Source organism: Meleagris gallopavo, chromosome 11, assembly GCF_905368555.1.
Source record: "Meleagris gallopavo chromosome 11, MGAL_WU_HG_1.1, whole genome shotgun sequence".
In the NCBI taxonomy this organism is placed as follows: Eukaryota; Metazoa; Chordata; class Aves; order Galliformes; family Phasianidae; genus Meleagris; species Meleagris gallopavo.
In genome coordinates this window covers 23,302,229-23,432,500 of record NC_139414.1, presented here as the reverse complement: position 1 = coordinate 23,432,500, position 130,272 = coordinate 23,302,229, and the positions used below count along the sequence as shown (strand labels likewise).

At 41.1% G+C, this 130,272-nt stretch overlaps 6 protein-coding genes across 19 annotated transcripts; 3 read left to right on the top strand and 3 right to left on the bottom strand.

Annotated features, from left to right (window-relative positions):
• The first annotated feature begins 27,938 nt into the window (after positions 1–27,938).
• Positions 27,939–43,647, top strand: GYG1 (glycogenin 1). 2 transcript variants are annotated; one of them, XM_010717080.4, is made up of 8 exons: positions 27,939–28,238; positions 31,363–31,498; positions 33,085–33,259; positions 33,625–33,787; positions 37,819–37,945; positions 41,451–41,670; positions 42,613–42,663; positions 42,883–43,647. In XM_010717080.4, the coding sequence occupies exons 1-8, from the start codon at positions 28,100–28,102 to the stop codon at positions 43,051–43,053; spliced, it is 1,182 nt and encodes a 393-aa protein (XP_010715382.2). In that variant the 5' UTR covers positions 27,939–28,099; the 3' UTR covers positions 43,054–43,647. The 2 variants fall into 2 exon arrangements, with proteins under 2 accessions (XP_010715382.2, XP_010715383.1); XM_010717081.4 differs by lacking the exon at positions 42,613–42,663 and having other exon boundaries at positions 27,954–28,238.
• Positions 43,648–46,589: 2,942 nt separating this feature from the next.
• LOC100545648 (tubulin alpha-3 chain) lies at positions 46,590–54,250 on the top strand. Its single transcript, XM_003209265.5, has 5 exons — positions 46,590–47,397; positions 50,013–50,235; positions 50,744–50,892; positions 51,752–52,432; positions 53,331–54,250. Exons 1-5 carry the CDS (start codon positions 47,395–47,397, stop codon positions 53,625–53,627), a joined length of 1,353 nt encoding a protein of 450 aa, XP_003209313.1. The 5' UTR covers positions 46,590–47,394; the 3' UTR covers positions 53,628–54,250.
• Positions 54,251–55,847: 1,597 nt separating this feature from the next.
• On the top strand, positions 55,848–96,218 carry HPS3 (HPS3 biogenesis of lysosomal organelles complex 2 subunit 1). Of its 11 annotated transcripts, none has more exons than XR_014885716.1 (20): positions 55,848–56,223; positions 56,613–57,107; positions 58,463–58,649; positions 63,849–63,934; positions 65,329–65,521; positions 65,722–65,803; positions 67,478–67,632; positions 68,984–69,092; positions 69,283–69,464; positions 69,789–69,966; positions 70,686–70,916; positions 72,596–72,781; positions 73,667–73,855; positions 74,257–74,289; positions 74,721–74,828; positions 75,176–75,382; positions 76,022–76,112; positions 77,309–77,447; positions 78,173–78,245; positions 91,568–96,218. XR_014885716.1 is itself a non-coding variant. In XM_085233385.1 (19 exons), the coding sequence occupies exons 1-18, from the start codon at positions 56,001–56,003 to the stop codon at positions 77,434–77,436; spliced, it is 3,063 nt and encodes a 1,020-aa protein (XP_085089511.1). In that variant the 5' UTR covers positions 55,848–56,000; the 3' UTR covers positions 77,437–77,447; positions 91,568–96,218. The 11 variants fall into 11 exon arrangements, 6 of the variants coding, with proteins under 6 accessions (XP_085089511.1, XP_085089513.1, XP_085089512.1 ...); XR_014885715.1 differs by lacking the exon at positions 91,568–96,218 and adding an exon at positions 80,526–88,308; XR_014885713.1 differs by having other exon boundaries at positions 77,309–78,245.
• On the bottom strand, positions 78,902–99,189 carry CP (ceruloplasmin). The gene is made up of 20 exons (XM_031555037.2): positions 97,796–99,189; positions 95,624–95,795; positions 94,314–94,558; positions 92,688–92,900; positions 92,059–92,232; positions 91,163–91,417; positions 89,909–90,074; positions 89,496–89,635; positions 88,780–88,920; positions 88,443–88,654; positions 87,740–87,890; positions 86,679–86,891; positions 85,508–85,715; positions 83,867–84,006; positions 83,353–83,481; positions 82,027–82,133; positions 81,532–81,748; positions 80,760–80,899; positions 80,403–80,565; positions 78,902–79,463 (listed from the first exon to the last, which is right to left on the bottom strand). The coding sequence occupies exons 1-20, from the start codon at positions 97,809–97,811 to the stop codon at positions 79,393–79,395; spliced, it is 3,273 nt and encodes a 1,090-aa protein (XP_031410897.2). The 5' UTR covers positions 97,812–99,189; the 3' UTR covers positions 78,902–79,392.
• TM4SF18 (transmembrane 4 L six family member 18) lies at positions 95,665–105,134 on the bottom strand. Of its 2 annotated transcripts, none has more exons than XM_085233393.1 (5): positions 104,957–105,134; positions 103,002–103,091; positions 102,265–102,407; positions 100,628–100,808; positions 95,665–95,795 (listed from the first exon to the last, which is right to left on the bottom strand). In XM_085233393.1, the coding sequence occupies exons 1-5, from the start codon at positions 105,131–105,133 to the stop codon at positions 95,775–95,777; spliced, it is 612 nt and encodes a 203-aa protein (XP_085089519.1). In that variant the 5' UTR covers position 105,134; the 3' UTR covers positions 95,665–95,774. The 2 variants fall into 2 exon arrangements, with proteins under 2 accessions (XP_085089519.1, XP_085089520.1); XM_085233394.1 differs by lacking the exon at positions 95,665–95,795 and adding an exon at positions 99,323–100,218.
• A 3,933-nt stretch (positions 105,135–109,067) lies between these two features.
• On the bottom strand, positions 109,068–122,493 carry TM4SF1 (transmembrane 4 L six family member 1). Of its 2 annotated transcripts, XM_085233396.1 has the most exons (6): positions 122,363–122,493; positions 122,006–122,270; positions 112,034–112,123; positions 111,796–111,944; positions 110,514–110,694; positions 109,068–109,213 (listed from the first exon to the last, which is right to left on the bottom strand). In XM_085233396.1, exons 2-6 carry the CDS (start codon positions 122,078–122,080, stop codon positions 109,199–109,201), a joined length of 510 nt encoding a protein of 169 aa, XP_085089522.1. In that variant the 5' UTR covers positions 122,081–122,270; positions 122,363–122,493; the 3' UTR covers positions 109,068–109,198. The 2 variants fall into 2 exon arrangements, with proteins under 2 accessions (XP_085089522.1, XP_003209334.2); XM_003209286.5 differs by lacking the exons at positions 122,006–122,270; positions 122,363–122,493 and adding an exon at positions 113,206–113,583.
• Between the last annotated feature and the right edge of the window lie 7,779 nt (positions 122,494–130,272).

Below are 130,272 nucleotides of genomic sequence, written 5' to 3'. Positions count from 1 at the left end.
TACACATGCTTAAATCAGCGCAATTCTCCAAATGGCCACAAACGGGCACAAATCTCAGACTGGCCGGGAAGGAGCACAAATCGCCTCCAATGGCGCTTAAGCCTTGCTTACGGGGCTGGGTTAGCCCTGCGGTACAAACAAACAAAGCAAAGCTAACCCAACCCCGTAAGCAAGGCAAAGCTAAAACCAATTTGGTTCACATAAATTGATTGCAAAACTGAAACCAATTTGATTGAAATAACTTGGATGCACACAGTGAAATCACTGCAATTCTCTAAAAGGCCACAAAGGGGCACGAGGCTAGAAATGGCCAGGCAAGAACACAAATCACATCAGTAGGAAACTTTCATTGGCCTAACAGTAGAAGGGCCCAAAGGAGGGGAGTGGATGGGATCGCTGAGCTGACATCATTGGAATGAACTACAGTGTGACTGAGTGCCACAAATCACATGTTGCCTGTGCCGACCTTGGACGGTGGTAGGAGCTTCTGGAAGACTGAAAGGAAGACTAAGCAAAGGGAACAGACTGGGAAATACAGGTAACTGCTCAACTGAACCGAGCTGGTGGTCAGTGTGTCAGACCTAAAAAGCTGATGCCGTCCCAGCAGGAAAATCATGAACTGGAAATGTCGAAGACATCTTCACCTGTAATACAGAGAGAGATGGTTTACAAGGAGGAATGCCGACACAAACAACACTCACCATAAGCCCACCACCACAAAACATGGAAGCCAAACGCCACCCCAAGAAATGGCTTCACAGTAAGATCAGCAGTACTGAACAAGGAAGCTGTAGGATTTTTCTTAGAATTACAAAGGAGGTTACACATGGGTTTACTGCCCAATTAAAGGGTAGGTTCAAGCTTAATTTGGACTGTTACTACAGTTATCTATACGGTCATGCTTAGAATAAGCACTGCATTTGAGATTCAGAGCTCATTAGGATGAAGGTATTAGGCTTAGGTATATTAGGATTATGCTCAGAGTGACCGATACGAAGGCCAAGGCAAAGCAAGACCAAAAGTCAAAGAGAACTGCTGAGGGAACACAAAAAAAGAGGAAAAAGGCATAGACAACATACAATAGAAGGCAACATCAAAGGCAAAGGAATGGCAAAAGCAGGCTGAACGCCAAAGAAAAGGCCTTGTCAAAGGTCAGGCCCAAATAGAAGGCCACAGAGAACGCCAGAACAGAGACTAAAGAGAACACACAAAGGAGGCCAAAATGGAGGGCGAGATCCATGAGAACGCTGCATGGAAGGCCAATGCACAAGTTCAAGGGCAAAGGCCAAAGAGAACACGGCACAGAAGGCCAAAACCAAAGACCAAAAAGAATGCCTTAATGGATGCCAAAACAAGAGGCCGAAGGGAGGGGGGCAAAAAAGGCCGGGAGCAATGGCCAAAGAGAACATTGAAGGGAACGCCAAAACCGAGGCCAAAGAGAACATAACAGGGAAGGCCAGAACGAGGGGTCCAAAGACAACGTGGCAAAGAAGGCCAAGGGCAATGGCCAAAGAGAACGCAGCCAGGAATACCAAAACTGAATGCCAAGAAGAACATCGCGTGGAACGCCAGAAGGGAAGGCCAAAGGGAACGTTGCAAAGGCCAAGACTAATAGCCAAAGAGAAGATGGAAGGGAATGCCAAAACCAAAGGCCAAACAATGTCATGAGTAACCGGACACAGAGGGAACGTGTCAAAGAAGGCTAAGGACAAAGGGTAAGAGAATGCCATAGGAAACGCCAAAACAGAAAAACAAGAGAAAACAGCAAGGGAAAGGGCAAAGGCACAGAGAATGCACAAAGAGTAAGACAAGCAACATTCGAGGCACCATGAAATGTAGAAATGAGCTCTGGAAACCCTACCTTGTGTCTCACTAAATGATGACTAAACACTGGTGGGTGTGCATTGCCCTTACCTGCTGGGCAGACAATTACCAATCAGCTAATAGAGTTCCAAGGCAGTCCAGGAAATGCAGATTCTGGTTCCTTGCTGGTCCCATGAAGACCCACACATCTCCATGCAGTTGTTACGGCACTCTGGAACACCGCAGCTCTGCTGCCACCTGTTGGACACAAAACAAAAATGAAGGCACTGCCCCACATACAAAGAGCTGCATCCTCCTTATATGGCTCAAACGATGGCCCAAGACAGCGCTATGGATATAATTAACGCTATTGATAGGGTTGAACTTACAGTTAGTTTAACAAAGTGTTCTGCACTACAATTACAATTAACGTTCCTTTGACATAAAACATGGGGCATGATTTTTATGGCAGCATTTAGGGTAACAGACATTTTTAATATTGGGTTAAGGGTTTGGTTTACAGATACGCTGCGGGTTAACATAATTATCATTAAAACTCCCATTCAGCTATGGGTTCAGGTCAAGGTTAACATTAACGCTGCCTCCCAGCCAATCCCAAAGAGCCAAAGGCAAACAGAAGCACAACTCCCACGGAAAACCAAGGTAAATGCAATGCAAACAGGCAAGCTAAGAAAAGGGCAAAAGCAAACAGAGCACCCAATGGAAAGCCAAGATGAGGGCAAGGGCAAGGAGAACTCAACAGATAAGGGCAAAATATACATCCAAAAAGACCGCAGCAGGAAAGGCCAAAGGCAAGAGAAAACGCATCAAGAAACACCAAAACGGAAGGCCAAGGGAACATAGGATGGAAGCCCAGGCAAGGGTAAGAGAAAACATGGTAGGAACTGCCAAAATACGAGGCGAAAGACAACAAGGCAAAGAAGGCCAATGCAAAAGGTGGCTGGTAGACCAAAACAATAAGTCAAAGAGAATGCTGCTGGGAACGCCAAAACTGAATGCTGAAGACAATGTGGCAAAATAAAGCCAAGGATAAAGGCCAAGAGAATGTGGCATGGAATGCAAGAACAGGAAGGCAAGGGAATGCCCAGGCAAACGCAAGGGCCAAGAGAACTTGGAAGGAAATGCCAAGGATGATGGCCAAGAGAACACGGCACGGAACGCCAAAACTGAATGCTGAAGACAATGTGGCAAAAGAAAGCCAAGGGCAAAGGCCAAGAGAACGTGGCATGGAAATGCAAAGGGCGATGGCCAAGACTACGCAGAAGGATATGCCAAAGCAGGAGGGCAAGAGAACGCGGCAGGGAACGCCAAAACTGAATGCTGAAGTGAATGCGGCAAAGAAAGCCAAGGGCAATGGCCAAGAGAATGTAGCATGGAACGCAAAAACAGGGGAACAAGACAATGCAGTAGGGAACACAGACGACAAAAAAAAGGAAAACACTACAGCGAAAAGCCAGAGACAAGGAGAATGCAGAAAGAAAAAAACAGGCAGCCTTCCAGACACCATGAAGTGCAATTCAGAGCTCTAAAAGCTCCATGTTGTGCCATGCTATGGAATGGGTAAACACTGGTGGCTGTGCATTGCCCTTACCTGTTGGGCAGACAATTACCAGTCAGCAAAGTGAGCTTCCGGGGCATTCCAGAAAATGCAGATTCCGGTTCCTTGCTGTTCCCATGGAAATCCACACATCTCCATGCAGTCGTTACAGCAGTCGGGAGCACTGCAGCTCTGCTGCCACCTGTTGGACACAACACAGGAATGAAGGCACTGCCCGACATACGTAGGGCCGCACCCCCCCGCATGTTGCTCTACTAACGACAAAAGGGAGCATTAGGGATATAATTAATGCTATTGATAGGGTTGAAGTTACAGTTAATTTAACAGCAGTGTTCCGCACTACAATTACAACTAGGAGCACTTTGAAAGAAAACATGGCATTATTTTAATGACAGCATTTAGGATAAAGACATTTATAATATTGGCTTCACGGTTCGATTTACAGGTACGCTCCAGGTTAAAGTAATTATCATCAGAGCTCCCATTAAGCTATGGCTTCAGGCCAAGGTTAACATTAACGCTGTCTCCCAGCCAATTCCAGAGAGCCAAAGTCAAGCAGAATACCCACAGAAAACCACAGCAAAGGCAAAGCAAAGCAGGCAGCCAAGGCAATGGAAGGGCAAAAGCAAAGGGAAAGCACAAGCAAAGCAAAGCAAACAAGAGAGGGCAACTGGGAAAGCCAAAACAGGAGGCCAACAAAATGCAGCTGGGAAAGCCAATGCAGAAGGTCAAAGAGAACAGAGCACAGAAATAAAGGGCGATGGCCAAAGAAAACATGGAAGAGAACGCCAAAACTGAATGCTGAAGAGAACGACGCAAAAGAAAGCCAAGGGCAATGGCCAAGAGAACATGGACGGGAACGCCAAAACCGAATGCTAAAGAGAATGTGGCAAAAGAAAGCCGATGGTAATGGCCAAGAGAATGTGGTGGGGAAGATAAAAACAGGAGGGCAAGGGAATGCACAGGCAAGAACAATGGCCAAGAGAAAGTGAAAGGAAATGCCAAGGATGATGGCCAAGACTACACGGAAGGATACGAGAAAGCAGGAGGGCAAGAGAACACGGCAGGGAATGCCAAAACTGAATGCAGAAGTGAATGCGGCAAAGAAAGCCAAGGATAATGGCCAAGAGAATGTGGCATGGAATGCAAAAACAGGAGGACAAGACAATGCAGTAGGGAACACAGATGACAAAAAAAAGGAAAACACTACAGCGAAAAGCCAGAGACAAGGAGAATGCAGAAAGAAAAGGACAGGCAGCCTTCCGGGCACCACAAAGTGCAATTCAGAGCTCTGGGAGCACCATGTTGTGCCAGGCTATGGAATGGGTAAACACTGGTGGCTGTGCATTGCGCTTACCTGCTGGACAGACAATTACCAGTCAGCAAAGTGAGCTTCCGGGGCATTCCAGAAAATGCAGATTCCGGCTCCTTGCTGTCCCCATGAAAATCCACACATCTCCATGCAGTCGTTACGACACTCGAGAGCACTGCACCTCTGCTGCCACCTGTTGGACACAACGCAGTAATGAAGGCACTGCCCTGCATATGTACCTCTTACACAAAGCTGCGCTCCTTTCTCAGAGCAACGTGGCTGCACTCTGTGCACAATGCTGCTTACCACCAGAGAAGGCTCAGGTACCCAACAACATTTTTGCTTCCATCTTCTTTGGTAACTGCTGACTATACACTGCCCTCACCTTTGGTTTGGTAGGTGGGGATTGAGGAAGCAATGCCAGTCCCACAGACCCCTGCTCATCCCACACTATGATGGGAGATCAGATTCTGGACCACCTGAGGACCCGAACATTTGGGTCCTGACGAGATGAGTCCCACAATTCCAAGAGAATTCACCGCTGCAGTCACTGAGCCACTCTCAATGGTATTTCAGAACTGGAGGCAGTCAGATGAGGTCCCTGATAACTAGTAAAAAGGTGACAGCACACCTGTTATTAAGGATAGTAAGTGTGACCCTGGGAACTATCAACATGTCAGTCTCACCTCTGTGCTGGGAGCGATCACGGAGCAGATCCTCCTGGAAGTGACTCTAAAGCACATGTTCCAGTGAGACAGCACCCTCTGTACGAAAAGCTTCCTCCTAATAACCAACCTAAACCTCCCCTGTCTCCGTTTAAAACCATTCCCCTTGTCGTATTGCTATCCACCCTCATAAACAGCCATCCCCCCTCCTGCTTATGTGCTCCCTTTGAGTATTGGAAGGCTGTGATGAGATCTCTCCAGAGCTTTCTCTTCTCCAAGAAAAACAATGCCAGTTCCCTCAAACTTTCTTCATAGGAGAAGTGCTCCAGCGCTCTGATCATCTTATGGCCCTTTCCTAGACCTGCTCCAAAAGCTCCACATCCTTCCTGTGCTGGGGCCCCAAGCCTGGACACAGTGCTGCAGATGGGGTCTCACAAGAGCTGAGTAGAGGGGGACGATCACCTCCCTCTCCCTGCTGGCCACTCCTCTTTTAATGCAGCCCAGAACAGAGTTGGCCTTCCAGGCTGCAAGCACACACTGCTGGCTCATGTCTGGCTTCTCATCCACCAGGATCCCGGAGTTCTTCTCTGCAGGGCTGCTCTCCAGGGGTTCTACACTCAGTTCATACAAACATCTGTGATTGCCCCTTCATCAGTGACATGAACAGAAGGGTTGAGTGCACCCTAATGACACCGAGCTGTGGGGTGCAGTGACACAGCAGAGGGACGGGACCTCCCACCATCCAGAGGGACATCAATGCGCTGAGTAGTGGGCACAAATCCAAGCGCAGGGTCAGCAGCTGGGATGAGGGAACGCCCACCACCAAAACATGCTGGGGGATGTAATGACTGAGCGCAGTCCTGCCCCATAGGGCCTGGGGTACTGGTGGGTGGGAGCTGGACACGAGCCAGCAGTGGGCCCTTCCAGCCCAGAAAACCAAATATATCTTCAGCTGCATCAAAAGATTGGTGGTCAACAGGCAAAGGGAGGCGATTCCCCCCCCCTCTGCTCTGCGCTGGTCAGGCCTCACCTGCAGTGCTGCACCCAGACATGGGGTCCTCAGTGCAGGGACACATGGAGCAGTGGGAGCACATCTAGAGTACAGGCCACAAACGTGAACCGAAGGATGGAACATCTCTGCTATAAGAAAGGAGAGCTGGGCTGTTCAGCCTGGAAAAGTGAAGGCTCCAAGGTGACCTGGTAACAACCTTTCAATAGCTAAAGGAAAGAACAAGGGAAAATTGAGGTTAAATCTAAAGAAAATGTCTTCCACAGTGAGGGTGGTGAGGCAGTGGAAGAGGTTGCCAGAGACGTGGTGGATGCGCTGCCCCTTTCAAGGCGAGGCTGGGTCAGGTTCTGAGCAACCTGATCCAGCTGTGGAAGTTCACTGTGGGGGAGTCAGACCGCATCGCAAACCTACCTGCATACAAGCAGTGCACCAACATGGAGCTCATAGTGTTCGTTACCTGCCGCACAGATCTCACACCGCTGATTGGAGGAGCACAGGTAATCCTTAAACCCCATCATGCTGCAAAATGAAATCAGAAGAGACACAGAACATAACTGAAAACAGTACAAAGATGCACAGAATGCCCTTAAAAAACACTGCATGGATGAAATTAACACAAAGCACTATTAATTACAGCCATGAAGTGGGAAAACATAGAAATAGAAAAAAAATATTTGAAGCCCAGATGGGAGATTATGAGCTGAGAACCACTGAAAAGGAAACAACACACATAGCTAAAACAGCTGCTCTAACCCAGCTTGAGATCCCCCAGAAAAGCAGAGCTCACAGCTCTGAAATAAAGCAGGAATCTCTCAACCCATTCTAAGGGTTCACCCCACACCCCAAAGGAAGCCATTTTGAGGTTCAGATGCTGTTCTTACAGCTACCAGCCCTTCAATGGAATTGGGATCCCCTAAAAAGAGGAGATCAGAGCCCTGAAATAAAAAAATAAACCACTTACCCCATTCGAAGGACCAACACTCACCTACACTCTGAAGTGAAGGAAGCAGCTTCCAGGTACAAACAGCTACCACCCCCTAAGAACAGACAGGATTCCCTGCCAAAAAAGAGAAAGCAGCTCCACAATAGAGAAAAAAAAAAAAAAAAATCACTCACCCCATCCCAAACAAGGCAGACTCCAAAGGAAGCACTCCCCAGGCTCAGATGCTGCCCCTGCCCTTCCCAGCCCTTAAATGGGATCAGGGAGGGGTGGAGCCTGGCTCTGCCCCACCCACAGCCAAACTGCCCCCAGCTGTGCTGCAGGGCCGCACCTCTCCCCCAGTGCTCCATCACAGCTTCAGGTGGGCCCTTAAAGTGCCAGTACAGCCATAGGGCAAAGAAAATGAATAACGTGAAAGGCTGCCAAGGGAGGTTTATAGCTAGAGGACCTGCGATAACTCACATATTTTAATCCCAGTCTGTCCCTGATGCCAATTGGTGACTGTATGAAAACTGCTGAGTCATGGCCTGAAGCTCTGGTTGATCACCTGAGGCAGCGATGAGTCAGCACGAAGCACAGCTGAAGGCAATCAACCGGTGCTGCCAGAAGGGCAGAATCTGGCTCCGCCTCTCCTGGACCCATTTAAAAACTGACCAGCAGTGGGGAACAATCTTTTCTGGAAATCTACTGTGATGGAGTTTGATAATGAAGGCCAGCATATGGGTAAGTTTGCTACCTATTCTCTTTTTGTAATTATAATCTTCTTTGCCTGACTCTCTTGTTTATAATTGTAGCATCTTAATATTAATTGATGATATGCTTGGCAAGTACAGCAGACCAAATATACTAGAATTTATAATGTATCTTTTCTTTGCAATTTCTATAAATGGGTCAATGGGGAAAACACTGCGCCCCTAGATTAAATGATTCCTGGGCAGGTCCCAGGACTTCTGAAATCTCACTGTTCTGAACTAACAGTTATCACTGAAAAATGAAGTCCCCTACCTGTTATGGGAAATATTTTTTCCAACACTGTTTAATAGATTAGTTTCATAAACTAAGCAAAGATACATTGATCACAAAAGAAAGACAATTGCCTGCCTCCACAGTGGCATGACCACTATTAAATACTTTAAACCATGCTGAAATGAGGAATAATACTTTAGAGAATGAAAACCAACTTTTGAAAAACAAAATTGAAAAGTTAGAGAAAGAACTTGGCATATTAACAGGGAAGAACCCAATTCTACATCTTCTAATAAGTAAAGTTTGTAACATTTCAATACACGATAACCAGAATCCTGAATCAACAAACTTAGTTGACCAGGAAAATAAAAAAAATCTACATGACATCTCAAATTTGCAATTTCAACAGATACGCTAGAAATCTGTCCTGTCGTAACTCATAAAACAAAAAAAAAAACAACACAGGACAGACAAGCAAAGGTGGCTCCTGATCAGAGGCCCCCTGCCCTCATGCATTTCCACGTAACAGCCTGGCCATAAACAGCAACAGAACTGATGGATTGGGTACAGCGATTCTTGGCAGAAACCTAGAGAAACTGTACCACCTTGGTTATTAAGACTGTGAGATTCTCAGGCAGAAAGTGTTTTGGTAAATGGCCCAGAAATACCAAAGCAGGCCACCATGACTATCCATCCTGCTCTCAGGCAAAGGTTATATGCAGGTAATCAATATCTTAAGGAAAACCAGTCTATAATAGAATGGTTAACAACAGCCTGCCATATGTAATGATCAAATAAATCTGATATACCTCTACATACAGGGATGTCATCCTCCATGGAGGACTGTATGGAAACTGCTGAGTCATGTCCTAAACCGCTGATTGGTCACCTGTGGTGACCGATGAGTCATCCACAGGAACACAGGTGAAGACAATCAACCTGTGCTGGTGAAATGGGCGGAGCCAGGCTCCAACCCTCCTAGATCCATTTAAGAGCAGACCACCTGTGGTGAAGGATCACTTCTGAAGATCCACTCAGCTGCAGTTTGGTAAATGACCAGAGAATACAAGTAAACGTTCTATCTATTCTCTTTCTGTTATTATAAACTGCTTTGCCTAACTCTATTGTTTATTTCATAACTGCAACATCTTAATATTCATTGATTATAAAGGAATGATGAGGGACTAAACACGATGGGCCAACAAATTAAGACATGCCTCCAAGCCCAGCAAGCCTGGAAGGAATTGGAATGTTCTTTGACAGAGCTTGAAAATAGTTACAAAGGGGGTAGGGCAAGCCTGCAGGGAAAGGCCAGAGTCAAGAATTCAGGAGGAAGAAAACAGGCAGACTGCAGAGTACCCCACAGCACAGTAACGAGCTCCTTTGGGAGCTCTATGTTGTAGCTAGCAACGGGTAAACATTGGTGGGGGTATGTTGTCCTTACCAGTTTGGGCAACCAGCAGCCAGTCAGCAAAGTCAGGGCGTTCCAGGAGATGAAGCTTTCTATTTCTCGCAGCTCTCATGAAGAGCCACAGCTTTCTGGCTGCAGCTGTTACACCACCAGAGCGCTGTGGTTCCCTGCCACCACCTGCTGAATGCAATACAATGACAGAGGCGCTGTCCCACACGTGCAAGTCAGCACCTCCAGCACAAAAGTGCATTGCAGTGCTGCGTTCTCTGCACAAGGCAGCTGTACTCTGCACACGATGCTGCTTACCAGCACCACTGTGGCTGGAAGCAGACAAGGAGAAGGCTGAGGGACTCGACATTTGTGCCTCCATCTTCTCCAACTGCTCATCACATAGCCCTCAAGTATTACATTTGGTAGGTGGGAATTGAGGAAGCAATGCCACCCCGGCCACCCCCCCTCCCCATCCCACACTGTGAGCAAAGACCAGGCTCCAGCCCACCTGTAGAACCGGAAATCCAGGAGTCTCTAGGACCCAATCAGATGCATCACAGAGTCGTAAAGGAGTTTGGTGATGTCGTCGCCAAGCCACTCTCAGTGGTATTTGAAAAGTCATGGCAATCAGGTGAAGTCCCTGGTGAATGGAAAAAAGGCAGCATCACACCCATTTTTAAGAAGGGAAGAAAGAACGATCCTGGCAGCTACCAACATAACAGTCTCACCTCTCTGCTGGGAAAGAGCACCGAGCTGAGGCTGGGACTCTTCAATATCTTCATCAGTGACAGCACCAGTGGGGTCGGGCGCACCCTCAGAAAATTTGCTAATGAGACCAAGCTATGGGGAGCAGCAACACAGCAGAGGGACGGGACGCCAGCCAGAGGGACCCAGACAGGCTCTGGTCAGCAGGTGAGGAGAGGTGATCCTGCCCCTCTGCCCTGTGCTGAAGAGGCCTCACCTGGAGTACTGTGTCCGTATGAAGAATCCTCAGTGCAGAAGAGGCACGGACCCGTTGGAGCACATCCAGAGGACGGCCCCAAAAAACAAAGAACTAGAGGATCAAACACCTCTCCTCCAAGGACAGGCTGAAAGAGTGGGGGCTGTTCAGCGTGGAGGAGCGAAGGCTCCGAGGTGACCTGGTAAAGCCTTTCAATACCTAAAGGGGAGCTAAAGGAAAGAAGGAGGGAAAATTTAGGTTATATTAATATATTAATTTAGAATATTAATTTAGAATCCAAAGGTAACTCTTCAAGAAGCAGTATGAAAGGTCAATGAAAAGGAAATACGTGATGAACTATTTCCATCTAAAAAATCCTTGCTAAACCTCTCCCCTTCAAAAAGGAAGCATTCTGGGCCCTGTTAGCAGCAGCTCAGAGAACATCTCGCACCACAAAGTGCGGCACGTTCTTTTTGCTCACAGGCCCCTCATTCCTCTAATTAGTGTCAGATTCACTCCAGATACATGGACCAGAACAGCCGTTCGGTTCTGCTGAGGTAGGAACCCACTGCTGGGACGTCCCACAGTCCCGTTCCCTGCCTTTTCCAGCATTGGTGCGGAAAGAAAGAGCAACTGACTTCACCTACCCAGACTTCTGCAAGGCCTTCGACACGGTCTCACATCACAGAGAGAAGCATGGGGGAGAGCTCTTGTGACTGGAGAAAGTGAGATGCTGCTTTAAAACAACATGACTTACTGGACACGAGACATGAAAGACAAGGTTAAGGGTAAAAAGCCTCCAATCCCCGTGGATGTGGCAACAGCTGCCTGCTCACCTAGCAAAGCACTCACCCACCAGATGCCTTTCATAGAACCATAGAATTAGTAAGGTTGGAAAAGATCTCCAAGATCATCCAGTCCAACCATCCACCTACCACCAACATTTCCCACTGAGCCACGTCGCTTGGTACAACATCCAATGTTTCTTGAACGCCTGCAGGGACAGTAACAATATCACCTCCCTGGGCAGCCTGTTCCAGCATCTGACCACTCATTTGGAGAAGGTTTTCTTACCATCTGTTTAATCAATGGATATACAGATGGTATATAGTCAATAGATATACAGATGGTGTATATATATATATATATATATATATCTCCAGGAGCTTGGCTAATATAATTTATATTGGAGAAATGAGAGAAAGTCACTCACCCTGCCCTGGGCTTGCGAGATGAACTCCTGATGGAGCGGATCTCCAGAGAGATCCTTCCCCATTGGCAGTCAGCTCTTAAATGAGTCTAGGAGAGGTGGAGCCAGGTTCCACTCCTTCCTGCAGCACAGGTGAATTGCCTTCACCTGTGCTCCCATGGCTGACTCATTGCTTGCCTCAGGTGATCAGTCAAAGGTTCAGGCCATGATTCAGCAGCCCCATACACCATCCAACCTGAATCTCCCCTCGTGCAACTCGAGGCATTCCCTCTAGTCTATCACTCTAGTTACACAGGAGAAGAGGATGAGCCCCACCTCGAGATAGCCTCTCTTCAGGTAATTGCAGAGAGTGAGAAGGTCTTCCCTGAGCCTCCTCTTCTCCAGACTAAATAATCCCAGTTCCCTCAGCTGCTCCCCATAAGACTTGTGCTCTGGACCCCTCACAGCTTCACTGCTTCTCTCTAGACACATTTCAGGGTTTTAATGTCCTTCATGCAGTGAGGGACCCAGGACTGAACGCAGTACTCGAGGTGAGGACTCACCAGTGCTGAGTACAGGCGGATGATCACTGCCCTGCTCCTGCTGGCTTCAGCCCTTTGCACTGCACTTCCAATCTCAACTGTTCCTTCTGCGATAGCACTTGCATTCTCAGTTAGGGCTGGAGCTCAAGAGCTCAACAAAACAGAAGGAACACAGCGTGCAACTGGAAGACACGTCTCAAAGCCAACAAGAGCCAACTCTCTGACCTTGGGCACAACTCACCAACCAAGAGCCAGGCCTGGCCAAATTAGCTCATCTGAGCACGCCAGAGGGGACCAGATCACAAAGTGTCCATTTTAACTGCATCTCCACGTAGGGAACAACACCAATTAACAGGCAAGAATGAATTCATTCACAAGCTGCACAATGAGTCTGTTCTTCATTAAAAAACCCATATGGACTCCTAATCCAAAAAGAGAAGGGCAGGAGTTTGTACTGATGGAAGAGGTTCCTGGTCCTGAACCTCATCCTTTACCCCAACTTTCCTTGCCTCATCCCCTACCCCAACTCCTGGACAATGCGCACAGGCTTAAACTCAGATATCAAATCCGTAGGATTCCTTTCACAGAACTCTGTCAAAAAGGATGTCACGCTTGTTCCACACACTCAAACTGACCGAGCAGTGCTATCATAGTCACTTCAAACAAACAGAAGCGTCCAAACCCCGAGCATGCACATTCCCTCCTGTGTTACTGAAGCCCACAGCTCACCTTCACACCTCTGTGGATTTCTGGTCTTTTACACTGATGCAGCCTCGCTACAGCTCCGTGGCTGCCACACAAAGCCTGCAGACCTCTTTCTCCACAAACCACATCTGCAGGCATTGGTTCATAAGGTTCACCACCCAACCTCCTGAGCAAAAGCAAGCACTAAGAACGAGAGCAAAGCGCACCGGATTTGACCTGGCCAGGTCCCCAAGCCTCAGTCCTGCCAGACATACCCTGCTGTGTAGACTCATCCCCAAAGCCTGGCTGGACATCAGCACATGCATCCTTCTGCAAATGCTCCATTCCAGCAGCAAGGGATCAAAGCACTGGGACAGCTGAAACAAAAACACCGTGCAACATTCCTGTTAGCACTGATCGTGAACAAATCTACCCCTGAGCAACAGGATGTGAGACAAAGAGCAGAAAACAACCAACCTGCAGAACCAGCTCCTTTGGGGTCGATCCAGATGTTTGTATGCTCCCTTCCACGGCCCAGACCAAGCTTGCTGCTGAGCTGCTCCTCCTTTGTGCAGGGCAGAGCGGTGCAGATGCTATGCAGCAGCTGTGCACAGCGTGCCGTTCCCTTGATTTTCCTCTCTCCATCTTCCATTAGCAAACAGCATCTCCAACTTTTCCTCGCTAAAAAATCACCTAGGTAAAAAAAAAACAAACTGGCAATCTAGCTTTTAACATTTCCTTCTTTGTACAACCTGATGCTTTGAAGCAGAAGCTCACCTAGCAATTACCTACCTTAGACAAGCCCAACCTACAGGGAAAAGTTATTCCTCTGTGTCTGCAGACTTTGCACGCATTTCCAGGTGCAAGAGTCAGACCAGTTCTCAGCACAGCTTTACCAACCACAGAAATCCAGTTGATGACCGCCGTGCTTTTCTCTCTTCGGAAACTTTGTACTGCTGCAAGAAGCAACAAATAAAATCACAGAACTGGGGTTGCAAGGGACCTCCAGACATCGAGTCCAACCCCCCTGCAAAATGGGCCCCCTACAGCAGGCTGCATAGGTGGGCGTCCAGGCGGCTGTGGAATATCTCCAGAGAAGGAGAATCCAGAACCTCCCAGGGCAGCCTGCACCAGTGCTCCGTCATCCTCACTGTGAAGATCCTTAGATTTTGGTGCGGAACTTCCTGTGCTCCAGTTTATGGCCATTTCCCCTTCTTCCGTCCCCACAGTCCGCTGACAAGAGGTTGGCCATGTCCTTTTGACTCCCACACTTAAGATATTTATAAACATTGATCAAATCCCCTCTTAGTCTTCTTTCCTCAAGGCTGAACAGACCCAGGTCACCCAGCCTTTCTACACTGGGTAGATGATCCAGCCCCTTTATCACTTTTGTGGCCTTCTGCTCAACTCTCTCCAGGAGATCCCTGTCATTTTTGTATCGGGAGCCCAGAACTGGATGCAGTACTGCAGGTGAGGCCTGACCAGGGCAGAGCAGAAGGGGAGGATCACCTCCCTTGCTCTGCTGGCCACACTCCTTTTAATGCACCCCAGGATCCCATTGATTTTCTTGGCCACCGGGGCACACTGCTGGCTCATGGCCAACCTGTCATCCACCAGGACACCCAGGTCCTTCTCCACAGAGCAGAGTCCAGGTCCTTCTCCAGCAGGTCGTGTCCCTGTACTGATACTTTTGGCTATTCCTTTCCACGTGCAAGACTCAACACTTGCTTTCATTGCATCTCACCTGGTTTGATACTGCCCAGCTCTCCAGCCTGTCCAGTTCTTGCTGAATAGCAGCACAGTCTTTTGGTGTGCCGCCACTTCTCCCAGCTTTGTCTCATCAGTGTACTTACTGAGAGTGGACACCATCCCCTCACCAAGGGAGTTGACGAAGATATTGAACAAGACCATGTGAGAAACACTCAAAAATTTCAGTTTAGGCAAGGATCTTAGTGGTAACAGCAAAGTTTATTCATTACTGCAATAATGGGCTCACATCCCTTAGTTAGCAAGGGAGAAACTGTGCGCCAGTCAGCAACATTCATTCCATTCTATGCTCTAAACCCAACACAGGTAATGCTCTCCTGGCGCTCGCTCATTGGTTGAGCGTCTCAGGCTCACAATCTCCCTGACGCTGTTGCTGTAATACATTTCCATATAAGGTCCATTACCAACCTGTTGTATTCTGGTATGTTTTGCACTTCTCCATGGAGATACAAGGGCCATATTTCCAAGAGTGAGCACATGCATTCTGTCCTGTGCTGGGCTCTCTTTCACCACCCTGCATATTTGCCTTATTTTGCGCCTAGCTCAATTCTACTCCAGTCAGAACGCCCCAAATCTTTAACTTTCTGCTCTGTTGAGCAGTTTTCTTAGTGGAAGGAAAACAGCTATTTCACAAGAGGGTTATAAGTTCAATAAAGACCAGTACTACATACAGAAAATACTAAAAGCTTCTACTGCAAAAACACAACCTACCTTTCACAACCAGACCCAGCACCAACCCCCAGGGAGCACCGCCACTCACAGCTCTCCAACCGCACTCTACACCGCCGATCACCACCCTCTGAGCTCAGCCAGCAAACCAGTTCACAGCTCTCCTCATTATCCACTCATCTACCCCACACTTTCTCAGCTTTGTTACCAGGACGTCATGGGAGACAGTAACAAAAACATTGCTGAAGTCAAGATAGACGACATCCAGCAGCACCTGAAATGGTCCTTCCTACTCAGGCTGAAGCTTTGATTCCTTACACATGCCCAGCCTCCAGCACAAAATGAGGGCACTAGAAATTCCAGTGGTGGAGTTTGAGCCAACAGACCATGTTCCTTGAGGGATAAAAGAGAAGCAGACAACCCGAGCATATAGTGCTTAAGAAACTTATCTTTGGTTTCAAGAGTGGGCATCTCACCCCTCCCTCCCGAGTAAGGCAACCCAAACAGCACTTCATATGGTGATACTCCTAAGCCTTGCTGGGAGTGGTTCATATTCTGAGAGGGGCTAAAGGTAAACACTTGGTCCATGGTAATTGGTCTCTAAAATCAATTTTGACAAGCGCTTTTTCAGCATCTGATTGATTCATTCTACTTTCCCTGAAGAAGGAAGGTGCCAGTGAATATGGAACTCCCACTTTGTTTCTAAAGTTCTCATTAGCTCCTGTAGGACTTGTGAAGTAAAGAGGCTCCCCTTATCTGAGTCTATATTCTGCATAGTCCCATATCTAGGGATTGTGTCCAGATGTAGAGTCCTCAGGGCAGAAAAGACACGGACCCATTGGAGCACATACAGAGGATGGCCACAAAAAAAAAAAAAAAAAGAAAAAGAACCAAAGGATCAAACACCTCTCCTCTAAGGACAGGCTGAAAGAGCTGGGGCTGTTCAGCCCAGAGAAGTGAAGGCTCCGAGGTGATCTGGTAACAGCCTTTCGATACATAAAGGGGAGCTAAAGGAAAGAAGAAGGGAAAACTTAGGTTAGATATAAGGAAAATATCTTTTACAGCAAGGGACAAGGGGAAACAGTTTTAAATCAAGGGAGGGAAGATTGAGGTTGGATGTCAGGGGGAAGTTCTTTCCTATGAGAGTGGAGAGATGCTGGAACAGCTGCCCAGAGAGGCTGTGGATCCCCCATCCATCCCTGGAGGTGTTCAAGGCCAGATTGGATGGGGCCCTGGGCAGCCTGGTCTGGTGTGACATGGGGAAGTTGGTGGTCCTGCATGTGGCAGAGGGGTTGGAGCTTCACAATCCTCGAGGTCCTTTCCAACCCGGGACATTCTGTTATTCTGTGATTCTGTGCAGTGGAACAGGCTGCCCAGAGATGCGGTGGACGCCCTGTCCCTTCCAAGGTGAGGCTGAATCAGGCTCTGGGCAATCTGATCTAGCTGTGGATGTCCCTGTTGATCATGGGGGAGTTGGACTAGATCATCATAAATGGTCCCTTCCGACTCCAAGGAGTCTATGGCACGATACCTGAAGCCGTGAGGCACGATGACACAAAGGACATGGATGGCCTGGTGAGCAATCAGGGCAGGCGGGGAAGCCCACGTGCTCAACAGCTCCGGGGGAACTCACCAAGCAGTCCAAGCAGGAAGATGCACGTCAGCCACAGAGCCTCTCTGTGCTGGTCCCAGTATTCAGCGCACCAGAGGTATTGCTTCATCACACTGTTGGGTCCCACAGCTGTAAACCTAGCTATTTAATGGGGCTCAGGGGATGGAAGGAAGAGGGCTGGGGAGATTGGGTGTCATACAGACTAGGAAACTAACAGCATCCCCTGACAATTGGGATGGAGATATCTGGGGTGATCCAGACAAAGTGGTCCAGTAAAGGACAATCCTTTGTTTCCTATAAATAAGAAGCCAGATCTGCCATAAAAACAGGAAGAGCCCTAAGACCCTGGAGTGGTCGACCACAAGGTGCTCGGAGAACTGTGCCCTGCCATCTGTTACTACTGACAAATTTGTAAGGGAGATCTAGGAGAGAACCAGACAAAACAGGAACAGAATACTTGTATTCAGTATGCTCGAGCAGTGGAGACCGTATTGTACTATGTGAGGATGAAGAAAACAGCCACTGGGGCCCGGGGCTTTTCTTAAGTTCAGGTCCTAGCCAGATATGCGCACCTCACTCTATCACCAGGCACGGAGCTTATTGGGCTGGAAGAATAAACCCCAGGGAGCGAGGCGAGCCCCCTGCAACCCCCATTCCATCAGTAAGTGAGCTTCCCACAGCCATCACAAAACCCACCTGCATACAAGTGACCCATGAATAAGGGCTTCATGGTGTTCCACTGTCTGCTCCAGACTTCACAGCGCTTAAACCACTAACCAGAGGAGCCCCAGAAAACCTTAAACACCATCAAGCCGCAAAACAGAACAAGATCCAAAGAGACACGAAACATAATTTAAATACATGCCCTTAAACAATATTCAGCAGGGGTGGAATTAATACATGGCACAGGAGACACAGAGGGGATGTGGGCAGAGGACACAGGGAGGACACAAAGACACAAGCGGGACACGAGGACACAGAGGGAACGCAGAGGGGGATGCAGAGGGTATGTGTCATAAAATGGGTTGGGACAACATGGTAGCAGACAAACCCAGTTTGGAGTCCCAGGTTGGAGATTACGCAACAAGAACCATGAAAGAGGGAACAGACTTCACGAGAAGCTATTAGCTTAACAAGAGTTGCAAAGGAAACCTTGAGAACACAGAACCCCTTAACGGAAAAGTGCACTAGCTCCAGGCATTTCCAGAGTTGCAATGCTCAGCCAGCCAACCAGCATTACCATGGGGCTGATTGAAGCATTCCAGAAACAGATGAGAGCAAAAGAAAGGAACGAACATCAGTCCCTCCATGACAGCTTCAGAAAAAGGCAGATAACCCCTTCGTTCCCCTCAGAGAACAACTGGAAGGCAGCATAAGCAGAGGCATAGCAGATATAGCTACTCTAAACCAGCTTACGATCCCCACAGAAAGGCAGAGATCAAAACCCTGCAAGAAAGAAAGAATCACTCACCTCTTTCCAAGAACCAGAGCTCACCCAGCAATCCACAGGAGGTATCCCCAGGAAGAAACCCTGCCTTTAGGGCTGCCAGCCCTTAGATGAGGTGAGGAAGGGGTGGAGCCAGGCTCAGCTCCATCTGGTCCCACACATGCACTGCTTCCACCTGTGCTTGCAGGGCTACACCCCTCACCAGGTGCTCCATCACTGCTTCAGGCTGCGATCTCAAAGTTCCCATAAAAGCATGAAGGGAGAAAAAAAAAAAAAAAATGCATTCCTGTCCCTGTCCTCAGCCCCACAGTGACATCAGCATGGAGCAAAGCGGGGCAGGGGGCGTGGGGGGACTTGAGGAGACACGAGGGGACGTGTGAGGTCACAACTACAGAGCTGAGAGCAGGTGACACATAGCGGTGACACAGGCAAGGGGCAGGCCATGCCAGGAGGTGCCACTGCCATGTGAGCATCACTGCAGGGCAGATGAGCAGTGCCAGCCCAACCTGGGGGTGATAGTGACACTCCAGGGCGAGGAGCTGCTGTTGGTCTTCATGCAGGTAGGAGTTTGTTATCCATACATAATGCTGTACTTGTTGATTTTTTTTTAAATCAGTGATAGTATGCAGTCTGATCCAATGTCTTTAAAAAGTGTGGTTTAAGGATCATCAGCTGAGAAGAGCAGCAGAACATGGGGCTGTTGCAGGGGGAAGGCATGGGGAAGGAAGTGAGGAAAGAAAGGAAAAAGCCTGAAAAAGGAATGGGGAAGGCACAGGGCGAAGGAAGGGGCAAGACATAGGGGAATGAAGGGGAAAGGACAGCATAGCTGTAGAGCAGCCTAAAAAGCAGCAACAAGCTCTGGGAGGACTGTAGAGTGCCAGATTCTGTACTGGGTATGTATGTTGTCATTACCTGCTTGGTTTGGGGTCAGGCTTGTTGTCACTTCTGAGCTCCTGCAGTGGGAAGAGCTTGAGCAATTGGTGCAGTCGCTGCAGACCTGCGGGATGGGGGAGCGCTTGGTGAGGACAGCCGTGCAGCCCTCAGCTGGACCAACTCCCTCCGTGTGCTCAGATTGTGAGCTGTGCAGCCGTGCCTGGCCGCACTGCTCCAGCTAAGAGCCCACTGCCTGCAGCTGCATCTTTGCTTCCTTCCCTCCTGCCCAGAGCCTGAGGGTGCTCCCACAGTCCCCTGCCCACCCCAAAATGCCAGAGAAGACATTTGGCAGCATAATGGAGGAATCCCAGCACCCTGTTTTCCTTTTGCCTGCAGCTCTCTCCTCCTCTGCCACACAGGGCTCCAGCCTGTGAAATGGAAATGGTCAAGGGGGAAAGGGAGTGCTGGCAGGAGCGACTGCTGCAGCTGGCCGGGGAGGATCTGCAGACCCCGTGCCCTTGTGGGCAATCTGTCCAGCTACAGGAGGACCAGGGAAGGGCAGATGAAAAGCTGCAGCTGAGCCAGATGGACCTGCACAACTCTCAGGCCATCTTGCCAATGGCAGCTGTGACGCATCGACTCTTTCTATGCAGGTGAATTCATTTTTTCCATCTGTAAACTTAGGTGGAGAACTGCAGTTTCCGTTAATCTTTGTGGAAACAACATAATGGTCCACACTAATCTCTAAACTGCAGCTTTGTGCTGCGTCTGCCTGTTTAAACTTGCTAGGACCTAAACCTACCCATTTCATGGCATTAAAAAGAATAAAATGTCAAAAATGAAACCTGTAGTTGAAGAAAGGCCCTTGGAAACAAGTATATTAAAGTTTGAACAAGATAGAGTCTGAGCAAATATTAATATGGCCCCTGTGCTTTCTGCCAATGTGCTTTAATTTTGTTATCATTAAATTTGCTGAGCAGTTACATTTTGGTATGTGAATATTTTAAAACAATGTAACAGATACTGGCAAAAAATAAATTCAATCTTTTTTACATATATTCATAAGTACTTAGCACAGCTTTCCTGGGTTTGGAGCAGTTCCCCTCTGTTTTCTTCTTCTTTCTCCCCATCCCTCCCCCACCCCCAACTTCGTGTTTTTCTCCCGATTGAAAACGGATCGCCAGGAACTACGTTGTGGTCTCTGCTGCCCCCTCGTGGACAATGCCAGAATTGCCTCAGTTAGTTGCTTAGTCTTGTAGACAGTACAACGCATGCGCGTAGAAATGCGGAAGAAGTGTTTTAACCGCTCTGCGCAGCTAATCCGCCGCTCTCTATGGTGATTAGTCCTCCACGTGATACGGAACATGCGCCCAACAACAGCAGCTCTTTCGACAAACCACTACGGATGCGGGCAAGCAGGCTATTCTTGGACCGCCGGCTCAGCGATATTCTCCCCTTCTAATCCAGGAAGCCTGTCATCTATTTCCGCCGTTTTATGCCCGATCCCACCCGGGAATTAACCGGTTTGGCTCACAGCTGCCCCTCAGCGCCTCGTGACATCCAATTTGCTCGCAGCCGCGGTGGAGTAGCAAACATCCCCTTCCACCCCCAGCCCTGCACCATCCTCTATCCGTTTAAAAGCGCTCTCAGCGGCAGTGGAACGCGAGCAGCTCGGGGATTCGCGGTCGCGATAGTGGTGTGCAGAAGCCTAAACACAGCACCATCCACAGAAAAGCAAATCTCGAGAAAGCAATACGCATGCGCGAATATGGGAACTGCAGTGCGCATGCGGCAGTCTCTGCACAGCGCTACGCAGGCGCCAGTCTTGGCAATTTCTACGCATGCGCAATTCTCGAGACAGCAGTACGCACGCTCGATTCCCGACCAACCAATACGCATACGCCAGACTCTTCCCCGTACTGCGCATGCACCTCTGACGGTACAGCATGGCGCATGCGCCACTTTCGAGACAAAAATACGCATGTGCTAGTCTACAACAAGAAAGCACTACGCATGCTCCGGATTCTGCCCCGCATGACGCATGTGCCGGTCTCGGCCATGACTGGCGCACGCGCCGTTACCGAGAAAGTACTGCGCGTGCACCTGCCGCGGCAGAACCCTGCGCATGTGCTAGCAGCATTAATGCAATACGCATGCGCCGAGGGTGGCATGGAAGTCCGCATGCGCCAGCTTTGATAAAGCACTGTGCATGCGCTCGACTTGTCCTGCAAAGCGCACGCGCCCATCTCGGCACGAAACCGCGCATGCGCCAGTCTTGAAGCTGCACTGCGCATGTGCTACTCGTGGGACAACACTACGCATGCGCCACATGGGGCCCTGCAGCGCGCATGCGATAACTACGGAAGCTGAGCTCCATACCGTGTTGCCAGACTATCTACTCTCTTCCGTTCCACTACAAAAGTTAATGAGCTAGACCACAACCTACAGAAACTGTTACTTATGACACTTCCAGTTATCTCTCTTTGCTGAGTTTTGGATGCTCCTGTGAGGGCAAAAGGTTGAGTTTTATGTCTGTCAAGGGCAACACTGTAATCAACAGTAAAAATGCTCCTGTTCCAAAGACCTGAGTCTTTCAAATAACACAGTATAGCAACAAAACAGATGCTGAGGAGGCCCAAAATACCCGATTACTTTTGTCTTGCATTACATGTTTGTTAGTGAATGTATTCACAGCTACCTCAGCTGTGTGGACATGCTCATGATTCATGCCTTTCAAAGATTCATTTGAAGGTTGAGGAAGGTTATCATTTCACTTGTTTAACCTGATACTGAAGATCTAGCAACAAAAGGGCTGGGAGCAACCTCAGTAGTGACCTTCACATGAGCTTGACCAGATTTCTTCACAGCCTTCTTGAGAGCTGAGGTAGGTCTACCTGATGGTGCCAGGAGGTGGTACCAGCTGATCTGTGCAGATCCTGAGAGTATGCCTGGTTGGAGAGGTTAGCAGACAGTTTGTTATTTACAGGAGGATTACTCCCATAAATGGTGCAACTGAGTAAACAGTGCTTAGCTTTAGAAACATGAGATAAGCTTGCATTTGCAAAGGAGAGAAAGCAAAGCTATAGAAGTTATGCTAATTATTTTTGTATCCCAGAACATTTCAGAATACACTGGAAAGTAACAAAGTTTCTGTCCCACAATGTTCAGAGTACAGCCAAAGGTCTAACTAACAATTAATATGCCTAGGGAGACAAGAAAAGAAAAATGCAACAAAACCAGAAAATGATATCAAGATCTGTCACAAATGTTACATGGCCATGGAAAAGTTTTTCTTTCAGAGTGTACAAAGTCAGACACAGCCACATTAGGAATTACGAAGATCAGTATTTTGGGATCCAGTAAAAAACTGGGACAGTCCTTTATACAGTAGCTAGTACAACAACAGGGCTTGGAAATGGGAGTAAAACGTAATAGTTTTTGAATGACTGGAATTGCTGGCACTGGCAACTGTTTTCAGTCTGCTTTGGTTTTGTGCCCCCAGTTAAATGCTGTCAAGTTCAACACTCCCCACACCCCCACCCCCCAAAAAGAATACATATTAACAAATACTGCATTTCAGAACATAATTTCAAAACAGAAAACTTTATCCTTAGAATATCTTTATATTAATTTTACATAATTGGGCAACAGCACCCAGTTTCCCTAATTCTGAAAATAAAACAATGCCAAACATTTCAGTCATTTAGTTAATAAATACATACCCAAGTTTACCCTTTAGAGGGAAATGTTGAGAATGTAGTACCTGCTGAAGATCATCTTCATTCATTTTGTTATCCCTGAAAAATAATAACTAGAAAAAAAATAACAGAGGTACTATGCTGCATTAAGTCAATGTAACCAGCAAAAGCAGACAAGGTTTTGATCACTCAGAGGCCTCTGTCAGGTCCAAAACAGAAGCAGCAGACCTAAATAAAATTAGCAGAATTATACAGAACTAGAAATCAATTGCTTAGAGTTTAGCTGGGGGCACATCAGTTAGGTCACCTCTGAGAGACAAGATACTGACTTTCTTTAAAATAAAAGAGAAGCCGGTAAGGGAATGAATGAGTGTTGAGGAAGATAAACAGGCACTTTATTGACTACTGAATAGAGAAGAATATTATGATATGCCATAAAACTGGCTAGGCTATTGAGTCTGTGGTTCTATTTCAGACTAAAGCAGGACTTGCCTGCAAAAGCTCATCTACTCTAAGCTTATACAATAAAAGATTACCTACAAATTCCTGTTTTCTTATGTCTCAAGACTATCATGGCAATGATAATCTACTACATATGCGGAAGATGTCATGCCTCAGTCACATTTAAATAATCAAAGATGCCAAGATATGTGTCCTATTACCCTTAGTTATGTTTCACTTTCACAGATACCATATTGAAGTACCTGGAAATTTGCTGTTCAATCCCTGTAACTCTGCAAACAGTAGTAACCCTTCTTTGTACCAACCACAATTATATCCACTGCTGTCTATTTGGACACTGAGGTCTTTCAGATCTGTGACGAGCATTTATGAGACAGACATTATACAGGTTTTCCTATCAAAGTTGCTTAGTGTGAACTGCTTTAGGAAAAAAAATGTAAAAAAAGCCTGCAACAGTCTATAGCTTCTGCTCCTGTCTGCCTCTGTGTTGACTTTATAGTTTAATAATCACATTCCTCATTGTGACTCTGCAATTCCTAAGAGTTCTCCTGCTTTTAAGCTAACATCCATCAATCCTTCATCCTGTTGCAAATACTCCTAATTGCTACTCTTTCTGCTGTCTCAGCTCTTCAATATTTTTCACTTCCTACATGGAACAATGCACAGCTTTGATCTATCTTAAGTTTTCAAATTCAGATAAGAAGCAATATAGAACTGAACAGAAAACAAGCATATAAATAGAAGTCATTAGGAAAAATAGAACATGCTCCTTCAGTTCTACTACTCCAGTAGAAAAACGATTCCTCTTTAACACATGACAAGAGGGTTTCATTAAAGATTTCCATATTATATTTGAAGCCTATTAGTGGCTCTGAATATACCTAAAATGCAATAAGGAAAAAGCACATTAATTTCTGTACAATTATGGACATTAAATGTGACAATGGTTAGGAAAGGAGACTCTGGAATCAAAGTATATTCTACTATGTTTTTTGCACACTAATTGATTCATACATAGATGTTTACTCTCTGCTGTACGCTTTCTGAATGAAACATTTCCTCAGTACAAAACACTTATGTAAGTCATACTGTACTTTATCCAAATGGTCTTCCTGACTGTAAGCCATATCAGAGTTAGGCGAATAATAACCTACAGGCTAAAACCTGTGATCTCTTAGATTATACCCATTAAACATATAAATAAAACAACATCCGATTTATGTACAAACAGGGTAGGTTTTTGTTTCGGTTAGAATCATTTATGTACTATCCCTTTTGTAAAAGCTATCAAATACACATTTAGATGAAAAATAATAGCTGTGAATTCCTACCTATGAAATTTTTATGCCTCTTGTAGCAGAGAGCACAACAATAAAACCTAGAAGCATCAGAGCAGTGATCTCTATTGATTGAAAATACTCAGAACATCCCTTTTAAATTGCAATTACTGCGAGGAAATGCAATACACCTCAAACAGCAACATCAACAAAAAAGCCTTAAGTCTTTCCCAAAACTTGAGAAGTGTCACTATAAGTAGGGCTTCTCCAAAAGATACCTGGGAACACAGAACGGAATGTATCTATAGCCTATATCTGGCATTGAAAAAGCATAAAAATTATCCAGTAGTGTTCACTTCAGAAGATATTATAAAGTTAGAAGCACTACAGGGCTTTCAAATATTTTATGTATTTATAGTGAATAAAAATACAGCCACAACAATAATACTGAAAAACTCTGAAGATTCAAAGTCTACTGAAACTCACCAGCTTTAGACACCAAGCACCAGCCCCTACGGTTGCATTAGTGTTAACTCCTGTAACAAAGTTAACTTCATAAGCAGCAGACAGTATCAAAACATGAAGTCACTAGCAAGTATAGCCCAGGCCTTCTTATCATGCAATTGTGGTTTTTAAAACAAATAACCAAGCATCCATACCATTCTATCCCCTTAACTACTACTGCCTAGAATTAAATTTGTTTTTCTATGAACAACTAATACAAGGAAAGAGATGCCTGTACAATCAGTGGGTGTACAATTGTACAATCAATAGGTGTACAATCAATAGGCATAGGGAGGTTAGGCTTAGTAAGATTATCATGGTGAAAAGATAATCAGAATAAGTGGAAATGCTCATTGGTATCATAGGCTCACAGTAAAACGCCACAAGGAGCAATCACCAGACAGAGATTGTTTCTCAGTGGCAGTCAGTACTAAAATGGGATTTAGGAGAGGTGCAGCCAGGCTCCACCCCTTGTGGTGGCACAGGAGAATTGCCTTCACCTGTGCTCCCATGGACGACTCATTGCTTGCCTCAGGTGGTCAATCAGAAGTTCAGGCCATGATCAACAGTACCCATACAGGGGCCTATGTAACATGATTGCTTTACCCAGCCTGGGGAACAGAACTGCTCCACCAGGACTGTGAACATTCTGGACATTGGGGAAACATTGATGAATATCCCGATAAGAGACAACGAGAAAATAACCGAGCTATACAGTGCAGAGAGCATGCAATGTTGTTTCATTGTTTGCAAAGTACAAATAATGCTATTGTTTGAATAAACTATGCAGCTAGAAAATCAACACTGAGCCTTAACTGATACATGGAGCTCAATTCACAAAAGATGATGTTGTCACAGGTATTATGCCTAGCTTCCTAACAAAAACCCAAAAGTTTTAAGAGATCTGTTTCATAAGGCATACGTTGCAAGATAGCTATACTTGACAACTGCTGTAACTACAGTGAAGAATAAACGTAAGGATCAAGCTTTTAACATAATGACATTTACTCGGAATGATACATCTGAGATGGCAAATGTAGCCAGCGTATCTCATATGGATGCTGTAAATGTTGCACAGAAAAAAGTTGTTTTCTGCAGTTTTCCAACAGAAAACATGATTATCCATCCCTTAAGTGGAATCTACAATACTATAGAACATCAGTCTGTGTGGCAAGGCAGACTCAGTTATCTATCACTCCTTTAATTGTTCACCAGATATCTCTCTTTTTTTGTGTCCAACCTATATATTTTTCCAGTGACAAAACCTCCATCCTTAAGCATACATAACATTGATTTTAGAATAAGGTGGGATTTAACACCTAGAGACCACTGCTTTGCACTGCAATGAAGCTGATAACATAGACATCTGATCAAACTGTTGTAGCATTGACTAATAGCCCTTTTCTTGTGCAACCTAGAGCATCCCAAGATAAAACTCCACTCCTCAAGTCTACTTACGTCAAGAATCCAAGAACGCGCACATTCTGCTGTTAGATGATCAAAAAATAATCGTCAGTAAGATAGGTGAGAAAAAAGTTCAGAGATCTGTATTGCTGATGTTTTGTACGGTCCTGTCACGCACAAATGACCAGGGTTTGAATGAATGAAATGAAATTCCAAGCAACATCACTATTGCTTTATGTTAGCTACCCTACGAATTCTCTTGCCATTTAAAATAAAAGAGCGAAGATCTCAAGTAAAATACCCTCACCTCCACTGCTAGCCCTTAAATGAGGTACGGGAGGGGACGGATCCTGGCTCTACCCCTTCCAGTCACTCAGGTGCATTGGGTTGGCCCTGCCTTCCACCAGGTGCTCAGTGGTTCAGGCCATGACTCAGCATTTCAGCTACAGTGGTCAAGGAGTGTTTCCCTGATTTTAGTGTTTATTAAAGCAAGCAATTTGCTTTTGAGGAAAGGTCTACAAAAACTCAGGTTTCACCTCAAACATAATCACCCAAATCTGGGAAATTTGCAAGAGGTGGGACTCTTCATCAGCTTGCACTTCAGGATTTGTTTAGTTTTTAAATCCACCCATGACAAACTGTCAGCCACTTCAGGTTAGAAAGGAATCCCGTTCCTGACAGGTTTCCCTCAGAGTATTGAATGACAGAGCTGAGACACATCCTTGCCATGAGACAACAGATTACAGGAGAGGACCTTGGGATTCTGTTGATGTGCAGTTTGCACCATACCCTTGTGCAAAGGAAGATGTGGGTATTGTGGTCTGCCTTAGGTGAAGTGCTGCCAGCTGGTAAAAGGCGATGGCACTGGCGAGACCACGCGCATGAACACAAAGTTCTGATCTCCTCAGGGGACACAGAACTATTGTAGACAGCCCTTTCTTCCTGAAGGTGAAAATTTAGCAGATACAGGAGGCTGTAGTCTTAGTCTTTATTACTTACCAAAGAGGTACAGCTTACATTTCTGCAAGGACTGAACTCTAGCTATGAAATAAATACACTTCCTTCCCGCTGACACACACTGCCCTGAGGGAGGGAGAGCTGTCAACAGTGCCAGTAACGTTCACGCAGCCTGCAGCGCTGCCCAAGCCATCGGTCCCACCCTCCGTCCGCACAGCGGAGTGCTTTCAAGGACAGCTCGGTCAACAAAACACCAAGGGAAGGCACGAGGATCTCTCCGTACACCGTCCTGAAGGCGGTCACCACTGAACCCGCACGTGCGTGCCGAAACCAGAGCACGAGCGACGTGCCGCTGCCGCAGCCGGTCATGGCGGACACCCCGCCCTGCAGCACCGGAGATGCCCGGGGGCTCCGCCTACCGGCCGCAGGCGTCTCGCGCGCGGCCCCGCCCCTATATTAAGGGTGGCCGCGGCGTACGTCTCGGAGTGGGGTTGCTGTGTTTGTTTAAGCTGCTTCGTGGAGCCGGTACCATGGCAGGTCGGTGAGCACAGCCACACCTCCCGCGGGCGCGCGGCACTCGCGCTGCGACTTGTGAGGGCCGCTAGCGGTGCGGGCCGGCTGTGAAGTCGGCGCGCTCCTCAGCCGCGTCCCGGCCGCGTCGCAGGGTTGGGGCGGGCCGCGCCGGCTCCTATTTTTAAGTGGCCGTCCCTGCCAGCTGCAGGCTGTTGACCTCGGCCTGATCTGCGTTAAGATGCAGAAGCGCGGCAGGCCGATGCTGCAGCCGGTGCGGTCTGGGGCTGCCCGAGAAGTGGGGATGGGGGTCTTGTGGGCCGGGAGGACGCTCCTGCTGCCCCGCTCCGCGCCGCCCCCTCGGCTCCGAGGCCTTGCTGCCGGCTGGAGGGATGCGGTCTGAGAAGCGAGGGGGCGTGGGGAACTCCCAGCTGGCCTGCGGAGAACACGCAGCCCCGTTCCTGAAACGCTGCAGGCAGTGCTTAACTTCTGAGCGTCCCGACAGCGCGCTGAGCGCGTCGCCGCCGCCGCTTCGAGTGTGCTGGCCTTTCTTTCTATCGGATTTTTCTTCGATTTTTCTGGTGGAGCTGTCAGCAATGTCGATTCCCCTCTCACGTCTGGAAGGCTGTAGGGGATTGTTCCTCACTTCCCCATGCGCATCTCGTTCAGATGCTCTTGCCTTTGAGAATCCTGTACTCAGGACTGAGAGGTTATAACAGAGCAGAATAGACAGCGGTGAGAACGCTGGGTGTGCCGGATATCCAAAACAAGTTAAAAGCTCGCAGGTTAAGTACACAGCGTGTGGGGCAGACACCAGTCCACTGCTGCATGCTGTCCCACGAAGGGTTGATCATGGCTTGGGCTTCCAGAATGCTCTCTTATATGTGTGGGGAAGGGAGCAGTGCCAAGACTCTTCTGTAGAAGCTTCTCCCTGGCTGCTGTTATAACTACATAATTAGGAAGGCATGCATATAACTCACGTTGTCTGTATTGCAGCTATGCTAAGTGCTAGCTATGTTTTAGGGATAATGATGACTCCAGTGTGAGCATAACCTATACACATGATAAACTTTTGTATTATGATAAGTGGGCTAATCTCTTGCAGATTTAACTTTCATTTTAAACAGTAACTGGTCTTGGCTAGATTGTGCATGTTTTTGTGTGTATAATGCATGAACATACTTGTACTATGACTGTACTTTAGAGAAGGTATGGAATAGTTTCCGAAGTCTTTAATAAAGTATATTTTTACTGATTTTCAGTGCTATAAAAGTTGTGAATATTCTTCTATCAGGCAGTTGTAGTTCATCCTACTGCAGTTGAGATATAATCGGGAATTTTTAACCCTTACTTCCCTGTTAAATTGACTTTATTTTCACTAAAACCTTTGTGTGTGTCATGCAAGCTGCCTAATCAGTAGATTTTTTTGAGGTGTATGAAAGCTAAAAGTTAAATTAAAAAGTCTAGTTTGTCAGTAGCAAGAATGTCTTACACTGCTGGAAGGGGAAAATAATTCAGCTAAATGTTGCTGGCATATAATTGTACTCTGGCTGTGTTGGATTTGTAGTGAGTTCTCTATCAGTATATAATGGCAGATGTGTATTTATTGAGTAGCTGAGAAGCAGTGTGCAAATTCAGTAATAAACATGGATCCCTACTAGAAGGGTGTTTATACCAGTTAAGATTTTACACACCTGCTGTTTGTAAAGCTTCAAAGCTCTCAAGAGGCTGGAGATCGTTCTTTGGATTTGCTGAACTATGTGAACTACTACAGATTAAGTGAAATGGAAAAAAAGAGTATTGGTTTCTGGTATTTATAGAAGCTTTCTTAAATTTTGTAATTGACTACCATAATCTGTTTCATGGGACTAGTTGCTTTTGCTGCTAAGAGAAGTATATGCCAGCAACAAAACCCTCTAGAGTTTTAAACCAAGTTTGCTGTGCTTATAGGCAATTATCATATGTGAGTTTATTGCCAGCAGTTCAGATGGCAGTAATTTTAAAAGTTACAAATGAAAATGTGACTCAACTCATGATGTAGCAGTCGTCCCTAAAAGCAATCTTTCTGAAAACACAGCAGTCAGTATTTTAGTCTTACTACTACACTTGATTTTAGGCTACAGAGTGCCCAGAGCCTTCACTCAACATCTTCATCTAATCAACCTTTGTAAAGAAGAGTTATTTTCCAAATGAACTTTTAATGTGAAAATCAGTTTCTGAAATTCTTTGCAAGAAAATATTTTGCTCGTAATGTCAAAAATGATTTTTTAGGAGAAAAGTATGCTTCTTGATAAAGGGTTGTAGCTTATAAAAGGCTACTATGTAATAACAGTTGTCAGTGAACTGAAGGGGTTTAGAAGCTGTTTGACTGTGTCAGTCCTATCTTGGCAAAAGTTTGCATTATATGGCCTCGGTGAAACATACAACAATGTGATGCATATTTTTAAAATTCTGTTGAAGTAACATTATATACTTGATAGTAACAATCTAGCTCTACTTCTCTTGTGAGAGTTAACTGAAGAGCAAAAATGATTGTTAATCATATTACTAGATGTTTCCCATTTAAATCTTGCTTTCTTGTTAAACAGCTGCAACCATTTATTTCTTGGTGAACAACTCATCTTCAATAAAAGTGCTGTCCAGGATCTAAATCAAAGTTTACTTTCATTTGAAGATGAAAAAAAAAACAAAAACCTATACTACCTTCAGGTTCACAGCTGAATCCAGTGTAGCTTTATGAAACTGTACCATTAGTAACTTTAGAAAAAAATGCAAGCGTACTGACTCCAATACTGTTAGCTTAAAAATAACATATAATTAGCTAAATAAATGTCTCCAGTCCTTTTAGATACTATCTAGCATTGGGATGTCATACTTAACCTGTAGGAAAATTAAAACTGGCTTTATCTTGCAATAGTCTTTGTTTAATTTTTTATTCTACTTCTGCACGTGTCAAGTTATTAATGGCAAGTATAGCTATGTAATAGTAACATTCTTCATTTTACCTTATGGGTAGGCCCAGTACACAGATTTAAAGGGTGTGTCTTAAAGATCTTTCAACATGGTTATCTAAGAATACTAGATTTCTAGTATATTTAACTCAGAATAAAGTAATGGATTGTGCAACTTTGACCAAGTTAATTTCTTCTAGACCAGTCTTTTGTGACTCTAGCCACAAATGATTCCTATGTGAAAGGAGCGCTTGTACTTGGTTCATCCTTGCAACAGTCTGGAACAACGAGGAAGCTGACTGCACTCATAACTCCTCAGGTTTCTGATCCAATGAGGTAAGGTCGCTTAAATATGTCAAACTGCCACAGCTCCTGCTGATGTGAAGGTTGAAGAAAGTTAAATTTCTTGATAGTAACTTTCCAAAATTCTGAAAATTTAACTAAGCCTAGGAGAATTAATTTAAACTATCTGGAATTCTATGAGGGATTCAGACTTGAAAGTTTCGTGGCTTTTCTTGTATGATAGGTTAAAAAATACTCAATAGTTAGAGCACTATAATTTGACTTGATATTCTAATTGGATCTTTGCTCTTTTGTAGTCCTTCTTAGGATTGTCTGACAACGCAACGTTGCCCAGGCCTTCAGTAGCAGTACACACATGCATGTGGTAGCGGGGAATTAGTATCTACTTATCTCATAGAAGCATTGTGCCACTGCAACATTATTGAAATCTAGCAGATATTTCAGATGAAATTCTATCATGAGAGAATAAAATGAGTAGAACAAGAGTAGCATCAAGTATGATAAATCATCAAAACAAGAGGCATTTGAGTCTCACCACGGTAAGATAAATTAAGACAGCTACTTTTCACAAGCTCACTAGAAACTAGTCTCAGCGTGGAACTGACAGAATACTTTTTTCATGTGTAAGGGCTGGGATGGCAGGTTGGGTGAGTGATGACTTGCTGTACGATCAATATTTCCTACACGGGGAACTTCTGAAGATCACTGATAAAGAGAATAATAGCTCAGAAACAAATGGGCTGAATCTCTGGAGAGTTCTGTGACAGCTGAATAGCCTTGTCATTATAAAAACAGTGGTACATCTGTTCTAATTTAAGTGATTTCAAGCCTTCAGAATGAATTGCACAGGTGTGCCTACTGTATTAGTGCAACACAGTACTGTAACCTTATAACATCTATAGCAACCAATAGATACCTGTCTTTCTGGTGATGTAAGTGGAACTTGAGTTTCATACTCTGTATCTACAGCTTACACCTTATATTCAGATGTAGCTGTTGTACTAAACTGTCAATGTAAAGACATCTTGCAAAGCAGAGTTCTAAAACTCATTTACAAGCTCTGTGGCTCAGATTGTACTGATAATTGTGTAGCATTCAAGATGCTATATAGAATAGGTAGTTTCTTTACAGGTGCTTCAAATTTTTTAAGCTGTGTAAACTTCTATTGAATTAAGCAGTGATGGCAAAGCAAAGGATATCTGTCAAGGGGAAAAAAATCATATGCTTCCTGAGAACTTAAGAATCAACCTCAAGGCAAACATGATACTAGGTAAAAATGGTACTGTATGCAGAGCCACAACTAAGTGAGCCCTTAAAGCTTTCTGGATAAAGAAATTTCTTGCAACTGGGTCTAATCACATGGCTTTAGTGGTCACAAATTCAGAATGGTGTTATTGCATAACTTCCTTTTCAACTGATCAGAGTTCAGCTAGTTCTTTGTTACAAACTAGAAACCTTGAGACTGATATGCAAGGTTATGAATTCCCACATGTGTAGTCAACTTTCTGATGGCATAAGAAATACTGACAGGTTCCCTTTTGCTTTACTTTTGTTCATGGAATCTATTAAGCAGTCTAATAGTGGAGCAACATAAATCTTGACAACTTATCTCTCCACAGGAATACACTAGAGAAAGTATTTGATGAAGTCATTTTGGTAGACATCTTGGATAGCAGGGACTCAGCACATTTAGCATTACTGAAAAGACCTGAGCTGGGTATCACATTAACGAAGCTTCACTGCTGGGAACTGACACAGTTTTCAAAATGTGTTTTCATGGATGCAGACACAATGGTAAGTGGTCATGTCACAAAGAGGTACCAGGAGACCTGATATGAGGGTTGTTGGTTGGTTGGATTATTACTTTTTTGGTGATGTTTTATTCCTTTTGAGGGGAAGAAGGGGTAATGGAGCTATTTTTGCTGTTTAGACTAATAACTATCTAAAAATGTGCATACACTTATTCCTAAATAATTCCCTTTAACATGTAGTCTGTGGGCACTATCTCCGTAAAGTATCATCTTCCATAAGACAAGAGCATCAATATGAGAATTTTCTTTCATGTCTTAAGATGGATGTCAAATATCCATTTAAAAAAAGATACCCCCAATTCCTACCCTAGAAACCAGAAAGCCATTTTTTGCCCCCCCTACAACTAGGTTTTGTCAAATATCGATGAGCTTTTTGAGAGAGAAGAGTTGTCTGCAGCACCAGATCCAGGCTGGCCTGATTGTTTTAATTCTGGAGTTTTTGTTTACCGACCTTCCATTGAAACATACAATCAGCTGTTACAGTTTGCCACAGAGAAAGGCAGCTTTGATGGTATGTATTAATTTGTATTCCAATATAAGTTAGACCAAAATAGTAATGGTGGTTGGGATGGCACAGGAACTAGATATGTTTCATAGGGGCTGTGTATGATGGAATTCTAAACTCCAATGTAACTACACAAAATCGCATTATCACAGTGAAAGATAATATTCCAGTATATAAAATAACTACTTTCTTCAGATTTCCTGGAATGACAAATGAGAGTCAGCTTCTATAAGCATTAGCAATGCAGAATCACAGAACACTAAGCTTTGACATGTAACAAGTACAGTAAATGCATTAACAAATTGAACAGTACTATAGAGCAGTACTATACTTTAAATTCAGCTCTTCTGAAGTCTCTGGTACTCAAGGCTGTGCAAACTGAAATTGATGTGGTATGAAAAAACTGAACTGTAGTACTGAACAACTTGAGTATAGCTTCAGAGAATCTCAAAATACTTGAAGGTGTAACAGTCTCTTGATATGCATGTGATAGCTTCTTTATAGGATGGTGACCAGATTTTTCCCCAATATGGTGTGCATAGCATCGGTTGCTATCGGTTGCTATTAGTCACTGTACCAAATTTAAGCTTGAAAAGCCAACTTTTGATGTCTGCTAGTCTTGGCAATCTATAACCATTGCAGTAAATGCACATATTCCTTGAAGTCCGTTGTAGTTAAAAACTTCTAAAAAAAAAAAAAAAAACCCAGACTTGTCTCAGTTGCTAAATTTATCTACCTACTGTGGCGTGAAATAAAGTTTTACAAAAAGTACTGCAGAAAACTGTAGTAAGACCATTAAATTGTACTTTTACTTGTAACGGATAAAAATTTTAGATGTCACTCCTACTTCACAGAATTATCTCTGTTAATTCATGGGTTCCTATGTGTGGCCTCCTAGAGAGCATATGTCTCAGCTGGATGCTTAGTGTGAATAACCTAGTGAAAATGAGTACTGTAACAAAGGGATCTATCTGTACCTCATGACTAACAAGGCAGTGGTTGATAGCTCTAGGAGTGTTTTCTCATATTGGAGGTAAATTGGTCTTCTAGATGTGGGGAATCAACCTTTTATTAGAGTAGATAGTGCTAGGACAAGGGGGAATGGTTTTAAGCTCAATGAGGGAAGTTTTAGATTGGATGTCACGGGGAAGTTCTTCACAGAGAGTGGTGAGGTGCTGGATCAGGCTGCCCAGAGAGGCTGTGGATGCTCTGTCTCTGGAGATGTTCAAGACCAGGCTGGATGGGGCCCTGGGCAGCATGGTCTAGTACCAGATCTGGAGGTTGGTGGCCCTGCTTTTGTGGCAGGGAGATTGGAACTTGATGATCCTTGGGGTCCCTTCCAATCCAAGCCATACTATGATTCTATGTGCCAAAAGCTATAAGATGGTACTGAATTTGCATTTAAAAAAGAGGAAGTTGACTGTTGAAGAGTTCCAGGTACATCTGAGATTTGTCTTCTCTGAGCCGTGTGCTTGACTCTTAGTAACTACCATCTTTTGGGTGTAAGGCCCTTGTCATTTAAGAGAGTACAACTGCTTCAACAATATTCTTTCTGGCTTCCGAGCTAAAGCCACATAATGATGAAACATCCTTGATGTTGTCTGTGTGCAGCAGTTGTTATAGCTCTTAGTGGAAGAATGGTGGGTTAATCATTTGCCGTCTTTTAGAAGTGTAATTTTTTCTTTAGCTATGAACTTATTCAGGTTTTACTCATTGTAGTAGCAACCTGAGTAATGAGACAGTGGAGACTATTATTACTTGTGTAAGATGCTGTTGAGCTTATGAACTTGGGGAGAAAAAGTGTTTAAATTTCAATTGACTTAGACATTAGTAAAAGTTTCTAGGAAACTTCTTATAAGTGAAAATCTGAGAAGTCACTGCCCTTAACAGGGCACAGGAATGCAAACTTCATAATCTACAAGTTATTGAAATCAAACTTTAAACACCCTATCTTCAGGAGTATGAACTAGGAAATACAAGACCTTGTAATGTATCTTGTGGTTATGAACTACAGTAGACAAATAGCTCTTATGTATAACACTTTAGTCTAAGAGTAGTAGAATGACAGCTACTTACATAGAACAACTGCTTTATCTAGCAATGTGAAACTCAAATGGATAATAAGGAACTAGTGGAGGAAAAAAGTCTGGTTTTAAAACAGTTCTGATAGTGTCGATACCTTAACTGATATTTCTTGCATAATAGTCTGACTTTTTACTCTGGGATCTAAAACAGTTTTTTTTTTTTTTTTTTTCATAAAAAGACATGCAGCAGAACTACCTGTAGATATGTGGAGAATATAACTACTGCCTGACTCTCTCACCTTATGTTTAAGGGCTGATTTGTAGAAGACTACTGCTGAAGTCTGAACTAGGACAGCTAAACTTTGATTTCAGTGGCTGCTTTGGCACAAATGCATGTAAACTGAAAAAAAAGCTGAGTATGTGGAGCAAGTCTGAGTGAATAAAGTCATGTAGAGTAAGTTAAATACACTGTTTCTACTCCTTTAGTTACAAGCTACCTCTTCTGAGAGGGCCTCCAAGACCAAACCAAGACTTAGTTTTGGTTTAGAACTTAGTGTTATGAATGCATATGCTAAATCAGAAGTTAAAATGTTATATAGCTGAGTAAAGACCAGGGAACTTGTCTAGGTCCTCTGACTTTGCTCTCTTGCAAAAGGGAACTTGTTCAAAAGCGCTTTGCATCTTTAGGGGTTGAGAGGAAAGTCAAAGGTTTGCAATTACTGATCTGAGTCTGTAGGCAGTGTCTTGCTCTGCAATCTTCACATATGTTGACTGCTGTAACGGGATACTTAGAACTTATGTTTGTCAGTGTATCTCCTGTAAGTCTAAGCGCATGATCAATATAGACATTTTAATCACAAAAAGCAGATTTTTTCTCAAACCACACTAAGGATGTAAACTTTAGTACTATGCTGTACATAAATGTAGGCAATTAGGAAAAGATGATTTTTTTTTTGAGTCAGCAGATACTGAGTGCTTCAAAAAATAAAAGATTAAGGGATGGTATATGTTTTATTTTAAGTATGCTATGTTTCTCTGCTGTTTAGCATGCTATTTGTGAATGCAGTTATAGGTGAAGAGAAAACAGGAAATGAGATTGAAGAATTCCTCACAACTTTAATTTGTGAGAGAAAGCATAGCTGAAATTACTGAATATACTTAGTCTAAGTAGATTCCCTGCAATAAATATATAGTTTTTACTTCTCAATAGCTCCTGGTCAGCTGGCCTACTTTGGGGCAGGAGCTTTTTTTTTTTTTTAACTACCCTACTACTGGCATACCAAACAACTTCAAACTCATTGACTTCATTACAACTTCTGCTTGCAAACTGATAGGTGAGCCATCCCATCACTGTACCTCTGGTCATGATGTACGTGGCTGCCCTCAGTTAGGGGTTAATTGGTGGCTTTATAGGACAGAACTAGGAACTTCTATTGCATGGATTTGATTTCTATTGCATGGATTTAAGTTTTATTAGTGCTGTCACTGAGAGAGAATGTGCTTTCCTGGCCAGATTGCAATGTAGATAGGTGCATCCAAGGTTGCAGGTCTAAAAGACCACTGATACCTTGAGTCTAGCCCCAAGGCCTTGGTCATGTATCTATAAGCATAAGTAATAAAATTAATGGTGGTCACTTGATCATCTGAGCTGCAGCTTTCCTGAAGATCTACAGGACCCAATTGTCAAATCCTTTTTTCTGCTGTCTTACACTGCTTGAAGCTACACTGTAAAAGACTGAATGGCAGGGTTTGTGAGCATCTCATGGTCTTTTAGGTAAGAAAAGTAACCTTACATGCTACCTTTTTCATTGTTTGCATTTTTTTAAAAATATCAAAGACTGCAAGGCTTACAGGGTTGCTTACAAACAAACTGTAGAACTCACTGCCAAACTCCTAATGTACCTGACAAACTACATTATCAGCTTCTTAATTAGGAAGGATTGGTGGAGTAGATTGAGAAGATTCTAAAGCATTTGTATAATGCTTGTCGCCTACTAATGCATTCTCTTTCAGGTGCAGACCAGGGGTTATTAAACACCTTCTTCAGCAGCTGGGCAACAACAGACATGAACAAACATCTACCATTTATTTATAATTTGAGCAGCACTTCTGTATACTCTTACCTTCCAGCATTTAAAGCGTGAGTTCAAAATTCTAAAAAGATTTTCAGAGCATATATAAACTAATGTCTTGTAATGTAATGAACAGTGTGAACTTGAAAGGTTTTTCTAAATGGAGACCATTGTTGTGATTTAATATACTGTGTACTGAATTTCTAGTAATTAAATGAATCATCTTATGATGAAAGATGAGCATTGTAAACTGTACTAGTAAGTTAAATAACCGACTCCTAGGGTAGCGTTAACATTGATTCAGAGAAAGCACATTTAACAGCTCACTTGCAGAAGGGAGAATTACAGCTCCAATACTGGATATTGCTTGTTAGAGCTCTAGCCAAAGACAATAGCTCTTGTGTCATCTTAAGATGAACATCAACATGTCATTGTTGATATTGTTCCTGTCTAGATAATTTGCCTTAATCACTCAAATTACTTAGATTAACTACCGGTTGTGAAATACTTTTACCAAACGTTCACATAAACATAGTGAAAAAAGACTTGCACAGAGTTAGAATTCTCACCCAACAGTCCTTCTAGATCTGAGTTCCCCAAGTAAGAGTAAAAGGGAACAAAGGTAATATATTATTGTATACTTCCAGCATAAGGAAAAAGCTGACTCTTCCTTAACAGTATTAAATTAGGCTTGCAAGTAAACACTCTGGTGGTGGCAAGGTCACTCTGCTAGAAGAGACAGAAGGAAAGGGGACAGCAGGAAAAGCAAGCTGTAATGTTACACCTAAACCCATATTCATTAAGAGCTGTGAATGCTGGGGGAAGGGGGGGAAGTACCAATTGCATGAAAACAATCTGATATTTGAATGACATGAAGCTATTAGTGTCTAAAGCAGTAGCTAGCATAAGCAGGACTGTGCTGGCTCAAGATCAAATTATGTCTTGTGATCAGAACAGCATCTGAAATACTGTCATGCTAAAAGTGGAGTACTTATTTAAAGAAATACATGCAAGCCTGAGAATGACTAAGTAGTTCAATAACATTTGATAAGCTAACATCTATTGTAAAGTATGTGTTCTTTTCATGGCTGCTTGCTTCACAGTCACATAACCTTAAATTTACAAATGATCTTGTCACCAGAACGGACTTATAGAACTGGGTGCTCCTGACAAAGATTCTATATAACTGATTCAATCAGTTGCCAGCTGAACTCAGAAGACCGTCAGAAACTATTATGCTGGAAGCACAGCCCTTTTAAGTAGAATGTTCTTTTCAGCAGGTGGAACAACTTCTCTTGGTTAAATCAGCAGTTACTCAGTAATCATCAGCTGACATAGACTGAAATTTAAATGTACTGACATCAATAGCAAAGTCCTTCATAGCATTGTAAAGCAACACTAAATTTCACATATCGGTAATCCTTTCTCCACTGGAAAATGCCACATTAGGACAAATGGTGTCTAACTTCAAAACATTGTCTTTTATGAGAGATGAGGAAAAAAGATTAGTTACTCTGTCAAGTGTAGACCAAAGCTTTCTAACAGTTCAGCTTAAATGACAGAAGAAAGTACTGCATCTAGAAAGCAGATACTGAGGATATCCTAGAAGTCTGACATCTGTCATTTGTTGTACAGGTCTTCAGTGGATGGAATACTAAGAATACACTTCATTTGCAGAAACAGTGTAACATGAAACTTCTCAGGCATTCTCTAGCTTAAGTAGCCTTGATTTTTAAACAATGACAGGTTTCTTCAGAGTGACAGTAGCCTAAGATGAAGAAAACTAGATAGCGGTGTCACAACTAATAACTGAGGTAGCCATACTAAGCTGAATCTTGACATGTGGGTTTTAAACTTAGAGCCTGGGAAATTACCTCCTCCAGGCAGGTTGTTTGCTTGCAATTATTGCAGTTCTAGACAGTGTTTCACACATGCATGGGTTTTCATTCAGAATCAGCTGTGTTTGAAACACTGGGTCAAGTTTGACTGAAATACAGTCAAGTACTTCACAGGAGCAATGCATATTGTTTTGTTTTGTATATTTTCAGGTATTTGAAACATACCTGTGCAGCCTCTATGTAGAAGAACTCAAATATCCAAATCCTAGTCAAGATGACCAGAATATACTTAATTAAAAAGTTATTAGACAAAGCTGTTTAGTATTATCCTTTTTAGAGGAAATCCTAACTTGACACAAAGAGCTGAATGAGACAGTCACTGTTACTAGAGAATTCTCAAAACTGACTCCAGGTAAACTCTGTCTGGAATTATATGAGGGCTCCCCTGAAAGTAATGCCTGCAATTTTATTTTGGCCCATGACATCAGAGGTGGATGTTGGTGGTATGGCAGTAGAGGCTGAACCAGTGTTCCATTAGATTTTGTTGCCATGTGACATATCACAGCAGAGCAGCAGTCTGACAGAATGGTGTCTGACATGGAAGTGCAGATGAAGCAAAGGTGTGGAATTGAACTGCTCCACATGGGAAAATAATGGTACCCATTGACATTCATTAGTGCTTGCTGAATATTTATGGAAACCAAACAGTGGATATCTGCACTTGAGGCAGTAGGTGGTGCATTTCAGCAGTGGCAACAGGTTTGTGAAAGACTAGCTGAGTTTTGGACAGCCATGCAGATTTTTGCAAGCGTGGCATGCAGGCTCTTATTGCTGGCGAAAATACATAGTGAGTGATGGTGACAGTGTTGAAAAAGTGTTTTGTAGCTGATAATTAGTTCTATGCAATACTATTATTGTGTTCTTCAAAGCTGATTTAGTTTCCATGGAAATAAATAGGAGGCATTACTTTCAGAGCAACCTATGTAGAATAATGGAATAAATACTGTATCTTTTAAGTTCTTTACTGCAGGAGATGGATCTCATTTATATTCATAATGCGAAAAGAACATAGTGGTAACAGTTGGAACAAAGCTTGATGCCTATGTTGAAATGGGAGTTAAGATAGCTCAAGAAACTTATTTTAATAACAAAAAATAGGATTTAGTAAGTAATGGTTGGCTTTCAAGCAGGACTTTGCAGTGAGATCAGAAGTTCTGAAATAGCTTGATTATAAAAAGCTTTATTTTGCAGAGGCAGTCTTCTTGTAGAAGGGCCTTTTGGTGTTCCCTTCTATGGAAAGATTTAGAGTTTCTCTAGTACATTAACTATATAATGCTTGTAATGCTTAGCTAGCTGGTTCACTGACTTTGCAGTAGAATTTTTTTTCACTTTTAAAACTAGTTCTGATTGCAGTGGCTGTTTGAGACTGCTGTCTCCTGAGCTGTGATCATCACTACCTAAAGAGTTGTCTGTAAGTACTTAAATAGTTCATTAGGTTTAAATTGTATTCTGACTAGTGTAATGTAGAATTGTTTGCATTTTAAGTAGAGATGCTTTCAGACCCAGTAGGCATTGACAATCTTACCTTTAGTGTTTAGTCTCCTAAATATATTCATATTTCTATTTTCTGGATACTTGCAAAAACAGGTTTGTTTTTTTTTTTTTGTCTGATAGCCAAAGCATTTGTTTTCTAGATATTTGCAAATTATGGGTTCTGACTTTCTCTTTCCAACAGATTTGGTTCAAGTACTAAAGTGGTGCATTTTCTGGGAAGCACAAAGCCATGGAACTATACATATGACTCCAGAACAAAGAGTGTAGAAGGCAATATCAATGATCCTAAAATTGTTCACCCAGAATTCCTCAACATGTGGTGGGATACCTATACAGTTAATATTTTACCCTTGCTAGAACAGAAAGAAGTTGATGAAGAAAATACCACAGGTGTAAACATGGTATGTATCTGTTTAATCAATGGATATACAGATGGTATAGATATATATATATATCCAGGAGCTTGGCTAATAGATTTTATATTGGAGAAATAAGAGAAAATCACTCACCCTGTCCTGGGCTCGCGAGATAAACTCCTGATGGAGCGGATCTCCAGAGAGATCCTTCCCTACTGGCAGTCAGCTCTTAAATGGGTCTAGGAGAGGTGGAGCCAGGCTCCACCCCTTCCTGCAGCACAGGTGAATTGCCTTCACCTGTGCTCCCATGGCTGACTCATTGCTTGCCTCAGGTGATCAGTCAAAGGTTCAGGCCATGATTCAGCAGCCCCATACAGTATCTTAATATTCTTGTGGAAATTACCTATGCAAACGAAATAGATTTTGTGCTATCTCACTTGTTTCCCCTCCTGTGCAACTCAAAGCATGGGTGTGGTTTAGTTAGTGAGATACAGAGATTCTTGTTTTTTTTCTTCTTTCATTTCTGGAATAAAGAATAATACAGATTAGAAGAATATTATAGTGGTCTTGAGCATAGCTGACTGTTTGCTTAAAATTAAGTGCAAAATGATGCACCAGAAACGATAGTGTAGTAACTTCAGTAAACTCACCCTTAATGTGCTGCAGCTATTAAAGTTCTCAAACACAAGAACCCCAGTTGAGCATGCAATATACACTTGCAGTCTTGCCTGGTACAACCTACCTAGGTAGGCCTGCAATAATTAGAGAATAGGTTACTTAAATAGACTTGCAGTGATGAATGTTGATACTTGCAAAGCCAAAATAATGCTTCTAATTCTTAAACAGAATTCAGTAGTATGTCTGCAAACTTTAGTCTCAAATTAGTACAGTGGCTGTTCTAAGTTTTTAATCCTTCTAAGCCTAAAGTTACTGATCTCTGGAGATGTGCTCTATCTTTTAAAACTTTTTCTAATGAACTGTTTGCAGCTATCAGGCTTGATCTATACTCTGGCTTTCTCTTGTGGCTTTTGTAGAGAGGTACGAAGAACTTAACCCCTGACCCTCGCTCCCCCCACCTCTTTCCTTGAATGATTGTTACTTTGCTTTATTTTGCTAGGAAAGCTGCACAGTCCCTGCTTGTTGGTGATGCTTAGTGCTATGCATGAGAACATCTACTTGGTTGCCCTCCTATGTGGCTGTTGCTTGCTTAAAGTATGCAAAATCTGTCTGTATTTTTTACTCTGCCTTTTATTTTAGGCAGAGGTTACAGAGGCAGTGTCCCATATGTCGGTATCAGCACCATCACCAGTATTACCAAGCATATCTTCAGAAGAACGCAAGGCTCGGTGGGAACAAGGCCAAGCTGACTATATGGGAGTGGATTCTTTTGACAACATCAAGAAGAAACTGGATTCCTACCTTCAGTAGAAGTGCCATTTTCAAACACTGGCACTACAAGGACTTGTTTCAGAACTAACAGCTAGGAAGGTTGTAGATGATGGACAATTATGCTTGCTAGTAGCTTGATGGAAAAAATTCTTGGCTGAAGGCCACTGCAGTGCTACAGATAAAGACTGAGCAAGAGCTAGGAAGCAGAATTCCTTGGGCCAATTGTAACTGCCCAGTAACTAGTTTTTCTTACAAGATCTAAAAAAAAAAAAAAAAGCATTTTAAACTACATTTTTCTTATGTTGTGATCAGCTGGCTCAATGTATTAACTGAAACTGGGTTTGCACCTTAACTCATTAAGCTGATTAGCACTGACTCCTTTGCTTGCTATTTTAGATCTAAAATGTGATTTATGATTGCCATTCTGCTTTACCATTAGTGAGAGATAACAGTAATAGCACTGCTTTGATCTTCTAGTCACAACTGCACTGAAGTTTTGACCAGGTTTTTACACATAGTGCCTACAGCATGGCAGAATGCATTTGTTCAGTTCTGTATTCTTCAGGCTTAGTAAACTGAGTTTTTCTGTTACTTGAAATCTTCATGCAAAAATAAAAACTTGTCATGCTTTTCTGTTTTTGTTTTTATTTTTTTTTGTAAACTCTCGAGAAAATAAAGAAGAGCTTTGGAGCAATCTAAAATAACCAAACTTTGTTTGTTCCATTCTAGCTATCATTAACAAATGTCCAGCTTCTAGTTCTGTAATTTTTAATGGAGTATGTAATCACTTGCCAGGTTGCTGCTGGAAGAAGTACCTGCAGAATGGAACTAAGAAAAAGAGAATCTGTACAGATTGTTCTTTAGTAACCAAAATAATGTGATATTGTTTTTAAAACAAACACAATGGTGATATTATCTTGGCAAGTAAAGATGAAATATCTGTACCTACACAGATTAGGAAAACTATCTCTTGCCTGTGAGCATTGCCACTATCATGCCATGCATTATATTTTGAGACAGAGAAAAGTAGTAGAAGTACAAGACAAAACTCACAGAAACAGTGTTCTGAAGAGAGGATGGCTGTTTGCCATTAGTTCAGATCCATCTTTTAGCTAGAAGTATAAACAGAACAGAATTACTTAGCATTCAGTTTGGTTCCTATAATCTGTATTAGTCCAAAGGCACGTATATATTTTCTTATATCTTTATAAAGGAGGATTTTGGCAGGAAGCTAGTAAGGATTGTTCAGCTTTAATCCTGGAAATAAACAATTAACAAGCTGCTACTGTTAGCTGGTAAAGCAGAAGATATGATCTGCATGTGAGAGTTAATTGAGGTACTGGTCATTGTTCAGCAAAAATGGTGAAGAGGAGGTTCAGGACAAAGTAACTTACAGATATTTAAAAGTTAATAGCATTTGAACTCTCAGTCATAATGTTACAACTAACAATTTTATTATTTTTTTTTAATTTGAAGTTGTTTGAAAGCAGGAAGGGTTAGTAATTACAATCTACAGTTACAAAATACTTTACCCAACAAGTACAAATACTGAAGTTTTGCATGCTCTCAAATATTCTCTGGATAACTTAAATGTACTCTTGAGATCAGCTGAGCAGTCCTAGTTTTGGTCTCCTTTTCTGAACACTTATTAGAGAATCAGCAGGTTCTTTGACTTCTAGTTGCAGACAACTATAAGTGTAAAAAGCATGAGACTACACCAACCTGAAAATTTGGTTTAGCATGTAAGTTTTATTACATTCAAGAAGATAAGATACTGAATAAGAAAAAACCTATATGTTCCCGATTAACAAGTATAGTTAGTAAATAATTAAAGCCTGGGGAAAAAAAAAAATTATACTAGCCCTTGACTCATGTTATAATGTTCAATAAATTAACACTGTCATTTTCCGCCATTGTTTTCTTCGTAATTAACACAGGGAACATTTACAGAAGTGTACAAGCCTTTTTAAATCACCCCATCAGTATAATTTGATACAAACACTTTTTTGTGAACTTTGTACTCAGTGTAGTAACTGCTATATTCAAAACAATCATTCAGAAGCATTTAATGCAGGGGACAAACAAAGATGGTTACTAGCTTTGTCTTTGGAATTAAAGATGCTAAAGTTCATGATTGCAAAACCTCACTTGTAGACCATTCTACACTCCAAGAAAGAACAATAGCCACAGCCTGCTTATACCTTGTGAAAAGCAAAAAAAAAAAAAAAAAAAAAAAGCACCACCAAGAAACTCAGGAACTCAAGTCACTGTACAACTCACCACTAACTCAATTAAGTTTTTTATTTGGCTTTGGAACACTGAACCATCATCTAGTTAAGAGAAAACAATATTGGTAGTTAGTTTCATAATCATTTTTTAACTCAGCCACTCTGTAAAATATCAGTGCTTTTTAAAACAAGCAGTAATGTAGCTTGGCTAGCCATTGAAATGGGCCCCTTGCCAATGGAATTTTAACTTGGAAGAAGGAAACAAAGTCAAATCTCTCATTCATAGTCAGGAGTTGTTTCTCCAGCTTACATCTAAACCTGAAAGTTTATCTTACATAAACTATGCAAAAACCTGACAGTTCATTTGGTTGTACCTCTGCTCTCCCACTTTTTTGTCAGACTTCCAGGGCTGTAACCAGCTACTGGGGCACATTATTCCACTGCTCATGTCTTGTTAATTCTTTGTCTAATAAGCTCAAAGCATCACAGCTCGTTTTCCCTGAGGCTAACAAACTAGTTCCGTGAAAGTGCATTAGCTTGTTAAGCCACGTATTTTGGATTCCTTCAGTTAACTCACTATTTCTTAAAATATAAAAAGAATAAAGAAGAAATGCAAGGAATCATTATGGATTTCTAAGGAGGTAATGGAATTTAGTGTGTTTCTCAAGTTGCCAAAATGCCTCTGTTTGCTGACATAAGATATATGTATATATGATATATATATACACATGAAGTATAGCTCCTAAGAAGTTTAAAATTAATAGCTGTGGACTTTGCATTATTCCCTAACTAAACTAAAAAAAAAAAAAAATCATTTTATGAAGGCCAAGACCATAACAAGAATCAAGCTCTTAACAACTACAACCAGTGGGAAAAAAAAGACAAAAACAAAAAACAAAACAAAAAACAATCAAAAACAAACAAAAAACCCCACCACCTTGTAGTGTTAGGCAGAAATGTAAAGACAAGATAGCAAAAGTCTTCAATAATTCATCTCTGAAATAGTCGTTCATCCCTACCGGAAGGAAAAGAAAGCACACCTCAAGAGAAATTTAAAAGTGAACAGGTTAACAAGCTAATCACTTTTAATGAGATTATAATGGTGGCAATTAGAAGTACATCAAATTGGGGTAGGCCAACATTTAACATTAATTAGCATCACTCCACTAGCTTCAGTGAAATACTAGAAATTTCTATGTCTTATTTTTTACCTGTTCTTATTGTTAGCAGAAAATACAATTCTGTTTATGGGTAGTTTTTTTGTGTTTTTGTTCATTTGTTTGGTGGGTGGGTGGGTTTTGGACAGTAGAGCTCCGTGGTCATTGTGGTTCCCTTCAAGCTGAACTGTTTGGTTTTAAAAAGCTGTCAGTAACCCAGCCAAACTCATGGCCCATAGAGGAACGCGTGCATTTAAATTATCATGTGCAAACGGAGGCAAATTTTGCCAAGATCTCCCTTAGCTAAATCTTCTATAACATACAAAACTAACAGAAATTTAAAACTGTAAAGATCCTATTGCTCGGCTCTTGAGTACAGCTGAGAAAAGACCGTTTGGACAGAAAATAACAGCTTCCACACACAGGTACAAACTGCTTTTCTGAAGGAAACAATGGCAGGAGCCAGGCATTAACCTCAGTCTACTCCCTCACATGTAGATTTAAATGCAACTGATTGCAAATTATGAAAAATCTCGTGTAAAAATTACACAGAACTGGAACAACTGAAATCTTATAGAGGGAAAAAAAAAAGAAACGAAATACTGAGTTCTGTAATTCCTTTAGAAAACTTACTTTGGACTAGAACTACCGCTCGTATTTTGCAGAGAAACAGAACCTCAACACCCCCGCAGCGCAGCGCACGACCCGCCCCACCCTTATCCGCTTTCTCCACAGACCCAAAGAGCGCGGGAACTCCCCCAACACTTCAGTCACGCCACCAACCGAGCATGCGGCAGTTACCACCCCACGTGAGGAGAACAGCGCACTGGCGAATCAGTGGCCGCCGTTCGCCTCTGGCCCACGTGACAGCCAATGGGAAAGCAGCGCGCTAGAGTTGTCTGGACCGTTACCTGACGGCAGTTGCGTCTGTTCGGCGGTGGACGCGTTCCGGTGCGGTGCTGTGCGGTCGAAGCTCCTGAGCCTAACAAGGCGCCATGGTGGGAGCGGGACTTGGGGTTGGGGAGAGGAAGGGAACCTGGGATGGCTTTTGCCGCGGCGGGTTTGGGGAGTTGAGAGTTACCTGTGCTGCGGCGGAGCTCGCGGAGTGCTGCCGCGTGCGGCCCTGCGGCGGCGTAAGGCCGTGTGTGGGAGAGGAGAAATTAACGTGAGAACTGAGAGTTCGAGGGAGGTAATATGTAGAAGTTTGCTGGTGGCAAATGAGACAAAACAGGTGGAAAAGCAACGAGATGCCACCAGCTTTGCAGTGCGAAGGGCGACGGTTGAGGGACGGTAAGAACGCCTAGAGCATCGGCAGCGCTTCGCGCCGCCGTTTCTTGTGGCACCTAAAACGATTGGGGGCTGCACGCAGCCAATCAGAGGAGAGGTCTGTGTCCGGCGGCCAATGGCGTGCCAACCGTGCCGTGAAGGGACGTGGCTGTGCGCGGTGTTTGCGTCTCTGCTCCCGCTCGAGACTGCGGGGCTGCGTGCTGGGAAATGAGAGCCCGGGGTGGTATGAAAACGTTGGAAGCTCAGTGCCAACCCAATAGATGTGCAGATAAATGCAGAGTGAGCCTCAGCCCTGATTGCCTAGGGCTTGATCCTACCTTGCCTTGTAAGTCTCCAGGAACGAGGCATCAAGCACAACTCTAGGCAGCCTGTTCAGTGCTTCTCCACCCTCGCTGTAAAAAACTTTTTCCTTCTATCCAACCTAAATCTACCCTCTTGAAGTGGATTTTCCCCTCAGAAAGAGCCTGCTAAAGAGTCTGCTCCTTTCTTTTCTGTAGCTCCCCTTTAGATTTTGAAAGGCTGCTATCAGGTCACCTCCAAGCCTTCTTTTCTCCAGAATGAACAGCCCCAGCTCTCAGGGCCTGTCCTCATAGGTGAGATGTTCCATCCCCTGGATCATTTTTGTGGCCCTCCTCTGGACGTGCTCCAACATCACTGTGTCTCTCCTGCACTGAGAACTCCATATCTGGACACAGTACTGCAGGTGAAGCCTCACTAGTGCAATGTAGAGGGGCAGGATCACTTCCCTTGATCAGCTGGCCATACTTCTTTTGATGCAGCCCAGGATATGGTTGGCTTTCTGGGCTGCGAGGACGCATTGTTGGCTCATATCCAGCTTGCCATCCACCAGTACTCCCAGCTCTTTTTCATCAGGTCTACACTCAATCCTTTCGTCCCCCAGCTTATACTGGTAGTGTGGCTTGCCTTGATCCAGGTGCAATATTTTGCATTTGGATTTGTTTTACTTCATGAAGTTCGCCTGTGCCCACTGCTCAAGCCTGTTTAGGTCCCTCTGGATGGCATCCTGTTCCTCTGGTGTGTCAACTGCATCCCACAGCTTGGTGTCATTAGCAAACTTGGTGAGGGTGTACTTTAGCCCACTGTTGATGTCGCTGATGAAGGTATTAAGGAGTACCAGTCCCAGCATTGACCCCTGGGGGACACTGCTCGTCACTGATCTTCATCCGGACACTGAGCCATTGGCCACTGCTCTCTGGACTCGATTCTGCAGCCAGTTCTTCATCCATTGAACGGTCCATTATCAAATCCATATATTTCCAATTTGGAGAGAAGGATGTTGTGGAGTATTGTGTCAGAGTCCTTACTGAAGTCCAGATACACAACATCAGTGGCTCTTCTATTGTCCATTGATGCAGTGACACTGTCATAAAAGGCTGCTAGGTTGGTTAAGCAGGATTTGGCCTTGGTGAAGCCATGCTAGTTCTCCCTGCCTTTCATGTGCCTTAGCTCACAGAGGTGAGACTGATGGGTCGTCATTTTATCCTTCTTAGAAGTGGGTGTGATGTTGACTTTTTCCAGTCACCAGAGACTGATTGCCGGACTTTCCAAATGTCATGGAGAGTGGCTTGGTGATCACATCAGCTAATTCCCTAAGGACTCTGGGATACATTTCATCGGGACTCATAGACTTGCAGATGTTCAGGTTCCTCAGGTGGTCACAAACGTGATCTTTGCTTACAGTGGGAGGGACGTTGCTTCCCCAGTTCCCTCCTACTAAACCAAACATTTGAGGGCGATGTGGCGAGTTATCAGAGAAGATTGAAGCAAAGAAGTTGTGAAGTACCTCAGCCTTCTCCTTGAATGTTGTTACCAGATTGCCTGTGTCACTCACTAGGCATGGTATGCACTCCTGGACTTTCCTTTTCTGGTTGAGGTACCTGTAGAAGCCTTTCTTGTTCTTCTTGGCATCCCTTGCCAAAGTTAGGCCAAGCTGGGCCTTGGCTTTCCTGACCCTGTCCCTACACAGACTTGCAGCTTCTTTATAGTCTTCCCATGGTATCTGTCCCTGTTTGCACTGCCTGTACATTTTCTTCTTATTCTTCCATTTGACCAGCAGATCCTGGTTCAGTCATGCCTGTCTCTTGCCTTCCTTTCCTGACAGCGTAGATCAACAGCAGTGAGTAGAGTCATGCTAGCAGCAGACTGTTGGATCATTTTAATTGTCACTCAAGCAACCGAGGTAATAATGCAGCAGGGAAAGATCACTACAGTATAACCCACAGATAGCAAGTTATTGTGAGAGTGAAATCTAAGTGACGGGTAGCCCCAGATCTCACATTATCATTGTCCTTTTTTTTGTTTGCAGCGTGAATGCATATCTATCCACGTTGGTCAGGCTGGTGTTCAGATTGGCAACGCATGCTGGGAATTGTATTGTCTTGAACATGGGATCCAGCCTGATGGTCAGATGCCCAGTGATAAAACTATTGGAGGCGGAGATGATTCATTTAACACTTTCTTCAGTGAGACGGGAGCTGGTAAACATGTTCCCAGAGCAGTGTTTGTGGATCTAGAGCCAACTGTAGTTGGTACGTACCCAAGATGCACATCTTCAGTGTAAAAGTACTCCTTTCCTTTCAGATATTTTTTGCATTTTCAAAACGCTGGGGGTTCTAAAAGGTGTATAGCTGGATGATGTTTTGACAGTTTTGGTTAGTGTTATTTGAAAGAGATGAAATGATGGTCTGTGGGTAATATTGGAAAACATTAAACTTCTTTGCAGATTTTGGATAATCTTTCCAAGCCACTGCACTACCTCCAGAGCTTCATTTAATTGCTATCCAGAATATGCCTGTGCCTGCAGTGTAGTTCTCTTGTTGCCTCCATGTTCCAGGATGCAAATACTGCTTTGTGAGCATCCAGTGTTTTCCCCTAAAGAAAGACGCTGAAGTTGTACCAACTTTTTGCTGCGTTTGTTCATGGAAGCTGTCTGTAGGTTTTTGACATTTCCTTTTACTTAGTATTTCATCACTAGGCACCACACGCAGAATACAACAAATAAATTTTATGTTGGAATATGTATTTTTTCATTTGTAGATGAAGTACGTACAGGCACATATAGGCAGTTATTCCACCCTGAGCAGCTCATTACTGGGAAAGAAGATGCAGCTAATAATTATGCCAGAGGCCATTACACCATTGGAAAAGAGATCGTTGATCTCGTGTTAGACCGCATTCGCAAACTGGTAAGAATTCATGCTGCAGATCAGTATTTAAAATAAGTAAGATACAGCTCTAGAGCTACCTATAGTTATGATTTGTTATGATGCTTGTGTTTTCTGGGGGGGAGGGAGTTGGTTGTTTTTAAGAATTTTATGCATAGATTATTTATTAAAAAAAACAAAAACAAGAACTTGGTCTCATGCCTCCTCCTTCTTGAGTTAAATAAAAATTCAGTCAATAAAACTTGAAAGTTCCTGTGCTATGGAACATCATTATTTGAAGATATTTTAAGGATACCTCAGAATGCATTATAAAATCTTCAGACAACTGTAATCACTTGTTCGTTATTTTTAACTTGAATCGCACCATTATGTGTCATAATGAAACTCAGATTTTGGTTGAAAGTTCAGTAATTTCACGTATCTTTTTAGCTTTTCATAACCTGGTGTAATGTAAGAAACTCACACAGCATGACGTGAATCAAAGTGAAGTAGTGATTGCCTATCTGAAATTGTAAAAATACTTTTTTTCCAAACCAAATTGATACTTGCTGCCATATAGAGTACAATAGTAATTTAAAAGCTGCAAGCCTGTTGTAATTTCTAATAACTTTTCACAGCGGTGCATAGCTGCTCCTGCTTTTAGTAGGATAAAAAATGCATGAAGGAAAATGCTACATTCAAATGTGAAAATACTCATATTTAGAACAAGGTGTGCCGTGGTGGTTTTAAGTAAAAGATATGCAAGAAAAAAGTTACCTTTTAAAACAAATGATTAGGAAATAATTGTTTTTGAGTGCTTAATTTAATATTGATGATTTTGGAAAGGGTAAATAATAAATATATGTTTTTTTCTCTCCTGCTTTTTTCCACCCTATTATAGGCTGATCTGTGCACTGGGCTGCAAGGTTTCCTTATCTTTCACAGTTTTGGAGGAGGCACTGGTTCAGGGTTTGCATCTCTGCTCATGGAAAGGCTCTCTGTTGACTATGGCAAAAAATCTAAACTAGAATTTGCAATTTATCCAGCACCACAGGTTTCTACTGCTGTAGTGGAACCTTACAATTCAATTTTAACTACACATACAACACTGGAGCATTCAGACTGCGCATTCATGGTAGATAATGAAGCCATTTATGATATATGTCGTCGCAACCTGGACATAGAACGTCCCACTTACACCAATTTAAATCGACTCATTGGGCAAATTGTTTCATCTATCACAGCTTCACTACGTTTTGATGGAGCCCTTAATGTAGATCTGACAGAATTTCAAACTAACCTTGTTCCGTACCCACGAATCCATTTCCCCCTGGTAACATATGCCCCTGTCATCTCCGCTGAAAAAGCCTACCATGAGCAGTTATCTGTGGCTGAAATTACCAATGCTTGCTTTGAACCAGCCAACCAGATGGTAAAATGTGACCCGCGTCATGGTAAATATATGGCCTGCTGTATGTTATACAGAGGTGATGTTGTCCCTAAAGATGTTAATGCAGCTATCGCTACTATCAAGACTAAACGTACCATTCAGTTTGTGGATTGGTGCCCAACTGGATTCAAGGTACTTTGATAACTCCTGAAGTGCTTGATTTTGGAAATACTAGGAATTACATAATATTTGGAGGTAACAGTCATTGTACAGTACTGTAATGTTCCTGTTACTGAACTGCTTACGTTTCAGATTATATTCTTAAGTATAATTCTATGATATTTTAACACAGGTGAAAATTCTAAAACAAGTTACAGAATAGCAATCACAGTTTTTATAGGAACAGGCAATACTGAGTGTATAAATAATTTTCAAACAGGTAGGTACTAAAAAGCAATGCTAGGTTTTACTGCGAGTCTTCAAAAATCTAGGGAGCTTTGTACAGAAGGAATATAGACAAGCCCCAAGCAAATGTAGAAACAATACATTAAGTTATTGAATTCAGTGCAGTAACTTCCCAACAATGTTTTTGAGATAGCATCTACCACTTCAAGGTATCAGTTTCTGGACATGTGGAGCCTGGCTGCTATCACTAGAGCAAACCTATTTTTTTTCATTGTAATTTATTTAAACATAGGCTCCTGTAAGTAGACTTTTTACTAGATCAAAATCAGATTGTTCATCTACCTATGTTTGTTCTCAGTTGACTGGCAGTGTCACCTTCCAGAGAAGTGGTCCATCCTTTTAGCTACTGTGTATGCATTCAGGACTTGGAAAGACCCAGATTCTTATGTTCTGTGTAGAGTCCAGTAAGTTCTTATGATCTGTTGGAAAAATAATCTGTAGGCCAGTGTAGCTAACACTGGACAAGTTTGACCAGATTCTGAATTTAGGATTTAGTTAAATATTTTGATGAAGCGCAAAATAATTTTATTTAATTGTTCACAGTTGTGGCTACTGTTGTTGTTAACAGAAATAAGTCTTCAGTGCTTCCCAATAATTAAAGAAGTTCTCACTTGTTTTCTTGAAGGTGGGCATTAACTACCAGCCTCCAACTGTGGTGCCAGGTGGCGACCTTGCAAAGGTACAGAGAGCTGTATGTATGCTGAGTAATACAACTGCCATTGCTGAAGCATGGGCTCGTCTCGACCATAAATTCGATTTGATGTATGCCAAACGTGCCTTTGTACATTGGTATGTTGGGGAAGGAATGGAGGAAGGAGAGTTTTCCGAAGCCCGGGAAGATCTGGCTGCCCTTGAGAAAGATTATGAAGAAGTTGGGATAGATTCTGTAGAAGCAGAGGCTGAAGAAGAGGATGAATACTGAAAATACTGAAATAATGAAAAGTGTGTTCCGTAACAGCAACAAACAAATTGCAGAATCCTGTTCGCTTGCTTCCTTGTTTTCAGATGCAGTTTTAAATGTTGTACTGTTCATTTTTTTCTTTGTTACTGTTTACACATACAGTTGCTGTGTAAGGACCGCTTGAAATGACAGTTTTTGGTAGCATCTCGTCTTGCAGAACTTAAAGATTAAATTACAAAATTGTGTACATGTCAGTAACACTGTACTCAATTTATCTAACTGTAGTAAGAGTAAGTGTCATTACACTTTTGGTCTGAACTAGAATACTTCCAAAAGACCAAACTTGCTACTTAAAAAAATAAAAAAAAAAAATAAAAATGGTGAGGCTTGGCAGACAAAAGGTAGAATTTTCCAACCAGCATGTCCTGTTACACTCAGTTCTGCTTTAGATAGAAGGAAAATAAAATGTCAGATTACCTGTTTTCAAATAGTCACGTTTTGAATTCCTACACTGACCTATTATATACTAATGTGTCCTTTAATGCACAACTGTGGACAGTTTAAGCTTTGATGAATTAATAAAAATTTCTTTGTCTTATTTTTTTACATGTTCTTACTGTTGGCAGAAAATACAACTTCTATTTGCGAGCAGTTATTTTGTGGTGGTTTTTTTCTGTTTGGTTGGGTGGGTTTGGTTTTGTTTTTTAGAAAAGCCATATGGTTTTCAGTGAAAAGGACTGGATGCAACTGACTGATGTTAATTAGCAGATGCTTCTCTTCACAGATTGTGTGGTACATTGTGGAATGTCATTTGTGGCAACCTCTACAAAACCTGCTTCGTAATGCTGTAATTTTACACAATCTGATAATAACAATACATACCCAAAAAGCCTTCAGTTTTAGTCTAGTCTAGCTAAACTGTTTTAGCTACTATTTCTGGTTAAAATTAAAAAGAGGGAGAATATATATACCTGCTTTTAATGTAACTTAACTCTTTATTAACTAGAATAGTATTCTGCAGGAGACATTTTAAAATCTAAATTAAAGCTAACACACCAGATCTGATTTATTTGCTGGGTATTCCACTTTTGCAATTTAAAAAATAGCAAAAAAGCATATAGTGATGTATGTGCTGTTTTTACCAAAGGATGAACTTCTGTCAAATGCCTGTTAGAACTTCTAAGCTTTTACATTTTACTTTCTTAACATGGAATTTCTTTGTATGCTAGCAGGAAAAAAGAAAGAAATTGATGACTTTGAATACTCAAAAAAGTATTACTGAAAGCCTGCAATTGAATTCTAAATTATACTCGCTGTTGAAAAGGATGCTCATCATCACAACATCAGAAGCAGCTTCAAAACAATCTTCAGAGCAGGAAACCACAGTATTACAAAGTACAGAGCTACTCATTCCTTGAATTCAGGTAGTGCCAGCCCAAACACCAGTCCTGTTACTAACTACAAACTGAGTATGCAGAACTGACTGTAACCAAATGTCTTCTGCTGCTGTCATCTCTCGTACAGGTACAGGAGGATTTGAGGATTCTAGTGATAAACCAGTGCAGTCTAGGTCCACCTTAAGTTTAACAGTTGAGCGCTCGTATGCACCTCATAAGCTCGTAATTAGCATCCTGCCATTTGAGCACTCGTGGCTTTCAAAAATCACACACTAAATCAAATTCTATCTTGAACAGGCTCCTTAGCTACATTGCTCAAGCCTCAGGATGGGTGAAGAATCAGCATCACTGACAGCATTACTTCATCTTTGCATCAATTGAATCCATCCTTGAAAGCATGCTGATGACAGGAGGAAGGTGCTGTTCAGGCTAGGGATGACAGCCCTGGGGGGGGGAGGCGGTACTGGATAGATGGGAGCATCGGACAATCATCAACAGCATGCAGTTCAACAGAGGTAAAGCCGGGTTCTATATCTGGGTCGGAGCAATGCCGGACAGCTTGGCAGATGGGCAGCTGGAGAGCTGCTCAGAAACAGAACTCGCTGTCCTCACCGCGCAGCGGCGCTTCCCGCTCCCACGGCGGCACTGCTCGCGACGCCTGCCTCCCTTCAGCGCTCCGTTCCGGGTTTGCCTCCCGCTCGTGAAATCCGCAGCGCAAGGAGCTGGTGTCGCTTACGGTACAAAACGCTGCGATGCAAGAGGATGCCTGAAAGTACCGACGTTGCAACCCGATAACGCAAAGCGGCGCGTGACGGCGCAGAGGCGTAGCCAGAGGAGCGGGCGGAGCCTCGCGGGGCTCGGAGCTGCGCTCGGCGTTCTGCGCCCCGCCCCCCGAGGAGCGCCGCGCGCTGCGGAAGGCCGTGCGGAGGCGGAAGGCCGGGAGGCGGGACGGAGTGTCGCCGCGGGAGACCTTCGAGCGGTGCTGGTGTTTCGGACGATGGTGCAGCTTTACAACTTGCACCCGTTCGGGTCGCAGAGAGTAGTGCCCTGCAAGCAGGAGCCGGCGCAGTTCTGCTGCGGCCACGACGTGCTGTTCGTGGCCAGCGCGGCGGCCAGCTGCGGGGTGGAGGTGTTCGCCGTGCGCCGCGAGGGCCGCTGCGAGCCCTTGGGCTCCTTCGCCACCCTGGGCCCCGTGCTGCGCATGGCGTACAGCCGTGCAGGTCAGTGCCGGGCGCGCGGGGCCGAAGTTCCACTGGGCGGGTGCGGGCGGCCTCTGCGAGCGCCGTGCCCGGAGCTGCTGCCCGGCCGGGGCGTCTCCTCGGAGAAGAGCGCTGCTCTTACAGTGGGCCCACGTCAGAGTAGCGTCTGAGCTCTGGAGCCGTGTGTGTTTTCCTTCAGCAGTACGTGAAGTGCGTTTCACCTAGCGAATTAATTTGCGCTCGAGATCTCGTTAAAGAAAACCCGGTAAAGGCTGTACTGTGGAATGTTATGTGAGAGCTGAGAATTTAAGATACTTTTTGTAATGTATTTTATTGGGTTAGCGGCTGAACAGCTCAAAAGCTGTCATGTGTTCTTTAATGACTTATCAGTACTTCTGCTTTACCTTAAGGAGACTATTTGGTGACGATTGAAGAGAAAAGCAAAGCAACTTTCCTAAGAGCTTATGTGAACTGGCGATGCATGTCTGCAGGGAGTTCTCGTGTTTGTGTCCGGATGGTGGGTCACAAGATGGCAGAGTCCTACACCGAAACCTTAAAAGAGCAAATGTCGATAGTGGAAATGGCACTTTCAGATCCTCCGCTGTGTATTTCATGTTGTCCTGTAAATGGAGATCTTCTTGTGGGCTGCAAGAATAAGCTAGTCATGTTCTGTTTGAAATACCTGGTCATAAACCAGAATTTGACAGTATTAGACTTTGAACGCTCCTTAATTTTTCACATTGATAACTTCATTCCTGCTGAAGTTGCATTTTGTGCTAGACACATAGCGATAACAACAGAACTGGATGTTCTAATCCTGAAACTGGACGTGATCCAGCAAAGTGCAGACAGGGGAGAGCAATGCACATATCAAGTTAGTACAGAAGAAAAGCTGGTGGATGGAGGTGAGTACAGATATTTAACTTCTTCTTCTGTCTGAGAATCTGCTAAATGATTACTGTCATTCATAAAGAAGGCTCAAACACGATGTGATTACATACTGACTGCTTGCAATGTGTGGGAATTAACCTGATTAGCTCCCACCTAAAAATCAGATGAACAGCAGCAAGCTTTTAGAAAATCATTTATAATTTAAGAAACCTTAAAAGGTATGTGCTTTTTTGAAATGGAAACTATGCCTTAAAAAAAAAAAAAAAAAAAAAAGAAGTTGTTAGAGGTCAATAAAATTTCAGGTGGGAAAGATATCAAATGGAATTTTCTTCGTTGGTGGACAGTGGATTTTAGCTCAGACATTGGCATCTCACACTGGGTTGTTTTCAGTACTTAAAACCGAATAGAAAAGTTCAAAATATATTTGAGTGCAATTAAGATTTGTTTTCTAGAACTTAGGTCTGCTGAAGGTCACACAACATTGTATCATAGCTACCTTTTTCCTTCTGAAAACCTTTACAACCAAATGACAACATTTTTTAATTTGTCATTTGGCTGTTTACAGCACAGGTTGCTTTGGCTTTGCCTCATATTGAGCTGCTTGCCCGTTAATAAAATCACAAAGTGGTTGGGTTGGAAGGGACTTCAGAATCCATGCAGTTCCAACCCCTGCTGTGGGCGGGGGCACCTCCCATAGACAAGGTGCCCAAACCCATCCAGTCTGGCCCTGAGTACCCGCAGAGATGGGGCACCTACAGCTGCCCTGGGCAGCAGCGCCAGGCCCTCGCTGCCCTCTGAGTGAAGAATTTCTTTCTTATATCTAATGTAACTCTGCTCTCCCTTGGTTTAGAGACATTACACCCTGTCATGTCTCTACATGTGCATACAAAAAGTCTCTTCATCTTTTAAATAAGGCCTGTTTAGGTATTGGAAGGCCGTGATAACTTTTCCTCGGAGCCTTCTCCAGCAAGCCCGGCTGTCAGCCTGTCCCTGCAGCAGAGGTGCTGCAGCCTCTGGGCATCCCTGTGGGCTCCTCTGTCCCTACTCCTACAGGTCTGTGTTCCTGTGCTCGGGCCCAGAGCTGAACGTAGCTCTGTGAGGGACTGGGGGGTCTCACAAGGGCAGAGCAAAGGGTGAGAACCACCTCCTTTGCCCTGCTGGCTTCATTTCTGAGGCAGGCCTGTATTATGTGAAAAATCGATTGTTCTTGTTTTCTAGTGTAGCTTGTCTCAAAATGTCATAGTTTGAGAAAGCCAATGCTAATTAGTTTCCTGTAGTGTGAGTTTTTAGTTGATATTTTGTCAGTGTCAGTATTTTCTTATTTCTAAATGGAATTGTTTGAACACTTTAATACATTTCCATTGTTTAGGTATAAAAGATGAAGACCTTGCAGCGCATAGTTTGCAGCTTGAATTAGATGAGTTCGTCGTATGTCAGAAGCCAGTGGAACTGCTTGGGGAAGAAAGTAAGCTTTGTAAGATACCCATCACACTTGAGTCCACGGAGTTGTCTACAGAAGACAAAAAGCACTTTCAAGTGCAGTATCTCCTTTTCAGGTATTACAAATGCATTTTCCCCTGCAAGGGTTAACTGCTATGTTAATAATTCCAAGTAACCAAAATGAGCTCATGTCTTGTTGAAAGAAAAATCCTGGTATTTTGGCATCTGGGATTTTTGTGTGCTGTGTATTTTTTATATTGTTGCTTTTTTTTTTTTTTTTTTTTTTTGTCTGCTGAGGAGATAACTGTGATGCAAATGAAGACCTTTACTTGGCCTTGCATATCCTAAGCTTTATTTAATTTTGTGAACATGGCCAGTTAGTACAGTTAATTGCAATTTAACTTTGATGGTTTTGCAGTATTGGTGATGTTTAATATCATCTTTCATTGTACATCCTTGTATTCTGTGAAGGGCACACATGACTGCTTCTCTTGTGATGTATCAGGAGGGATGGTATTTTCTCAGCATACTGGATGTCAAAATCATTGCAGGTGGTTATTACATCTGTACCTTCAGTGGCAGGAAACGATAGTGGGATGAGCCTAAAAACCCATCTCTTGAACAAATGGCTTAGGAGTTGGTGCAAACGCAGGAGTTTTGGTTTTTTTGATCATGGGGCAATTTACTCGGCACCTGGCATGATGGCTGCAGATGGATGCAGCCTGTCTTCACGGGGAAAGAGGGTTCTAGCTGAGGAACTGGCGGGACTTATTGACAGGTGTTTAAACTAGGTATGAAGGGGGAAGGGGACAAAATGACGACCGCTGGGACTGAGGGGCCAGTTCGAGGCTCCAAACAGGACTTGATGGGTGGAGACAGTGGAGTTCAAAGGCTTGGAGAGAGGTGGAGGGATGCTGCTTCTCTTAAGTGCCTGTATACTAATGCGCGTAGCATGGGGAATAAACAGGAAGAGCTGGAGTTCTGCGTGTGGTCGCAAGGTCATGATCTCATCGCGATCACGGAGACGTGGTGGGACAGCTCGCATGACTGGAATGTTGTCATGGAGGGCTATGTGCTTTTTAGGAAAGATCGGCTGGCTAGGCGGGGTGGTGGAGTTGCTCTTTATGTGAGAGAGCAGCTAGAATGTATTGAAATTCACTTGGGGGAGAGTGATGTAGCAGTGGAGAGCTTATGGGTGAGAATCAAGGGGCAGGCTGGTAAGGGTGACACTGTTGTGGGGGTGTACTACAGGCCCCCTGATCAGGATGAGGAGGCTGATGAGGCCTTCCAAAAGCAACTGGATGTAGCGTCACGTTCCCAGGCACTGGTGCTTATGGGGGACTTCAATTATCCAGATATTTGCTGGATGACCAACATGGCCAGGCACGCACGGTCCAGACGGTTCTTGCAGTGTGTTGAAGACAACTTTCTGATGCAGGTGGTGGAGGAACCGACGCGGGGAGGGGTGTTACTGGACCTTATTTTCACCAACAGGGATGGACTTGTTAAGGAAGTAAAGGTAGGGGGCAGTTTGGGTTGTAGTGATCATGAGATGGTGGAGTTCAAGATCCTGAGCGGAAGAAGCAAAGCAATAAGTAGGATTGCTACCCTGGACTTTAGGAGAGCCAACTTCGATCTCTTCCGGGACCTACTTGGAGCTATCCCGTGGGCTCGGGTGTTAGAAGGTAAGGGGGCCTCTGAGAGCTGGTCAGCATTTAAACAGCTCTTCTTCCAAGCTCAGGATCGGTGCGTCCCTGTGAGCAAGAAATCGGGAAAAGGTGGCAGGAGACCTCTGTGGATGAGCAAGGAGCTCATGCACAAGCTCAAAGGAAAGAAGAAGGTCCATGAAATGTGGAAAAAGGGTCTGATCACTTGGGAAGAATATAGGAATGTAGTCAGGGCCTGCAGGGATGCAACGAGGAAGGCTAAAGCCCGTCTGGAATTGAATCTAGCTAAAGTGATAAAGGATAATAAAAAAGGCTTCTTCAAGTATGTTAATAGCAAAAGGAAAACTAAGGAGAATGTGGGCCCCTTACTAAGTGAGGGGGGGGTCCTCGTAACGGGGGATGCTGAGAAGGCAGAGATACTGAATGCCTTCTTTACTTCTGTCTTCAGTGAAAAGGCTCCCCTGCAGGAATCCCACACCCTGGAGGTTAGTGAGAGGGTCTGGGGAATGGGAGACTTCCCTTTAGTCAGGAAAGAGGACGTGCGTGAGCGCCTAGGCAGTACTAAGGTCCACAAGTCCATGGGACCTGATGGGGTGCATCCACGTGTGCTGAGGGAGCTGGCGGAGGTCATTGCCGAACCGCTCTCCATCATTTTTGAGAGGTCCTGGACAACAGGGGAGGTCCCTGAAGACTGGAGGATAGCCAATGTCACTCCGGTCTTCAAAAAGGGCAAGAAGGAAGATCCGGGTAATTATAGGCCTGTCAGCCTCACCTCCGTCCCTGGAAAGGTGATGGAACAGCTTGTGCTGGATACCATCTCCAGACAACTGGGAGAAAAGGAGGTTATCAGGAGTAGTCAGCATGGGTTCACCAAGGGGAGGTCGTGCTCGACCAACCTGGTGGCCTTCTATGATGCTGTCACATGCTGGGTGGATGGGGGAAGAGCGGTAGATGTAATCTACCTTGATTTTAGAAAGGCGTTTGATACTGTCTCCCACGACATCCTTATAACAAAGCTGAGGAAGTGTGGGATAGACGAGTGGACAGTGAGGTGGGTTGAGAACTGGCTGACTGGCAGAGCGCAGAGGGTCGTCGTTGGTGGTGCAGAGTCTGGCTGGAGACCTGTAACCAGTGGTGTCCCCCAGGGGTCTGTGCTGGGTCCGGTCTTGTTCAACATCTTCATCAATGACCTTGATGAGGGGATAGTGGCCACCCTCAGCAAGTTTGCTGATGATACGAAGTTGGGAGGATTGGCTGACACGCCTGAAGGCTGTGCTGCCATTCAGCGAGACCTGGACAGGCTGGAGAGCTGGGCAGTAAGAAACCAGATGAGGTTCAACACAAGCAAGTGTAGGGTCTTACACCTAGGGAGGAATAATTGCATGCACCAATACAGGCTGGGGGATGAGCTGCTGGAGAGGAGCTCTGCAGAGAGGGACCTGGGCGTCCTGGTGGACGACAGGTTGGCCATGAGCCAGCAGTGTGCCCTCGTGGCCAAAAAGGCCAATGGCATTTTGGGGTGCATTAAGAAGAGCGTGTCCAGCAGGTCGAGGGAGGTGATCCTCCCCCTCTACTCTGCCCTGGTAAGGCCTCATCTGGAGTGCTGTGTCCAGTTCTGGGCTCCCCAGTACAAAAAAGACAGGGATCTCTTGGAAAGAGTCCAGCGGAGGGCCACAAAGATGGTGAAGGGCCTGGAGCATCTCCCCTATGGAGAAAGGCTGAGTGAACTGGGTCTGTTTAGCCTTGAGAAAAGAAGACTGAGAGGGGACCTGATCCAGGTTTATAAATATCTGAGGTGTGGCGGCCATAGTGGTGAGGCCAGTCTCTTTTCAGTGGTACGTGGAGACAGGACGAGGGGAAACGGACATAAGCTGCAGCATAGGAAGTTTCGCACGAATGTGCGTAAGAACTTCTTCACGGTGAGGGTGACGGAGCACTGGAACAGGCTGCCCAGGGAGGTTGTGGAGTCTCCTTCTCTGGAGATATTCAAGTCTCGCCTGGACGCCTACCTGTGCGACCTGGTGTAGGGAACCTGCTTTGGCAGGGGGGTTGGTCTCGATGATCTCTAGAGGTCCCTTCCAACCCCTACAATTCGGTGATTCTGTGATTCTGTGATCATTTAGATTGGAAGGGACTTCCTGAGTCCATCTCCTCAACATCTCCTTGCTTGGGTAGGATCAGCTGGACTAGGCTTTCCAGGACTTGATCTAGCTGAGTTCGAGTAGCTCCTTACTGGGCAGCCTTTCCAGCATTTGGCCACCCACATTTCTTACACTTTCATGCCAAACTGGCAGAGCAGTTTTACACACCTTATTCTGGACTAACTTGTGCGAAATTTTCTTAATATTTAAAACAAGTCTACTACAAAGTATAACAGGCAGAAATAATCACCGGTCCTGTCAGTGGTCAGGGCACTACCTTCTGCTTGTTTGTTCTGTGGGGTTCAACTCCAGCTGAAGTGATGGTTACTTAAGTACGTTTTACCAAAAAAAAACTTCTCCCTTTGTGCAGCTGGGAATGGGGAGCTTACTAAGTATCTTCAGCATTAAAAAACAACGCCTTTGGTTTTAACTTTTATCTAAAACTGTTGAAGCATTGGTATCACAGTCCAGCTGTGAATTCCAAAGCATAGCAAGGAAAAGGATCAAACACAATAGGAAAGAAAAGTAAGACTGATGACTGTGCCTTGTTACATTGTGTTCAGTTGAAGAAGGGATAGGGGGAAAAAAAAGTTAAATAATGGTTCAGATCCATTGCAGTGTGTCTTCAGTACTGTCATGGTTTTACAATTTTTGTTATCGATATTCCACATCATAATATCATGAAAAGCACTGGGAGTTAAGGAGTTAATGCCCCACTTCTGTGGACTGCCGATTTTCCAGGTACCTGATTCTCAGAAGAGAAGAAGTGCATACCTCAGAGGACTTTGCATTCACAGGGGGAGATAAAACTCCTTGCAAGTCACGGGACTGGTCTCTTTTTTTTCGCTGCCTGGCAGCATGTGTGGGTGTGCTCCCCAGCCATTTCGCTTTCAATTCAGAATAAGGCCTTTGGTTTTGGACACTCCCTCTGTCTCATTTTATTTGATTTATTAGCCTCAGTTCTAATTATACATTGTATTATATTGTGTTATCTTGCATTCCAATATCATGTGCAGTAAATTAACCTTCCTCCTCAGATTGTTGCCGCTGTTCATTTATAGGCCCATCTCCCTACCCTTCCCCCTTTTCCCTTTCTTAGGGTGTGGGTCTGTGGGTCCCCTGCCCCATTAGTCACAGAACTGCGCTGAACCAGCCCGAAAACCATTGACACTCCCTTCCTCTTTTCTGGGCCTGTGGGCATGCTCTCCCCCTGTCATGGACACAGATCTAGAGATAACTCCGTGACATTCATCAGATCCCAGCATTGAACGCATGACTTGTGGAGGAGCAAAGAAAGGATTTTTGGTTGCAAAAACTTGAGGTAGTTGCCTCTAGCTGTGCTACGTGTTTCTTGGCCTTGCTAAGATAACTGTATTAGCAATGGGAATGAAGGATAGTTGAGTATAAAAACATTAGCTCTGGGTATTACAGCTGTTGCTGTTTAGTTGCTTGGAGTAGATGACGGCTTCTTACTGACTTCCCATATTGTTGTGTTTTTTCCCTCCAGGCATTTTACACCAGACCAGTCCCCTTTTGGCTTTTGTGAAGAGACAAAGCTGCACTCTGTTCAGTTCCTCCCTGTTTACCAGACAGGTAGGTGCACATGTGTAAGTGCAGTATGAGCTAAAATATCAGTTATCAACATTGAAAGAGGAAGTCCATTCAAAGACTAGTCTCAGTGGTTCTCAGTGACTAATTTTATATCACAAAACAGACACTTTTTATGTTGCATAAATAAAATTATCCTCAGTGTTACTGTATGATACTAGGCTGCCTTTCAGAGTCAGTAGCAGACATCAGAAAAGTAAACCGTAATATTAAGGTACAGGTTATCTTTATTTCAGGCTTTAAAATAGAAGGGAGTGAAAACTAATTTTAGGGGTTCACTAAGATGCACTCACTCAAGCCTCAACATAACCATGGAAAAACGCTTTATATTAGATCGTCTTTCCTGCTTACCTAGTTTCTAGTTTTCTGTTCTGGTTTTCTGGTAGCAAAGCCTTAATTAAGCTGCAGCTGACTAAAGTGAAGAAGCTACTTCACAGGATCACAGAATGGCCCGGGTTGGAAGGGACCTCAAGGATCATGAATCTCCAACCCCTCTGCCACATGCAGGGCCTCCAACTTCCCCATTTCATATCAGACCAGGCTGCCCAAGGCCCCATCCAACCTGGCCTTGAACACCTCCAGGGACGGACGGGGCATCCACAGCCTCTCTGGGCAGCTGTTCCAGCACCTCACCACTCTCATAGTAAAGAACTTCCCCCTGATATCCAACCTCAGTCTTCCCTCCCTCAACTTAAAACCATTTCCCCTTGTCTTGCAGTTATCTACCCTTTCAAAGAGTTGATACTTGTCATTCAACTCCAGCTAACTTTTCCCTTGTGAATTATAGACTTTAACAAGAATGTCTGTAGAATCCGAACACAGGCTTTGTGTACCCAAGAACGATCAGGCTGCTGGTTCCATTCATGGATATTTAGTTCTAATGACTCTGCCTGGAATTATAGAATCATAGAATTGTTTGTGTTGGAAAGGACACTTAAAAATTATCTGGTCCAATTCCCCTTCAGTGAGTGGAGATGCCCACAGGTTGATTGGGTGCTTACAGCCCGATTAGCCTTACCTTGCATGTCTGCAGGGACAGGGAGTCTCTCTGGGCAGCCTGTGTCAGTACCTCACCACCCTTACTGTAAAAACTTCTTTAATCTAGATCTTCCCTCTTTTTCCCAGTTTCCATGTGCTGTTCGATCTATGGAAATTCTTCACTTGTTAGTACATCCACACTTCTGTTGTAAATTACTTCAGATGAGGTAACAAATTGATTGTTACCTGCTGATATGCTGTTGTTCATGTACTTTTTTGCTACTAGCAAAACTGGTCTGGAACTTGGGCACATCTGGGAGTGTTGTTTAGGCATGAGGTCACAAACAGCATGGTTTTGATTTATGAAGTATATGAGATGCCTTTCTTTTTGTTATGTCTAGGGAGTTCTGTGACAGCAAATGAGGAAACCGAGAACAAGAGAGAACTACTGAGTCTCTTCTGCTTTTTTTCTTTGCCTCATGTTGGATATCTCTACTCTGTTGGGAAGTTAGTAGAACTGATTTCTACTTACCAGTACTCAGAGAGGTCAGAGCAGGCAGTTCTTACTCCACAGTTCCTGCATGTCATTACAAGGTAACTTTCTCTCTCTTTTTTTTTTCCTCTTTGGCTCATTTATGAGTCCTTCGCAGCTTCTTGGGTCATTCTGGGTAGATTCATGTTTTAGTGCAGTGCCCTTCTGTCTAGATCACAGACCTGATTCTCTCTAGTTTTTGTCCTGGATTAATTCAAGTTTTCATTTTTTTTCTTCATCAGTGTTTCTTCTTTCCTTCTAGTGAGAGCCTGCAGTGTTACACAGTGCGGTGCAGTGCAGCAGCAGCTCGCGATGAAGATCCATACATTGATACAACTGTGAAGGTGCATATCTCATATTTTTTCTAAAAGAATAGGAACAGCAATATGGCAGTTGTATTTCATACTGAAATCCTGTTTGTTTCTATTCACTATGACAAATAACATCGAAAATTAATATTTTACATCAGCCTTTGGCATATTCTAATTTTATGGTCTGCAGATGTATCACTACGATCTATTATTGCTGTTTCAGATTCTAGATGATTAATGGAATATTTCAAAAAACATTTTAAAAACCTGTAAAACCATGCACACTTAGAACAAAAATCATATTTCCCGTATAAATCTGAATGGAGGGAGCAGAGATTTCCCATATTGCGACTGATGATGTTTGCAGAACCTGCCTGTCTTGAAACTTAAACTCTGGTCTTTTCTCTCTTTCTTCTTTTTTATGTTTGTTCCCTTTCTCAGGTGTCTTTGAACAGGCAGTTTTCTTAAGAGGAGTGTAAACATTTGAACATGTCTGCCTACCTGATAATCTGTGTTGGTTTTTGTGTTGGTTCTTTTTTTTTTTTTTTTTTTTTTTTTTGAAGAGGAGGGATTTTAATCACCAAAGTTCTAGATTTTGCCCCTTCCTTCAGTTTGCTTTGCTGTAAAACTCTGCTCAGTTACAAAAATTGGAACAAATGTTAATAAAAAAATACCAGAACAGTTAGGAATGAAGAGTATTTTAAGCTGGCCTTTATGGATTTTATTTGAGCATGTAGACAGCAGACATAAAGAAACCACAGAGCAGTTGTATTACAAAAATTTCAAGAGCTAAACATTCTCTGATCTCCATTTTCAGACACATGAAAGAACATGTCCCTTTCTCAGACTCAGGTTTGATGTGTTTCCAAAGATTATGTTCAGTCCCACACAATTCCTTCAGCCTGGCAACAGGCAGCTCAAGAGGCTCAGTAAATGTGCACGTAATGGAAGCCTGCAGTCCCTGTGGTTGTCCACACCACAGCTTGCCCTCCATGGGTCACAAACCCACCCTAGCAAGGGTCTTCCAGGGGCTGCAGTCCCTGAGGGGCATCCCTGTCCTGGTGTGAATTTCTTCAAAAAGCAGGGTATGTGTAAAACATGATGCTGTCTCGCCTTGCTGCACTGTGCATGTTAATTTGTAAATAGAGTATTTATCTTAATGCTATAAATTCAAAATATTTCTGGGCAAATGAGGTTGCTTTTTTTCAGTTTTTAGACCAGTGTAGAGGATATGGTCATTTTTGGCTGAAAGGTGCACACTGAATGAATCAGGATGTAATACTGGGCATGAAATGTAACAGTAGGCAAGCCAATATAGTATTTCTATGTGTAATACATTTTTATAACATAAGCAACTACAATCAGGACTTTTATAACTCTATCAGACAGTCGTACATCTTGGCCAAAATCAAACTATTAACTTTTCTATGTTAGGTAACTTAGGCAAGATTCAGTTATTTTGAGACACAGCTAAAAACGTGCACCTGCTTCAAAGAGTGAAACTATTTCTTGTACCCATTGTTACAAGGATTTGATGTGTGAGTATTTTTATTCTTGCTTCAATGAAGCACTCAAAGCCAGGAAAGCCAGTGAATATTTTTAGTGTCATATTATTGGACAAAGATTATATCTTTTCAGATATTTTTTCAATTAGAGACTCAAAGTACATGCTAACCAAAATTACAAAGTGCTCACTTTCTGTTGTAGGCCTGTCCACCTGTCACATTGGATGTCTGCACATTACGAATGCAGCTTTTTATAGGGCCAAGAGCTATTTGTCATTACAAAAACCATATAATTCTTCTGACTAAGGCTGATACTGAAGATATTACTGAAAGACGAAAGCCTTCAAGAAGGATGCTGTAAGAATTTGTGTCTTCTGGGGAGATGGGATTTATAACTTTATGTACAGTGCTGAATTTTCCAGTGTTGGAAGAGAGAGTCCTCTGCAGAAGAACTTTCTGAGCATAATTCCCAAGCTAGTAAACAAAAGCATAAATCAAGCACTGAAAAGAAGAAAAGAAAAGAAAAGAAAAGAAAAGAAAAGAAAAGAAAAGAAAAGAAAAGAAAAGAAAAGAAAAGAAAAGAAAAGAAAAGAAGATGGTATCACAAATGTCTGAAATCAAAATTGTCAGAAACAACTTTCATAAGTAATGTTGAAACAATATTATGACGAATATCTGCTACTGAGAAGAAATAAATACTTATCTCAAGAAACAAAAATATGTAGGAATAGTGAACCTACGGTCTAACAAACTGTGGTGTAGCACAAAATGCAAATAACTTACATTTGGCTAAAGAATCTTAGAAAGTTTGAACATTATCATAGTAATGACAAACAAAGGACCAGACTTCAGTCAAGTATACTCTTGTTGTATGGATGTAGCCAGGTGCATTTATGACTAATTCTGTGAGATCTACTTTTCCCATTCTTTGATGGTAGTTCATTGTTTAGAAGAGTTCAGTTGAGAAATCACATTTGCTAAAGCCCATTAACAGGAGTTGAACAGCTGTAGTTGGTTGCAATTATTAGAACTAGTCTTTCTTAAAGCACAGAACAAACGTTATTCAAGAGAAGACAATGCTAAGCTGATAAGAGAACTAGTAATTCAAAATACTGTAGTTTTCTTTGTCTGAAACAATTTTTAAAAGTTTGTAGTTGACATTTGAGAAGGAAACAAAGGAAACACGTTTTGCCTTCTGCAAAGAGTATTTGTTGGACAAGTGCTAGTGTTCTTCACCACCAAAAAAGAGAGAGAGATCCTAGATCAAATGCTTACTGTTCTGTTTCTTCACTGTTTCTCTGTGGTGTTTTAATGTTAGGCAGTTGAAGACCCAGCCAATGTGCTGGAGTAAAATTGTTCAGGTACTTTCTTACATTGTGTCTTAGCAGACACTTGTATTTAGATGCAAGGGCAGAAGTGCGGCTAAATCTTTACAAAAAGAGTGAGCATCTTAATTAATTTCAGTTACTCAGCTTGTATGCTTCTTATGTTTGTTTTTTAAACCCCAGTGTTGGTTTCTAACGATTCTGTATGAATGTGCCTATTGATCCTTAGCCATTAATGATTTGAATTTATAATTTAACTGCCAAGTGTTTACTAGCCTGCAAACATATCTGTTTATGGATTTGTCAGATGATTGATTTATTTGCTTTTGGCTGCATAGTGTTTATTTAAACATTGACAGCTCAAATCTTTTCCTTTTCTCTAGTTCCAGAAAGGCTGATAGCAACAAATCCAGAACCAATTCTGAATCAGAGCCTGGCTGGAATTTGTATATTATAAACACTGTTTCAACCATCCAACTTTACAGAGAAATGGTATTGCTATGTCCTGTTTTTGTTTTTGATTGACTGAAAATAAGTACTATTAATCTCTGTGCTGAATATACAGTAATGTATTTCTTGTGAAAAGCCCATAATCCTATTTCAGATGGCTACTGCCCTCTCTAGAATTCTTCCTGTATATTATTTTTACCAGTACCCTAAGTATATCCTGTGTTTGTTCTAGGTAGATTATAGTAGAACTTATGAAAATGTAAGAACTGAGAGTTGCATCCATCTCCTAAGCGAGGCTCACTTACTAGTCAGAGCAGCAATAATGGACCCTAGTTTCTTTAAGTCAGATGACAAAGAAGAACTTCTGAGAGCATTCAGAGAAAGTTGTGCCTTCCTAGGAGACTGCTACAGCAGGTATGTTTTAGATGTCAGAATGATACAGATGAGCTCTTGTTTCCAGTAATCTAACCTCCAAATAAAAATCCATTGTTCTTTGCTACTGTATATTGGTATTGTGTGTATATTTCATGTTTCTCTGCAGTTTAATCTGGTCATCTGTGCTGTATCTGATTGTTTTTATTGTCAATCTGACACAGAACACAATGTCACCTTGAGTAATAGCATGTGTTTGCAGATACTGATGTGTCTACAACTGTTATGTGTTATTTTAGTTCTTACCAACAGTGTCAAAAGTGTCCCTTTACTTACTCTTTTTTACTTCTCATCTGTTGCTTTCAGGTTTGACACAAAGGATTACCACCTCGCTTTGCCATACTACCGAATGTCAGGTTTATCTGTGGCTGAAGTTTTGGAGCGACTAGCTTCAGAAAGTGATGAAATACAGACATATGAAAGAGGATTAATATTTTATTTAACTCACTCTCTTAATGAAGAGTTAAATGAAGAATTAAGCAAGGTAAAAACAAGTGTTTTGTTTTTTTTTTTAATCTGTTGATCTAGTTCTGATTTTAAGAATGATATATCAAATTTTAATTACAATTTCTATTGATATACTGCACTGCTTTCTAAGTTTTACAATTATTCTTTTTCACATGGTTTTTATTTTCTCATTTTAACAAAATAGCAAGCAACAGCTGCAATGCTTTGAACTGCTGTCATGCAGCATAAGGATCTGGCTGTCATGATGCATGTTACTAATGTGAACACAGAGATACTTTCGTGCTAGGAAAGTTCTGTCTCATATTTCTTTCATTCCTCATTTCTGCAACAGTGCAAACTGTTTTTTGATTGTGGACAGATTGTACTGGCTGGTAAAACTGACTCAGCATGGTGGATGGTTCTAGCTCTTCAGAGTTTCACTCTTGGTTCATTTAATTTCACTGACAGGGAGGAATAGCACTGTGATTTTGTGGCTAAGCTGTATTTGCCTGTTTCTTGTTATTTTTGTTTTTTTTAAAAGCTTCTATCTTTGGCCGTAAGAGTCTGTGTATTTGGAACTGGCCAAATTGGATGAGGCCCTGGGCAGCCTGGTCTAATATTAAATGTGGAGGTTGGTGGCCCTGCAGGGGGGTTGGAGATTCATGATCCTTGAGGTCCCTTCCAATCCTGGCCATTCTGTGATTCTGTGCGACTCTGTGAAATATTGAAACTATAAAATGGCTTTTATTTTAATAGGAATTGGCAGATAAAGTTCTCCAGATATTCTATCTTGCTGACCCCATGCAGCTGCCTGATATCATCTGCAGTCCCTGCATGAAGAATGTATGTCCTCTGACAGCTGTGAAGTATCTTTGTAAAGTAGAAGACATCATGCCATCAGTGGTCCTTACGCTTACTAAGGCTTTCATGGCTCTGAAAATGGGAGACCTTACGATGTACGAATGTGAGATGAACTCCCACAAGGAGGTAGGGTATACCAAAAGCATGAATTATCCACTTTTTGTAAATCCCAGGTCAATAGGTTGTCTTGTGGTTGTATTTTACAATAAAACAACCTTTCAGTTGCTTCTTTTTCTCCTCATTTGCTGTGTAGGTTCCACTTGAACATCTGCATTAACAGTAGGATCCAGGGCTAATATACAGTGGGATGGTGCTGTCTTTGCAAAGCCTTATCAGTAAACAAAGGATTTGAAGATATTAATTCTTATAAATGGAATGCAGTATACTGGAGTGTAACAGGCTCTACAGAGTCAATGCTCTTTACCATTATAGCAGGGTTCCACCTCTCCATCTGTAATCAACACATGCAGTGTGCCCATGAAAACCTACCTTCTGTATAAAATTATAAAATTGCCTTATGAAATTGCCTTGCACAGTGCATACAAGCCAAAATTTCTGTATACAGTCTCCCTATACAATTTCTCATCTTCTCTTAAATTAAAGTTCTTGATCGTTACTAAGTCTAGATCAGAACCTACTTCAGTGCTATCAAAGTAAGAATTCCATGTTAACGGGGGGAAAAATGTTAGTAAATCAGTCATAGATTTTCATATGTGGATTTAGACTGAGACCAGTCAGTAAATTGCTTCTTCTTAAGGCTGATCAGGAGTGTTGACTAGTCAAAGATTACAAAGCTTGTAGCGTGGGCTTTTTCTGAGGGACAGCTGATATCCCAGAATTAGGTGGCAAGCTTCAGAAGCAAAAGCTTTGGATAGCTTTGAGTTAGCAGCTTTTGAAATGCCAGGTGGGAACTGTGGAATTCTGTTTCAACAGTGTTGTGTAGGATCTCTCACCTGCTTTCCAACCATTTGCAGCAAGGCAAGATGAAATTGCCTTGTTACAGACAAGCTGAAAAAGTACACATTCACAGAATGGTTGAGGTTGGAAAGGACCTCTGGATGTTATCTGGTTCAAACGGTCCAGCTCACCCTCTCTTCCATTGCGTGGATGTTATTTAAATGAGAATTAAGTGTTTGGTGTTTTAGTTGTGAAGTTTTGTTTGGTTTTAATTTGACCTATTATAAAAACAACTCAACTTTAAAAATCATTTTATTGTGCGGTATTAAAAACAGTGCTTCCAGAAAGATGAAGGAAAGATCATTTCTACAAGTAGAGGTCTAGAAGTCTGAATTTTCTTCCTAGGTCTGCTTTATATTTCTTACGTAAATTGTTTAGTCTGTACAGACATCCATTCTCCACTGTTAAAATGGAAATAGTATGTTGTCATGTTACCTTCAAAAGCACTTTGAGTTGGATATTGTGCAGCATGTTTTGATCATTGTTTCAAGGGTGTTCAGAAAAGTATTTCACTGAAATTCCAGTCAGTGAGTTTTCACAACACCTTATGTGTTTACTGGCTGACTGCATAGTAAAATCTATGTTACGTGTACAATAACTCCAGGTTTCATCAGAATGTTTCTTTCATTGTTCAGATAAATGGCATAGTGTTCAGAAGTCACTGCCCAACACACAGTTTGGACCTGGATCTTTGGAGAACTATTTTTCAAATTGTAGAAAATATTTATTTCTCTTGTCTTCATTTCATTTGCCCGCATAAACTTGACTGCCTGAGAAATACTGACTTCACTGAGTTGAACTGTGCATGGATTGAGTTGTTTACCTAACTTATATCTGATTATTTGTAGACAATGCTGGCCTGTGGCTTCATTGGGCAACCAAAACTCCTGGGAGAGTATAGAGAAGGAATTGTTATTCCAACTGAATTTGCTGTTCACCTGAAGGCGATGCAACCTGGATTACTGGTGGCTGCCACTGTGGCTTTACATGAGAACAGTAAAATCGAACTGGAAGAAGCAGATATGTTTTTCAAGGTTGGCCTATGATCACTTTTTCCTTCTTTTCTTCACATAACAGATTTTATGGGCGAGCAAAGTGGGCTTGGCTGCTCCTTCATTTTAGCATTTCTTGTGAAAGAGGTAGATGAGGATTGATATATTCCAGTGCAGAGAGATGCCTATGAAATCAGAATGGAGGAAAAAGAAAAAAAAAAAAAAGTTCAGTTCTTTGTTTTGATCCTGTCACTTGAATGCATTATTTCATCTCAGAGCTTTTCTGACCTTTTCTGGTCACTGAAGTTCTCTGTGTTTGAGAGTAGACAAAACATTTTTTCCTTTATTCTACAGTGTAATGTTTGGATTAAAACCATGTAGGCTTATATTTAAGTGTGCTGTGGACTAATGTCTGTTACTGTGAAAGACATGACAAAAAGGCTGAGTTGTGAAGCTCAAATTAGAACAAATACTCTTTTTCAAAGCCAGCTGTAAACCAAGTAAAGGTCCTTTTCACCAAGAAACCAGACCTTAAGCCCAGGAGCATCTCCCTTGTGGTCCTACTACTACACTCAGCTGAGATGCACAGCATTTCCTTATTATGGCCTTTGCTTGACACCTGCTAGGCTATTGGCATATATAAAAGCCTCCAACTTAGCAGTCAATAAATATTTGCTGACAGTCTGCTGACCGTTCTGACAGTGGAAAAAATCAAATCTATGTTAAAATAATTCCATGAACTTTTAACTTTTTCTAGCATTGTATTATGTATCATTGCGTCCTTGAGAAATACCGAGTCAAAAAAGGTGCTAAAATCCTGCCTCTAGTAACAGTGAAAATCTGTTCCTTTTGTTGCTTCTGATTTCTGCTACTAACAATTGCCGTGTTCTGCGCTAACTTGTCATTCTCTAATGTTTTTGTTCCTAGATGTTGTGTAATAATGGTGAAGACATGGTTCCTCAACTTTTGGTAGATTTCTGGGAAGCTCTTCTTGTAGCATGCTCTCGGGAAGAAGTACTTCAGGAGCTCTTATTGAGGGTTACTTATCAGTATGTTTGGAGGATATCAAAGAAGCAACTCCCTGAGACTAAGCCATTGAAAACAACAGAGGATCTGGTAACTCAGAAGTTTTACGTCTGTACTGTCCATCTAAAGCTATCCAATTACTTAGTATTTGGATGGTGGACAATTTGTAGTAGAAATGCTGAGTCACGGCCTGAATCAGTGATGGAGCACTTGGTGGGAGGCAGGGCCAGCTCAGGTGAGCCCTGGGGAGCTCAGGTGAATGCAGTGTACCTGATTGATGGAAGGGGTGGAGCCAGGATCCATCCCTTCCCAGACCTCATTCAAGGGTTGGTAGTGGAGGTAGGAGTATCTTGCGGAGGTTTTCCAAAGGTAAGAAGCTTTTTTCCTTTGTTTCTGTGCCTACAGCTGCTGCATTTGGGCTTGTCTTCATTTGCTGCAGCTGAAGGCTTTGGCATCCTGCTATTATGACTGTACTTTCCATCACGTTATAGTGTTACAGCCTCTTAAAAGAAACATGCCTGAGAGTAAGTAATGCAGTGTGTGCTTACCAGACAGTTTTTGCTGGTTTTGGGGAGTCCTGTTCTTTAGGGATGTTTTAAAATATGCTCAACAGGAGTGTCACAGTTCTGGATATTTCAAATCAAGGCTAGAACGAAACTGAGAATTTTCCAGGTGTTTTGTGTTTGTTTTTTTCTGTAACAAAAATTTCACAAAACTGACAAAATGAGGAAATACAGGGGTGATGAATTGTAAGATATTTTGAATGAAAAATCTGAAATACAGAAATAAATAGAAGTTTCAAGCTGATTTATTTTTCAGTTCTGTGAATTAGAGGAAATAATAGCTGCTATTTGAGAACAAAATTTTCTTTGCTTGCGGGGAGCAGGACGTTTGATGTGGGACTGTCACAAACAGAAATACTTCTTTTATTACAAGTTCTATATTGCTTTTGTAGATAAACTCCTGTGATCATTTTGGGTCCATTTTCCCATGGGTTACTTTCATAATGTCAATGGAATCTCTACTTGATAAAGATTGCCCTGAAGATATTTCAAAGCTACAGGTATGAAATCCCTAAGCCTTGCTATTTACAGCTTAAATCTGTTCTGCAGATGTTCATGCATGTGTTAACAACTCTTTGTAGCTGCCTGTCCCCCTCAAGTTATCCGAGTTGAACTGAAAGACCCCTTAAAATCATGAAAGAAAAAAACTTTGATGTGACACATCAATAACAGTGATACTTACCTTTGCTATTAACTGTGTACTTAGCTTTCTCAGTTTTTAATAATGTCTATTAAAATAAATATTACTTTAAAAGTATTGTAAGTAAGGTTGTTCTTAGGTTATGGTTAGCAGTGTTCTGCAAAACTTGTGTTAAATACGATCTTTTTTGTTGTTTTCGTTCTTTAGTCTATTTTATGTGGTCAATCAATAGATATAACTGCAGCTCTGCCTATCCTGGACCCTCTGGCAGAGGCTGGCCATGTTGGCCTCACCGTTCGTGTTCTCTGCAGTACCCGTCTGGGCAAGTACGAGGAGTCCATTGACCAGCTCCTCAGACAGTGTCCTGCTGCAGCTGTGTTATATGCTCAGCATGAGCTGAAAGATGACAGTCGGGTGAGCTATTCGGGTTAAAGTCTTTTGGATTTTGGCTTATTTTCCCTAGTTAAAATGTTATTGCAGATGGATCAGATAGCCCAGCCCTACTACTGCTGTGCTCAAGACCAAATTCGTGCTTTTTTTTTTTTAAATCTGAAGATGGCTTTGGTTGTAACAAGTACGAAAACAGAGTTGGAGGCACAACTAAATCAGAATATAGGTGGAATAAAAAAGTTACTGTGTTTATAAAAGAAATCTATTTCCCCTTCTTCATTCTTATTGACGAAATGATGAATGAAAAATACTGCGGTACTTCAGCTGTTGGAAGAGGATTAGCTCAGGACCCAGCAATGTTCTATAATATCACCCGTTGCTTTGCATGGAGCTGGTTGGAACAACAACAAAGTTCCCTTTGCAAATCCTTTTCTCTGTAGAGGCACCTCTGGGGGGCACTGTTGAGACATTTGTTGAATATGAAAAGACAATACTGAAAACTGGATGTATGTGTGCAAAACTACTGCATTTCAAAGCATTGTATAAGTCAGCCTACATGTATCTGCACACAGCTGATTCTTGGTCTACTTTTAGCAGGTCTTTCACACTCTTAACTGCAGTCATTGTTAATTTACGGTTTTGCTATGGGTTTTTATGAACTAGGCTGTATGGTGGAACAAGCTGCTCCCAGAACTTTGTGAGAGAGCCAGACTTACCAGAAGTGACTGTCCTGTTCTTATTTCGTCATTACAAGGTAAATCAGTTGGTCAGAGCTCAACTCCAGAAGCCTTTGTGTAGTATCCAACATTCTAAATATTGTTCTAAGGAATACTGATGTGATGGTTTGGAAAAAAGGGGCCTAGTTTTCCATCATTAAAGCTTATAGAGCTCAGCAGGCCATCTCATAATCAGAACAGCATTCTGCAACATCCTCATGAAAATGATGTCATTCAGTTTATACTGAAAACAGTTGCATTTTGGGAATTGTTACTTCTATACTGATCAAGAATAGATACAATTTAAGGAACTTTATCATTAAAGTAATGGATATGGATTGTTGTACTTTCTTTCTAGGATAAGTGACTTTATGGTTGTAAGCAATGACAGCTAACAGACGGCTGTTGATAACCCAGTGAGCAGTTAAGTGTGTATTCATGATTAGGTTATAGACTGTATAAGATACAATGTGTTACTGATGTTTCATTCTGCTTAATATGACCAACCATCTGGTGGTAGGATTACTGCTCTTAGCATAATAAAGCAGAATATAAGCAGAAATAAAAAAGTGGTGAAACCAACTCTAGTGACTCATGTAGTCCTGTTGCATATTTGTAAGAAGTCAATAACACTGCACCATTGAGGGGCAAGTGCATTGAACTTTGACAGAATAAGAAGACAGATCAAGAAAATGATGTGTGTTAAAATAAAACAAAGTGTGTACTTCCTGAGAGGAGAAGAACAGATTCCCTGGCTGGACTGTGCAGCACAAGTTGCCATACTGGCAGATTGTTTTGTTTTCATGTGACAACTGTGCTACAAGCATTTAAGAGCTTATTTAACAGCTTCATCTCAGAAACTGTTTGCAAAACAAGCAGCAAACAATTTCACAAATAATTCTGAGTTAGGATACTAGTAGAGAAGATTGCCAGGGCTGCTTCTCCATTTGCTGTGAAGCGTGTGAAGTACTAGATTACTATTGTATAAGCATTAGTGTCACATGTAGACGTGATGGGTTGAGGTTTGGTTTTAATCTAGGACGCAATTTCAGTTTACCTCTGAGATTTCCCATAACAGTGAAATTCCCAAATTGGCATGTCTCAGACTTTATTTCAGTTAAAATATTTAGATCACTTGATGACTTCAGTTAATGATGACATTGTTCATGTTCTTTTTGTTCCTGTATACTAACCATAGTACACTAAACAAGATTTTCTCCTCTGCTTTTGGCAGAAACTTTGTCAGTAGTTGCAATGGAACTGGAACTATGGGATTTCCTTAGTCTTCTACCAGAGGATGGAACTGCAGCATTTTTCCTGCCACATCTTCTTCACTGTAGCCAAAGGAAACAACTGATGTAGACACAATGAAAGTAAGCCTATGCGTTCAGATACCAAGAATATGCTAGAATAAAAAAGAACATGAAGGAGTAGTATGTAAGAAGCAGCTCTGTGGATCCACCTACACATCAATCACCTTCTTTTTGAGTTAAAACCTTATAGCAATTATTGAATGACAGCTGTTATTTGAGGGAGAGCATTGCTTTTGAAGTTAATAGCATTATATTTTGACAAAGGTTAGCAAACTAGAAAAGTTCCTGCCAGGTAGAACTGAGTAAATGTTGGCCAGTTTAAAAATAAGCTATTCAATTAGTAGGCAGAGGTGACTCATAATCTAGAAGGCCAAAACAACTTTAAAAAAACAAACAAAAAACAAAAGGAACTGTACAATGCAACTGGACAAACTCTATTTGCTGAAAGTCAACTAGGTCTTAATTGCATGCTAACTAGTTAGGTCACTGGCCTAGGGAAGATCTGAAGCTTAGCTGCATCTTTAATTGTATAAGTGCCTAACACTTCAAAGTAGAACTGGGCTACTTAAGTTTGAATTCCTTTGAATTCCAGCTGGAAAAACTGGTCAACAGTTCTACCATCTTTGACACTTGTTTGTGCAAGTGTTCTACTGTAAAGGGCTTTCATTTAGCAGTTAGTGGGAAAAGGCCATAAATTAAAGAGATGGAAATGTTCCTAAGTGGGGTGGGTGATACAGACTACTTCTTTCTTACTCTTTATGTTCTCTTTTTTCTGCTGTGCTCAGCTGATACTGAGAAGTATTTCAAGTATCACTAGGTCGCAAACCTAGATGAAAACTGTTTCTTCCAGGTCTGCTGGTGAGTGTCTTGTGTCTATGCGTGTATGTATTGATATTTGTCTTTCTTTCAGCCAGAATACATCCCTGTGTTTTTCCAGCTGGAATTTAGTCATAATAAACTTTGACCTTCTTATGTGAGTGTTCTTTGGGACTTTATGGTCCCATAAACAGCTGAAGGCCTTATTAAAGGATGTTCACTCTGTGAAACCAAATTTCACTGAAGCAGTAATATTAAGGGTTAAAGTATTATGTAGAAGAGATCCTGTACATCTGAAATAAGTCATCAGTGAAACAAAAAAGTAGTTGAATTTCCTTGTAGTATGTTTGCTACAGCCAAAAGTATTCATTTAATTTACTACTAGGAAGCCCTCTGGTTGTAGTAGATGCTTTCTACTTTTCAAAAGAAAAAGCTAGAGATACAGAGAACAAACTTCCTTTATTCTAGTAGCTGTAAAACCTGGATGTTTTGCTTTACCTGACTTCCCGATCCATTATTGCAGTTGTCTGAGGTGAGGAATGAAATGAGCCAAAGCAAGAGCTGGCTGCTGTGTCCCCTGCAGTAGCTATTTAGAATACATAGGAACAAAGCTCTTAGGTACATTCGCTGTATTTTACCTTCATGGGGTCAGTCAGGCTTATGTTCACCTAACTTTTGTCTCAATTATTTTCACAACATAAAAACACAAATGTCTTATTTAATGAGTTAGCCATTACATCTTTTAAATTCACTTTCTTGAATGACATTACTGGATAAAACTGTAATTCAATAACCAATAGTTAACATGATAACCAAATTCCAAAATTCCAATTGTCCATGCAGTGACTACTAAGGTGTTAGTCTAAAACAATTTATTTATTTTTTAAAACACAGAATTAGTTACAAACTGAGAACAAAAATCCTCACAAAGTACATTTCATTTGGCTTTTCCAGTAGTTAAGTAACATGCATTAGGCATCACCTAACACATGGCTACCTTGCAAGTTATGATTTTTATTTAAAGAAAACTGCAAGCTATTATACTCATCCAGCTGCCTCAGTCTGTGGTCTCTGTAGCTGTGGCCCATCAACTGAAATCTTCTTAAACACATGGAAAGGAGATAGTGAAGAATTGCTTGAGAAATACTGAAAGTAGATCTTGGAGAATCACTGTAGTAAATGGTTTTCTTCATTCTGGCACATCTGGTGTGCCTTTGCACTTGGATTGATTGAATAATCTTGAGAACAAAGACCATTTGTCTGTGAAGGGAAAAACATTTATTTTTTTCCAGTCTCATCAAAAGAAGAGTATAGGCATATAGGCAGCATAGTCTAAGATGAGGGCAATGGATCTCAGTACCTTTTACACATTATGAATTTGATTTAAAAACAAAGTACACTGAAGGGCATAAAATGCACCAGAATATAAGAGCTGATTATGAAAAATGCTATGTGCAGCATTTTCAAGTACAAGTCTTTTTTTCTACATGTACTCCATTAGTTTATTATATGCAGAAATTTGTCACAGTGTATCGTGTAAATCAGCTCTATAACAAGATAGTGTTTAACAATCTAATCTGCATTTGCTAGTGTACTTATACACCACTGTATGATGTACATATATACACACATGGACATACACATTCTGTAATACTGCTCTAGTCAACTTAGATAATACATACCTATTATGCTTTGTCTTTTTAGTACATGAAAGTTGCTTTTAAAGTTGTATTAGCATTGTAGAAGAAAGAAATTTCAAAATTCTTCAGGATTCAGGTTCTTTTCACAGGCAGGATTAGCTCAAGTAACAGTAATAGTTACGTAGTGTTTGTAAGGCTAAAACATGCCTTTTAAAAAGAAAAATGTTACTTTAACTTTTCAGTACTTTGAATGGCGACTTCAGCTTTTTTCACCAAATAGTTCTTTTTGTTTTAAGTGAAAAGTGAGAAGGAGTCTGATTTCATTAGTACTTCTTGGGCACAGAAGTTCTATGTCTCATGACGAGTTCTTTCTTACGTAAAAAACTGCCATTTTAATTTCATTGATGGGGAGCTGAAGAAATAGCGTCCACTCCGTTAGATTCTTTCTTTATTCTGAGCAGTGGTACTTAAGTAAGCGTGATCAGATCAGAACATGTCCTTGAGCTCTGTACTGCATCTTTAAGAATAATGAACATTATTGGGGTAGATAAGATCTTACCTTCCTTTGGAAGCACTGTATAAGTTGCTTCCATGCCTGCATGGATGTGATCAGTAACATGACAGTGCAATAACCATGTTCCAGGGTTCTGTGGAATCATTTCCACTGTTTGAAATGTTCCAGGGAACAAATCGAAGACATCTGCCCGGTAAATTCCTGTTTGCTTCAAGATGAGAAGAAACCATCATTGAACTGTGTGGCATAACCAGACAGCAGTCACATGAATTGCCTTTTAGTCATGCTCCCACCAAGTCTTTTAATCATACCCCATCTGAAATGGCTGTATGTGATTTCATCTGACTTTTTATTTGCTCTACCTCACATTCTTAGCAAAAATGAATGTAAAGGAACTGTTACCTTATAATCAAAGCTGTGGCCATGGAAGTGTGCTGTGTGAATATCTATTTCGTTGCCCATTGCCATCAAATACCAGCTTACTTCATCTCCAACATGCATAGTCAGACCATGTAAATTTCCAAATACTTTCCCATTAATGGCTAAAAAGAGGGAAAGAGAAAACGATTTTGTTTCTTGTTGTTCTCAAGGCTTTAAGAGAGTGAAAAGCTATAGTTAGGCAAAAAGGAACCGCTTTGAGTGGTATATCAAAATAATTTTTAAAAGGTATTAATACATTGTTATCAAAAAGAAAGGACAGCATATTATGAAATGAGTCTGATTATGTCTTCCATATTTAACTGGAAAGCAAGAAGCAGTTAAAATGGAAGTGTGCTACTGTGTGCCACTACTTAAGTTTCTAAAAGTCTGTATTTCTTGTGGTGCATTGTAAAGGATAAGCTTTTTGAAGACGCACTTTCAGGATACACATTACATTACCAACCTATTCAGATTAGTTACTTACTAACATCAAAATTTCCAATTTACATTTTAATCTTTTCATCCTCAAAAATGTCCGCATTTCCATTACATGGAACTATTTATTTTCATACGTTAAAATATGTAATTCAGTGGCAGGAGCAGTAGAACAGTGTAAAGCAGTGAGTGAAGTTTTTCTCGCTTTCTACCCTATAACTGGAAAATCAGGAGGATGAAAAAGTCCAATTTATATGTAGTAATGTCAAACACATGTTTTTATGTCTCCAGAGTTACATAGTTAAGTTAGGAAACATACCATGCATTTTGTTACTTTCAAGGAATTCCTCATTTTCTTTGTCAACAAGGTGTGGGTTGGCAGAATAGGTTTCAATGTTTTCATCCAAATACCATGACTCATTTTCATCAAAAACCATAAAAAGAAGAGCAAAGTGAACTTTCTTTCTAGCATGAGATGATGGTAAATAATGTCTAGGACACACAACAAGTGTGCCTATTAATCCACTGTAAGTGTCCTGAAATTACAAATAAAAAATAATTATTAGTAATGACAAATGCTAGAAGCATACATAAATGGCAGGAGAACCAGGGAACAAGAACACCAGAGAGTGTGACTTTGAAATTCTGCTCTGACTTTACTGCATTATTCAAGAGACCTTTAAATTCAAAGGCATGGTAGTGGGGGAACGACCTGACTGATAAACAGGAGTTTCAAACCTCTCTCCTTTTTGCTGTAAGTTTATCTGTGCTGAAGTCATGAACACAACTCTTCAGACTGATGCTAGTAGTATACCTTAATGATGTCCACTGTTGAATGGTATGCCCATGCAGTACAGTGTGAATCATCTCTCTCAGAACTAGATCTTGCTGATATTTTCCAGACATACATTTTAGTTTCACCTAAATTAAATAAACATTGGTGAAAGGTAGAAGCTTGCAGATAAGCGCACAGAAAGAAGCCCTGAAACAAAGCGTTATCTCCATTTACAGCTTATATTGGTCTTGATCTTCCTCTTCCCAAGTAGTGCACTGGCTAGTTTCTTCTTGTTATTTCCCTTCTGCATAATCCCGATGCTTCTTGCCAATGTTCTATGTGGCTGCCCTGTTTAGAGTCACAGAGTGGCTTGGGTTGAAAGGAACCCCAAGGATCACATTCCAACCCCTGTGCTACAGGCATGGCTACCAACCTCCAGATCTGGTACTAACCCAGGTTGCCCAGGGCTCCCTCCAGCCTGGTCTTGAACACCTCCAGGGACGGGGCACCCACAGCCTCTCTGGCAGCTGTTCCAGCACCTCACCACTTTGTGAAGAGCTGCCCTCTGACATCCAATCTAAACCTTCCCTCCTTGAGCTTAAAACCATTCCCCCTTGTCCGATCACTGTCTACCCAAGTAATAAGTTGATTCCCCTGCTTTTTATAATCCTCTTTTAAATACTGGAAGACTGCAGTGAGGTCACCCTGCAGCCTTCTCTTCTCCAGGCTGAATAAGCCCAGCTCCCTCAGTCTGTCTTCATAGAGGAATTGCTCCAGCTCTCTGAGCATTTTTGTGGCTCTCCTCTGGCTCCTCTCCAACAACTCCACATCTTTCCTGTGTTGGGGGCCCCGACCTGGACACAGTAGACCAGATGGGGTCTCATGAGGGTAGAGTAAAGAGGGACAATCACCTCCCTGTCCCTGCTGGTCTACTGATGGAGCTCCCCTGCTGCCCCCCTGGCTCATCTGATGGAGCCCAGGATACCATTAGCAATGGCATGTTTTACCATGCTTAATAGAAATAATTGTATCCTTTGTAAAGATCACAGAAGAAGTTTTAAAATAATAGCTAGTATAAGCTATGCTTTCCTTATGTCACTAAATCTACTTTCTTTCATAAAAGGCATGGCCAAGTTGTGTCAAAAAAATTACTGATATGTCAAGGACTAGACACATAGCAATAGTTATGAGGGGCATTTTAATTGTAGAAATAACTCAGCCATAATCAGCATCAAAATTGTAAGAAACTAGGTTAAAAATAACAAACTAACAAATGTCAAGTCTTTTCTGCTGCCCTAAAAGTAAAGCTTTGCTAAACCTTACTAGAAGGCTCGATGTAGAAATAACAGAGGAATGCTTTGATACCTGGGTTGGTTATAGCAACAACAGAACTGTCTGTTTTCACTCCATGGGCATGTATAGAATAAGGTCTTGATGCCAGGTTCTTAAAAACTATGTTAATTTTATCTCCAACACTTGACATAATCAGTGGCCCTGTTCAATTGAAAAGATAGATTAAGGTGATTTTGTAAATAAAGTAAATAATCTCAGAGCAGAGAGACAGAGCTTACTGTGCTGAAACACACAACAACATTAGGATATAAATCATATTTCAGCAAAATACTAGACATGGATAACGTGCATTCACAATGATAAGCCAACTTGAGCAGTTGAAGTTAAGCAATTAAACAAGGATGTAAATTTCAGTACCTTCGCAAATACTGTAATCAGGCAGTGAACCCATAGGTTGCTCATTCATCCCCCCCCAAAAAACAAGCAATGAAATCTGCTAAAGAAAGCACTGTAAGCAGCAGTTCCCCCTAGGTTTGGATATTCTGTGTGGCTAGATCTATACTCAGTATTGTTCAAATTGAATTACCTTGAATTTGAAGGTGCTGCTCTTCCTCTGCTCTGCTTTTTGGAGTACTGAATGTCTGATCTGTGTACTCACGATATACTACCTTTTTGTATTTTGAGCCAATGAATGCGTCCTCTTTATTTAAAAATGAATTGCCAGGGCTGAAAAACAAACAAACCCCAGTAAATAGATATGAGAACATAGCTGGCATTTCTTCATGTATTTTATACCATCTTTTGCAGGTATTAAATTAGCCATCAAAGAAAAATCTAACTCAGTGGAATGGTAATCTCATGTGCCATATCTTCATGAAAACATTCTTATTAAGTTGGCAAATCCCATAAGGCATAAGAGAAAAAAAAAAAAACCAACACCACTATGAACAGACTAACTTTATAGAATTTGAGAGAATGCTGAGTGCTTTAGCTGAGAGAGAATTCAAATGGCAAGAAGTCATCCAACAATTTGCATACCAAAAAATAAAAGCCCTTAGTAACTTCTACGGTTTTGGAATGTAGCTTAAATCTTGTAAAGTTTACATGACTTGCTGAGTTGAAAAATGAGGCACTGCTTCCCTGCTGATATCACTGGGGCTGGAGACAGAAAAAAAAAGAAAAAACTAACACCAGAACAAGCTTCTTAACAGCATAGTCCATATTACTTGTGCTTAGAACTTTGAGAGAATTTGCTGTGGTATACAGGGCAAGGGTATCTGCTATCAGGCTGAAAGAAAAGAATATAAAACATTAAAATAAAATCAGTAACTGTAGGCAGTTACTATCTACTTCTCAAATTAAGCTTTTAGGCTGAAGAGGCACACACAAATTCATCAGTTCATTATTCCTCCTCTTCTGATAACTGGCTTGAATTATTTGATAGCATCAGTTCACTCAGTGAGATTCAAATACTGGGAACAAAACAAGGTGATGAGCTTCACAATGAATGGATTCAATCACAAACTTAGTGTCTTGTGTAAACTAAATACATGAAAGGAGTAAAAAGGAACCTTACTCACACACAAACATTAAGTTTTGTAAGTAATCACATATCAGGACAAAATAGTCCTATCTACAACTTTTTGGACACCTTAAGCATTCCACATCAAGGACAATAATACCAAAAGCAGCAAATAATAAATGCACGTGCAATACCCAGGATCCAATAGAATCTGCAGCTGGACCATTTCATCCACAATGCTCAGGCAGTTGCTGGCCAGCTCCCCTCAGTTTTACTTTTTTTTTTTTTTTCACATGATGCCATACAGCATGGGATATCTCTTTGGCCATTGAGGTCAGCAGTCCTGATTTGATGTGTCCCCTCCCAGTTCCTTGTGTCTCTGGCAGGACATGAGAGGCTGAAAACCTGAACTGTCCTTGTGTGCATACAGCATTGCTCAGCAACAACTAAAATATCAGTGTTGATTTTTGTTATAAATCCAAAATACATCATATCAGACACTATGAAGAAAATTAACTCTATTGCAACTAAAACTAGGACACATGGCAACATTATCAGAGAAGGACCATAAATGCATGTGTATTTTTAGGGCTCACTTGAAAAGAAAATGCTTGGATTGCAAAGAGGAAATGGTATAGAGGAGAACTTGTTCCTTTGCATTCTGCGCGTTCTTTTCCTCCCTTGTATGCAGCATTTTTAACATACCTTTCCTTGTGAAATTGATGCCGCTCAAATTCCCATGTCCTGTTAGGGGAATAGTCCCATTCAACTTCCACAGCGGCAATATAATGTGTCTTCTCGTGCAAATATAGGGATGGATCCACATTCCACCAATGACATGGTTTCACTTTGTATTTCTGTTTCATGCCCCCTCTGTGGTGGTCCGTTGTCAGGCACGATACTTCAAAAATTCCTAGAGGTTGTACTGGAAGTTAACACTTCAAGACAAAAATCTTTTTGTTGCTCTTAAAACTGTATTATCTCTTTTGATCTAGAGTTTAGAGACCAAAACACAAGCCATTGTTCATATAACATCGAAATTCTTTGTGTAACATGACTACTTGTATTACTACAATTCAGCACAGATGGAGAAGCTAAGAAAATCAAAGCTTTAGCATGAAGAGCTTGCACACTGTTTGCTACTCTTCACACACAGCTATACACAGTTTAGCGTCCCCACAGATCAAAATATCTGCTATTTACAGTTGCTATCTAAGCATAACATGCTCACAGGTAAGCAGTTTCTAAACACGAAACAGTATATTTCAAGCCTTCAGATATCTTGTATGTCAGTCCTGCTGAACCAGAAAGGAAGAAAGGTCTACATTTTTTTACTCCTTTCAGTAATTTTGTTCAAAACTAAAAATACCTCCACACCATTTCTTTCAGAAATTACTTCAATGTACTCATGGTCAAACCTGTGTTTTTTAAGGCACTATCATACACAAAAAAAAGATGAAATAAAAGCCTGCTCTTAATTGTTTTACGGGTACAATTCTACAGCGTTTGGCACATGAAGACAACAGCACACTGGAACTAGTAGAGTGACTACTCCCAAAACCTGGTGAGGTTCAGAAGGAAATCAGGATCCTGCCCATTTAGTGGCAGAGCTATACAAGAACATCAAAGGGCTTCAGCTAAAGAACAGATTTCCTGGAAAGGTCTGTTTTTGGTAACACTGGGAGTGTTTGCATCACTCAGTTGTGAGCTGTGGCAAGAGAGCCTTTGCCAGGCAAAGGCCAATAGCAGTTTTTATGCCAGTCAGAGGAAGCTCTACAATGAATTTCTGTAGCTGCGTAATACTGCTCTGTCTGGGATATAGGCTGAGAACAAACAAAAAAATAACCAAACAACAACCACCAAACGGGACACTTACCTTCAGAATCAGGCTTCATAATAGCTGTAACAAATGTGTGTGGAAATAGATTTGCCGTATCCTTTCTTGTTCCTTTTGTTATGAATGTGTTTTGTGAAAAGTATATCCCATGAACATCAACTTCTGACCCCAAGCCCATCAAATGCCAGGAAATCACATCGCCTTTACACATCTCTAGACCAGGTTGATTTCCATACATGTAACCATTAATGGCTGTTGATTTGAACAAGTAAACCCAACTTTGATTAACACAGCTTAATTCTGCAATACAAATTAAATTACATTTAAATATTTAAAAATAAATATAACTTTAATGTGGTGTCTTAGAGTGACAAAGATATTAATATTAAAATACTTTATCACAATAGCTAAAGTAGAGGATCAGTTCAAGCAAAAACAGCTTTTTAAACCTGGTACTTAGAAACAGTTTCAAACTGTTCTCATTTCCAGTGTCTAAAGCACAGGGACCTGACCACCTGCAATCTTCACTGCTTTATACTGCAGGGGTTCTGTACTCACACAACAGAGATAGTCCCAAACGTTGCTAGTTCAAGTTAATAATTCTTACTCCTGTGTAGACCTTCCAAAGGCTAAGGCTTTGCCAGATGCCACTTGAATGCTTACTATCATAGCTCTGTAAATAGTAGAAATGCCACTTTCACTGTAAGGCGTCCACAGTGCTGGTAAAGAAATCCAGCTGTGGACAAAAAAGTACTCCTTTCAGCGACATCTTCTATAGGGCAGAGGTCAGTTCCTCTTGTTACCTGGCTGCATTCATAGGGAATGCACATGGGCTACAGACCCCATTCCTTCATGTCTTTTGAGAGAGGTACGTAACACTGCCAAATAGTCCACTGCTGACACTGAATTGCGTCAGTACATTTCGAACTGATAACCACACTGATTTGAATTGCTTTCAAATATGTTCCAATTGAAAGGAAACTAGCATCTCTGTTATCATACAGTCTCCCAGTCTCCACTATGAGCTCGCAAAAATAAAAAAAAACTTACAGTAGAAAGGAAGCATTTGTCTAGCAAAGTATAAAAACCAATTTTCTTACAGTGCATTTTGTTAGACTCTTGGAAATCCTCATTATCTTTGTCAATTTCATTAGGATTTAATGTAAACATCAAAATATTGTCATCCAAGTACCAGCTCAGATTCTCATCAAATACTGTGGCAAGTAGGAAAAACTCCCTGGTCACACTTCTCTGTTGAGAAAAAAAATAGCACAAAGGAAAATAAAATTTGGTGAAGAGATCATGCCAGGAAAAAGGAAAAAAACACAATAAAATCATTGAATGGGTATATTAATTTGAGTATAATTCACAAACTAGCATAGATGCATGCATTGAAACTTCATTCAGATGACCCTAAAGCCATCTACCTGCAGTCTGAGGTGGGTAGATATCTGCTACTGATGGCCCTTCCACCAGCAGGAACCACCTCCAGAAACAGATTTACATATTGACCTTTAAAGTTTCTACAGTTTTCTAGTCATTTTCATCCTACATAAGACTTGAAGGCTAATGATCGTGACATTGATTTCGTAACACAGTGTTTATCTGCAACCAGGCTGATTTTGCTTTTTTTTTAAAAAAAAAAAAAAAAAAAACAAGAACAAAACAACTTTCTTTCCCCCATTTTTTATATTCCTCTCAGTGCATGGGCTGGATGGTGATGTGCAGAGCCCAGTCCAGGAAAAGAAAGCAGATTCAGTTACAGTGAGGCAAATGCTTCCACGTTTTTCCTCTTTGACTGACCTGTTTTGCAGAAGGAAGTAGAGCTCCTTTCCTGCATACCAGAAGAGGACCCACAAGGCCTGAATTGGTGTCTCTGACTGAATCCACAGCCGAGTAATAAAACCAAGTTAAGCAGTCTGGATCTTGGTCTGTGGGACCCACATCTTCTGGCACATTCCACTCATATGTAAACGTAGCACCAGGACTGACATAGGAGGCTGGAGAATCAGTATCTGTTATAGAAATCAAAATTAGGAATTAAGCCTAATGAAACCTGTTTATTTTTTCACCTTTAATGCATTAATGTATGCAACAGCTTGTTCTCTGCTGCTTGCAAGGTCTCTCTCCACAGGCGCACCTCTGGAGGCAGTTCTGTACAGCGCTCCCTCGTTGCTCTTTAGGTAACTCACACCATGGGGCTGGATGCTAAATGGGCGGCTGGCATTGTTTCGGAAAGTCACCCTGATGCTCTCGCCCGCTTCCGCCTTGATAACAGGCCCTAGAAAAGATCACAAGATCTGATTTTGTGTCAAATGATGTAGCAATCACCACGAGCTCATAGGAATGGCTGCCTGCTTTTCCCATTGTAAATTAACTGTCCCTGAGCTTGTCTGGCCATAGATAAGGTCCCTGCTACATGGCCCACGTCTCACGGCATCCCAGCTGCAACTGGACTGTACACTCCCATGAAGGCCTGTGTAAACAGGACAATTCCTCCCTTTGGAAAGGGACCTGCAGACATTAGTACCAATCTCAAACTTACTCCTAAACAGTGTCAGAAGCAGCCAGCTTATAAACAGGGGTAGAATTGCCTAGTCTGGCTTTGTAATTCAGGCTTGCCCTTTGAAGACCATGGCATACTCCCTCAGGCAAGTTGGGGATGAACACAGCATTCCCTTTAAGAACTTTGCATACGCCCTGAGGTGGCTTTTGGAGCAAGCTGCAAGCATCAGTGTCTGAAGGAGGAAGGGAGCACCAAGGAGGGAGGAGGTGAAAGGGCACTATTGGCCAGTCAGCAGAAGTCATACTTTCCTCTGATAAATCTTTATTGTAAAATCTTTCTAAATATTTTACCTAAGAGACCAAGATGTTCTTCCTCTGGGAGCCTTTTTTTATGTGCCGTGAAAGTACCATCTGTGTATTCCTTGTATATGGCTTTTTTATAAGAGCCACCAATTCTTGTCTCACTTCGTTCAAAAAATACTGAAGATTCACTGTGTGAAAGAAATTGGAATGGATGCAAAAAAATTCAAATCATGACACTGCAATTTCTCTTCAACCCAATGATATTACTAACAGTTCAGCAGAATTTATCTTAAGATCACAAGGGAAAAAAAATGATCTGATTTATCTTAGCATTAATATTTAAGCAGAGCTGAGGACAATGAGAAACTCTACTTAAAGGCAAATTCTACCATAAGGTTTACTCCTATTCAGCATGCTCATATCAAATCTGCTTGAAAGTGAAACTTCTTGGAGGCGTTTACCTGTCAGCAATTAATTCTTGTCCTGTAAAATGGTTAAAGGCAGATGGGCCATAATTCCAGATAATCTCTTCAGCAGCAATGAAGTACTGTCTTATCTTTGTAATCTCATTGTGATTTATTGTGGATTTTCTGCAACCTTCTACTTTAAAAAGGGCCTGCATACCACCTGAAAAAAAAATGATGTAAGAAAATTAAAGAAGCTGTAATTCTTTTTTTTTTTTTTTCCCCTGTGATTCTAATAGCTCTTTCTCTTACCTAGAGAATTCCTGCTAAACCAGATACTAAAAGACCAGGTTTTTCTCTAAATCTAATTATTGGCTCACTTGTGAAACTCTTAGGTCTCTGTACCCTAGGAGACAGATCCAATAGTGAATCTCCTTGCTGAAGGTACAAACTGTTCAAAAAAAAAAAAAAAAAAAAAAAAGTGCCCTTTTACAGCTAAATTGGGCCAATTCGTAGGATTTTCATGTTGCCCATGAAGCATCATCCACATCAAGATACTGCAGAATGCTCTAGTTATCTAAAAACTTCTGTCCTGGGCAGCTGAATTTGTAGGACAAAATGTTCCTCCCAGTGTCAGAATTTGCAGATCCTAGAGCCTGATTTTGAGTTCTGTGTTCTTTCTGACTTTTGTGACAATGACTTCTGTAACTTACATGATCCGTATCCATCTAAGTGAAAGTGTGGCATTAGCTTCTACGTATTTCATATGGTTAAAAGACCATATGAAATACACTAAGATACAAGGAAGACAAATGCAAATAATCTCTGATTATTAGCCAATGTTCTTTCCAGAATGTGTCACTGTTAGGCAAGATAACCATTCTGTCCTGTGTCCTTGCCCAAACATGAAACTAGCACTAACTTCTTTGTTGGCAAACAGAATGTTGTGATCATTTACCATCAGTAAGAGGTAAACATCAAGATATTGTTTATCTAAAATCCAAGTAATACAAAAATGCAGTGCTGCCAATTGTTGTCAATTGATAACCATTTCCATTAACAATAACAATATTTTTGATTCTGTGGGTACATTCCTAAGCCTATCTAATACACTTGTAAGGACTTCATTTGCTATATTGTTTGGTTGTTTTTTTTTGTTTGTTTGGGGTTTTTTTTGTTTTTTGTTTTTTACCTTGAGGAGAACATTGTCCAACAAATAACCACATCAGTAGTCATGTGAAAGAGACTCATTAAATTGGTAGCTCAAGCTGAAAAAAAAAAAAATCCTGATGTCTGTGATTTATTCCATACCTTCTATATGGTCATTCACTTGGCAACTCAGCAGCCATTCCCCGGGATTTCTTGGTATCATGAGAGCATCAATAAATGTGGCTGGGAAGAGGTTAATGGTGTCAACTCGATGGTGTCTTTCTATTAAGGTCTGACCATGAAAGTAGGCTGAATGGATGTCAGCTTCATTACCCATGCCAAAAAGATGCCATTTTACTTTATCTTCCACACACATTGTGAGATTTGGGAGGTATCCATACATGTACCCATTGATTGCTTAAAAAACAAACAAACCAAAAAAACAAAAACAAAAACAAAAAAAAAAAAAACCAAAAAAACCACCACATTAATTATTAGTTACATTCACAGAGATCAGGATCTTTACTTCAAAGGTGAGTGACATACAACCACTACTCTATTTTTCAGAATAAAGAGAATCTCAGAACAAAACACTGGACCTTTGAAAATTAACCAACATCAGACACAATCTTTATCTTCACATCTACCTGCAGCTCCTGCTGTGATTCTGGAAACCAAGAACAAGCCCAAAGTACTTTTTGTTGACACGAACAATAAAATCTATTTTTCAAAACTGCAATATTATGTAGTATAGTTTATGACTTAGAAGCAAAACTAAATTATGAAACTTTCTACGGTGTCAAGGAAATTTTACTGCCAAAAAAAAGTTTTGGTCCCTAGGAATCTTCTTTCGCAGTTCCAAAGGTTTGATTGTACAATAGTGGTCATAGCTTTTTTCCTTTTTTTAAAAGAAAAAATTTATTTTAAAAGAAGTTTAATTCTCCAAGAAAAAGTTCTGTTTTTAAAAAAAAAAAAATCTTTAAAAGAGACAACCCGTAAAAAAAACCCAATACCTCTTAACATCAATGGCAAGTAACATTAATATTAAGTTTTCTCACAGTGCATTTTATTGCTTTCCTGAAAGTCCTCATCATCTTTGTCAACTTTGGAAGGCTCAGAACAGTACATCCTGATATTGTCCTCTAGATACCAACTGAGATTTTCATCCATCACAGAGAACATAAGGATAAACTCAGCATCGACATATTTATCATTGTCCTTATTCATTGCACCTGAAAAAGAAAGTAGCATATTCTCTAGCAACTGGCAAATATCTGTTCAGTATCAATAAGGATGATGGTTGTTCACTTGACATTTTGTTGTTTATCTTGAGTGTGACTATATGTATAAACTTACAGCCATGTTGGGGAAACAAAAGTTGGTTTTAACAGACACTATGAAATAACTTTGCTAAGAATAAATATTGTATGAGATAATAATGTAAAACATTTGCTCTGCATATCAATGTTACACTTTTGCATTACTAGCATGAACACATTTCACTCATTTGCCTAGCACACAAAAATAAAATTAAATCCCATGCTATTAGAAGGCAGCTAATTGACAAGACAAAATCCACTATTTCAAAATGAACTGTAATTTCCTCTTCCAGAAAATTAGTTCATTTATATTTATCAAGAGCCATTATCAATCACATTACATATGCAGTAGTTAATTCACATTTTACCTTTCCTGCAAATTATTAAAGGCCCAACAAGCCCTGAGGCAACATCTCTTGGAGCATCTATGTGAGAGTGGTAAACTCTGGTTATGCAGTCTGCATCTCCTTTAGCAGGACCTTGATCTTCTGTCACATCCCACGTATAAGTGTACTGGCCTCCAGGCTTCACAGCATCATCTCTTTTTTCAAAACCTTTGGTATTGTCTGGATAAAAAGCACCTGAGGAATGGCACGCAGCCAATATTAACATAACACATTTCACAATACAGTGTCAGAATAGTGCTTTGAAGTCGACTACATGCAGCAATAACCTCGAATAGAGGTAAAACAAATTTTAATTCAGATGGATAGACCTTTCCCTTCTGCTAGAGTTCCTTTACTTGACTTTGAGTTCTGCAGGTGCGCTTTGACAAATAACTTTAAACTGAGTTCTTTATTAAGAGGGCACAATGTACTTCTGCTAAAGAGACAACAGCTAAAATATTTGTAAAACATTTGTTAAATATTGATCTTGGAATCTATTCTAAAACATTGCATTCCACTCCAAGGAATACAGGTGTGGCTCAAATAAGAGCAACAGTGGTAAAATTGTAAACATTATTCTATATATTACCATACAATATGCTGTTCTGCTCCCATAGAGTGTCAATACCAACTCATATTTGATGTAATGAAAACTTTTTAAAAATATTAGATGTTGAACTAGTATTTCATAAATTTTTCCCCACTGAAAAAATTTTCAAAGACTACTTTTGACAGTATCTACTCAATAATTCACACAGTTTTTAAGGCATCTTAATAAAACTTCCAGTGGCTATATTGCAGTGGAGTTTTTCTTGCAGATAATAGTATGGAAAACTACTCAGTGAGGTGCATCTAGCAGGGTGAATTGTCAAGCTACAGCCTCAGGTTTAGATGTCATCGTACTACATTCAGTAGTTTTCAAGGAGGAAACTGGAATCACAGTATTTCCTCAGGAGGGACATGCTGCTCTTTCTGACAGATGGCACATTCATGGGTTGCTGTATGCATAAAAGATGCTACAAAAACACTCTATAGATGTTAGAATCATCCAGAAGAGAAGGTGACTTTTCTGCCTATCAATATGCAAGGAATGCACTAATTTCAGTGAAACTGCAGCAGTGTTTCACAGCCTGAAAATCTCCCACTATTGCCAACGACTATTGTCTTCACTAATACCAGTAGCACTGCTACAGTACATCTGAAAGCGTGACAGCTTTCTATTTCATGAATTTATTTATCTAAGCTGAAGGCATTTCTCTGCTTTAAGGAACTTGTGTATCTTGTATCTTGTATGTAATTCAAAATTCTTAATACCGTTAAGAGTTATAACTTATACAAACAATATTTCCTTTACAACAGCATCATTTTTTTTTCCTTCAGACATCCCTACATTACTCTTATTTCAGGTGGATGTTGATCTAAAATTGCCTTCTATATGAACCCCGCTTTTGGCTCAGTATTTCACTCTTGAACAAATACCAAAAGGTCTTACTCAGCTTCTATTTTAAATTGAGTGCATCTTGTTTTAGAAGATAATTCGCTTAGGCAGTTCTATCTTTGATGACAAAGCTTTTGTTCAATTCTGACACAGAATGGACTCAAGCTTACCTTCGTTTTCCTTTGTATATTTCACACCATGTGGATGTAGTGTGTAGTTTCTGGAAGCAAAGTTTTTCAAGTGAACAACAATGGAATCGCCAACTTCTCCCTTAATGATAGGGCCTAAAAAACCCAGCCAAGAAGGTTTCTCAACTATCACATCATATAAAATATTGGTGTACTGAGTGTAGACAGCCTTCTTATAAATGCTTCCTATCCTTTGCGGTCCTCTTTTAAGGAAGACTTCAGCTTGCCTGTAAAGAAAATACACAAACATCTATAATATCAGATATTCACTTTATACTTGAACAGTGCTAATTAGCAGATCTCAAACAAAGACCGGGCCTCTGTAGCACTGTGCACAATCTGTCTTCAGAAGCAAATACATTCATATTCCTGAATAGTTCAGGCACTCAGAGACTAAATGCTACACACCAGGAATTTTTTCTACCTATTTTGTAGACTGAAGATAAGGGTATTTGATACAATTTTCTGCTGCTTATAGGCCAAACAACAGGTCTTCCTACTCAACATTTTTGTATGTGCTTCAAGTTCTGCATAATTTTCCAAAGCCAGATAAAACCAACAAGTATCATGTTATGTTGACTTCACAGTCAGCAAGGAGAAGACTCTTCTTATTTGTGATATACTTCTTCACTCTTCATTTAGTATAGTTCTACTTCATTTTAAAAGCACTGAAAAAATAGAAAGGATGACTACTTTTTTTCCTATCCAGTACTTTCTATGGTGCCTCTGATATCTGAGTTTTCTTTATTTATTATTTATGTCTTCAGGGTATCCCCTTTCTCCTCACCACACTTATCCTCTATTTCTCATACTGCACAGAGCCTTTCTTGCATGAAACATTCCAGCTGCTGCAGCTCCACAAGAAAGTGACCACTGCCAACAATGAACATTTAAAAAGGAAAATTGTGCCCAACAGAAAAATTTTCATGTGTTAAACTTCTGAGTTTAAAAATGTAAAAGCAGAAGCCTTCCCTTCATCACTGCCACACAATTCAAAATAACACTAGGCATTCACATGATTATTTCCCTACCTCTAGTTAATAAACATTTCATTACGATAAAGTCACAAAAAGAACATTACATGGTACAACATTTTTAATCAGCAGAGAGTTGCAATTTAGTTCTTAAGCAAGTCAGGAAAAAGTAAATTCTCCCTTGTGTGTCAGCCACCAAGTTCACTGACACTAGCACAATTCATTTCACTGACTTCACCAGATCTTAATCTGGTCCTAGCACCTAAAGCAGACAACGCTATTAAATAAAACTCCATCAGTATGAGCTACATTACTTACTCTTCTTCTGCAAAACGTTGTCCAGATATGATATCAGTACTACCAGGAGCATAGTCCCACGCTGTCTCTACAATCCCGATGTAGTACTCCCTGGTCACCGCCCCACTTCGGCAACAGCAAAAAAACAGCACAAGGTTCAGCAAGTACAGCTTCATTCTGCATTCACGAACCTCTGGAAAGCGTGAAATAAAGACAGAGAATGGGTACATGCAATTTCCCTTTATACGGTCTTTCTTTCCCACCCCCGCCCTTACTCCCCTGATTTGCTTTGGCGAATATAATAAAATGTTGCACAATGTCTCTGTGCGTGAAGTGTAAACAAGAGATTCTGGTAACCTTGTTAGTTCTCGTAATCTTCAAAGGAATTTTTTTCATTTCTGCCAAGTACTAGAATGCAAATTACCACTTAGACTGTTATCAGATTGTAAATCTTGTAGTTTAATTGAAGGTAAATAAGCTTAACTACCTTCTTCATTGTCTTTATCCCTGTCTCTGTAGCTTGTATACTTTGAGAAAATAATTTCTGTGAAGACTGGCTGAAGAACATAATGTTTTAAGTGCACTTTGAAAAGCAATAAATGACATCAGTTTCTCACGCTGTGTCTGTTCTGTGTGGACATAACTGAAAGCAAGGCAGGTCCTGCACGTGCGGACTTCTGCTGCACATTTACCTTGTGCTTTCTGAATCTACAGCTCTCTTCTGCTTCCCCTTTGTACAGCACTTACTGAACTGGCAAGACAGAGATGGATGAAGGAGGACTGAGGTTACTGCTGTCAGATCAGCATTTAGACACTGATGCATACTTGGATAGGCTCTGCTAACCTACCACAGTTCCCACATAAACATAATTTTAGAACAAACTACGGAAAATGTAGCTAAAGAAGAAATGGATACGTATTCAAGGATTGAGGCCAAGGCAGGGGAATGGTTGCATTCCATTTCCAAGCAATTTCAGTATTGCTCGAATGGAAAATAGGCTCAGAAATTCCACAGAATTAACTTCTTATGTTATCCTCCTTCAGGCCTGCTACCAGACTGATAAGCCACATTCTTCAATGATTAAAAGCACAATAGATGTATGAAGCTCAAGATTATCTTAACAGCTACTGTTATCTAAATTTACTATTCGTTCTTAAAAGTTATACTTTTGTTTTATTCAAATTAGGCAAACATTCTCTACTGACTAGTTTCATTGAAAAACAACAGAATTGAACCTTAAACCCGGGACTTTTAAAAAGCACCTAACCAGACTTGGAATTCTTTTCAAGCATATATCCATGCTGTTGTGGTTCATCTGAAGCTGTAAACATCTCGGGCCAACTGAAAGCTTGCAAAGTGTAAACGCTTCTTTTAAAAAAAATTGTTCAGAGTCACTTGGGCTCTCTTAAATTCTCTTTTGCACTCTGAGCACTGATCACACATTAAAAATGACACCTCCCTGTATGACAGCATCTTTGAAGCTATTTTCATAATTATGATTATTTTGGATGGAAGACTAAAATTCAGACCATAACTAAAGTGCAATAGGTTTCCTTTAACAGCAAAGAAATCTGAAGTTTATGTACCTGGACCAAGCTATATAGACAAATTACCAATAGTAACCACAATCCATGCAGAAAACATCGATCCCCACCACAGTATCACCTTTTGGAACCTTCTGAACAGCTGAATTAAATGGAAAAGTCCTGCTTCTGTCTAAAAGACCATAACCAAAGCCAAGTTTTGAAATTTGACTAGATCTATCATGAAATTTTGGAGTTTCCCAAGTTGGTATAATGAGCTCAGAACAACTTCCACACAGATTTTTTATTTTTCTTTTACACAGATGAAAGTCAGTTATTAGTGGAAAGGTCAGTTTGTTGAGGCTGCATATTCCTCTTTGTAACTAACGGAGGCTAAAAAAAAAAAAAAAGTTAACCTCTTATACTACTGAAATTCAATGTCATTCCTCAATACACAGCTAATATATGTGCACATATAGGTGAGCTATTTGGTTTAAATGTGGACTTCTTCTCACTGGACTGAGAAGAAAATGCACACAACCACTGTCCTAGAGACCCTGTTATTTATTTAAGGGTAAAAATATGAGCATTTCTTTGTCTTAGGGCTTTGATGCTCTCCAATTACTCTGCCTTGATTTGAGAACTGCAAAGAACTGCTGACAATCTTACCTCCAGGTTTCAGCATCAACTTCTCACTAACAGACAGTTATGAACTCCAATCTGCAGCTTTCTTCCAGGAGTACCATGGGGTATTTAATGTGTAAATCTGAGCAGACAGTGCACGCATTCCAGGTTCAAGAAACTTTCAAAACAGGGCTTCTTGTCTGCCAGCATGGTGTGAGCTTTATCCAGACTCCACAGGTCACATTTTCCTTCTATGGTTGGGATGAAGCCTGTATTCTGCAGCTGGAGGGCCAGTCACATCCCAGACATCACCATCAGGTACGTATAGATTTCAAGTCAGTTAATATTCCTCACAGAAATCATCTTGCTGTGCTGTTGTTTTGGGTTTGTTTTGCTTCTGGGCACCATTTATGAGATGTATATTTACTGCTTGCAATATACCGATGTATATCATACCGTTTATGACTGTATATTTAGGATTGAATGGAGTCTTTGAGTGATTAGATCAAATTTAACTCTGCCTTACCTTTAGAAAATCTGTGTCAAAAACCCACTTGTAGCTTTTAGTACTTGCACCATCAATTTCAAATGAATAAACTGCCTATTTAAAAGTTCAGAAGTCAAGTCGCAGTCTAGTTTTGACCAGGACAATGAAAATGCCAGTATCTGGATTATGGATAAAGAGGGTTGCAGAATCGATACACTCAACAAGAACTATATCACACATCTCTTCTTCTGTTTTATGCCACTAAAATAGGAGACACAAGCGTATGGTAGAGCAGAAATGTAGATTCACAGGGCACAGACACAGTAAAAACATGAAGTAAGGACAGCCAAGCCTTGCCAGTGGTTAAGATTGTCACTACTGCTGATAATATTACTACAGAAAACACTTTGAAACCTTTGTGTCTTCTGTCACATACTCTCAAGATATCTCATTGTAAGCGACAGATGTTACTGGAAAGTGGAGAGGATAGATACAACAGTAAGAAAAAGGGTTAAGTGCTTTCAACAGCAGCTTCCAGCTATTACATTGCTCTTATCCGGCATAAAAAAAAAAATCTACCTCAATAGATCCTGTATGTCTAAAAATAAGCTTGTATTTTCCCCATGACTGAGCTGGAATCTGAGTAGAACGCCATTTGATTTCCTGGATGAATTAGAGCCCTTCAACTATTTTGCAATTTTAGGGGCTTTCTACTCTGAATGTATGCTCCACACGTATCAGTTTTCATCCAAAGAACCAAAACCTTTTTTCAAACTTTTTCAAAATGAGTAAGTCCAATGTTTACAGGCACAAAGTCAACAAGATTTTCCAGGATACTGAGAAGGAGCAAGAGCTGGTTGTTCAGTTTGTGGGTTTTTTTGCCACCTCTCCTCAAACAATATTCATAAACCTGTAATAATGTGAGATTATCATTTAAGTAGTTATATGATATGACACATTTATGCCTAGGGAAAAAAAAACAAGTGTGCTGTTGCAGAATCCCCATTTTGTCATCATGCCTTTTTAGCACATCTCTGAACATGCATGCCACGTTGAGTTGTCATCCAAAAGAGTAGACCCATTCATAAACATCAGTAAATTTTTATTACTTCTTTCAACTTCATATAAACTTAATTAAAATTTAATATACATTACTCAATTTCTGCAGAAAGAAACCAGCTTTTTAAAATATCTGCCAGAGGAATATCAATACAAAATCTCAGAATTGTCTTGAAACAGAATTAAAATTACTGAAATTCTGAATGTTATTAACAAGAATGTCAGCCTTCTCCTGCAGCAAAGTTAGGATATTTACAAGTACTAACAAGGTAGCACTTGGTATTCACAGGGTTTCCTCATATATTCCCAAATTCTCATAATACTTGATTAAAAGCAAAAAAAAAAAAAAAAAAAAAAAAGCCTGCTTCTTGAGTAAAAAAGAATCCCAGGGCACCTACTAAAGCACACTAACTAGTATAGCTGACTTTGGAGATGCATATCTCATCTTCAGTCAGACCTAGATGCCTTACCTTGGTAAGACTTGCTAGCCTTTTTTTTTCAGAAATTGCTTTGTACAGTTAATAAGCTTCTAGGACAGAAAATGCACCATGAGCTTCTGCCAGTCATGACCATCATGGTCTGTCTATAACTAAAATTCAGTCATGTAGAAACCATGGTTTTGTCCAGCAAACTAATTCTCAAGGGAGAATTTCTCTTGACATGCTAGGGTTTGAATCAGGCCCTTTCAGAACAAATACTCTCATTTTCTACATAAAAAGAGGGTACTATAAATACAGCAGTTTATCCCAAGAAGATGGTTTTACTACAAAAGGAGTTCCGCAGTATTCAAACCTCCCTACTGTCAGAACAAGCTGGAGGGTTAAAAAAACATCACTGCCAGAGACAACTAGACAGGTAAGAAAACAGTTTTTCTTTAGGAAAACAGTGGTTCAGCATTTTGCCATTTTCAGAGAATCCCAGCCTGCAAATGAAAAGGAAGGAAGCGTAAGGCCTGTTGGTTATTTTCTTTTTCTTTCAGCTCAAGCTAATATATATCTTGCTTGACTTAAACATTCATCTCCTAACCTAAACTCTTCATGCACACGAATGATAGGAGAAGGCTGCACAGAAGCTTTTGCTCACATGGGAGTAAAATTCTCAGCCTCGTTTTTTCATCAATCATAGCGCTAAAGGCTAGAGAGAGCAGTCAGCCATCCTTGAATGGCCGATGGCTAGGATGCAGCAGATTTACTATCAGCACATATCTTCTGCTAAATATGCAGTAGCAAAGAGAATGCATAAACCAAGAGGAAAGGTCATCTACTGAAGAAACTGCTGAAGCTAAACTGACCTTTAAGATGCTGAAGGAATTACCTCAGGTCTTTTGTTACCTGAATAAAAACAGAATAGGTCCCACACAGCGTACGTTTCAGCTCAGCAGCCACTTTAAGAAAACAGATGATCAACTGCAGTCCACTAAGAGTCATCAGAAGGGAGAGTAAAATGATGGTCCATTCCACAGCATTAGCAGGTTCAGCACACTGAGACCAAGCAGAGTAATCTGTGAGGTATCTATCAGAAAAAAAGCAACGTGAGGCAAATTAAATGTGACTTTTCCAATTAAATTTAAATACATATTATTTTACCTTTACTATATAGAAAACCCATACTATGCCTTATATGCTTAAAGTTTAGGGCTGCTCTTTCATTATAGTAGAGTAAGTCCTAGATAAGTTTGCCAAACTCAGCTGAATAATGAATTGTGTTCCTCAACTGCTTCATTAACTTCCCAGTAAGACACCCAAATGTTAGAGAGATGTTTGCTTCTTTTTTCCCTCCCAAAGGAAGAAGCCAAGTCTAAAGAAGGGACTTTCTTCCCTGATTTAATTTCAGCTTTTGATTATGTCTAGATGACATAACTACTGTGCAAAGAGTACGAACATCCAAATGTCATCATTCTGACCAGTGGATGCAGCCTGGGTGGCAGAGCTGAGGTGTGTCACCATATGCAACTTCCAGAGCCACATTCTGCATCCTTGAGGAATGGTATGTGCCAGCTGTGCCCTTTTAACTGAGTTCATTGCAAGAAGCTTTGTTAGAAGGACTTGCTCAGCGATGGTTATTTTCTAAACATTCATCATTTTGAAGACATTGCTCAGCACCTGGCCCTTTAAGTTAAAGTCAAGCTTCCCTTTTATGCACATGTATTTTCAAACGGGATAGTAAGGCTGGCAATACATAATAGAGACTGCAGGATGCATTTCAGGATGTCAGAGTCAGAGATGGCTATACCTGTATTATAGGAACTACTCCTGTTTATGCTGAAGAAATGTGCCTATGATTCACTGACAAATTTAATCCTCAGCACATCCACATGCAAGTGGAAGAGCCTGATATCACACGTCTTGAAAAATTCAAGTCTTGTAAAACTTTGATTTTTTTTTAAAGGGAGAATGTAAAATCTGGTGGAAGCATCCCCACATTACTGATCTTATGAAATGTTTTAAGCTTCTGTAGTCCGAAACACCAACAGCACTTTGCTCAAGTGTTTTATGAGACACTGCAGCTGTACACATAACCTTCCAATGATCAAACTGCAGACTTCATTGAGTTTAGGTGTTAAAGGGAAACCTCCTCAGTTATTAAATGTTAAAATGACATTCGTAATCTTTGAATGAAGAACTTGAGGAATTTGAGAGAATATTGAGGAAGTATACAACTACAGTGCATCTAATCTTTTATTCTTTACTACACAAAGTTGTGATCATCACCAGATAAAGGTCGCTTGTCTCTACAGACCTCCAGGTCTGATCAGTACAAAGATTCTTACCTTTAGGCATTTATCATTAGGAGGCAAATACCCTTCTTTGAAGATTCTGTTGCTCACTGAACAACTTAAAGTTGTCTTACAGTATAGGTTTTGTGTTCAAGAGACTGTGCCATTTTGTGTAAAAAACCCTGAGAGAATTTGTCTGACCATTGTTCTGTTGAACAGTAGAATAAACTAGTTAAAACTGATGTTTCTTACCCTCCAGCAGTATCTTTGAAGATGTAATCCCATCCGCTGGATGAATTGCAGAAAGGGCCTTGGATCAATCCCAAGGTAAAAATGATGCAACTGTATCCAGAGAAAGCAACTCCAAGCATGGCTAGCACAATTGAAATAAAACTCTGAAGAGAGAAAAATATTTCTGTATGAATATGTATTCACTCTCCCTGCCAATCTACTTCTTTGGGGTTGAATTTCACATGTGGTTGTCCCAGTCTTCACTTCTGAGAGAAAAATACTAGGCAATGATCAGTAAGCATAAACTCTATCTTTACTCTGCCTGTGTAAGGCAATTTCACAATATCAGTTAAGTATTGATGTTTTTTTAAACTCATGTTCCTACAAAGCTATATCCCCGAATGCAAGAGGAATACAAGCACATATTTAATATGTTTGCATCCCAGATATTGCATATTGAGTTGGTACTGGGAAAAAAAAAAACAACAAAAAAAAACACAAGGAGATTAAACTATTTAGTTAGAACACTCCAGCCTTCTTATTTTATCTTGTTTCATTCTATAAAGATTTTTTTCCATCCTGAATATGCATCAACAGGAAAGAGCTGCCCTTTCTGTGACCTCTCAACCTGACTCAGAATCCTTCTCTGTGAAAAGCAGCAGAACCAGAGCAGAGGAGGAGGATGTACTAAAGACACAGGAGCAGGAAGCCATGTAGAACAAATGCCAGAGACAAGCAAAAATAAAAGATAGACTCACTCTGTAGGTTTTGTTACAGCTCTCACTTTGGCAGCACCGATAGAATGCATTACACTCCAGTGCTATGAGAATTATTGCCAACAGAAGAATCTGTAAGGGAACACAGTGAGTGAGATGACTGCAGCTGTAGTGAGACAAATATTTTTCCTTACCAGCATATGTGCTAAAAAAAAAAAAAAAAAAGTCAGTAGTATGTTGAACTTCCATTTGGTTATTGGATTATTTAAACCTGATACTAGAAGTTCAATAAAGAAGATTTGGGCTCCAGAATGACAAGCTGCCACTCAGAAAGGCACTCCTTTGAATAAGGACAAATGAGCAGTGTTTCTGAAACGGTTTGGAAAAACAAAGAAGGCCCTGGATTTGTCACTTGAAAGGGCTGTTAGTAAAAAACTGCAAGAAGAGCTAAGAGCTAATTCCAAAATATAATGGGTATCAGTCATAGCAGCATTTTAGGTAAATCATTGTTTGGAAATACATAAGATGAGCCACCTGAAGCTTTGCTGACATTTGCACTTTTACCGCTGGGATGAGCTCTAGCAAAACATGCTGGCTAAAGTCTAGCACTGTTCTCTCACAGCCAAGAGATGTGTTCTCTCACAGCTGGAACCCCTTCATATGCTACCAATATCTTTCTTTCAGTTGGAGTATATTGAGCCTTGGATCCTCTGCATCCTCAACTCCAAAACCCTTCGGACTGACCCTGAGTCTCCCCTGGGGCTTTCAGTCAGAGGCTCCAAGTGGGACCACTCTCCCATGCTGCAGTGTAGAGCTTTTTTTTTTTTTTTACATCTTGTCCTGTCCAGACTAAGGCTATATCATTATCTCCCGTGTTATTTGTTCAAAAGCTTGTTGTTGCTCAGATACCCATGTGAAATGATTTCTCTTCCAATACATTTAAATTAATGCATTGCAGGTGCTCAAGAGCTTCTCCCTGCTCCAATGCAACCTGAATCAGCCCATGCCAAATGGCAGAACTACATTTCCACACCTGGGGCAGTTGATTCCAGGTGTACTGGACACCCCTCCAAGCAACTGCTTTAACATACTGCTCTGTTTGTAACAGGAAAAAATATATGCTAGTAGTAAATTGTTGAAGATCCGCAGGCTAAAAGTATTTCAAAGTATGAATGTAGCTTTTGCAGTTAACTTTTTTTCTGCTAAATTTTCCAACTATGTTTCTCCATTAAAATCCTTTGTGTGATACCCTTTTCCCTATGCTCAAAAAGTTAGGATTTCTTCTGTTTTAGGAAGAATACTCAATTACAAAAATAAAGTTTTTGTATCTCTCGCAGTTCAGCAACATCATAAAAACACATAAATCATGCACGTTTGCCCTTTTCAAATACTGATTTTTGTTCACACTCTTATTACTTTACTGCTTTCTTTTCCTGAGGCTACAGATCTTTATGAACCCGGTGAGCAGCATGAGCAGTAGCCAACGCCATACTATTACTGCAGATGAGCATATTACAAAAGCAATGGGGAAAATACACCTACACCAGTCACAGTGAGACAATTCTCTGTATTTAGCCTAATAACAGTGACATTGTGAACTGTATCCACTCCTCTGTATACAGAGCTTAAAAACATACAGACAGTTATGATAGGCTTTTACAGTTCTTTGCCTTGCTAAAGAGATTTAATTCTATGTCCATAAAAGAACAAATCAAAATAGTGCATGACTCAGTAACACGAGTGTAAGTTAAACAAACAAAAAGCCAACAGGAAAAATAAATCAGCCTTGCAAAATCACACATATGAAATAAAGTAGCATACACAGCATGTCATTCAATATATTCACAATTTCTTCAGCTTGATTAAGTTTTTCCTGTAGTGTTGCAAGAAAGAAATCCATACTTCCTTTAAAAGTGTAATTATCTCACTGCACAGTAACTGAATATGACATGCAATTCTACTGCAAATAATTAAAGATCCATAAAATCAGCACTTACCATCACACCTGAGAAACAGATGCCTTCAAAATACCACACGTAGTTGGGATGCTGGTAACTAGCAACATACGAAGCATTCCCATTAGGGAAGTATAAAAGGACATTAACAACAATGCTCCAAAGCCCAAGAGGGACCAGCAGACAGCTCAAACAGCTTCCACATGTTTCTAAAGCCATCTCTCAAGAATATTAAAAGTTTTGCTCTTCCAAGCTAACAAAAGATTGCAAGGTTTTAAATACAAAAAGTGTTCTGATCTCCTGTTTGATTCAGTCACTTCATATGACTCCACTGCTACAGAAGTGCTTAATTGTTGGTAGAACAATAGACAAATTCTGCTGCCTAAACTACCTGTCCTTTCTGAACATATGTCTTTAAGTAGCAGTTTCCCTTCTCAAAGATCCTCCTTAATGATCTTCCTAATGAAATACGTCTACAAGTTAGACTCAGGAAGGAACATAAAAAAAATCTCACTTCCTAGTGACCGCTTAGAAACACACTCCTCTTGCTGAAATGGATTCCTGTGCAGCTATTCTGCAGCATGAGGCAAATGGTCACCATTGCTGTAGCAATAATTTTTCTGACCTTACACGGGCTGTCTGACGGATGTCAAGCATCTGCACAGAAAGTCCACATTGCCTCAAAGTTCATGCAGATACTGGCCTAGGAGCAATAGCTATTACTATTAGAAAATTGTAGCAACACAAATCTAAAGGAAACAGAGGTCCCTTCAACAGTCAAATGCACACGAGAGCTCCCATGGAGCCCAGCACCGGCTTCTGACGTGACGTATCCCTTCAGAAACACTAACTTGAGTCTCGGGCACAACACAGGGCACACAGAACCCCAAGCAACAGCAGCTAGAAACTGCCAGGCAGATATAATCACATTTCGTTATTATTTTCAGCAGAATGATGAACTGTTTGATGAGACAAATCCTGCTATTTTGCAATGTTTTATTCTGTACTTACACTTGAGCATGTATGGCTACAGATCTGACCTAAGTACACGACAAAAGGTCTGGCTGCTTTTTGAAATGTATCTGTGGCTCTATGCTGTAAGAAGCAGGAGCCAGGCACTTTCCTCATTTTCATTTGTCACTGTTCTGACAGCCCTATGCAACTAAGCATACATTCCAGTACAGCAGAGCCAGAGCTGTTCAAATGCCAAAGCACAACACATACCTTCTTCTCTTGCCCTGGTAAGCTATCAGAAAAGTAATTAAAGATCAAGTTTAAAGTTTACTTAATAGGAAGTTCAACGTTAGAGAAAAAAAAAGGGAGGGATCTTTTAGAATCAATGATGTCATTTTTCATATGTTTCCCAAGGAAATGGGCATGGTGGTACTCACGCAACTGCACCATTTTTTTTCCTATCCATTTTCTGCTGTGACTCTCCCTTTCTCACTTTTTTCCCCTAAGTGATTCACTTTAAAGCCCTCAGATGTTACCCTGAAGTTCTTCCCATATTTCCTCTTTATTCCCTGATCACCATGGGCACGTTTTCAGACCCCCCTCTAACTGGAACCAGTACACTCACAGATGTGGTATCAGTACTGTGCCTTACTGGTAATGGAAAACAGCTGAATTAAAAGCAGGCAGATCAGAACCCAGGATTGATTTTTATTACTAGTCTCATAGTTCATTTAGTAGGTCAAAATCTTTTTTTTTTTCTTCCTACAAGCAAAGGTCTGAATTACTACTGAGTGGGCAACTTCCCATAATCATCTGCTTTGTTTAGAAGAAACTCACTAAGAAAATGACACCTGAAATAGCATCCATTCTAATGTACCAACACACCCTATGACTTACTTCACATTTAAACTGAGCTCTGCAAATGTCACATCAAGGAGTGTTTTGCTGCCACACTGTACTGACAGAACAGGACACCACCATTTTACACCAAGTATTAAGCAAGGCTGGCAATTAGTTTCTCAAATATCTTAACTGCAGCAAGAGCTGGATTCCTGATGCTTGCCAATATCCATGACTCCATGCAGAGCCCGTTACTGAAAACCCTTTGTTGACTTTGGATGAAGGACTCCTCTGCTAACCAAAATGAATCTAACCCAAAACAACTGTTTTTCTACAACGTAACTAATAAAACTCCCCAAACTCAGCTATTAGGTATTGAAGGAATTCAAGCAGCTTATTTTAACAATAGCAACATAAACACTGATGGTGACATTAGTGGTGCTAACAGATCTGAGCTACAGTTTTAGTTCTAAACTCTCCCCTAATCATTCTGTTCACTGGCAAGCCTAACCTAGCTTAATTTCCCTAATTAGTTATGTGTATCAGAAAGACAAGTAATAACTATGCAAGTGTACAGGTAAAGCCTTTAAATTTTCTGGGAATTATACCATATTCTAGCATATTTTGTCCTCTTCCTCCTAGCCTTCGTTCCATACCCAATTTAACTTTGCAGATCCTCTTTCAAAGTGCTTTTTCGTACACAGACATCACTGCACAGCAACAAGGAACTGAGTGTGCATACATGCACATCTTCTCTCCCACAACAGAGCAAGAGAGGGATAAATACAGCGTGCAGAAGCTATACTAAAGAGTGCCCTCACCTAATTCTGCATACTTCATGTATGAATGAATGGTATTGCAAGAACTACTTGTTTGTGTTTAGAAACTCAGCATTCCTTCTATTGAAGGGTTGTTTTTTTGATTTCTTTTTGCTGCCACAGACCTGTGTGTGCAATTTCCCATTTTCAGTTAGCTTCCTTTAACAGTCATATCAGTAGGTGACAGACTTGGACAGGAGGAGAGAGTGAGGAAAAACCTCAAGTTCCTGCCTACTTTTAAAGGCCACTCTCCTAGTTAAAAGTAGGACTAAATATGCAGTAACACCTGTGGGAAATTCTTTTTCCCCAGAAACACAAATTAACTCGTCCATTTTCAAATACGACATTATCTGCTAGATTCCAAAGTGGAGAAGTAATGGTAGTCAGTCTCTTTTTTTCTTTTTAAACCAACATCATGTTTTGTTCTTTCTTGAAGAAATGCCACTCCCAGCAGCATACTGACCTTCCTAGTAATGCTATTGGCAGCATATCATTCAGGTTTACTTTACCATGGGATAAAACATTTGCTGCAATATGCTGCAAGATAAACTTCAGACTCTTGCGCAGAGTCTCTGCATACAGGGTTCAGGTTCCTTGTGGTGAAGTGTAATATTTCAGATTAGTCTAGTGCTGCTGATTTGAATTTGAATTGTAGCGCCATGCCTGGGGGCAGGCTGGAAACAAGAATCCAGACCCGTGCTTTTTTTGTTTCAAGACTTGGTAGTCAGGAGGTGAGCACTCCTTGTGAGTAAAAGAGTTTAAAGACTGAAGCATCTCTTACTCTGACAGTATCTGCTGAATGGAAAAAGGAGGTTGTAACTTCACAGAATCACAGGGTTGGCAAGGACTTCTACAGGCTATTCAGACTAACCCCCCCTTCCAAAGCAGGCTCCCTACAGTAGGTTTCATAGGAAAGCCCTCAGGGGAGTTCTGAACATTTCCAGAGAAGGAGACTCCATCACTTCTTCAGACAACTTGTTCCAGTGCTCTGTCACCCCTGAAGTAAAGAAGTTCCTCCTCAGTTTCATATTTATGTTCTATGCCACCATTATGTCTTCCTCTAAGATCAAGAAAACAGCTTCAGCACAGGCAGAAACACTGACAGTTGCTGGGTAATTTTAATACAAACCCAGTACTTGAAACAGGAGCAGCTTAGAGAAATCCACACTTTTTAAATATCCTAATACTCTTCCAGTTCTTTAAAAGCAGAAGTTCATTGTTGCCCTTGGTCATCCATATTTTACTGTTGCTTTATTTGTTGCTCCTGTTGAGAATTCATTTATTTCCAAAGCAGATTACAGTTTATGTTTGTTTCAACATCAGAATGAAAAATGCAGCTTAACTGGGAAAGCAGCCTGAAGCACGGAGCTGTTGTGTGAGTACAAAAAAGAAAAAAAAAAAAAAAAAATCTTTATTGATCCCAATTGTCTATACTCCTATGAAAGGAACCAGAGCAGCTCATTTTTTCTTCAGATGCAGGCAGGTCAGTGGAAAACATGCATATGAATTCAACAACAGAGCCCTAAGTCAGTTAAACGGGTGGTCACCACACAGTTTGACAACAAAGTGTGCATTTCAGAATACATACAGTGTTTAAGAAACCAAAAAACAACACAACACAGGATACTCAATGCACTGCATATGCACCAACTTCAACCCATTTTCTTGTTTTCTAGCAAGAAAGTGTCTGTGAGGGAAACAAAAAGAAACAAACACATATTAAGTGGAAGAATACTAATATTATATCTAACTGTAAGAGCTGTAATTAATCCAAGCAGATCTAGAGAGCCATAGCACAGCACAGTAAACTCCAGTAACAGCACAGAAGATAGGAAGCAGAAGGCAGTAATGCTTTCAAAGTGCCACAACATTCAACCATGTCAAATCAAATCGTGAAATGCTCTTGGCCATAACACGCACACATTATAAATCATATCACTTTCATACCATAAGGCAATTCCAACACTACATCTATGAGACTACAATGCTGCAATGCGATGGAAAGCACAGCAACAATAGTGGGATAGCAAAGTCCTATGCTGCAGCAACTGAGGAAGAGCCCAAATGCAGCAGCTGTGGGCACAGAAACAAAGGAAAAAAAATGTGCCTACCCTCAGAAGGCCTCAGGTATGCAGGCATCTCCAGCAAGAGATACCCTCACCTCTACTGCCAACCCTTAAATGAAGTCTGGGAAGGGATGGATCCTGGCTCCAGCCCTTCCAATCACTCAGTACATTGCATGTACCTGAGATCCTCTGGGCTGGCCCTGCCTTCCCACCAGGTGCTCCATCACTGCTTCAAGTTGTGACTCAGCATTTCCACTACAGATTGATTTTAACAAAAGTCTCAAAGTGTCTAACAAGATGCTAAAGAAACTAGCAGGAATTTCCCCTTCCTCACTCATAAAAAACAAAAACATACAAAAACAAACCTTCAAAAAGTCCTTCAGATCTGTCTGTCAGCTTTACTATGTATGTGCAGTTTAATTCCTTCTCTTACCCCACATCTACTAAGCAAGGTTTTTGCTGCAATTTTTATTGCATATGACACACATATTCTCAGTAGTCTCTTTGCTGCTGTGAGGAAACTATGGGGCTAAAGTAATACAGCTAGAGGAAGCAGCAGACCACAAAACTCTGTTACACTGCAATAATGTCTGAGGCTACAACAAAGATCCCTGCCAGTCTCAGATACATATTTTTGTTGTATCACCTACACAGTGCTAAAGACCATATATATACCACAGTGTACATGTGGTCCTTCCCGTTCACATGAAGACTAACTTCACTGCAGACAGCTGAGCAAATAGCTAAATGCATGTAGTCAAATACTACATGAAAATGCTGAACACACCAGGGTCACATTAAAAAAATATAAATTATACACTTGTTGCTGCTTAAGAATGCCAGAAAAACAGCTGCTAAGCCTCTGCAGTGCAATCAGTAACAATACTCTTTAACTCTCTACTAGCTGAAAAAATGGCTTACCTCATCACTGCCGCAGCACAGTCTACACACTCCTCCAAGAATACCATTGACTATCTGTATGGAGCACAGGATGAACTCTATTCCTCCCACGACCAAGAGAATGGAAAAGAGAGTGACATTCCACTGCACAATATTTTGAGGTTCTTGACATTTAGACCACTCATTATAATCCAACAAGTACCTGTACACATCAAATGAAAGTATAGCAAAATTGTGTCAGATTAGGATGCTGACAATATAGTAGAAATAAACTTCATCTGCTATGCAACTGTGTTAAGGATAATTACTCTAAGTGGGAATACAAAATGTAAGGGCTTGTTCCATGCAAATCCTGCTCTGTTTAAGTATGTGTTGAACTACAAATCACACATTTTGGTTAAGTCTTAATTTCCATTAAAACATTTGATTTAGAAAGGCAAAATCTTCTATTATTGATCAAAGTAAGACACAATGTCAAGGTAGTTGAAAGAGCAGAACAACTTCTTGAAACAAACACAGAATTTTCCAGGATAGGGCCTTTAAAGGCAGCAGTTACTGATTTGAAGCCAGAGGGTCACTTCATTTTTTGTGCCGCTGCCTCTGGGCCTTCACATGCCTAATCTGCACTAGTCACACACAGAATAAATTCAGAGGAATATTGGAGCAGATTCCAGCAGCTCCTCCTCTTCCATTTTGTCAGAACACAAGCACAGATGAGCCATGAACAAGGAATTAATTCAGCTCTACTATATTCATCCATAAGTTGAGAGAGGTGGGGGAGAAGGAATGCCTCTTCTCAGAAGGGATCCTACTGAAATGCAAAATTCCAAATCTCTGCTGCAAAGGATCTTGATGTGGCTCAAGGTTCTGTCAAAGTCCTAGAAGAGTACATCTTATGCTCACATGAACTGTATGTGGTACACAGATATATTTGCTGCATATATTGAGAGAAAGAGACCTATACAAGATAGTACTTTATTAACAGCATAATTCCATTACTTCCAAGTATCCTTTATCAGCTTGTATTAAGAGCACCATTTTGCACGTCTTTCAGATACTTAATGTCACAACTAATCAGCATATTCAGATATGTAAAACTGAAGATTTAAATTTATTTTGTTTTAAACTACAGTGGTGCGAGCAATTGTGATCCCATCTGTTTAGCTAGTGAATAAGGAGCATAAACTTATGGTGGATGGATCTTGGTACGTTGTTACTGAATACTGCTGGAAGGTTCAGGAATAAAACAAACATCGCATGTACATGCAGAAAGATGTAATGCACTGACAAACAGACAGCTTACCCTCCAGAGGATTCAGTGAAAGGATAGATCCAGTTTCTTTCTACACGAGTAAAACAATATGGTCCCTGAGACAAGCCCAGTGCTGAAATGATTATACAGTACCCAGAGCCAAGGATCCCAACACAGGCTGCCAGAACTGAGGACAGCATCTGCAGGGCAAACACAGACATGAGAGTTGAGCACAGCCTCCTCAGTGTCCTGGGGGCTGTCTGGGACTGCAGTGTGAAGGCTCACTTACCGCACAGCTTTTCCCGCAGTTCTTATGGCCAAAGCACCCACAGCAGTCATCATTGTGAAGTCCAATGAACACTGCAGCTGGAATGAGCACCTGCGTATGGGGCAAGCAAAGCACACTGCTCTCTGTTCTGTTTTGCTACACAGACAAGGTAGACAAAACACAGTACTCACAGTGCATTCACTTGCATTGCTTGTTGGCAGTGCTGGGGTGCCTGTATAGGTTATCCAGTTTTACATTTATTTAACACAGTAGGAGTCTCACTACTCATCTCAGTAGTACCAACAACATGATAGGTGTAGTTCTACTTATACTTTGTGCATAAATAGCACTTAAGTGCACAAAGAACCAGTTGATTAAGATCACGTTGTGTAATTAATGTAGCTTGACATGCTTTAACTTTAAAATGCTGTTGTTCTCCCTAAAGGCTGTATACAGCAAACAAAAAGCTTTAAAAAAAAAGAAAAAAAAGCTTGTAAGCACTTCTCACAAGACCGTCTTATCATGCAGTGGCTTTCAACCTGTGATTTGCTGATGCCTTGAGACTAAGAGGACTGCCAAAAGTGAATGAAGAAGGAAGCCTAGATTTAGAGAACTTAAACACGCTAAATTCCACTCTGTAAGATTGAAAAGGTAGAAAACAATTGCTTAAGATTAAACAGGCTCTTAGAGTGAACACACTTAATTCTTCATCCTTTGCTATTACTCTAATGTAAAGCTCTGCCAACTGCTATTTGATTCCTCTGAATAAAGAACTAAAACAGAAGAACAACTGTTGTCTTACCACATATTAGATATCATACATTTAGGAAATCTAATTAAGTATTAGTAATCTATGAACATTAAAAAGGAGAATAGCTGACTAATGGAATAAAAATGTGAGATTTAATCCTTTAAATAAAAATATCCCTCTGAAAGGTCTGGTTCCAGTACTGCATTTGTAGTCTACAACCTATATCCTAATTCTCAGCTCAAAAGTGATAGAGATTTACAGATATGACAATTAATAGTAACTAAAAATACTATGGTACAATGTAGCTGATTTTTTTTTAATACAACTCCAGAGATTCCCACTGACAAGATATTCAACAAATAAATGAATGCAATGGTAAAGAAACAGTAATACCAAGTAGCTTCAAAATAAACTTGCAAGAATGCACTAGCTTGTTACTTACCAAAAGGCCTCCACCTAGAATGCCATGAAGGCATTCTACATACTTGCTGAGATGATGCTCAGAAGCAAATCTTGTTTCTCCATTGGGAAAATAAAGTAAAATGTTGGCAGCAATGCTGAGCAGGGCAAGGATGAGCAACTTACAACCAATACACCTGGCACACCTTCCAAAACACATGTCCGCAGCTTCTCAAATACTTCTTTCACTAGTTCAATCCAACCTGTCTCATATTTATCCACACCTAAAAGAAGATCAGTCTTTATTCTGACCTCCTTAAATACTCAGGGTTACCTAGCTACCTGGATGACGTTTAAAATGTCTTAATGACTGTCGTTCCCTCATTGTCAAGTCAGGGAACAAGGACAATAGAATGTCATCACCCACTTTAAATGAAATAATTGTTGACAAACCAAATGCAATCAAGGAAATACTGAATGCTAGGTAACTTCACTTTAATACATGATGCATGAATGATCACCAGTGAACATAATTAGACATGAACAGCAGCCTCAAACAACAACAGAAGTTCTTGTAAGAACTGAAAGAAAAGGTTTTGTTTTCTTTCTCTGAAGCAGCTTTAACACTTACGTTTATAGACTGAACAAGCTGAAACTAGGGAAAGACAACGCTGACTTCAACAATGCTAAATCAGAGATTTGGGTAAAAACAGAATAAAGTCTACAGCAAAGAGGAGTACGTAGGGGTGCCTCCTGTTTTGCTACTTGGTCAATGGAACAAGAGCAAACATCATCAGGATGTTGGAAAAAAAATAATGAAATGAGCAGTTGGGCTTTTAAAAAATGCACTTGTTCTTGCCATTGTAAGATGAACTTAGATTAGCAACCATTAATTAAAGCTACATCAACAAACACTGGTGAAAAATACTGCTTTATAATCAGATCATAAAATAACCTTCTTGCAATGAAAATTCAAGTCCAGGAACAAAAACAAACAAACAAACAAACAAACAAACAAAAAACAAGCACTCCCCAGAAAGAGAGAAATGTATTTAATCATGGGTTTACAAATCCTTGTAGATGTACTGGTAATATTAGCTTGCTTAGTAAATGGACAAACAAAGCGACCTGGAAAAACTAAGATCTATCCTGTTCTCTTTTTCCTCATGAAGATGTTGCAGATGTTCAGAGTATCAGTGAATGAAAAAAACAAAAATGAGGCAACAAAATGTTCTTGCAGCCCAGAAAGCCAACTGTATCCTGGCCTGCCTCAGAAATGAAGCCAGCAGGGCAAAGGAGGTGGTTCCCACCCTCTGCTCTGCCCTTGTGAGATCCCCCAGTCCCTCACAGAGCTACGTTCAGCTCTGGGCCCGAGCACAGGAACACAGACCTGTAGGAGTAGGGACAGGGGAGCCCACAGGGATGCCCAGAGGCTGCAGCACCTCTGCTGCAGGGACAGGCTGACAGCCGGGCTTGCTGGAGAAGGCTCCGGGGAAAAGTTATCACGGCCTTCCAATACCTAAACAGGCCTTATTTAAAAGATGAAGAGACTTTTTATATGGCATGTAGAGACATGACAGGGTGTAATGGCTTTAAACCAAGAGAGAGCAGAGTTACATTAGATATAAGAAAGAAATTCTTCACTCAGAGGGCAGCGAGGGCCTGGCGCTGCTGCCCAGAGCAGCTGTAGGTGCCCCATCTCTGCGGGTACTCAGGGCCAGACTGGATGGGTTTGGGCACCTTGTCTATGGGAGGTGCCCCCGCCCACAGCAGGGGTTGGAACTGCATGGACTCTGAAGTCCCTTCCAACCCAAACTATGTTATGAATCTATGATTGTGATAACTAAGAAAAGCACAGGATAAGACAAGTTTCAGGAGATGTTGCCAATGGTATCATCATAATACAATTCCCATCACAAAAAAAGGTAGTTAGACAAACTGAGTTTAAGAACGTTGGATTTGCTGAAATTAGATACTAGAGACTATAGCGAGACTTTCAGTTAACCAAGGGGGAGGATATTCATCAATGTAAACAGAAGTCCAACTTAAATCCACAGTGTTATGGCAACTTTTGTGATCAACACTGAAGCTTAAAGAGAGAGAAAGGAAGAAAAAGTAATGTTTAAAAAAGAGAGCAGTCTTACACAGATGTAGTGATGTAACCACTCCGGGTATTGTAGCTGGTGACCTTGGAGACTTCCTTCATTATGAGAAATATCCTCCGATTGTAGAAACATAGGCTTACCATTATTGTGCACTTCACCTTTGATGACTAAAATGAGCACAAACATCATCCTGCATGCTTCCTCTGCAGAAGATGACTCCTCTGCCAAAAACTCCCTTCATTGTGTTATGCTAAAAACAACACACACCCCTCAAAAAAAAACCCACACAACCTCTGCCAGCCATCACCCCTGATTTGACATAAAATTTCACATAATCAAGAACTTCCTCTATTTAAAATAGATTTTTTTTTTCCCCACACAAAGTAGTTAAGACTAAATACTCTGGTCTGAAAAACCCAAATGAAATGAAGAGTTCAAGTGTTTAAATACTATGCTCTCCACCCACTTAAAGGCTGGTCACATCAAAAGCACTCTACTCTAACTGTCTCTGAGGGAAAAATCAAGTATTTGATCAGGACAGCAAGCATTCCTTACATTAATTTTGTTTGTGGATGTGGTACATAGAAACATTCTCTTATTCTGTATACTATCAAGTCCTAAGTCTACCTCGTGCGAAAAGTCTGTTGAGGACTTTCAAAGTCACTACACAAATACTTGCTGGGAAAGAAAACAAACAAATGAACAGCCCCCTCCCCAAATTGTATTCAACTGCAATCACATCTCTCATCCCTGTCCTAAGCCAGATTCCCTACTAGAAAGGAAATCAAAGGATATGCTGTCATATTTGAACTTGCATGCCGGAACTCTCTTAAGCAGTGAGGATGCCATGAGAACTTTTTCCCTTAGGTCTCTGGCATGTGGCTAAGACACAGTCTGTCTGTGATTCCCTCCACAGAAAGGAGACTTTTATGGCCAGTTATCTAGCATTAATTCTGTTAGTCCTTCTTAAACTGCATGTTGCTCTTTTTTTTTTTTTTAACTATTTTATCACCACCACTTCAAAAGAGGTTATTGTTTCTTACACCCAGAAAATAGTTAAAACATTTGTAGTAATTGTTTCTGGCATCAGTGCTTTTTAAGCAAATACTAACAATCTCCTGGTTTAAATTAAAGATCTCAGACAGATGGAAAATAGTTGTGAGTTTATACTGAAAAACATGGTTTGCTTCTTCTCAGCAGTCACTTCTTTGTTCCAAATGGCCAGCGTTACTGCCTTACACAGCCTAACAGTCACTCCTAGGCTGGATTTACTAAAAGACACAACAGTCAAGAGACACAACTGAAAAAGACCCATGACAAATGATTTGCAATTAACTTGAAAACAATTCAAAGAATAAAACAAAAACCCTTGAAGCAAATAAAAAATCCTTACATTTGGACACTATACCTCAACTTTTATAAAAAAGCTTCTCATAACAACTTTTCTTGCACAAATTCTGGTCCCACCCTTCATCAGGCCAGCGCAGTAACTCTTACAAAGGCTGAGGCTAGTAACTGTGTGACAATGGTAGATAAGACACAGCTTGGAAACAACAGCATGGGCTGCACATACGCATTTGGAAAGACTCCACAATGCAATGCACTTGTGCCAATGCAGGTTCACACTTGCATGTCCTTGAAAACTATTTTCATTTGTTCCTCTCCTGCTGCTTTGCAGGTTACTGCTCACAGTGGCAAAGACCAGTTCAGACTATTGGGAACATAGGACGAGTATGCAGTCACACGTTAACTAAGCTAAGCAAAAGGAAACTTCCTTGCCACCTATTCTGACAATGCTCCCAGTGACTTAAAAACACTCACAGCTTCCCTTTAATCAAATGGAGAAACACCCATCTATGCTTCCATATATTTCCTAATGTCCAAATGATGCTTGGCTCATGTTTTCCAGCTGTCATCCCCTAAAACCACTATGCTATAGCTATAATTGCCCTCAGGCATGCCACCTCAGAGATATATGTCAGTCAGTCAGCAAACCCCACCTAGACAGCCACAGGAGGAAACTGCCTCTGTTTAGAAATAATCTCTGCTCAGAAATAGTCTTTGGTGCATGTAGTCTCCTGGTTGCATCCAGGAGAAAATATCCATATTATCTTTATTAGTTACATGACAACTACTTGGATGAACTAATGAACTATTTTTGAGGAGGAGTAGACCACCTGCTATCCTCAGAGGTCACTGAACATAAAAGGAATCCTTATGTAGCTCTACACCTTATATAGCTTTAACACATGCGTATTCTTGCTATCTCTGCCATTAATTTGAGACTGAAAGCTGCTCTGAACTAAGGATGAAAACTTGAAGAAAGCATTCACAATTTATTGCAGCAACACACGAAACTACCACATTGAAATATATGGACAAGATTTATTAGTAATAATGCTGACCTAAGATGCAGTCAGCAGTGATGCAACAAAACAGGTTTTGATGGTTAACCAACCAGCTCAGAGAACTGAAACCTTAAAATCGTGGTGCAACTACCACTAAATGAGTCTACCAAAGCTTTTCTGTCTGAAGAAGAGCCCACAATCCTTATTTAAGGACAACTACTATTAACCCAAACCAATGCTACTGTAACCTCACTCCACAACCAAATAAGCCACTTCAAAAAACTGTTTTCTTGTTGGCATACAAATAGCCTGCATTCATTACCCCTCACAACAGTGTTATTATGATAAAAGTAGAACAGTAAACAAGCAAGTTCTATTACTATTTCTTGTCACAGCTTGAGAGTGAAACCCTGGCTAACCAAAATGCCTCAGAAAAGTTTGCTTCCCTTGGACTATAGCATTTACACATTTACATCCTTAAAACTGCAACAATACTGTGAGCATGAAGAATTGCCACCACTGTACTACTAGCATACTGTATTATCCTACATGTATGCAACAGCTGTACAAATCAGAAAACTGGGTTTAGATTAGTAATATATACCTCTGCATAACACATGAGGAACAGATTATTTTCAAGCTTGAAATAGGACAATTTTTTACTATCCCCCTCTGTTCCCCAAGTGTAGCAATGCACATAAAACAGACATCCAATAAAAGATATTCATAAAGACTCTCCATTAATTCCATAAACTCCCAAGATTTTAACCAATTACATTCACCCTGACGTGAACTCGTAAGACTTACTATTGTCCTAACTGAGAGCTATTCAGGGGTACAAAAAGCTGAAGAAAATTAGAATGTGTTTTTGTAACCATTGCAATTACAACATCAGCACACAGTTCTTCACATGCAGAATTTGGGTTTCTGACTGATCCAGAATCTGATTAATGGTCAATGAGTGTAAGAAGATTATTGTAATGCAACGAGATTTCATGCCACCTCCCAGTCTGAAAGTGCTACAGCACTGTACCCCTGGATTCCTGCTGTCCACACGTACACTGAGCAGTGCTGCTTACACAGTGATCACAGTCACGTCTGCTACTGTACTTGTGCTATGATGAGAAACTCCTGGCCTAACCACCTTCTTGTAAAACATAAAACTAAGAACACGTTTCTTTGATGAGTTCAAGCAAAGACAAGCTGTGACTAAGGCCTGTTAAGAATCCATCACTAATTCCATATTTAGTAGCACCTTCAAAAAGAATAAGCAGAGATCTACAGTGAGGTAGAGAATATGTAATGCAACACAATTCATGAAACATTTTCTGATACTTTACAGGAAGACTGTTAATTCACATGTAAGCTATCTTTGCGGAAATTATTGTTAAGTTCATCTTTAGAAACCTGGTTATTTTTCCTCATGGAAATTCAATCAAGAAATCTGGACGTTAGCAGAGTCAAGGGCAGCTGGAAACAGAAGCTAAAGAAGCAGAACTTTGCTTGTGTCCTATATTATCATTCTTGACTCACGATGCTCTGATGAAACACATCATTAGACCCACAGGAAAGTCGTGCTCATGTCTGACACAACAGGAGCTGCAGAAGAAAAAGGGTTTCCTGCAGCCCCTCAGACATTGCAAAGGAAAGGAAACAGGAACTGGATTACTGCAGTGAATAAAGCAGATGTGCAAAAAGCAGCATAAGCTTAATCCAACTCTTCACCATATCAGCTTTGTAACCTCTCATCTTCCATTATCAAGGATTATCAGTAGGCATACTAAACTAAACTCCCTAGGAGTGCTGCAGCCTGGGGAATTCCATTCATGTGGGACCCCCAGGCTGTGGGATGGGTCCTGATGGGATGAGAGCATTGTGGGGACCCCAGACTATGGGATGGGTGCTTCCATAGTGGGGGGGGAGGGAGAGGGAAGAGGAGGGGTTTAAGGGGTCTGTGTGTCTGCTTTGTGCAAGGGGAGCAATCTTGCATAGCCAGGATGGCACTTGGAGGGGATATCCAGCGCCAAAGCCACACAGATCCTCTGTGCACCCAGGGCGGCCCTTTCTCCATCACTCAACAATTCAGGATGGGGACGGGTAGGGGTCTCATGCCCCCTAGGTCCTGTTGGGTGGCCTTTGTCACTGTGGAGAGGAGGGACACTCTGAGGGCCAGGTACCTGATCCCCCCAATGGCTGAGCCAGCAGTGCTGCACCAGAAACTGTGGGCTCTCCATCACTGCCGGTCCTCTCTTCAGCAGGTGTTGGCACCGATGGGCACAAAGCTTCGATTCATGCACAGTGCTTAGCGGTGGTCACAAGTTGACAGCAGGCTTTGCAGACCCAGGTCACTGTCCCCCTTTGGTAGCTGCCCAAGGCAGGGACAGGGAATCAGGGTTTCAAGGTAGCATCCAGCCCTCAGGCTTCTATTATTATTATAATACACAACCGAAGTGATGAAATCATTAGATACTATCTGTGTGGCTGAAAGAACAAGTAACTTACAGTAATTGTGCATGACAGCCACCAGGACAGATCCAATCAGCTGGTTGGTGGTTGTAACACCTGAGATGGTATATGGTGTCACACACAGGACAGAGGGCAGCCTGTGGAACATTCACTGGATGGATGCAAAGCTCCACACATACACAGGCAGATACAGATGGTTAAAAGAAAGACCAATGACTAACTGTGGACACTCATTCCTCTGAAGGACAAAACAATCCTGGAAAATAAAGTCACACTCGTGGTAGTTTTAGAATTTTATACTTTCTACAAAACCACATCCCAGCGTTCCAATAAGCACAGAGGACTTCTTGCAGTTGTAATGTTTAGCCTTCCTAAATGGATACCTAAGCCTATCTTTTTCATAGGCTATCACCATAAACACCACCATAGAAACAGCAAGCTGCTAAATGAAATTTAAACTGCATCTATTTTCTTCATCATATAATAAATCATAGCTTTCAGATGTGTAACACCTCTGGTCCCACTGGCTAAGTCACAAGATAAATTTTTCACAGGAATTTAAAAGCTGACACTCCGTCCCTTCTCAAAGATACAGAACATAAATGTTACAGTCAACATGATGCTGTAATGAAATACCCTGCCACTAGATAGAGCATCTTTCTGGATTGTTTTCCTGTATACTCTCTCTTACAAAATAACAGCAGCTATATTACCAGTTGAGTTATTGATTGGTGAATGTGATTTCAGGTTTGTTTTTTTTTCTAATTGAGAAAAAAAATCAGTACTATTTAACTCTATGAGCAGGGCTTCAAATTATACTGATGCTATCAACGTTTTTTATTAATCCTGCACAGATATGAACAAAAATGCCTAAACAGTACAATGCACAGTATCACACACAATGAAATACTATTAAAGTTTATCATTACTTAGTTTTGATAGTTCAAGATTCTGAATTAATGTTGCCTAAGAATTTCAATAATTTCTTCTCCTCAAGTTTAAGAGCTCACTGTCTATACCAAACCTACACACCACTGCTGATCTTTGGTGGTTGGATGCAATTTCTGCTGCATTTCAGATTAAAAATAAATTATACTTTTAATTACATTTAATGGTAAGAGAACCATATAACTTGCTATGTTTAATGTTTTCAAGCAACCCCTCTAGCTGTATAGAATGGTGGCAAACAAGGAAAGAAAAGGAAGGGAAATACATATACACAGCCACAGAATATCCACTCTGAAAAACAACAAATGGAAAATCCTCTTGCCATATGAGTGCTTAACTGATGCAAAGGTTATAAAACAGTAAACCAAGAACCACAAGATACTTCAATTTCTCTCCCTCAAAATAAGATTAAGATCTAGAATTTGCAAACACATCTTGTGAAGAACTTCCTTAACGTTGTAGATTATGTTTAAGAAGAGCAAAAAGAAAAGAGCTCTACTCACTACTGGTTACACACTACCGGTTACACACAAGAGCTCTAAGTGCACATGATACAGGTTCCACAATTTTCATGGCATTATAGCTTTGGATGGCTAAAGAAATAATTTTTAAGGATCTTGAAAGCCAGGGAAAACGTTTCTATCTTTACTCGCCTTCAAGAAAAAAGGCTCAGATTTGGCCGTAGTGCCTTAAGGGTAACTTCACCACCATTGCATTTGCCGGGTTCTGCATGGACTCCAGACAGACCTCCTGAGACTGGCGAAGGGGTGTAGCCACCCTTCTTATTGGACACAGCCAACACACGCCGTCAGCCAGAGCTCGCCTCAGAACCTCATGTCTGATATGCAGAGTGAGAACGCTGGCAGAAGAGGCTGAACTCCACCCCTGTTCTGCTGCTGCAGAAAGCAAGCTTTGTGTGAAACAAAACCAAAATCGCTCAGTCAAACAACTTCACCAGAACAGGAAGCATGCATACCTGAAAATGTACTGTGATATCCTGATGCGATAGTACAGTTCGGACTCTCTGACCATCTTCTCTGATAGACTTCATACACGTTATACTGGGAATATTTTCTCACTTTTAGAGAGAATCCATATCTACCACACTACCACGCTCCTGTGCCAAAGCCCAAATAGGGGTTACTGATGAAAGAGCAGGCAATGCCTTGATGATCCAACACAGTAAAGAGGACTGTGTCACTTCCAAAGGTAAGAGATTTTCAGAACTAGATTTGTTACTGCTGTAAAAAGCAGAAAATATGAAGATTAGCAAACACCAAAATTCCGTGTCAGTTAAAAGTAAACCATTGCACACCAATATGACAAGACTCACCCTTGCTTGTGAACATTCCTATTGGAACCAGAGGAGATACTCATGCAAGCAAATAACATGAATACCATCCTAATCCTAATGCAGGCAAGTGACAAGAATACCATCCTAACCCATATTTGCTTTAATTAAAACAAAGGGCTAAATTAGCCTAGATTCCTTAAAGTAACACAAAACTGGGGAAAACTTAAAAGAGAGTAACTCCAGAGTGATAATACAAAGCATAATCTGAAACAAACATGACGCAACAAGCTTCAGATGGATACTCTGAAATGACATATGTTATCATATGAAAGATAAAGTACTGGATGGATCCAAAGTCCTATTATAGCCACGTAATGCCTTTATCAACAGGGCATTTCAACTTTATAACTAATATTTGGTTAAGTTCAAGCACAATCCTGCCAACAAATTAAAGTAAACACATCTATCTAGAGTACATAAAAGCAGACTAACACAGGGTGGTACTTAATCGCATGGGAATTCCTCAGTGTGCATGAGTAATCACTGTCCTTGTAGGACTTTCTTCATTTTCTTTCAGTAAACCTGGTGTTGCACAAAACATTAAGACGACTTTTAACTACGAGGACTTGCTAAGTACAAGTTGTGCTGAGTTTGTTCAGGCTACAAACCCCATTGGCCTGGAAGATTTCATTTCTGCCCTTCAAACACATTAATGAAACAGAAACATCAGATGTAAAGAATTGTTTCGGAAGCTGAGCAGTAGGGGAGAAGAACCACACCGAGCACTTCTGGAGGGCTTTACTGCAGCGTTCACCAGCTCTTGGATGGTGATCTTTTTTCTGCTCCACTCTGTATGTAAATATGTATGCACCCAAATTTTTGCTTTCCTGGACAACTGTTAGCAGAGTCCTGAACAAAGTCCTGAACAACAGGACATAGCTCCTGCTCCTCCTCTGCAGCCTACGGTGCCTTCAGCCCTTTGGTCCTTGAGGCTACGTGCAAGACAGGAAGATTAGTCCACTATCTACTGATAAGCTTGGTAAGGAGAAAGAGGTGTGGTTTAAAATCTCTTCAGGCTGAGGAAGGCCTGGACACCTCAAATTCTATAGCTGCACTCCAGAAGTACCAACATTTGCTTTATGTTAAAAACGACCCTCTGAACACTGGCTTGCCACAACATACTAAAGAAAAGAATTCCACCATCCCAGCACAGGGCAGCCACAGTTTCCACAGCACAAGTGTTGCAAAATCCACTGGGAAATCATGTTAGTTCAGAGGCCCCTTTGTAGATCCAGTCATGAGCCACATAAAGACAGATCCACAGCTCTTCCAGTATTCATCACCTGGCTTAGCAGAGCACTTGTGCAAATACATGTAGCTCTTCAGATGCCAGACACATGCATTTGCTGAGCATTAAAGGAAACACCTGCCTAACACTGAGATGACCTTGCTAAACCTACAAATACCTTGTAAAGTTTTATGTCTGCTTCCAAAACTGCTACATATCTGTATGTTTTGGTTTCAGTATTACTCAGTACATAGATTTTCCACTTTGAAAATAGGAAATTCACTAGTCTACCAGGTAGTTGATTAGTCTTAAGAGTCTGTCCTATGCTCCTTTGTGCTGGATGATCCCATTGATGTCATTAAGAAGTTTCCTCAAGTAAGGTTTACAGGCATGGGTGTGCACTCAGCCAAGTATTTCAAAACAGCCTTTGTGAGCCATGCTGCAGACACTGCTCCCTTCTAAAAGCATTTCTCAATAGGCAGTGGGTGTGCTACTAAATGACTAAAAACTTTTTCCAGCAAGCACTGAATTAGAAGGAATGCTTGCTCTTGGCAGGGAGAAGCATTATGAAACTGTAATACATCATGTCAAATATGTGGGCGTGCAGAGTGTGCTGACCTACCTGCTGAAATACTGCGAGCAGTAACTGCCACTACGGTAAGAACACAACTCTTCTCTCTTCTCCCCATACATTTTGCAACCAACTACCATTTTATAAGGTATAAAACAGAACTCCATAAGTTCTAGAAAGTCCAAATAATATCAGAAAGTATAACCAGACAAAGGCTTGAGCATCTAGTTAGCAAGAAATTAAACTTTCTTTCCCATGCATAATTCTTATAAGAAATACCTGTCTTTTAGGTAGAAACACTTCAGCTCAAAAATAATTTAGGAGCAAACCCTTTGTATCACATACCCTAGAACACTATGCAGAACTAAACAAACTACTGTGTTTTGGTGTTTTTTGTTTTCTTTGGTGTTTTTTGTTTTGTTTTGTTTTTAATTCCTACTATGTTCTAAAAATTGCTGCATATAAGACAGAGGAATGTTGTTGGGGTAATTACTGAGACACTCAAGAAAATAGAGACCACTAGAAGAAAGTCTTTGTCTCAAATTTTCCGTATTTTTTACTTTTTAAAGACTGATAACAGTTCTGAAAACATCTGTTTCCGCATAGTTACAGATACCACCAAACTGTGATGTGTGATTGGAAGCAGACTACTCAGCATTTGAATATATAAACCAAAACCCAGTGAATTCCAAGTGATTGCTGTCAGTGAAACATGGCTGAACAAGCACAAGAACCCCTTGGTTTGACAGCATTAGTGGTGTGGCTGTGGCCCCTTGGAAGGGACCTCTGAAGGCCATCTGGTCCAACTTCTGCTCGAGTAGGGCCCAAGGCCATGTCCAGACGGCTTCTGAATATCTCCAAAGGTGAGACCCCAATCTCTCTGGATAGGCTGTACAAATATTCCAACTGCAGCTCACTCTGAAAGTTGGTTGCAATTCACTTAGCCAAACCCCAAAGATTTCAAATAGAGTTGGAATATTCAGCACCTTGAAATTTAGGTCCCTTACTTTGCTGACTAAACAGAAATTACAGGTGATTAATTCTAGGAATCCGAGTTTGACAATATTGCCCTTAAATTCCTCTTAAAGAAGGAATGCAGCCTATATCACAGAAAAGATGGGAGATTTAATGTTTACAGCAGTTTGTGATGCTTTCACAAATGGTCTTTTATGAAGTGGAATGATTTCTTAAAATACTAAATCAAATTAGTGACTAAAGACAAACAAAAAATAAGAAAAGCACGTGAATAAAAACCATCCAAATTTTAACGAAGTCAAAGTGCAGGTCTATCGTGTCTGGAAGCACCCAGTTCTACCTGTGACCAGTTGTGTGGCTGTGAGCACAAGATAAAACAGCCATGCAACTTGATGTCAAAAAAATCACTCCTGCTTGAGTTCTGGAGAAATGGTAACTTTGATACATCTATGTATGAATGTATGCACATTCATACAAAGACCATCGTAACACATTTCAATGCGATCGTCATACTTACAGAATAACTCCATGCTCAAATTAAAAGAAACTTCTAAGTAGGTGAAAACACCAAGACACAAAGATGAAGCTGTGTTCTAAGACCTCATTGCAATAAGATGAGACTTCATGTAACAGGTGAGGTCGTTTAGTTACTCTAATTATACTCTTAGAATACAAAATACTTTTGTTCAAAAAGTCATGGGTGTAACAGCAACAGAAGCACAAGGTCAGCCAGTGATGAGTCAGAGGAGCTGAATCCCCTGCTCACAGAAAGAAACCCAATGTGACATGCTGTTATGACACATACTGATGACAATCTGAAAGAATGTACATTGCCTCAAATAAGCTGCTTGGTTAACTCAGGCTTTGAAATATAGTAACAATTTAAAAAGCATTCTAATTTGCCCCCCTCAGTGGATATAAAATTAAGCACCTATATTAAATTTGAAAGCAGTTATTTTCAGCTGCTCTAAATGATGCAATGATGAGCTACCAACAAGTTAACAAAAAGGCACCAATGAAACAACTAATTCACATACATGAAACTTAAAATTACCAAAAGAAATGCTTTGTACCACGTATATAAGTCTTCCTGTGTTCCAAAATCACCTCAGACTGCTCATGATCCGATAGGGAAAACAGAAGCAGAGACACCACAAAAAGAATCAGAACAAAAAGATACCTCCTCTACATTAGGCAAACCAATGCAAGAGACCCTGCTTCAGTAAAGTTCTTGTCAGTTTCTGAAGTAGTACCTGCTACTAAACCACACCTCTCTCAAATTTTTCTGAACCCAATGCTGGTGCATACTTTAACCTTCAGCAAATTTGACCATGGAACCCAAGCTAACGTTCTACCCACATAGGCATGACTTGAGGCTGTACCTGCCCAGGGCAGTGACCACCTGACAGCGTTCTGGGGAGACACATTTCCTGGCCAGCAAGCCACTATGTTGCACACTTACCACTGTTCCTTTGGCAAGAACAAAGAGGAAAAGGATTATCTAGTCATACTTGCTTTGTGATTCAAGGACATTCAGAACACTAGAGAAATAGAAAAAGTGTCTCAAGATCATCATAATTTACATAATTCCACCATCAGTAAACATGTTGGATTTTATTCCCACCTTCTAGAAAAAGTGAGAACAATTTGCACTTGAACATACTCAGGCATTCCTCTTATAAGCAAGAGCTGGAAGCAACTCAGCATATTGCTATGTTCCATAACGCAGCGCAAGTCAACAGTAACTCCCCACATCCAGTTGGTTCTCAAGTGCTCAATGCCAGCCTGGATGGAGCTTTGAGCACCCTGATGTACTGGGAGGTGTCCTACCCATCTCAAGGGGGTTGGAACTAGATTATAATCTTTAAGGACCCTACCGACCCAAACCAGTCTATTATTCCTTGACTTTAAAGGTACTTTGTTCCAAAGAACCAAAATCAACAATACCCTCCTGATTTGTATCTTGTTAATTAGACCAAATTCAGACCGTCTTCTGTGCAGAACAAACTGCATCCAACGTTGTCTGGTTTCATTTTAAACTCACAGAGACTAAGTGAATATGATCAGAAAAACCTGCATTAGTGAACACCACTATCTATAACCATTCAGTACTACTGATTAGTAAGCAACATTACAGCATGGAAAGGCCCCATACTACAACAGCTAGCTTCACAGTCTCAAGGTGTGATTTAACAACTGACTTAATTGATCAAAGTGCAAAATGTTGCTGGAGGTTCAGTCCTGTTCTCTACTTGAGTCCAAATAATCCTGCTTCTTCCCTCATTCTGGACCTTCCATTCCTGTTGCCTCGCTTGGACCGGATCAGAGAACCAACCTGAATGAAAACTAACCTAGTCCTCATGTACATTAAAAAAAGGTAAATAAACAACCATTCCTTGATCCACTGCATAGACAAAAAAGCGTTTCTGCCAATAAGCCGGTGTCATGCCTCCTCCTTTTGATGGCTGTGGAAGTCGAGGCAGATACAGACTTGCTGCCAAACTGCGCTCACGGTCATTGCAAGGAGGCTGAGCTCTGCCACTCTGCAGGCTGGTGCCCAGGCACAGCTGAAGAAGGCAGGCAATTGTCCTTTTCTTCATGGGGAATACATAAATTACTTAGGTGTTTTTTCTCAAATCCCTGTTTCTGCAGTGTGAAGGTGCCTTCCAAAGTACTTTTCTCATCCATGCCTCTTGCTCAAAGATGGTGCACTGACCTCCCTTACTTTGTACAGAATCCAGGTCCCTCTACATCCAGATATCAAGGACAAGGACTGCTACAGTTCCTTGGACCCTCGGCCAGCTTCAAAAGGGTCAGGATATTTTTAGCAATGAGATAAGAGATAATAAACCAGAATTACTTCTGATTTTTTTTTTCTAATCTACATTATTTCTAACTTATTTCCTAATCAGTACCGCAAAGACCAGAATTGGGCTCTTTATGTTCTCGCTGATAGGATCCACTACAGCTTTAATGCAAAGATGAATGCAGCAGAATCACCACACCTTTAAGGGCCACACAACACAATCTACTCCCGATAACTGCTATTAAGGCAGGAGATGCATCATCTCTCAAAACAACGTGGCAGTATTCTGAAAGTAACAGAGTACAGCCTGGCACCATACCATTAAATATTAACACAACTGAGTCAACTCAATCTAAAGCTGTAAAATATTTTAAGACCTGATACATTATCATTTTGAGAGGAAAGGCATACGTTAAAAAAAAAAAATCAGATTTTATTTTACTGTTTGAAACACAATGTTTTTGTATCCAAACCTAAGCTTGCCACGCTTACAGTTCTTTGGAACAATTCAGTCATTTGAATTTGAACTGGATCACTTTCATACCTTCAGAAAAAAGCAATCAGTAAAAAAAACAAAAACAAAAGCCAAACAAACAACCTCAGCCCACATACAATATACCTGATAGAAATAGTTTCTTTCTGCACACTCTAATAATTTGAAGTAGAAATAGGAGCAAGAGATTATTTGAAGAACAGATTAGCTGTTACCTGACTTTAGATAAACCAGTAAACACAGAATTTCTAATGAAGAAAACAAAAAAGCAACACGTACAGCTGAGATCCTGTATGAGCTTTCAGTATGAATAAACTGGCACAACCAACAAGCTCTCACTCTTAATTACCTACTTATTTTTGATGATATTTGGTTCTCAGCAACCTGTAACATTACATTCCCTACACAATGAAGTTAAGTGCCTATATTTATCTGTTCACGATATGGAAATTTATTGTAGTTGCCTACTTATTACCCCCACAGAAAGGGCTAACCTCCACTCACTTCAGACTTACCTTTGTTGAAATGAAGTTATCCAGGAAACAGAAAGAGTTGCCATGGATATAAAACCAATTTAATGGAGGCTGCTGCAAAACCTCCACTAATTAATCTATTTACTGTAAAAACATTTCTCCTCTTGTTAAATGCAATCTCTATCATTCCTATTATGCAATAGAAAAAATTTGTCTGCTCTTCTCTTCTTGTATAGGCCTTGCTTCAGCAAGAAATTCACCAGCACAGAATCTTGCCTTTTTTTTTTCTTCTTTATGTTTCATGATAGAATTCAAAATTATAATGATTACAAGGATTTCACAACTTGTGCTAAGTTTGAGCATACAAGTGATGGTCCATCTATAATACTGGGTATAAGTTGATCCTGAAAAAGCAATATAGGTTTGTCTTGTTTGTCTTAAACAAAAAAAATCTAATTCAGACTATAAATTTAGAGTCCATTTTCAGTTCTGAAATCTAGATTGTGAAATTCTTTCAGAAATGCTTGTATTGAATGTTTTCTATAACTGTATTGACTCAATGTTTAATCTATGTATAGCATATTGACTCAATGTATAGTCCATGTATAATCTCAGCAATAAAGGAAACCTTAGTGTATAGGATACAACAGGACACAAACTTGTGAAACAGAGAATGTGTTCCAATTCTGCTCTTCACAGAATCACAGAATCACTGAATTGCAGGGGTTGGAAGGGACCTGAAGAGACCAAACCCAACTCCCCACTACAGCAGTTCCCTACAACAGCTCACACAGGTCGGCATCCAGATGGGTCTTGAATATCTCCACAGAAGGAGACTCCACAACCTCTCTGGAAACAAGCTGCATGTTGTCCATAAGGATGAGCACTCCAGGACTCTATGGAGCCAAATGTTGACACAGGCACTACAAGGTCAAACTATCAGCAATTTGAGAAGTGGTGGGCAAAAGCATGCACTTAGCTGCATGAAGAAAGATTTCAGTAAGACAGCTCAATTCTGTCTTTCTTCTCCAATAAGGCTTCCCACAGAACTCAGTGGGAACTGACAAACTAGATCTTTAACATACAATTAAAAATTAAACATTTTACTTATTCTGAAAAACAAGCAAACAAAAAAAAAACAGCTCCAAATTGTGAGTTCTAGACATCCCAAACTGATGTTTCTTTTAGCATTTCTTGACTCTAGCTATCAAAGGAGCTTATTGTAGAAGAAAATTATCTTCAGTCATGAAAATCTCCCTTTTGAACAGAATCAAATAAAAGGAAGTTAAACGAGGAGGAAATGAAGTGTAAATATGGACTATGACCTCTTAACAAACATGTCC

Bases quoted from the DNA above. Each gene is read 5' to 3' on its own strand.
- TM4SF18 (XM_085233393.1), bottom strand. From the start codon at position 105,133: ATGGCTTTAGAAACATGTGGAAGCTGTTTGAGCTGTCTGCTGGTCCCT. The intron at 103,092-104,956 runs GTAAGTGCTGAT...GTTCCCTTACAG, and splicing joins TCTGTTTCTCAGGTGTGATG to ATTCTTCTGTTGGCAATAAT. The intron at 95,796-100,627 runs GTAACAAAAGAC...CACGCTTTCCAG, and splicing joins CCTATTCTGTTTTTATTCAG to AGGTTCGTGAATGCAGAATG.
- HPS3 (XM_085233385.1), top strand. From the start codon at position 56,001: ATGGTGCAGCTTTACAACTTGCACCCGTTCGGGTCGCAGAGAGTAGTG. The intron at 57,108-58,462 runs GTGAGTACAGAT...TCCATTGTTTAG, and splicing joins AGAAAAGCTGGTGGATGGAG to GTATAAAAGATGAAGACCTT. The intron at 75,383-76,021 runs GTGAGCTATTCG...TTTATGAACTAG, and splicing joins AGCTGAAAGATGACAGTCGG to GCTGTATGGTGGAACAAGCT.
- LOC100545648 (XM_003209265.5), top strand. The intron at 50,236-50,743 runs GTACGTACCCAA...TTTCATTTGTAG, and splicing joins TCTAGAGCCAACTGTAGTTG to ATGAAGTACGTACAGGCACA. The intron at 50,893-51,751 runs GTAAGAATTCAT...ACCCTATTATAG, and splicing joins TAGACCGCATTCGCAAACTG to GCTGATCTGTGCACTGGGCT.
- CP (XM_031555037.2), bottom strand. The intron at 81,749-82,026 runs GTATACTACTAG...TTGTAATTTCAG, and splicing joins CAACAGTGGACATCATTAAG to GACACTTACAGTGGATTAAT. The intron at 80,566-80,759 runs GTAACAGTTCCT...CTCATCTTGAAG, and splicing joins GCCACAGCTTTGATTATAAG to CAAACAGGAATTTACCGGGC.
- TM4SF1 (XM_003209286.5), bottom strand. From the start codon at position 113,382: ATGTGTTTTGGAAGGTGTGCCAGGTGTATTGGTTGTAAGTTGCTCATC. The intron at 112,124-113,205 runs GTAAGTAACAAG...CCCCATACGCAG, and splicing joins TTCTAGGTGGAGGCCTTTTG to GTGCTCATTCCAGCTGCAGT. The intron at 110,695-111,795 runs GTAAGCTGTCTG...TGATGTGTACAG, and splicing joins TTCACTGAATCCTCTGGAGG to GTACTTGTTGGATTATAATG.
- GYG1 (XM_010717080.4), top strand. From the start codon at position 28,100: ATGCCCGGGGGCTCCGCCTACCGGCCGCAGGCGTCTCGCGCGCGGCCC. The intron at 31,499-33,084 runs GTAAGGTCGCTT...ATCTCTCCACAG, and splicing joins CAGGTTTCTGATCCAATGAG to GAATACACTAGAGAAAGTAT. The intron at 37,946-41,450 runs GTGAGTTCAAAA...TCTTTCCAACAG, and splicing joins TACCTTCCAGCATTTAAAGC to ATTTGGTTCAAGTACTAAAG.